Source organism: Pleurodeles waltl, chromosome 4_2, assembly GCF_031143425.1.
Source record: "Pleurodeles waltl isolate 20211129_DDA chromosome 4_2, aPleWal1.hap1.20221129, whole genome shotgun sequence".
NCBI classification, from domain to species: domain Eukaryota; kingdom Metazoa; phylum Chordata; class Amphibia; order Caudata; family Salamandridae; genus Pleurodeles; species Pleurodeles waltl.
The window spans coordinates 998,052,298-998,196,476 of NC_090443.1; positions in this window are offsets into that span (position 1 = coordinate 998,052,298).

Here is a 144,179-nt window from a genome sequence, read left to right on the forward strand (position 1 = left end):
CAACTGGGCCACTTTTAAAGTGACAACCATTGACAACTGCTTCATCCTATGCAGTGAGAATCCTGACTGCACTCTCACTGTTGATTATTGGTCCAGTACATTCAGTACCCCGGAGATTGGTTCCTCATGGCTGCAGTGGGTCTTGCTGTCAGCACACTTGTTGGGGGGAGGATCTTGGTCCTCCAGCACGTGGGTACCTCCTCCTGGTCGTCTGTGGCATCGGTCGGGGTCGAAGAACTACAGGGCGGTGGACTAGACTATGCTTGCTGGTGCCTGCGGACTGCAGGCAAGTAGCTCCTCTACTCCAAAGGAGACTGGGAGTGGTTTTGAAGTGCTGGAAGGCTACCTCAGGCTTGGGGAATTCTTCAGCTCGTAGGGCAAGGCACTGTGCGATGACTGACGAGAGAGGTACAGCCAGGCAAAGTTTCGGGCCAGAATGTCTGCAGCTCTTCTGCTGTTCTCAGCAGGCAGTGAATCTCCTTTGTCCTTCTCTTTATCCATTGAATCTGAGCTCATAGGTTTAGGGATGCCACCTAAATACTCAATGTAGGGGTGTTAAAGGGAGTGCAAGGTCTAAGACAGTGGGTTGCCTAACTTTAGAGTGACTACACCCTCTATATGACAAATTCCATCCAATACAAGATGGAGTAATTTTAAAAGTGGTATCCGCATCAGCTTATCCACCTTAGGGGTGTGATTTTCATGGTGTGGGCAAACCTCCTAATCTTACTAATTTTCCCGCCTGTCTTGCCATCAAAAAGGGTGATCTGGACAGGGGTTGGTCTGCTCCTCAATCTGGAGAGGGCTGGGTTGCATTACAAAGGCGTGGAGTGCAACTACAAGATCTGATTTATGTCCGAGCTGTACCCATAATCCAGAATCCATTGTACATTTTATGTTTTTATGTCCTGCCTATTTGATTGCGCGTCGAAAGTGGTTACGGCCAGTGTGTAGAAATATGGGGGTAAGACATTGTATTGTTGCCTTAAGAATTCTGATGAGGGAAAGTTCCCCCCCCTTGCCCTGTGCGGTTAGTAAGTACATTACAGCTGCCTGGCATGTACGTATTAATCACTTGGGGAAAGTTGCTGATGCGGAACTTACTTCCAAATAAGGACAACATGAAAAACTGACAATGGAATGTTTTAGTCATCAAATTTTAACCACACACCTAGACTGGAACAATACCCCATGATTGATTTAAATGACAGTCAGTAGGAGATTAGGTGTTTGGTTTTTATGTGTTTTAAGGCCGTAAAGGATGTTCTTTTTTATTCCTCTTATTTCCTTTTTAACTTAATTTTTACTTATCTTTTATCTTTCTACCGGTGGTTGTTTTGCTTTTAGGGTTGAAAGTAACCAATAAAGCTATGTATGTACAAATATAACTGTGGGAGAAAACAATTTTGCGAGGGCTTTGATAGTGTGCCCCCGAAGTACACCACTGATCCCAATGTTTCTTGATTTGGGGCTAAACCAAGTAGCTGATTTAATTTCCCTATGACCTCTATTATATTGGATAAGGATTTGGACCACCCTGAATTGGATTTATACAAAGCATCATTGCTTGACCTGCTAAAGAGACCAAATGCAGCTATTATTCCTTGGATTAAATATGTGTCCAATTGGTTTTGTATCTTGGGGTTCGGAGATTATTGGGAGAATCCCCAAAAATTAGTGAAATCCCATAAAACTGCTTTGAAATCAGCTTACTGGTCCAATGTATGGAACAATTATATTTGTTGTAAAACTCATGGTCGATTATCTAATCTTTGTATTGATTTTAAGTGGTTCCGCAGTATGAATCCTATTTAGATATTATACTAGATTTACAGGGCAAAGGTTTATGTGCTAGATTCCGTTTTGGGTCCTTACCAATGTTGTCTTTAACTTGCAACTGGGGGCCAATCACTACTTCAGATATATGTCCGGCTTGTGGCGGTGCCCCGGAAACAGTTGAACATTTTATGCATTTTATGTTTTTTTGCCCAACATATTTTTTTCCACAGTCAAAATGGATTCGAAAAACCTGTAGGGAAATGGGGCTGGAAAATTGCAGTATAGCAATAAGGGTTTTAAAAAAGCCATAGATCAAATTAATTAATTTTAGCAGTCAGCAAGTTTTTAGTGGCAGCATGGCATATACGTGATCACCATTTTAATCAAGGACCCATGAAACGTGCTCAGGCAGGATTTTAGATGAATACTTTGATATCACATGTATGTATTTATTTATGTGTTTTTTTAATAAAATTATTTAATTATTGTACAGATTATAAAATGAGTTGAAATTTTTCCTTTAATGTATGTGATGCTTTGATGGTTAATTGACCGAATAAAGCTTGATTTGATTTGGATTTGGAAGGCGGCTAGGCCTTTAAAGCGTCCCCCTCTGGAATGTTCAACCTGTCTGGAAGAGGTGATTAAACCTCCGTACAGAGCAGGCTTTGTTCCTGGCCTACAAGAACCTTTACACTCATGTCAGAAGGTCTGAAATTCATCTAGGGTGGCTGTACTGGTTTAGACCAGTTGGTTAACACATTAGCAGCCGGGTGGGTATCCAGGGGCCCCTCTAAGGTTCACTCTGAGTGAATGTATTAATACATCCATCACCAGATTCAGTGAGGGTTTAATAATACCATATGTTTGATACCAAAAACTCTAATATCAGTGAAGCCATCATGTAACTGGGGAACTCGTAATAGCCATTGTCCAACACGTACTCAAAATGGCTTCCCTGTTCAATTACTATGTCTCAGAATCGACAAAGACATAGCAGGGGCATATCTGCTCATGCAGATAAGCCCTCACTTATAATATAGTGCACCCTTCCTTAGGGCTGTAGGCCTTGTGTAAGGGGATGTCTTACAAATATCACATGAAGTGGTAGGGAACTAGGGCATACAAGGATGTATGACAGGTCGTGTTTTCACTTTTTTCAGTGCTTTTAAATTTGACAAACTTTTGCACTCTGATGAAACTTGCACTGTTGAATCTGCTGGGCACTAATTCTGAATGGGCTATCGGGTTGGGAAGCAGGCATGTGCAGGGGTGATTCTTTGTGTTATATTGATTTTCACCACATATGTGCCCTTTTGGGCAGGTCAAGCTCTAGTGGTTGGAATGGTGAGAGCTTTTCACCATAAATAGCAGGTGAGGACGCGGAGATGCAGCGGACATACAGCGGAGACGCTGCTGGTGCACAGAAGGCACGCCTAAGGCAAGCCAGTCTCTGCCCGTCTAGGAAGCTAAGGCAAGCCCGTCTGTGCTCCTCCGGTCCAGATTACATCCAGCGCCAGCCATACTGCCTGGAAGGTCAGCACTCGGTCCACTTTGCTGGTGTATGACAAAGATTTGTGGCTGGCTCTCAATAGTATGTCCATCTTGATTGGTTGTTACGAGAAATGTAACTTAGAAAGTATATCTTATGGGGCAGCACATACATCTTGTCATAAGTGTGGCTTTGTTTTGAACTCACCAATGGAGCCTAAGGAGTTTGCTGATTATCATGTTTATTTGTGGTTCCAACCCTCACAGATGACTCTGGCAGGCCCTGGGTTCCAGCGTCTTTAACTAACTGCAGCTCTCTTCCCAAACACTAATTTGAACTTAATGAGCTACTAATGGAAAATGAATGTGACTTACTTTTTCTGACAGAAACATGGCTCTCAGGTTGCTCTGTCCCTCATATAGCTCTTTCTATACCGGCAGGCTTTAGAATCCAGCATATAGATTAGTGAAGTAAGCAGGGTGGGGGGCTGGCAATAGTGCATAGAAACTCCTATGATTGTTCCATTTCCCAGACTCCTAGGGCCATATTTATACTTTTTGATGCAAAACTGCGCTAACGCAGTTTTGCGTCAAAAAAATTAGCGCCGGCTAACGCCATTCTGAAGCGCCATGCGGGCGCCGTATTTATTCAATGACGTTAGCCGGCGTTAGCCGCCGGCGCTGCCTGGTGTGCGTGAAAAAAAACGACGTACACCAGGCAGCGCCGGCGTAGGGGGAAAATGGAGTATGGGCGTCCAAAAATGGTGCAAGTCAGGCTGAGGCAAAAAAATCGCCTCAACCCGATTTGCGCCATTTTTTTACGACGCCCAACCCCCATTGAAATGACTCCTGTCTTAGCAAAGACAGGAGTCATGCCCCCTTGCCCAATGGCCATGCCCAGGGGACTTCTGTCCCCTGGGCATGGTCATTGGGCATAGTGGCATGTAGGGGGGCACAAATCAGGCCCCCCTATGCCACAAAAAAAATACTTACCTGAACTTACCTTAATGTCCCTGAAGTGGGTCCCTCCATCCTTGGGCAGGGGGTGTCCCTGGGGGCAGGGGAGGGCACCTCTGGGCTCATTCTGAGCCCACAGGTCCCTTAACGCCTGCCCTGACCCAGGCGTTAAAATCCGGCGCTAATGCGGGTTTTTTAGACCCGCCCACTCCCAGGCGTCATTTTTGCCCGGGAGTATAAATACGACGCATATGCATCGGAGTCATTTTTTAAGACGGGAACGCCTACCTTGCATATCATTAACGCAAGGAAGGTGTTCACGCAAAAAAATGACGCTAACTCCATGAACTTTGGCGCTAGACGCGTCTAATGCCAAAGTATAAATATGGAGTTAGTTTTGCGTCTAATTTTCGTCGAAAAAAACGACGCAAATTCGGCGCAAACGGAGTATAAATATGCCCCCTAGTTTGGAGGCCATTGAGGGCCTCGCTTTCACAATCTTCTCAATCCTTCTCTTGCATCCAATGCAGCGCCACTTTTCTTGCACCCCCAATGTACCCCTAATCCCACCATGTGTGCGCCATATTTATGATACGGTGCACCATGGCGGTATTAGTAACAATAGTGTCAAAAATGTTGACGCTATTGAGGCGCTTTGCTCCACTAGCGTTAAAAATTTGACGCTAGTGGAGCAAAGTGCAAGGAGGCCCCTTGATCACAATGGGTGCATACTTTTAATACCTGCTTTCAGCGGGCATTAAAAATAATGCCAAAAATGGTGGAATTAAATCTTGTAGATTTCATTGTGATATTTTTTGCGGGCCTCCTTGCCCCAGAATGCCCCCTTTCAATCAATCAGAAATTTGTAAAGCGCACTACTCACCCATGAGGGTCTCAAGGTGCTGAGGTGGGGGGGGCTGTTGCTACTGCTCGAACAGTCAGGTCTTGAGAAGTTTCCTGAAGGTAAGGAGGTCTTTGGTCTGATGCAGGTTGGTGGCAAGCGTGTTCCACATCTTGGCCGCGAGGTGCGAGAATGATATGCCGCCGGTTGTAGTTCCACGGATGAGTGGGACGATTGCGAGGGCGAGTTCGGCGGAGTGGAGATGCCAGGTCGGGGTGTAGAAGGAGAGCCGTCTTTTGAGGTATTCTGGTCCGGTGTTGTGCAGTGCTTTGTGAGCATGGGTGAGGAGTCTCTTGTTGACTGGAAGCCAGTGCAGGTCTCTCAGGTGGCATGTGATTTGGCAGTGGAGGGGGATGTTCAGGATGAGGCGTACGGAGGCATTATGGATGTGTTGTAGCCTCTTATGGAGTTTGGCCGTGGTTCCTGCATAGAGGGCATTGCCGTAGTCCAGTTTGCTGCTTACAAGGGCTTGGGTGACTGTTATTCTGGTTCATGGCGCATACATAATGTGGGTCAAAGGGTTACAAAGTGGTGCAAAACATGCATTGCGCCACTTTGTTAATACGGTGCAGGGAAAAGGCTACCTTAACGCCCCGTTAGCATCCAAAAATTATGCAAATTAAATCTGTCCCCTAGTATACAGCTCCCAAAAAGTAAGTCTGGTGCAGGTAATCATTTGGCAGATCAGGTATCTATTTTGCACTCAAACTTTCTGCTATTGGGAGATTTTAATCCTCACATTGATGATCCTAGCTGCAGAGTGGCCAAACAATTCCTTGGGTCCCTTGAGGGCTTTAATTTTGTCTAACATGTGGCGGGTCCGACTCATTCTGCTGGCCATACTTTAGATTTGATCTTCTCTCATTCATTGAATATGCAGCTGGTGCCTACTCTCAAAGTTACATGGTCCCTTTCAGACTTGCTGGTGCATGTTGTAAGAATGTGCAATCCTCAATCCAGAGAAGTGCCAGACCTTGGAAGCACCTGTTGGGTTCTCAGTTAGTAGAGGCACTGCAAAGCATGCCGTTGGAACGTATTAGAGCAGCATGTACTGACTTGGCTAAGGTCGACTATTGGCTATCTGATGCACTGGACTGCTTCGCTCCTATGAGAGAGGTCTCCCAGCGGAGAGCCACACCTTCTCCAATGCATTGAAAAAGGAAAGAGCTAATTGTAAAAAACTTGAACGCAGATGGAGGAACGTTTATGATGCATGAGCCGGGTACAAAACAGCACTCAATCATTTGTGCAGTGCAGTACAGTGCGCAAGGCACAGAAAGTGTTTATTGCAGCTTATATCACCATAGCAACTAACCAACCTTGTGAACTTTTCAAGTTGGTGAGTTCCTTTGTGGCACCAGGGCACTACAAAATGCTATGGCCCCCTCTGCAACAATGTTTGAAGAACTCTCAGAATTTTTTAACAAATTTCAATTTATTTATGAGAAAAGTCCTGCCCATGCTGTGCCCGGTCAGATGACTGACAAGGCCCCTCCTTCAGATCCCACATTAGAGAGCTTTGCATTCTGAAGCAGGTGGCACCTATTACTGCTCTAGATTTGCTTAAACTGTTGAATGCTTCATTAGAGGCGCCGTGGTGCTTCAGAAATGGAAGGAGGCAATGTTGGTCCCACTGCTGAAGAAGTCCAATGATGACCATCACGTGCTTAGCAATTTTCACCAGATCTCCCTACTGCCTGCGGCCATTGAAATGCTTGACAAATAGGTTAATGGGCAAATTTTTACCCTCATGGAAAGTAATAACTTACTCTGTGATACCCAGTCGCACTTCTGGGTGGGCTGTAGCATGGAATCTGCCCTTTTGGAGGAAAGGTGCCTGAGCTGGTGCTAGGCAGCTAAATGTATCGCCAGTGCTAGGGGAAACAAAGGGCTGCACTAGAAATGTTCCTACTTCTTTACATTTAGATGCAGAGGTGACTAATGATAAGGATCATTAGAACTTTTGCAAGACCGGATATGCAGTGTTTTTTGGCGCAATTGCGTCAAAATTCCCCTCAAACACAGCCATTTCAGCAGAGGAGAGCCAAAATGGATCCCAGATGCCTGTACAGACCCCAGGAAAATGACAACAGACCAGGAACCAGTCAGGAGGACCCACACAGGACCCAGGACAGTTTTAAGAAGAAAAGAAAGAGTTGCTTCAGTGCAGAGGAACACAAAATTCTGGTTAAAGAGGTGACGGAACACCAGCACCAACTGTTTGTCACCTCAAAGTTGCCAATCAGTAGGAGAGAGGCAATATGGCAACAAATTGTTGACAAGATTAACAGTGTGGCAGATGTACGCAAAACAGTCATCGAGTGCAAGAAACGCTGGCATGACTGCAAGCGCAGGACCAAGGAAAAGATGGCCAGGAACAGGAAGGCAGCACTACAGACTGGAGGTGGGAGTCCAGCACACCAGGAGGCCCTGGACCACATGGAGGAGATGGTCGCAGCCGTCATCCCTGAGGAGATCGTCACAGGGATTCAAGGACAGGACAGCGCAGACCACCAGGAGACAACGCACATGCAGGGTAAGCCGCATGGGGAATTATAATGCACTAATATCAACTGTAAGCAGGGGGGCATACCGACCACAAAATGCATGGAAGTCATCATATACATGGAGTGGCATGGGTAAAGGGGTATGGCATGGGGGCATGGCCTGCACAGAGAGAAGCTGGGGCACCCCATTACACTACACCATCAACAGTCCCACGGGGAATGCTGCCATGCCAACGATGGAGCAAAGGTAAAGGCACGCCAGGAGGGAAGGGCACAACGTTAAACTGACATCCTGGCACACATCAGCCACTATACCCCCTACATTAACTAGGGCCCAATTAACAACCTCTAGCCATACCGACAACTGGAATGTAACAGTGACAACAGGTGCCACTACCACCTCCGCTCTGTGTGCAGCTCAAGTTGCCAATGGCAGTAACGTCCCCATGGATCATACACACCTAAATTAGTGGGTTGAGGATGACTACTTTAACAATCCCCTGAAACAAAACAAAGGCTCCAGTCCTGTCAAATGTGAATGCCCATAGTTGCCGCAAACATCAGCCAATGTCATCAGCAGTAGGAGCTACACAGCTTAGTTGTCTTAGTTGTGTGCCATATGCTGTGATGAACCATGTTGCCAACATGTATGTGTGAAATAGGTATGGTCCTCTGCTATTGCCCTTCAAAGGTGAAATATACAGGTTATATGTCATTTACAGTGTGTGTGTGTATGTGACTGTTGTATGATACACATCACAATTGCTCAGGAAATTTCTGTGTCCTGATCGGTATATCAGCAATGCTCCATGAGTCTACACTCTTTGGGGGTCATTACAACCTCTGCGGTCTTTTAAGAAGACCGCCGAGGGACCGCCGTGCGGAAGACCGCCAGTAGTGCCGGTTTGCTGCTCGGCATATTATGACTGTCGGCTGCTCTCCATCCTTTTTCCGATGGAGAGCCGCCAACAGCCATACTGGCGGGCGGCGGGGAAGTGGAGGTTGCTCCACCGCCATGCCAACAGAACACTGCCCAGCGAATCACGACCTGTGATTTGGCGCGGCGGTGTTCTGTTGGCGGTGTGGTGTCGGCGGAGCAGCCCCGATAGCTCCCGTCCCCTCCTGGAGGAACGACGGAACAGGTAAGTCGATCGTCCGTTAGGGGAGGGAGGTGGGGTGGTGTTGTGTGTTGTGTGGGTGCATGGGGGTATGCGTCTGTGTATGTAGAGGGGGGGTGTGAGTGCGTGTATGCTTGCGGGTGTGTTGCGTGTTTTGGGAATGAGTGTGAGTATGTCTGTATGTATGTCTGTATGGATGTGTGCGTGTATGTCTGTACAGTATATGGGTGTGCGTGTCTGACTGAGTGTGTGGATGTAGGCATGTATGTCGGTGTGTGTGCGTGTGTGTGTTGGTGGTGCCTGCGTGCGTGTCGTGTGTGTGTGAGTTATGTGATGTTGGGGGTTGGGGTGGGGAGGGGGGCCCTGCCACCTTTGGGGGGTGGCAGGGGTGGTGGGGGGTGTAGGGGAGGGAGTCGGGGTTGAGACCCCTATCAGTGCCAGGGAAGGAATTCCCTGGCACTGATAGTGCTTACCGCCATGGATTTCATGGCGGTTCCTACCGCTGGAAATCCACGGCGGTAAGCCGGGTCAAAATACCGGCGGCAGTATTGTGACGGTCGCCGGGCTGGAGACCCTGGTCTCCAGCCCAGCGGTCGTCTCTGCCCTGGCGGGCGGGCCGGAGAAGCGGCGGATGACCATGGCGGTAACCGCCATGGTCATAATACCAAAAAAAAGACCACCAGCCTGTTGGCGGTCTTACTGCCGCTTTAACACCGTCCGCCACGGTTGTAATGACCCCCTTATTCTGATAGTTAGAGATAAAGGTGAGCAAAAATTAATAGCCAGATCATGATATGGTGATTATTATCAGTGTTTATTTACATTAGTTAATACAGTGGTGATTAGTTTTAAAAGAAATTGTTCACTATATGTTGTCGCCTACGCAATCCAGCAGCCGTGTTTTGTTGTTTCCCCCTCATGTTGCAGGCCAGCATCCTCCTCTTCCTCCTCTTCAGGCATGCTTGGCTCTGGTTCTAAGAGGGGAATGTTCCTTCTTATGCAAATGTTGTGCAGGATGGCACATGTTAGAATGATCTTAGAGACCATTTCTGGGGAATATAGGAGGCTGCCACCAGTGATGTCGAGGCACCTGAATCTCGATTTGAGGATGCCGAAGGTCCTCTCGACTATGCTGCTTGTCCTCCTATGTGCGTCAATGTAGGCACGCTCTGCTGCAGTGCTTGGGTTGCCAAATGGTGTCATTATCCATGGCTGGATCCCATACCCCTGATCAGCTGAAAAAGAAAATGAATGGGATCATGTTGATGTAGCTTGCCCCATTGAAATCACCTTGCATGGCAGTAGTTGTCTTGTGTTGTCTGTGACTCTTTTGTATTATTGTGTTCCTTCCTAGGCTTGTAGGATGTACTATCTGCATTGGGTTGTTTCCTTGGCTGAACGAGTGTTTGGCTGCTGACCGGTTGTCAGCAGTATGTTTTGGGATTTGCAGTACAGTGTGCACTCCCTAGCATTGTGACATGTGATACAGGTGTCCCTGTGACTTCACTGGGGGTGAGATGATAGTTCCATACACAGATTCATTTTGACAGTGGTGGTAACACGTTAGCATCAATGTACCCTGGACATCCTAATCCTTTAGATTTATGCAATGTATTAATTTAAACATCAGTGAGACGCTTACATTTTGCAAGGTGACAAATAGGCAACCCTCTCAAAACTATGTGATCATTGACATATTACATTAGACTGTACACTAATTTCAGATGTGTGGCAGGTTCAATGCTGACCTATGAAACATGGCTAGCGATGTCACGACGTCAATGTGTTCCTGTTCACATGTTGCTGTCATGGTGTATGTGCAGTGTGTATATAAGCAGGTTTTTGTACTTACCAACAAGTAATCCATTGCCATCCTGGAAGTGCTGATCGATGGTAAAGTGACGGAAGATGAATGAGTCATGGACACTCCCAGGATATTTTGCCATGATGTTGGTGATAAATCATTGGTGATCGACAATGGCCTGCACATTGATGAAATGTGTGGGCTTCCTGTTGCGGTAGAGGTGTTCAGTTGCAGCAGGTGGCAGAAGGCATACATGTGTGCAGTCGATGGCACCAAGGATGTGTGGGAAGCTACTAATGAGGTAAAACCCCTGTTTTCTCTCCTGCTGCTTCTGCAGTGTGTTTGGGAAGCAGGTGAGTCCAATGATGGCTTCAAGTACTTTGGGTAGGAAGGCAGAGAATGATGGCTGTAATATTACAGCAACCAGGGCACCAGTTGTTTGAAAAGAGACACTTGCCAACAAGTGAAGTACAGCTAGCAGCTTGGTTTCTGTTGGGATGGTGGGGGGTGTCAGCAAGGTGGGTGCCAACTGTGGCTCTATGTTTCGCAACAGCTGCTGAATGGCCTGCCAGTTCAACTTGTACCTCTGGATGATGTCATGTTCCCTGAGGCCATGAAGGGTTGTTCTGGTGCGGAATATCCTCTCCTGCCTTCTGCGCTGCCTTTGGGGTCCCTGCTGGTGTTGTGGTAGCTGCTGTTTTTGTTGCTGGGCTTTGCATCTGCGTGCACGCTGGATGAGAAGCACCTCCATGTCTCCGTTTTGCTGCTCTGCTGTTGCTTCTGTGTGTTCTGATTAAATACAGCTGTGTTAGTCCCATTTTAGGGCCTGCCCTGACCCAGGCGTTAATCTTTGACGTAAATCGGGCTGTGCGTCATTTTCCGGCTCCGCCTCCCGGCGTGCAGCATTTTTTCCCGGAAGCATAAATATGACGCACGGCCATTTAAGTCATTTTTTGGACGGGAAGGCCTACCTTGCATATGATTAACGTAAGACGGGTTCCCGCATCCAAAAAATAACGCACACGGAAGGGAAATGTCAAAATCGCTGGTGAAAAGTTGACTCAATCACATAAGTCTGCAGTGTCCGCATGTGTAATATAGCGCCCCTAATGGGCTTTTTAACGCTCCGGCGTAGTCCCTCTTAAGATGTGCATGCTTCACCCATTCCTTGGTGCCAGCTAGAGAGCCCTGCCCACCCCCTCTGCTCAAGCACTCTATACCAAACGCTTCTGAGGGTGGGAGTGGAGAATAAACCATCTCCACATTCATCCATCTGCGGGTAGATACACTGTGTAAAGTGGGCAATACTGATATCTATTATTCAGTCTCCCAGAGACCTGCCGGTTTGTGGCGTGTGCTTTATTGCAAGGATGTGCTCAGGTACCTGGTCAGACTGAGGTGGGGGCTGTAGCATGGCACCCTGTGGCGCTCTGAATGGGAGTGCCTTCTCAGCTGGTGCCTTTGGTTTGAACATTCCCTTTGTGTTCTCAAAGTGCTGAAGAGTGTGAAATAAGCTACAAATTTGCCAAATATAGAGGACGAGAGTGATGTCACGAGTGTAGAGCAACTCAATGCATTTAGCAGCTTCTCTGTGCTTCCTGGTTGGCAGAATGATGCATTTTTATGGGCGAGCACGAAGTGTTCCTTCCATTCTGTAATCTCTCTTTGGGCTTCTAACCACGCCCATGCCACTTCAGTCACTTACATTGGTTCTTGGGCTTGCCTTTTAAAATCCGCTTGCTTTCATTTGTGAAAGGCATGCATACGTCATGCCTTTTCCAGTGTTTAGCCCACCGGTAAAGTACCAAAAACATACGAGGCTCGATGTTTTCAGCCTGGAGTCCGGGTTACTTTATGGGGCATATTTATACTCTGTTTGCACCGAATTAGTGTCATTTTTTTTACTCTAATTCGGTGCAAAACTAACTCCATATTTATACTTTGGTGCTAGACCCATCTAGCACCAAGGCCCTGATTTAAACTTTTTTTGCACCACATTAACGTCATTTTATGCCGCAAAAGTGGCGCAAACTTACAAAATATTGGCCCCTATTTATACTTTTTGCTGCAAAACTGCACTAACTCAGTTTTGCACCAAAAAGTTTAGCACTGGCTTGCACCATTTCTGTGCACCAGCCGGGCACCATATTTATGGAATGGTGCAAGCCCGTGCAAAGGGTAGGCTAGAGTTTTAAAAAATGACTTTAGTCGGGTGGGGCTGGCAGTATAGAAGAAGAGGGTTTAGCACCAAAAAATGGCTTTAGGCAGGTTAGAGTAAAAAAAAATGACTCTAACCAGATTAGCGTCATTTTATGGTGCTAAACCTACCATGCCACATGACTCCTGCCTTAGAAAAGGCAGGAGTCATGCCCACCACCCCAGTGGCCAGCACAGAGGACAGGGGTCCCCTGGGCATGGCCATTGCACCCTGTGCCATGTATGGGGGCCCATTTCACGGCCCCCTATGGCACTTTCAAAATTAAAATGCACTTACCTGTACTTACCTGGGATGGGGTCCCCCATCCTCGCAGTCCCTCTAGTGTGGGTGGGGGTGCCCCTAGGGCCTAGGAAGGGCACCTCTTGGCTTATTCAATGGTGTTCCATCATGGAAATAGGGCCACAGGTCCCCTAACGCCTGCCCTGACCCTGGTCTTGCACCATTTTTACATGGGAGTATAAATATGGTGTTAAGGCCATAGAGTCATTTTTTTGCACAGGAACGCCTACCTTGCATCTCATTAAGGCAAGGTAGGTTTCCACTTCCAAAAAATGACTTTAACTCCATAAATTTGGTGCTAGACGGGTCTAGCACCAAAGTATAAATATGGAGTTAGTTTTGCACTGAATTAGAGTAAAAAAAATAATACGCTAATTCAGTGCAAACAGAGTATAAATATGCCCCTTAGTGTCAAAAAATTATGCCAATCTGGTCAGAATCATTTATTTTGACTCAAAACTGCCTAACGTCATTATTTTTAAGCTAGCCTACTCTTTGCACCGGCTTGCACCATTCCATAAATATGGTGCCCAGCTGGTGCTAAAAAACGGTGCAAGCCGGTGCAAAACTTTTTGGGGCAAAACTGCCTTAGTGCAGTTTTGCACCAAAAAGTATAAATAAGGCCCTATATGTTTATTTTCCACGCAGCGCGATCACGCTGCATTTTACATAGCGCGATTGCGCTGCGGTTTTGTTTTTCTTTACAACGCTAATAGCTTTAACTCGAACAAATTAGTGACCGTTGCATTGAAAATGCTTGTTTTTAACTTGGAGTGCTCCGCAAACAGAAGGCTTTTGAATGGCAAAAATGTGCCCAGCAGGCAAAACATTGCAAAGTTTTATTTTTTAAAGCTAACTTTATTTTATTTTGCCAATTCGTCTTCGCCCCCTTTCTTCTCGTTTTCTTCTGTTTTTGCTGTGAGCGGTGTTGTCAAAAGATGAGAATTAACTTGTTTGAAATATGCGAGATCTATTTCATTGCATGTGCTTGCGCACAAATAGGGGGCCATATTTATACTTTTTGACGCAAAACTGCGCTAACGCAGTTTTGCGCCAAAAAAATTAGCGCCGGCTAACGCCATTCTGAAGCACCATGCGGGCGCCGTATTTATTGAATGGCGTTAGCCGGCGCTAGCGACCGGTGCTGCCAGGTGTGCGTAACAAAAAACGACGTACACCAGGCAGCGCCGGCGTAGGGGGAAATGGCATTTGGGCGTCCCAAAATGGGGCAAGTCAGGTTGAGGCAAAAAAACCGTCTTAACCCGATTTGCGCCATTTTTTTCAGGCGCCCAGACGCCATTAACATGACTCCTGTCTTAGCAAAGACAGGAGTCATGCCCCCTTGCCCAATGGCCATGCCCAGGGGACTTCTGTCCCCTGGGCATGGTCATTGGGCATAGTGGCATGTAGGGGGGCACAAATCAGGCCCCCCTATGCCAAAAAAAAAACTTACCACAACTTACCTTTTCTTCCCTGGGATGGGTCCCTCCATCCTTGGGTGTCCTCCTGGGGTGGGCAAGGGTGGCAGGGGGTGTCCCTGGGGGCAGGGGAGGGCACCTCTGGGCTCATTCTGAGCCCACAGGTCCCTTAACGCCTGCCCTGACCCAGGCGTTAAAATCCGGCGCTAATGCGGGTTTTTTAGTCCCGCCCACTCCCGGGCGTCATTTTTGCCCGGGAGTATAAATACGACGCAATAGCATCGCAGTCATTTTTTTAGACGGGAACGCCTACCTTGCATCTCATTAACGCAAGGAAGGTGTTCACGCAAAAAAATTACGCTAACTCCATAAACTTTGGCGCTAGACGCGTCTAACGCCAAAGTATAAATATGGCGTTAGTTTTGCGTCAAATTTGCAAAAAACGACGCATATTCGGCGCAAACGGAGTATAAATATGCCCCAGGATGTTTTTCAGTCTCAAACAGTTCATCGGTGGAGTCCCGCAAACTGTCCCTAGAGGTCCCTGTAGGGCAGCAGCTGCCTGTATGTGAAAGGGTGCAGTACCACAGCCTGTTGCTAGAGGTCCTTGTAAAGCTAAGGCAGCACTAGAAGTGGGAGGGCGGAGTTCTGCAGGTGCAACTAGAGGTCCCTTTAGAGATGCAGCAGCGCTGAATGCTAATAGAAGTTATGCTACAGTCTGCCACTAGCGCTGAATGTTAAATGGTGCAGTAACACACACTGCTGCTAAAGATCCATCTACCGCAGACTGTTCCTAGAGGTCCCTGTAGATCAGCAGCTTCCTGGATGCGAAAGGGTGCAGTACCACAAGCTGTTACTAGAGGTCCCTGTAAAGCAGCAGTTTAATGGCTGTAGAAGGATGCAGTACCACAGGCTGCTAATAGAGGTCCCTCTAAGATTAGCAGCAGAAGGGTGCAGCATTTACAGGCCTTTATTAGATGTCCCTGTATTAAGCAACATTGATACAATAAAACGGCCGATTACTAGATTTGCATTTGTCATCTGACCTTCTTTCTAAAAGTTAAATAAAAAATAGGTCAAAAATACAGATGAACACTGATAAAACTGTTCCTTCTCACATAAGCAGTCTTCCTTCGCAGCAAAAAAGTGAGAGATAAAAATAAAAATAAAAGTTGAAAAGTTCCGCTGCCTTTCTTATGGCAGCCTTCCCGTTAGCAAAAATAGCGGTTATTTAGATGGTTGCTGAATAAATAGTGAGTTTTCTGTGCTAATTATTTGGTTGCAGGCTAAATAGTGGAGATGATTTGCTATTTAGCTGGCAACCTTGAAAACAGCAGAGACCTTATTTGTTGTATCACACGTTTTGGGGATAGGAGTAGACTCATACTTCTTTTGCACACAGTGACAGCACTGGAATAATTCACGAGATCTCTTATTCCAATGTCTGTAAAACCCAAGACTTTTTCACCCATTCACAATTGTGCTTTTAAATGTGCCCTTAGGCCCATATTTATACTTCTTTAGCGCCGCATTTGCGCCACTTTTTGACGCATAAACGGCGCAAATTTAAAAAATACCATCGGCCCATATTTATACTCTCTTTGCGCCGAATGTGCGTTTTGACACACAAACGGCGCAAGCACTGCCCCATATTTATACTTTGACGTCCGACCCCGCGGGCGTCAAAGTTCCACCATGTGCGTCATTTTTTAGAAGGGGGAACCAGCCTTGCGTTAATTATATGCAAGGTAGGCGTTCCCTTCCCAAAAATTACTTTAAGGCCTGTGCGCCTTATTTATACTGTGACGTCATTTTGACGCACAGGAGGGGGCAGGCCTTAAAAAACGGCGCCAAGCCTGATGGGCGCCGTTTTTTAACGCCTGGGTCAGGGCAGGCGTTAAGGGACCTGTGGGCTCAGAAGGAGCCCAGAGGTGCCCTCCCATGCCCCCAGGGACACCCCCTGCCACCCTTGCCCACCCCAGGAGGACACCCAAGGATGGAGGGACCCATCCCAGGGAAGTTAAGGTAAGTTCAGGTAAGTATTTTTTTCGTATTTTTTTTGTGGCATAGGGGGGCCTGATTTGTGCCCCCCTACATGCCACTATGCCCAATGACCATACCCAGGGGACATATGTCCCCTGGGCATGGCCATTGGGCAAGGGGGCATGACTCCTGTCTTTGCTAAGACAGGAGTCATTTCAATGGGGGGTTGGGCGTCAAAACAAAAAGGCGCAAATTGGGTTGAGGCCAAAATTTTGCCTCAGACCTGACTTGCCCCATTTTTTGACGCCCAAGCTCCATTTTCCCCTACGCCGCCGCTGCCTGGTGTGAGTAATTTTTTTTTGACGCACACCAGTCAGCTGCGCCGGCTAACGTCATTAAATAAATAAGGCGCCCGCATGGTGCTTTGGAATGGCGTTAGCTGGCGTTAAAATTTTTGACGCAGAACTGCGTTGGCGCAGTTGTGCGTCAAAAAGTATAAATATGGGCCCATCGTATTTTGTAACTTTGCACCGTTTTGCGTCAAAAAGCACCGCAAATGCGGCGCTAAAAAAGTATAAATAAGGGCCTTAGGGTCATAGGCTCATATTATTCTAGGAAGTAGAGCCATTCTGCTCTCATGGCTTGCTCACTTTGCTTGTTCTTCAGCAAAACTCGCACTAGCTATTTCTGTGCCACCACTTTAAAAGTTCACCACCCATCTGAGAAGCTTTGTATAAGGGTGAGCACTACCATCCCAAACACACTAAAGAGACTCGGGCCTCATTTACAAAGTATTGGCACAAGGCAGCGTCGCAAGTCTTTTTGCTGTGCTGCCCTGGGTCAAAACAAAATGTCAGGAATGCACCGTATCTACGAGATAGAGCACATTTCTGTCCTCTCCCTCTGGGGTGGCACACAAATCGCTGCCTAGCGCCAACGCAGGCACCCTTGAACCATGGTGCAAGGATGCCTGCGTTGTGCGGATGAATATTTTTGAGCAGGAAGGGACACCTTCCTGCACGAAAGCCTGCGCAGCTGGTGCGTCAACAACAGTGAAACCAGAGAGAAGCTAGGCCACCAATAGATCCCTAGACCAAGTGACCTAAGTGAAATGACACCGACACCTCAGGGAGGAGGCGCGTCACTCCCTGAGGTTACCATAGATTCCATTTGTGGAGCTTTGCTTACCCATTCTATTTGCTGGAGCTTTGCTTGCCCTGCAGGCACTGGTTGAACAACCTGGGGGTCGCTGCTAGTGCCTGCCAGGTTGTACGAACGTCGCTGTGCATTGACGGAGCCCTCCACCCCTTCCCCCAAGAAGCAGGATATCTCTGCCTAGTTCCTGGCTCTACAACAGAGTACATCGCAGGCAGAGCACTGCGGATGTAAGACTTTAGAATAGGCCCTCTAGTATTGCTCTGATCTTTCTGAGTAGACCTGTGAAAAGCCTTTGTAGGAATGGCCTATGGATTGAGGACACCAAGGGGTGTGGACTTGTGATAGAGTCTTTGTTTAGCTATCAGTGACCTCTGTAAAACAGAGAAAAAACTCAGGGCAAGATCCTGAACCACAAGCAGGCAAGGAGGTGTTCTGAGGTCCCTATGCCAAGATTTACTGTCAGCTATTATGCCAAGTACTCTCAGTCAAGATACCTGGTGGGTGGGTGAGATTAACAAATACACATTACATATCAAATAAGTAGGGTCTGCGGTCTGTAATGTGCCTGACGTTCTTGAGGTCTCTAACCGGGGACTCTGGTTTTTTACATTTTTAAAACTTTTTTGAGAGGACTGTGTTTATTTCGGCAGCATGCAAAGCACAGTGTCCTGAGTTCATGAGTAGTAAGAATGGAGGGTGGCCATCTTCAGAGTACGCAAACACAACCTTTGGGTCAGTTTGGTATTGTTATTCTGTCAGGTAAGTGCATCCATATGCATGGAGGCATACCAAAATACTCAATCTACATTTCTTTATAATAACATGATAAATATGTTTTGGACTGGTCCTGTTATGCTTTTCCTCTTCTCCAAGATGGCCGACTTCCTTTCAGATTCTATCTTGGGTAAGACTTCCAGAGTAGATTAATCCAGCCCCCAGGCAATGACAGGTCAAGCCTTCTTCAGACAGATGCACTCCTCTAGAAACTGCGAAGATCAAACAACTAAAATGTTAAGGCTGCAGGTGGCAAAAAGGCAGAGCAATACATTCAAGCACAAGAGCTTTGTGATGGAAGAATCTTTTTAAAATGGGGGGTGGGGAGGATAAGGACAGCAGTGAGAATACAGAAGAAAGGAGCAACCACTGCATCCAGTAAAAGCTCTGTCCCCACAAGAATGTGTGACTTCAAACCTGCCACACACGCTTTAAATATGAAATCAGGACAAGGAAAAATGGTTTGTAAGACAGGACACGGCGTGACGCGTAGGTTCCCATTATGCTAATGAGGCTACTGGATTTGGGAGACAGGATATCATGGATTGTGGCTACTAAGTAGAATTCCACACCACATAGCACCTGTCAGCCTAATCCGGGTCCTCCAGCTAACTAGCAGCACCTCATCACTGGCAGAGATGATTGTGGCAACCAGGCGCATGACAAGAAGACTCCTCAGGGGAACCGTGGTCGGTCAGATCCCATCCCTTTCTCTCAGTTACAAAAAGAGTCTCATGCAGGCAAGGACAACAGAGGCAGACTGTAGTTCAATAAGGATTTATTGAAGTAACCGCTTCTTAGATAAAAAGGCATGTATTGCAATAACTAGGATGATAAAACACAATACAAGCAAGCAGGTGACGAACAGAGTAAAACACAAGAATAGTCCTACCATACGGTCACTAGGAGTGATGTATATATTTCTCCTACCTACGCTATGTTTGAGCACAGCGTAATAAGCCTAATCTGCCCTTCGGATATCCCCCCTGGGGGTACACCATCCCTCATACCTGGAGGAAGAAGCCTGTAGTCCAGAGAGGCACCATCCCCATGTGGATAAGGGATCCGGCAGTCTGGGCAAGTAGCTGCCGCAAAGCGACCAGCAATCAGCATGCAGTCGTGGTCATCTGGCTGGAATCTCCCTCTAACGTGTCTGAGACAAAGGGGTGTTTTTATAATAAAACAGTTGACATTCTAAGAAATGATCCCCACGTATGAGGGTGTGAATGCTGGAAACACAGCATAACACTTTTGTCGGTAACCCTCTCTGACTGTAGCCTTGGAAAAAGCACAGAGTGAAATAAATGTCCTACTAAGAACGCAATGCTTTCGTAGGCGAAAGTACAATGAGATAAAGAAAATAAAACAGCACAGCAAATATCGCTATTGCTAGAAAAATAAAGCAATGCTGAATAAAACATAACAGGGTTAAAATGCACAGCGGCAGGCCTAGTTAGCTTAAAACAATATGTCTAAAACATGCCTAAAATAGCTACACAACAGGCTCACAGCCTTACATAAACTATGCTAAAACTGTTTTTTGTGTGACTTCTCCTTGCTTTTCCATTGCTCTCGCTGCTTTCTCCTTGCTTTTCCACCCGTTTTTTTGTGTGCCTTCTCCTTGTTTTTCCCTCTTTTTTGTGTGCTGTCTCCTTGTTTTCTCTTGTTTTCACTGTTTTCTCCTTGACTTTTCCCCCTGTTTTTAGTGTGCCTTCTCTTTGCTTTTCCCTTGTTTTCACTGCTTTCGCCCTGCTTTTCCCATGCTGCGTCAGCATGCCACCCATTATTTCCTGACTCTCTCCTAGCCTCGCCCACCGCCTCCCAGCACCGCCTTCCTAGGACCTACTAATGGAGGCTGCAGCGTGACCCCCATTGAACAGTTATCAGACCTAGCTCTCCCCATGCTGCTGCAACATTTTTGCGACAGTCTTCCTCTTGCTTTTGCAGCGCCTTGAGACCCTCCTAGGTGATTTTCTGCGCTTTATATATCCTTGATCGATTGATTGACACAACTTTTTCCTGCTTAACATCTTGCACAAATGCCTCTCAAGATTTATTGCAGCAAACTGACTCTAACCTTGTAGACAGGTCTGAGTTCAGCATCATGGAACAAAAGTCTACCCTTAATTGATAATTCAGTCGGCACTTTGCTCAATGGATGAAGCTTGAAATAGAAATTCAAGGCCAAGCGATCATGAGATATTCCACCATCCTAGACAAGACAACATCCTTCACCAATGCTCTTCTCTATTCATTTTCCTCAACATACTTGCTCTGTGACCAACAAACGCTTGCTACCAAATGCTTTACCTCACCTTGACCAGCTTTCAGATCGTTACATTTGTCCTCAGGTGTGGGAAGTCGCAAAAGAGAATCCACTTTTGTGTTTTTACACCCAGGAACATACACCACATCAAAATGATTACCATCAACTTACAGCTGAAAGGGGCGTGGCTTGGCTGGCCGTAAGGTAGGGCGCGCGCTGCTACACTGCAGCTGGAAACAGGCCCCAAAGCCAGTAATTCTGTTCAGATTGACCTGCTAGAGCCCTGGAAAGGCAAAGGGCTTTATCACCAGACTGCTGGTGGTGTGAGAGAGAGCCTATTCACTGCCTAAGGGTGGCTGCTGTTCCCGGCGCGAGTCAAGGATGAGACAGTGTGAGGCCAAAATGGCGCCCTGTGCGCCCTGACGATGCAGCGGTCTGCGGCGGCTAGGCCTGAAGCGGCCCCCGGGACCGCACTGTGCGGTGACGTGATCGGGCGATCGAAGACTGCGATGAGGAGCGCCACTTAGAAGCAGCGAAGTCAAAGTGCCAGAAGGATCGGGGCCTCGACGCTATTCCCTGAGGCCTGGGGGTAGGAAACAGGATTTCTCTGCTGCCACAGAGGATGAAGGCTGTCACAGCCGTGAAACCTCCACTTTTCTCTCCCCAGCTCCCACACCACCCAGAGTGGAAAACGGATAACAGGACTCCAAGTAGGCCGGCTGGGGGTCATCTACCGGTGATAGCAGTCCCGGGACTGTGGGGGTGCACGTTTGACTGGAACCGAGGCACTGAAGTATCAGAGGTGGGGCACTGGGGGTGACAGATCATATCAGTCTGCCTGGTGCCCATTGAAAAACCAAGAGGTAAACCTTGTGCAGGAGTACCCGGTGGGAGACACTTTCTGGAACTGCGGTGTGGAGGCTGGGGCCTTGGAGACTGCTAGATCCGGGACCCAGGTGGGGTCAATCGAGGGGCCAGTGCCTGGAGCAACCCTCTAGAGAGAAGTGGTTGGGTGAACAGAAGAAGACGATCATCACTGCGGGGCAGGTGGCCAGGCCATAAGAGCTGCTCTGTGCCAAAAACCTGGAGGAGACGGGGGTGATGGGAATGCCCTCTTTGCCAAGATGAAATCGCAAGACACAATAGCAACTGAGGACAAAGATGGTGCACTGGTGGTGAATGAGGCGGTGACTTCCCTGTTGACTCTGCAGCAATACGGGTGCCAATTAAAGACATAAAGGTGCTGCAGGAGACTCAAATAGCGGCAGTGGTGAATGAAGTAGGGATCCTACGAGATGACCAAAGAAAATAGTCAATTCTGGTGAAAGAAACAGAAACATGACTCCACATTGTCCTACCCATCCTACCCATAGTAAAGGACATAACATTGAAATGCAGCAACATGGCGAAGGAGCTTAGGCGCATATTTATACTTTTTTAGCGCCGCATTTGCGTCACTTTTTGACGCAAAAGCGGAGCAAACTTACAAAATACAATTGTATTTTGTAAGTTTACACTTCTTTTCCATCAAAAAATGACACAAATGCGGCGCCAAAAAAGTATAAATATGGGCCTTAGGGCCAGATGTACGATGCTTTTTGCATGGCGCAAACCGCAAAATTTGCTGTTTGCACCATGCAAAAAGCACATCGCGATGCTCATTCCCATTTTGCGAGTCGGTACTGGTTACCGACTCGCAAAATGGGAATGCGACTCACAAATAGGAAGGGGTGTTCCCCTTCCTATTTGCAATTCGCATCGCAATGTTGAATTGCTTTGTGACCGTGTACGCGGTCGCACAGCAATTCGCAGTTAGCACCCATTTCAAATGGGTGCTAACCCATTCGCAAAAGGGAAGGGTCCCGATGGGACCCCTTTGTGAATGGCTCTGAAAAAATGAAACACAAACGTTTCATTTTTTCGTTTGTGATGCAACTCTTTTTCTTTAAGGAAAACGGGCTGCAATACAAAAGAAAACTGCTTTATTAAAAAGCAGTCACAGACATGGTGGACTGGTGTCTCCAGCAGGCCACCATCCCTGTGAGTGCTGCACATCGGAAGGGGGTCACAAATTGTGACCCACCTCATTAATATTAATGAGGTGGGTCTTTGCGACCCCCTTCCAATTCACAGATGGTGTCAGGGACACCATCCAGCATCCGGGTTTGCGACTCGACTCGCAATTTGAGAGTCGCAAATTTGGATTTTGCTACATCTGGCCCCTAATGTCCTGTTGGACCAACTGGAAGATGCTGAGGGAAGATCAATCCGGCACAACATACAAGTGGTAGGAGTCACAGAAAAAGCACAAGGCCCCAACGTAGAACTGTTTGTGGAGGAGTGGTTAGTTGGGACTTGGCTGCCCCTAGCGTTTCTTCTATGTGGAGAGAGTTCATAGAATCCTGGTGTAGGCGGCGGGGGCCACACCTACGCTGATCATAGTACGCCTGATGAACTTTAGGGACAAGGACAATATCCTAAAAATGTCACACAAATATGGCCCATGGCTCATTGACAGCAGTGAAGTGACTAACTACCCAGACTATACTAATTTGGTGCAGAAACAAAGGGAGTCTTTTGTGCTGGTGAAAAGAGTGCTGAGGCACCTGAATATGAAATATGTTTTTTTCTTCCCTGCACAACTGCTGATCATGCTCAAAGGGAAAATCCACTTTTTCCTGTTGTCAGAGGAGTTATCGATCTTTCTTGAACAGCAGGGGCTATGGCTGGTGCCAGGCGCTCACTCGCAGACAGTCTGGAAGAGGACCTCACCCAGAGGAAGTAAGAGAATAAAATCAAGGCCTCCCTGACTAGGACGCAAATGTAGGTGGAGCAGCTCGTAACAGTGCTGGAAGTCAAACAACATAGCAGCGTCCTCAACAATAATAAATGGAGATCACAGGCATCGGAGGATGAGGGAAGAGGACCCAAGAGCATAGGAACAGAGCTAGAAACCGAGGAGGAGCACTGGTTACTGGTGGTAACATGATAACTTGAAGGACATTTTTCAAGTTTCTAGAAACCAGTCCTGAGGTACTGGCAGCAGAGTCCCCACACTCAAGGATCACACATAGCTCTTCCTGGAGGTTGGGGATGCTGGAACCATACTTTAGGGTACCAGTTATGAGTGCTACATGTGATTGTATTGAGGTACTGAGATAGAGTGGACAAGGAAATGCACTCATCAGTAGAAACTGGGCCAGGTGGTGGCGCTCCCCGGAAGAGGCACACTGCAGGATTAGATAATATTCTACTTCGTTTGGGATTAAACGAACCATGGATTGGGGTGGTCAGTTTTAGGATCATGGAATGGTAAGGTAGGCAGGGGGGAGTTAGCAAGGGAGTTCATGACACACAGAGGCATTGGGCACTTGGGGCAGTGATCAGACATATGCTTACACACGCAGGAGCAGTGAAGGGGCAGGGAAAACTGCAGAGTCAATTACATTATTTAAGTGAAAGTCAATGGTCTAGTGATTAAAATTAAAAGGAGCCTTGTATCTAAGGTGCTTTCCAGATATAAAGCAGACATAATATTTCTCCAGGAAACACTCTTGATAGATAACCAGCATGGCTGCCTATGTACGGGCAACTTTAAGGTGGCTTGTCATGTACACCACACATCAGGATCCAGGGATGTGGCAATCTTACTTTAAAAAACACTGGCATTCCATGTTACCCGAACGTGGTCAGACATGTTAGGCTGCTACAGGGCGCTGCAGGAGAATGGTATGGCGAGACAATCATACTTACAAATGTCTATGCCCCACTGGGGCTACAGTCAGTCACACTGCAGAACCTAGGATACTTTTTGTAGGAAAGTAACCTCTTTCTGGCATGGTTAAGCCCACTTTGTGCCTGTTGTCAGTATGTTTTGACTGTATTCACTGGGATCCTGGTAGCCAGGACCCCAGTGACTATGCCCCCTCCTTTCAAATTTGGTTGATTGGTCCACATACACCCCACATTTGGCATACGGGTGCCCCCATATAAGTCCCTAGAATATGGTACCCAGGTACCCAATGCAGAAGGGCCCCAGGGGTCCCCCATAGGCTGAAGCATGTATTATGCCACCCATGGGGAGCCCATGCAAAGTGCATCTGCAGGCCTGCCACTGCAGCCTGCGTGAAAGGGTGCATGCACCCTTTTCATTACAGATCACTGCACCAGGTCACTGTAAGTCACTGGGAGGGCAGGGTGCAGGTAACTTTGTGTGAGGGCATCCCTGATTGAGCAGATGTGCCCCCACGAACTCCAGCTTCATTTTCATGGACTTCGTGAGTGCGGTGATGCCATTTTACGCGTGTACTGGACATGGGTCACTACCTATGTCCAGCTACAAAATCGTAACTCCGAACCTAAGCATGTTTGTTATCAAACATGTCGCAATCATACCCTAATACTGTTTCCAGTATTGGAAGTATAATTCCATGCACTCTGGGGGCTCCTTAGAAGACCCCCAGCATTGCTCCAACCAGATTTCTGGGGTTTTCCCGGCAGCCCATGCTACCGCCAACCCTCAGATAGGTTTCTGCCCTCCTGCTGCTTGATCAGCTCAAGCCCAGGAAGGCAGAACAAAGGATTTCCTTTGGGAGAGCGGGGTAACACCCTATCCCTTTGTAAATAGGTGTTACATGGCTTGGAGATGTAGCCTCCCGAAGCCTCATTTGGTGCCCTCCTTGCATAAACCAGTCTGCACCGGTTGAGAGACCTCCAGTCTCTGCTCTGGCGTGAAACTGGACAATGGAAAGGTGAGTGACCACTCCCCTGTCCATCACCATCCCAGGGGTGGTGCCCAGAACTCCCCCAGATGGTCCCTGGGTTCTGCCATCCTGATTCCAAGGTTGGCAGGAAACTCTAGGAGCATCTGAGTGGCCAGGACAGGCAGGTGACGTCAGAGTCCCCTTCTGATAGGTGATCACCTGGCTAGGTGACCAATCCCCCCTTCAGGGCTATTTAGGATCTCTTGGGTGGGTCCTCAGATTCGACTGGAAAGATTCCAGCAGGACTCCTCTGCAACCTCTACTTTAACTTCTAGCCACAGGAACCGTGACTGGACCCTCCAGGAACTGACAATCTGCATCCACAACGAAGACTCTGCTTGCAACATTATTTCTACTGCTCCTTCTGGCTTCTGCAACATTTCTGCGGCTGTGCATCCTCTGAGGGTGGAAAGTCTTCAGTCTGCACGAGTAGGAAAAAGGAATCTCCCTTGGAGTGAAGGAGTCACTCCCCTGCATCCGCAGGCACCAACTGCAATGACGACCGGCTGCATGGATCGTCCCTCATCCTGAGCTGTGTGGATCCTGCATGACTGGTGGTGGTCTAGAGTGGCCCGTGCCTTCCCATGCAAGACAATACCCCCTGTAGGAAGTTGGCCTGGTGTGTGGTGGGGACCTAAGGTACTTACACCTTATACCAGGTTTATGTATCCCATATTAGTGTAGAATGGTCAGGCCCATATTTATACTTTTTGACGCAAAAATGCGCCAATGCAGTTTTGCATCAAAAATATTACTGCCGGCTAACGCCATTTCTTTGTGCCATGTGGGCGTCAAATTTATACTTTGACGCACGGCGGCACAAACCACAGGTGTGAGTCATTTTTTTTTTACTCAAACCAATGTGTCACGTTGTAAAGGAAAACTACGTTAACGCAGCGAAAATGACTGTGAGCTGGTTTACGATATCGTAAACCAGATATGCGCCGTTTTTTTACACAATTGCGTCAAAAAGCACCGCAAACACTGCAATATGTGCATAGGAGAGCCAAAATGGATCCCAGATGCTTGCACAGACCCCAGGAAGATGACACCAGACCAGGAACCAGCCAGGAGGACCCACAGAAGAACCAGGACAGGGAGAAGAAGAAAAGAAAGTGCTGCTTCAGTGCAGAGGAGCAGGACATTTTGGTTAAAGAGGTGACGGAACACCAGCACCAACTGTTTGTCACCTCAAAGTTGCCAGTCAGTAGGAGAGAGGCAATATGGCAACAAATTGTTGACAAGATCAACAGTGTGGCAGAAGTACGAAGAACAGTCATCGAGTGCAAGAAACGCTGGCATGACTGCAAGCGCAGGACCAAGGAAAAGATGGCCAGGAACAGGAAGGCAGCACTGCAGACTGGAGGTGGGAGACCAGCACCGCAGGAGGCCCTGGACCACATGGAGGAGATGGTTGCAGCTGTCATACCTGAGGAGATCGTCACAGGGATTCAAGGACAGGACAGAGTCATATCACCAGGAGACAACACACATGCAGGGTAAGTCGCATGGGGAATCAACTTGCACAAATGTTAAATGTAAGCAGGTGTGTGGACCTACCAGCTACACAATGCATGTAAGTCATGAAATTCAGGGAGTGGAATGGGTAAAGGGGCACGGCACGGGGGCATGGCCTGTTCTGAGGAAACCTGGGGCACACTACTACACAACACCTACAACCGTTGCATGGGGGTATGCTGCCATGCCAAGGATGTTGCAAAGGTAAAGCCAGGCCAGGAGGGTAGGGTACAACATAAAACTGGCAGCCCGTCACACGTTAGCCAGTATTCTACCTACAGTAACTAGGGCCCAATTAACAACCTCTGGCCATACCTGCAAGTGGAATGTAACATTGACAACAGTTGCCACTACCACCTCTGCAGTGTGTGCAGGTCAAGTACCTAATGGCAGTAACGTCCCCATGAATCAAACATACCCAAATTAGAGGGTTCAGGATGACAACGTTATCAATCCCCTGAAATCCAGACAAATGTTCCAATCCAGTCAAATGTGATTGTCCAAAGTTGCTACAAACATCAACCATTGTCATTAACATTAGGAGGTACACAGCACTAATGCCATAGCCATGCTGCATATGTCAGGGTCCACCCTGTGCCTGGGTCACAATAGCTCCAATTACACCATGCAACATCCCCAATGTCATACTGCTCAGACAACAGTATTGAGGGGGAGGACACATGTAACTGGTTACAGAAATACACCTGCACAGTCAGAGGAGGAAATGGAACACTGCTAGGACCATCAGTGCAATCCAATGTACCACGCATTCCCCAACATCAGCAGTACACATTACCAATGCTGACATCCAAATTGTGCCATAACAAAGCTATACACAGTATATGCTAAATCTCATCTACATATAGGTGGATGTGAAAGATCAGAGACTGGGGCAGGTCCAGATTGTTAAGTGTGGTGCTAGTGCCATCAGAGCACCCACAGCCAGTGAAAGGCCTCACCAGGAGAATGGAAATGGACGGAGAGTTGAGTAGGACAAGAAGGTGGCAATTCACAGTTTGGCCTGAACCAACACCTAGAGGATGTGATGCTGAAAGTCCACAAATGGACCACAATACATGTGACATGCAGGTGGGGCATAGGCCTGAGAGAATGCCAATATTACAGACATGAACAATGAACAGGAACCAAGATCATAATGTGAAAATAATCGGAAGGCAGGCATGTCACATTACAAAGCCCACAACACAGACACACTAATTGTACCATATGTCATTGCAGAGGACGATGGCTCTCCTGCGGATATGCCTGTCCAGGACTACCCTGATGACATGGATGATGAGCTGACAAACATCAGCCAGCAGACCCTCCAAGATGTCCTCGAAATCCTCCAGACCCCACCTTCAGTCACAAGGAGGAGCACAGAACTAGCAGCCATTACAGAGGACCCACCCACCACCCCAGTTGTACGACCTGCCAGCTCCAACACAGCTGAGGACTCTGACGACACTGGCACCAGCTTTGAGCGAACTGTAGTTGGAGTACAGCGGGAGCTGGCCAAGGAGGTGCGGGTGGGGATGCAAACTATGGCAGCCAGCATAGAGGGGCTGCGTTCGTGCATGATGTCAACTGAAGAACAGGCAGCAGCTATGCAAGGGCGAACAACAATCTTGCAGGAACTTGAAAAAAGGTTGAAGGAAATCAGCACAGCTGTAATAGAGTTGACCCAACACCTACAACAACAATCCTGTCAACGCGTGCACAAATGCAATATTGAACCCCTCAGGGCTGACCTGGCTGCCTACCACCGTGATGTGGCTGCTATTCTTAAGAACCAGCCGCTCCTCCTTGCTGCAGTACTGCCCTTAAGACCCCTACAGTTAGCAGCTACCGGGATGTCTGACTCCATGTCTTCAAACACTGAGGTGTGTGTTGCCCCTTCACAACCACCACCACCAAGGGCAGAGGAGACTGCACACACATCAGAATATGAAGACGTGGAACAGATCACCTTCTCCCGTAAGAGTACCCGGTAGAACTAGTCCCTGCCACATGGCCACCTATTACCAAGGGCCTGTGCTTTGTAACATGCCAGTCTTGCAACAACTGTACTCAAGCACTGTTCTTTAACCCACTGTTTATCTTGTCACCCTGCCCTGTGATTGTCTCTCACTAACTCATTGGCAAATCCTGTCCCTCTGCACTGTCTGACACTTCACCCCAGCATGTCCAATGACGTCCTTTTGCACTTGTGTAGGATCACAATGGAAGATGTCACACTAATGGACTCACAATAATGGACAATGTATATATAGCACTACAGCACTTTATAATAAATAGCACTTACACAACAACTTTGTCTCTGTGTAATGTGACACATAAACCGTGATGGCCATCAGTGATGTTAACCTCAGGTCAATGATCATTGATTGTCTATACACCTGACCTGAACTAAACTTGGCTGATAACTATGCACACTGGCCGGGTTTGTACCATCATCTGCCCTCCCTGAGGGTTATTTCTGAGGAAAATATAAACTATACACCAAAATGCTGTGTTGTACAGAATAATGCCTCCTCAAGGGATGTCTAAGCCAGAAAATAGTGCCTTAAATTTTTACTGAAAGTCAAAACTTACGTATGTGACATTTTCCCCAATTGTTCGCTGAAACACACCAAACAGCATGGAGGGATGTGTATAAGTTTCCATACAGATAAGTAACCCTACTGAACATTGTAACAAATGATAGGTGTGAGTTATGTACACAATACTACATGGAGCATATTAACAGTCACCTTATAAGGATTTGCTTGGACATCAGGCTGAAGGGAGACTTAGCACAGTGTCTCCAATACCAAATCTGTTAGCAAAGTATGTGACATTGAAAACATACATCCCAAAATAACCACACTTTGGGATCCATAGTAACCGTGAGTGGTGGGTGCAATGAATGGCCGAATCTTAGCTAAGTAGCTTTGGTGCAGCTGCCAATGTAACAGCTTAGTTGGGATATGGTTGCAGCATGGGACACAAATGCTAATACAAAAGAGACACTTTAAATGTGGACATTGTAATATGTGCTGCTTTATCAAAAATAAGCTTACCAAGTTTCAATACAACTTGCCAGTGACTTACAAGATCAATAAATTCATCAACTGTAACACCAAATTTGTGGTTTACTGCATAGTCTGTACGTGTAGTCTCATCTATGTGAGTAGCACCATCCGACCACTTAAGGAGAGACTACAAGAACACATCAGGGCCATCCGCAATAATAATGTCAACTATCCCTTTGCGGTACACTATAATGGCAAGCATGGACAGCAAGAGATTCTGGACATTAGTATACACGGTATTGATACAGTGAATTTGCTATCCAGAGGGGGCAATAAAACGCTACGGCTCGGACAACTAGAAAGCAGTTGGATTATTAGACTTAGAGCTGTGGAGAAGGGCATTAATATCGACAAAGATCTTTACACTTTTCTTTAACACCATGTTTAACACAATACTCACTGCCATATACTATATACACCAGGGTATATGTACATATGTGTTATTGACCTGCAATTACTGTTTTATTCCACTGCAAGAAGATTATTGTACTTACAAGATGAGTTTGTTACCCTAGTCATTCCTGCCTTGATCATGTTCTTTGCTTTATACGTGTATACAATTTGTTTTCAGTTATTTCCACTGCCATGGTTGCATTATCTTGAAACATTTTTATTGTTGTATTGCTTACAGAATACATTTGCTCCTTTGTACTCAGTGTTACCTCTTGCACATCTGACCTCCACACCTCTTTTGGCTGTGTATTTTCTTCACATAGCATCAATCTACATGATGATTCACACCGTCTTAAAATGGCCTCCACCTCGGGCCTCTTTAGCTCCTTTCCATCTACTTTTAGTCCTTTCTCTATTTTCACTTTTGCTCGACCCTACCGGTCTCAGCCTTTATAAATGCCAATATGCACGTTTACATAACACACTGCTGTTTCCCGACGCAACCGGCACGGGTGGTGTTTACTAGAACTCTGAGGTAAGACACTGCCAGCTTTGCTATTCTGCCTCACGACTTGCTTTCCCTTACGGTAACCAGCACGGTTTCACCATTTTACATGTACTGGTTGCTTGATGCTACAGAACGCTGCGTTACACACGCCGCGTCTTCTTTGCTTTACTACCGGATGCCCCGTACTGGGGTTCTGGCATAAGTTTACACGGGTAGAACCCGCATTTCTCTGCACAGACTCCACACACACATACCGGTGTCATACTTTACAGAGCACCGCATTTAACATACCGTACTCTACCGTCCACTTCATTCACTTTCTTTATGTTCCGCTTCTCGGAAAGTCTTTTTAAACAAACGACATAATCAAGTTATACCGGCACTTTCACCTCTACGGTCGCTATTTATGAAGCAGGCTCTGGCTTATTTACACCACTTGCCGGTTTTGTTGTTGCTACAGAGATATACTTTGCATTATCCAACAACCTAGACTTGTACCTCATATCTGGGCATTTATATGACTCTCCCCAGATACCCACCTTTTGGGTGACACCACTACTTTATCTAATCATCTATATGCTTGCACATTACGTACTAAGCACTAATTGATGCCATTGCTCTTTATATCCTAGGCTTATCAGGGCCAATATGCATCTCTCCAGGACCATTTGACTTCTCCTATAAGATTTATGACTACCAGCAGTACTTTGTATGGTTCAACCATATCTTTATACATGTTCTACACTTCGGAAGGTATTTTACTTTTATATATACTTTTTTATACACACTGCTTATGAACGCTTATCCACATTTTAAGCACTCCTTGTTGTTCACTATTGGAATTATTATTATTTTTTAATATAATGCACGTTCACTTTGTCCCACTTTGGAGCCACATCCATGATATTATTACCTACATTTTTGCCTAGGTTAACGTGGCCGTCCTCCTTTCTAAAACTTGACTTGACCAGTTGCTTATGAGACCCTCTTGATACTCCTCTTTTCTTTCTGCTTCACACCTACTTTGCGCATCCCTACGTCATCATCATCATCAAAGAAACTTTATTCAATTGATTTTAACAATCATAAAAGTCATTATGCATAAAACGGTTGCAAATAGTAAAATGTATATAAATATAAATATGAATATAAACAGATAAGAGAATAAAAAAGTGTTAAAATTAATAGACAATTTGATTAAGACAGGTAAAGTAGTCTCAAATATGACACTTAAAAGTCTTGCTCATTTACCTCAAAACATGATCTGGCCTTAATCACTGAACACAGAAACAAGGCTAATCCTTTGCAGACCATAATAGACGGAAGGGATAAAAGGTACAAGAAAGCTGGACGACATTGTTTAAAATGTATTAATTTTAAAAGTGGTATCACAAACCTTTTCTTAGGAGTTGAATAATATTTTCAAAAAAAAAGTATATGCATTGTGTTTTGTTCGGAGACGTTATCGCAAGGGCATTTTTCCAGTTGTAGAGACCAGTCATTAATCAGGGGAAAACTAACAAGACGATGAAAAGACTCTAGTCTCAAACGCGTAAGAACAAACCTGTGTCTTGGGTTCAAAACATTACATAAGTATGGTTCCATACGTTCGTTTGCTGTATCATGTGGTTTCTCCTGACACTATATTTATTTGCCTCCACATCCCATCTCAATTCGGCCAGGTGGGTAAAGCAAGTGTTTTTCAGGTCTTTCCTGGAAATTGTTTTCAATTCGTCTGGAGTAAAATACAGCTCAGGGTGGCCTAATTTGATAAAAAAATGCTTTATGTAATTTAGCCATGGGATTTTGAACGAGTAAGTAAGTGCTAGGGCATCTGCTATGATAGCCCTATTCAACCTCACAGTGTCTGAGGTCCATACTTTATGCCAGAGTAAAATTGGTTGGACACGAATGAGATCTGTAAGGTATGTTCCATTTCTGAGTGGCATACTACTGTTGACGTTGATTGCGGGACGCTTAGGACTGTTTTAAGGAGAGCATTTTCAGCCAACTGTAGGGTAGTGCAGTCCCGGTAGCCCCAGAGTCCAGCCCCGTACAGTGCTACTGAAACACATTTCACATTGTAAAGAGTCATCATGTCTTTAGGAGTTGCTCTCCCCACCCTTTTAGAAAAGTTTTTTATCGCCGTAACGGTTTTTTGAAGCAGCAGTTTTCTCGTTTTTATGGCTTGTGCCCATGTACCTTGTCATCGAACACAATGCCTAAATACGAGAATGTCCCTGTGTCGGCTAGTTTTGCGCCTTTTAAATCTATATGGCAATTCTTTGTGCGGCTTCTGGAATATGTCATGGAGAAAGTTTTAGTGTGATTGATTTTAAGGCCCAAGGCGTCCACAAAATTATCAAAGGTTGTTACTAGTCTTTGCAAAGCGACTGGGGTGCGGGCCATCAGGACAGCGTCATCTGCATACAGGAGCGCCGGGATCTTCCGAGAGCCTACTTGTGGAAGATCACCACAGGCATCGGAAAGAGTCCCCTCTAGGCTATTAATATATAAAGCAAACAATAGGGGAGCTAACACACAGCCTTGACGCAACCCTCGTTCAATGTGGAAAGATGAAGGCCCGTATTTATACTTTTTGATGCTAAACTGCGCTAACGCAGTTTAGCGTAAAAAATTTTGGCGCTGGCTAACGCCATTCTGAAGCGCCATGCGGGCGCCGTATTTATTGAATGGCGTTAGCCGGCGCAAGCAGACCGGCGCTGCCTGGTGTGCGTGGAAAAAAACCACGTACACCAGGCAGGGCCGGCGTAGGGAAAAATGGCGTTAGGGCGACGTAAAAATGGTGCAAGTCAGGTTGACGCAAAAAAATCGCCTCCACCCGATTTGCGCCATTTTTTACGACGCCCAGACGCCATTTACATGACTCCTGTCTTAGTAAAGACAGGAGTCATGCCCCCTTGCCCAATGGCCATGCCCAGGGGGCTTATGTCCCCTGGGCATGGTCATTGGGCATTGTGGCATGTAGGGGGGCACAAATCAGGCCCCCCTATGCCACAAAAAAAATATAAAAATAAAAATATTTATACTTACCTGAACTTACCTGAATGTCTCTGGGGTGGGTCCCTCCATCCTTGGGTGTCCTCCTGGGGTGGGCAAGGGTGGTAGGGGGGGTCCCTGGGGGCATGGGAGGGCAGCTGTGGGCTCATTTTGAGCCCACATGTCCCTTAACGCCTGCCCTGACCCAGGCGTTAAAAAGCGGCGCAAATGCGGGTTTTTTTGACCCGCCCACTCCCGGGTGTGATTTTTGCCCGGGAGTATAAATACGATGCATTTGCGTCGCAGTCATTTTTTTGGACGGGAACGCCTACCTTGCATCTCATTAACGCAAGGAAGGCGTTCACGCTAAAAAATGACGCTCTTTACTCCTACTTTGGCGCTAGACGCGTCTAACGCCAAAGTATAAATATGGCGTTAATTTTGCGCCGAATTTGCATCGAAAAAAATGACGCTAATTCGGCGCAAACGGAGTATAAATATGCCCCGAAGTGCATTCCCCCTGACGCCCATAACGGACCTTGGCGTTTGCCCCAGCGTACAATTCCCTAATAAAGTGGACTATGGTAGTGTCAACCCCCATGTCCAACAAAATGTGCCACAGTTTTGAATGCACCACACAGTCGAATGCAGAGGTTAAATCGACAAATGCAAGGTTTAGGGCTCCGGGCTTGGCCCTTGTATATATGATCTCTAGATTAAGAGCCTGTTCTGTTGTCTCTATACCAGCCCGGAATCCATATTGTAGATCAGAGAGGATATGATTTTCCTCGGTCCAATCTTGTAATCTGTTTAAAATGAGACGTCCCGCAATCTTTGCAAGCGTGTCGAGCAATAAGATGGGACGATAACATGCGGGATTATGGCGATCTCCCTTTTTATAGATTGGAATAATTATACACTCAGCCAGGGATGAAAGTAGTTGAGCAGCAGGCACGTAGCACCTGCGTCAATAGTGGACCCCAGAGAGGCACATTAGATTTATAGATGTCAACTGGAACTCCGTCTGGGCCTGGGGCTTTTCCGCTTTTACTTGCATTGATAGCGTCAATGACCTCATTTAGAGTAAATGGCGAGATGCGGTCATGGGGGTCTGGATCAGAGAGATTTGTTTCCAGTGCCGAATTTTCTGAGGAGTATATGGCAGAAAAGTAGGCAACCCACTCTTCTTCCGTGATGGCAATTTCAATTTTTGGTATTTCTTCATCACATAAGAGCGGGGAGTTCACAATTTTCCAGAATTTTACATTATCATTCCGGAGGCTTGCATCGTGGAGGGATTGCCATGCCTCATTTTTTAAGTTCTGTTTTCTTTTCTTTATGGCATTTTTCTACTCCTTCCTCTTTAAACTTATTTGGCTTTTGTCCGGGTTTTGTAAATCTAAGTGGCATTTTAGGTTCTTAGGCGCTTGTGTGCATTCAGCATTGAACCCACCTTTATCCTCCTTCGATCTCGATTTTCTAAAACTTGCCTTAAGAAACTGTTTTATACCAGCCGTGATTACGGTGAAGGCCTCAATACAGTCTCGTGGACTCATATTATCTGCAAGGCAAGTATTAAATTCTTTAGCATATACAGTCACTAATCGTTCCGTAAAACCTGTAGGCTCAATGTCTGACCACCGGATGGTGTAACCATTTCTTGCTCCCAGTTCGATATTTTCTACTGTCTCTTCCATTTCCCTGTGTATGAGAGCGTGTTGGGGAAATTTGAGGCTTACGGTTTGAGGGTTATGGTCGCTAAGTATGGTATCTTGGATGTCATAATCAAGTACGTAAGGGAGAAGGTTATTGGATAGTAAAATAAAATCAATTGTCGTGTTGGCTTGCCTACCGTTAAAAGTGGGTTTCAGTTGTGGTCTACCATGGATCAGGTTGTTGCATGGGATAAGGTCAAGGCTAAATAAAACTTAATTCAGCAAATTACTTGAGTTATTGTGTATGAAGTGTAGTGAATCATCATCACCATCAGTGGCATAAGGGCAGTAGCCCTTAGTCGATCTAGGACACAGATATATGTTAAAATCACCTCCCCACACAATATAAGACTGATTATTTGAAGAGTCACATGCTCGATCTATATCATCCTGGAGGAGGTTAAGTACTGATCGTAGATCTTGAGAAGGTACATTATTATAGAAATTAATGACCACCAGTTGTGCAATATTTTTTAGGTCACATGTAATCACTTGATAAAACATATTAGATGTTAAGACAATGTCCTTGATTGTGTCGCACTTGTTGGATATAAAAGTACTCAAACCGCCCTTAGCTCTGCCCGTGCAGAAGGAACGGTGGGAGTATGTAGTGTCCTATAGCCATTTATGTGAATCGGGTTCACAGACCAGGTCTCTTGAAAGCACACCCAGGGAAAACGCTGGATATATTCTAGCCAGGCCTTGTTCTCCAGCTTAGATCGGAGGCCAGCCACGTTCCAAAATAAGAATGAGAAATGATCTTTACGCATTGTTTTAGCCTGGCCCGCAGGAGGCTTATCAATTGTCTGGGTTTTCCCTGGGATGATATTGCTTTCTATGCGTACGAGAGGAGTCAGAGTACAGGTAGGGATTTTTTTTGCAGGGCTCTTGGAAACAGTTCATCATTGGCAGGTTGTCTAAAGGAAGGTTCCATGTCCAATCGTTCTTCTCCAGTGTCTGCTGCCAAATAGTCTGCACCCAGGTAGGCGAGGTCCGATGTTTCTGTAGGGTGCTTGAGCCTGCAAGGTTCCTTATCAGGTAATAGTCAGTCAATATCTTCCATGCTGAGCCCCCAGAATCTATTCGCAGTGGGAATCGTATTTTGCGACTCAGGCCTGGTTCTGTGGTTCTCAAGACGAAGGCCAGGACCATCATGGCCTTTAGTGCTCGTGTAGAAAAAACCCAAGGGAAGCAGGGCAATGCCATGGTCAGTAATCTGATGTGGGCTTAAGTTTCTTAAGATGTCTTTGACCAGCATAGGGGTTTTGAATGAAAGAACTACGCAATCGCCCTTGAATATTTTATAGTTTCTACCCACCCATTTCACCCTTCTAACCATCTTAATGTCTTCAAAGAGTTTATTTGTCAGGCCAAGTTTCAGGCGGGTTGCAATCCAATTCAGGGCCTTGTTCCTCAAAGCTGCCCATGATTCCCCGTGCTCCAGATAGAGTGGGAACATTGGCAAGAACTGCCACATAGGGGGTTGCCGCGGGTGGGAGGTCAAGTATATCTCTCCCAGTTAAAGGGGGACCCTGATAAGCTTTAGGAATAGTTACGTGTTCCCCTCTTTTTGGCGACATTTTGTGGGATTGGGCATTTCCAATTCTATCAGATGAGACACAAGGGTCAACTTGTCTTTGGGTAGTCTGAGAAATGGGTGGTTGGGTCTGATGCATTATAGGGGGGCTAGCATTAAAATCAGTATCACAAAGCTGTCGGGTAGTTGAGGTTAATGGTTTTGTTAGTTGTGGATTCAGTGTTTTTCCTATTGTAACTCTGACCATCTTTTACCATCTGGCTTTCTGGATACATGGACATTTTGTACAACGCAATCTTTTTGATTTGGATTTGAATTACCTACTTGCATCTACAATAAATTCCTATACATCATCTTCCCAGACTGGATATCTACTTAATTCCTGAACATTATCGGGAGCTACAATACGGGTGTGCCCTGGCCATTTTTCTTTTACAAAAGAGACACCGTTCACTCATGTCAAGGCCCTGATCTACAAGCATTTGACACATACTGTAAAGGGTTACCTAGATATTTATTAAACAGTAAAAACAGAAGCTAAAACCAGGGGAAACACCTTACCTAACCTAAACTACTCTAACTAAACATTACCCACAACTGTCCCTAACTAACCTAAGCTAAACTTACTTATCACATATAACTAAATGATCTAAACATCACCCACCCACCCCCCTTGTAAGACAGGACACATGGGGGACAACATATACTAACCTAAACAAATACTATCTTAAACTAAACAAATATATATTTTTTTGTATTTTTATATTTTTTTATTAAATATTTTTTTCAACACCAAAACCTCAACATCATCCCCCACCCACACACACACGTAATAAAAACCATTTTAAATTATCATACCCCCACCCCCAACCCACTACTACTAACTAAACTAACAGCCTATTCTAACCTAACACTAAGCCCCCTAAACCCACTAATTAAAAGAACCAGGAAAGAGGAGGGAGGGGAGGGAATCATGGCTGAGTATAAGCCTACAAGTTGGCCCTCCAGATGGTCTTTTTGATAGCACGCACCATCCGGTTTACTTGTGCCACCTCCTGCTGCAGTCTGGTTATTTTATGTAGGACACGGTCCAAGTTCCTTTGCATCTGGATAAAAGCTGCAGGGTCTATGACTGCAGCAGGGATGGTCTGGGTGCCAGTGGATGAAGTATGTGCCCTTGTCGGTGCCATGTCCGTAGGCTGAGGTGCAGGTGGTGCTGTGACCGGTCCTAGAGCTGTCAATGTTGATGGTCCAGCAAAGGTCCCTGCTACTGTTGGTGCCACCTGGGTGGTAGTGGTGGTGCTGGTGGTGGTGGCTGTGGTGGACACGGAAGGGCCCCTTTGGGCAAATGCCCTCCACACTCCGGAGGCTTTTTCATGGCGATATCGTCTTGCCATGTTGCGGTACCCAGACTCCACATCCATAATGTGGCGGTAACGCATTGCCCTGCGCTGAAACTCTCGAATCTGGATGGGAGTCATATTGGCAGCTGTTGAGACAAAGAGAAAACCAAACATTAGGTAATTAATTGTGTGAAATGGCTCAAGAAGTAAATCAGACAATACATCTAGGCCCATATTTATTCTTTTTTAGTGCCACATTTGCGTCATTTTTTTACGCAAAAGCGGCGCAAACTTGCAAAATACAATTGTATTTTGTAAGTTTGAGCCGTTTTTGCGTCAAAAAGTCGCACAAATGCAGCACTAAAAAAGTATAAATATGGGCCCTAATGTACCTGTAACAGCCTATATCATCATACAAATCACTGATTGTCCCTGAGGAAGTAAATGGCAAGCCAGCCTACACATGTCCTATCATCAAACAGCACATCCAAACCCTACAAGATGGGTAACAACTGGAATGACTTTGGCATCATTGTTCAGCCACTTGTCAGGTAAAAATCATGCTGCAAATCCTCCACCACTGACAGGCCAACACATTTCTATGTTCTTGATGGCAATCTAGGGCCACAAGATCTGCGAGTTGTAACTGGAATTGCCAGTATAGAATGCAGGTGCTAATCATGAGTGGGTATCCTAGGTTTGGACAAGTGATTTACAGATTTCCATATCTGTGTACCAAACTTGGATCATCAGTCCTGATACACTATTCACAACCCTATGCCTGTGCCTGAGGGGAGGGGCTGGACAAGCAACTAATATTTTCAAACAACAAGGACACCCATGAAGGTTTGGAAAGCTGTACATGGGTTTGGCCAGCACACCACAGGTAAGGAGCGTAGGAGGCTGGCCTGGCTTATAGTGGGTACCTTGTGGTACTTACTCCCTGTGACAGGTCCAGTTATCCCTTATTAGTAGAATAGAGGTGTTTCTAGCAGATTAGGCTGATAGAAGGTAGCAATGGCAAAGCAGCTTAGGCTGAACTAGGAGACATGCAAAGCTCCTACTATACCACTTATATCATATAGCACAATATCATAAGAAAACACAATACTCAGAGTTACTAAAAATAAAGGTACTTTATTTGTATGACAATATGCCACAAGTATCTCAGTGAGCACCCTCAGTTAGAAGATAAGTAATATACACAAGCTATATGTACACAAACCCAAAACAGGTAAGTAATAGTAAGAAAAGTAATGCAAACAGTGTAGAATTACAATAGGATGCAATAGGTGAACATAGGTCTAGGGGCAACACAAACCATATACTCCAAAAGTGGAATGCGAATCACGAATGGACCCCAGACCTATGGGAGCTTGTAGAGGATCGCGGGGACTGTAAGAAAACAGTCAGGGAATCCAAGATACCCCACCCCAAGCCCCTGAAAAGTAGGAGTAAAGTACCCCTACTACCGAAATAGGACACAATAGTCGTGATAGGGTGATTCTGCAAGAACCACAAACACCTGCAAAGCACTGAAGACGGATTCCTGGACCTGAGGACCTTCAAGGCAAGGGGACCAAGTCCATGAGTCGTGATAGTGTCCGGGGGGGGCAGGAGCCCAGGAAACCCCAGATGAAGTTGCAAGAAGGCTGCCTCTGGGTGGAAGAAGCCAAGGGTTCTGCAACAGCGAAAAGGGCTAGGAACTTCTCCTTTGGATGAAAGATGTTGCACGGCGTGCTGGAGGTTGCAGAAGTGTTTTCACACAGAAGTACCGCAAACAAGCCTTGCTAGCTGCAAGGGTTGCAGTAGAGGTTTTTGGGCGCTGCTGGAGACCAGGAAGGACCAGGATGTCGCCCCTTGGAGGAGGAGACAGAGGGGGTGCTCAGCAAATCAGAGAGCCCCCACAAAAGCAGGCAGCACCCACAGAAGTACTGGAGCAGGCAATTAGAAGATTTGTGAACCGGAGCTGGCTCAGAGTCACAAAGGAGGGTCCCACGACGTCGGAGTCCAACTCAGAGAGTTGAGCACTGCAGGACGGAGTGCTGGAGACCCAGGCTAGGCAGTGCACAAAGGAATCCTTGGAGAAGTGCACAGAAGCCGGAGCAGCTGCAAATCACGCAGTACACAGGTTTGCAGTCTAGCGTGGGGAGGCAAGGACTTACCTCCACCAAACTTGGACTGAAGGATCACTGGACTGTGGGGGTCACTTGGATATAGTTCCTGTGTTCCAGGGACCACGCTCGTCGAGATGAGAGGGGACCCAGAGGCCCGCGATGCAGTCTTTTGGTGCCTGCGTTAGCAGGGGGAAGATTCCGTCGACCCACAGGAGATTTCTTCTTGGCTTCCAGTGCAGGGTGAAGGCAGACAGCCCTCAGAGCATGCACCACCAGGAAACAGTCAAGAAAGCCGTCAGGATGAGGCGCTACAATGTTGCTGGTAGTCATCTTGCTACTTTGTTGCGGTTTTGCAGGCATCCTGGAGCAGTCAGCGGTCGATCCTTGGCAGAAGTCGAAGAGGGAAGTGCAGAGGAACTCTGGTGAGCTCTTGCATTTGTTATCTGAAGAATACCCCAAAGGAGAGACCCTAAATAGCCAGAAAAGGAGGTTTGGCTACCAAGAAAGGAGGATTGGCTACCAAGAGAGGTAAGAGCCTATCAGAGGGGGTCTCTGACGTCACCTGCTGGCACTGGCCACTCAGAGCAGTCCAGTGTGCCACCAACACCTCTGAATCCAATATGGCAGAGGTCTGGGACACACTGGAGGAGCTCTGGGCACCTCCCCTAGGAGGTACTGGTCAGGGGAGTGGTCACTCCCCTTTCCTTTGTCCAGTTTCGCGCCAGAGCAGGGCTGGGGGATCCCTGAACTGGTGTAGACTGGCTTATGCAGAGATGGGCACCATCTGTGCCCATGAAAGCATTTCCAGAGGCTGGGGGAGGCTACTCCTCCCCAGCCCTTCACACCTATTTCCAAAGGGAGAGGGTGTAACACCCTCTCTCAGAGGAAATCCTTTGTTCTGCCTTCCTGGGCCGGGGATGCCCAGATCCCAGGAGGGCAGAATCCTGCCTGAGGGGTTGGCAGCAGCAGCAGCTGCAGTGGAAACCCAGGAAAGGCAGTTTGGCAGTACCCGGGCTCTGTGCTAGAGACCCGGGGGATCATGGAATTGTCCCCCCAATACCACAATGGTATTGGGGTGACAATTCCATGATCTTAGACATGTTACATGGCCATGTTCGGAGTTACCATGGTGACGCTACACATAGGTAGTGACCTATGTGCAGTGTACACGTGTAATGGTGTCCCCGGACTCACAAAGTTAGGGGAAATTGCCCTGAACGATGTGTGGGCACCTTGGCTAGTGCCAGGATGCCCACACACTAAGTAACTTGGCACCCAACCTTTACTAAGTGAGGGTTAGACATATAGGTGACTTATAAGTTACTTATGTGCAGTGAAAAATGGCTGTGAAATAACGTGGATGTTATTTCACTCAGGCTGCAGTGGCAGTCCTGTGTAAGAATTGTCAGAGCTCCCTATGGGTGGCAAAAGAAATGCTGCAGCCCATAGGGATCTCCTGGAACCCTAATACCCTGGGTACCTAGGTACCATATACAAGGGAATTATATAGGTGTACCAGTGTGCCAATGAGAATTGGTCAAATTAGTCACTAGCCTGCAATGACAATTTTAGAAAGCAGAGAGAGCATAAACACTGAGGTTCTGGTTAGCAGAGCCTCTGTGATACAGTTAGGCACCACACAGGGAACACATACAGGCCACACACATATGAGCACTGGGGTCCTGGTTAGCAGGATCCCAGTGAAACATATCAAAAACACTGACAACATAGAGTTTTCACTATGAGCACTGGACCCTGGCTAGCAGGATCCCAGTGAGACAGTAAAAGCACCCTGACATATACTCACAAACAGGCCAAAAGTGGGGGTAACAAGGCTAGAAAGAGGCTACCTTCCTACAAGGAGGAACTCCAAATAGGATACAACATGTGGAGCTACATGCTGCTAGGAAGTTAAACTGACACTCAAACATGTTCATTAGTGCTGACTAATTCACTAATATTGTCCACGGCTACATTTTCAGATTTCATGTTTTATACACATAACTCATCCCTATTCACATTGCCGTGCCTACAGGACTGACCTAGAATCCCAAATAGGACAATCCGATAAGGATTGGCCAACTCAAAGATGGGGAAAAAATTATACTCCACTCAGGGAACAAAACAGATCATTGACCAGCGCATCACACCTTGCTAGGTGTCCAACACACAGGAGTCAATCACACATCATCAGCAAACACAACACAGAACAGAAATATCAACACTTACTGGAGATGTCTGGGTCCGCAAGTCGAGCCACCTCTCCGATAGTGTAGGGTGCAGGTCCACCTGTAAGGCATGGAAGGAGAAATGTGCTCAATGTCTGTGCACTGTACAACACTTCAAAATACAAATACTATGTGTAATATTAACTCAGAAAGTAAAGCCTCTCAGACATGATGATACTGCATCCTACATACCACTGCAAACATGTACAGAACCGGGGACTCCAGCGAGTGATACACACATATCTGCACACATGCAGTGGTCCTAACTATCATGTGGTGGCAAACATGCTCCTTCATTAGTGAGCAGACAAAATCATGGAGTGTATTCCTCTCATCATGTGTATCCATGAGAGACATGCCAAGCTACTTTCTGTGAGGACTGCAATACCAGTCACCCAGACATTGTGACTAAGACCAATTTTAGACACACAGGTACAATTTACAGAGGGCCAGGGACAGTTGTTAGCCCTCAATTTGTATAATTTTCTTCATTTGATGTGCCGCAGCTATGGTGAGTTGCACCAACCATAGAGATATGAACCCGTGTGCATACCTTTTGCCAGCCATCCCTAATTGAAATGTGGCACTACAAACTCAAAATATCAGCCTAAGAGGTTACCTGAGGTAAGCTATAACTTGTTACGTATGTCTCAGAATCCAGTTCAGACATGTATCCGAAAACAATTGAGGGACACAATGGGGCATATTTATACTCTGTTTGCACCGAAATAGCGTCATTTTTTTTACTCGAATTCAGTGCAAAACTAACTCCATATTTATTCTTTGGTGCTAGACCCATCTAGTGCCAAATTTATGGAGTTAAAGTTATTTTCTGGAAGTGGAGACCTACCTTGCCTTAATAAGATGCAAGGTAGGCGTTCCTGTGCAAAGCATATTTATACTCTTTGGCATTTTATACTCTGTTTGCACCGAATTAATGTCATTTTTTTAACTCTAATTCGGTGCAAAACTAACTCCATATTTATACTTTGGTTCTAGACCTGTCTAGCACCAAGGCCTTGATTTATACATTTTTTACACCACATTAACGTCATTTTTTGATGCAAAAGTGGCACAAAGTTACAAAATATTGGCCCTTATTAATACTTTTTGCTGCAAAACTGCACTAACTCAGTTTTGCACCAAAACGTTTAGCCCCGGCTTGCACCATTTCTGTGCACCAGCTGGGCACCATATTTATGGAATGGTGCAAGCCGGTGCAAAGGGTAGGCTGGCGTAAAAAAAAATGACTTTAGTCAGTGGGGCTGGCAGTATAAAAGAAGAGGGTTTAGCACCAAAAAATGACTTTAGGCAGGTTAGAGTAAAAAGAAATGACTCTAACCAGATTAGCGTCATTTTATGGTGCTAAACCTACCATGCCACATGACTCCTGCTTTAGAAAAGGCAGGAGTCACGCCCACCACTCCAATGGCCAGCACAGAGGACGAGGGTCCCCTGAGCATGGCCATTGCAACATGTGCCATGTATGGGGGCCCATTTCAGGGCCCCCTATGGCACTTTCAAAAATTAAATGCAATCTTACCTGTACTTACCTGCGATGGGGTCCCCCATCCTCCGCAGCCTCTCTAGTGTGGGTGGGGGTGCCCCTGGGGCCTGGGGAGGGCACCTGTGGGCTTATTCCATGGTGTTCCACCATGGAAATAGGCCCACAGGTCCCCTAACACCTGCCTTGAAACAGGCGTTAAAAAATGGGGCAAAGTAAGCTTTGCCCCATTTTTTGACCCCTCCTCCCTCACTTGCACCATTTTTGCATGGGAGTATAAATGTGGAGTTAAGGCTATAGAGTCATTTTTTGCACGGGAACACCTACCTTGCATCTCATTAAGGCAAGGTAGGTTTCCACATCCAAAGAAATGACTTTAACTCCATAAATTTGGTGCTAGACGGCTCTAACACCAAAGTATAAATATGGAGTTAGTTTTGCACTGAATTAGAGTAAAAAAAAATACGCTAATTCAGTGCAGAATATAAATATGCCCCTTAGGGCCATATTTATACTTTTTGACGCACAACTGCGCCAAAGCAGTTGTGCGTCAAAAAAGTTAACGCCGGCTAACGCCATTCCAAAGCGCCATGCAGGCGCCTTATTTATGGAATGACGTTAGCCGGCGCAGCTGACTGGTGTGCGTCAAAAAAAATTACCCACACCAGGCAGCGCCGGCGTAGGGGAAAATGGAGCTTGGGCGTCAAAAAATGGGGCAAGTCAGGGCTGAGGCAAAATATTGGCCTCAACCCGATTTGCGCCATTTTTTTTTACTCCCAACCCCCATTGAAATGACTCCTGTCTTAGCACAGACAGGAGTCATGCCCCCTTGCCCAATGTCCATGCCCAGGGGACTTGTGTCCCCTGGGCATGGTCATTGGGCATAGTGGCATGTAGGGGGGCACAAATCAGGCCCCCCTATGCCACAATTTTTTTTAAAAAAATTACTTATCTGAACTTACCTTAAGTTCCCTGGGATGGGTCCCTCCATCCTTGGGTGTCCTCCTGGGGTGGGCAAGGGTGGCAGGGGGTGTCCCTGGGGGCATGGGAGGGCACCTCTGGGCTCCTTCCGAGCCCACAGGTCCCTTAACGCCTGCCCTGACCAGGCGCTAAAAAATTACGCAAAAGCGGCTGGACGTCATTTTTTTTGACCCGCCCACTCCCGTGCGCCATTTTTGCACGGGAGTTTAAATAAGGCGCACATGCCTTGGAGTCATTTTTTAGACGGGAACGCCTACCTTGCATATCATTAACGCAAGGTAGGTGTCCACGCTAAAAAATGATGCTAACTCCAAGATCTTTGGCGCTAGACGGGTCTAACGCCAAAGTATAAATATGGAGTTAGCTTTGCGTCGGATTTGCGTCAAAAAAACGACGCAATTCCGGCGCAAACAGAGTATAAATATGCCCCTTAGTGTCAAAAAATTACGCTAATCTGGTAAGAGTCTTTTATTTTGACTCTAACCTGCCTAACGTCATTTTTTTTTTACGCTAGCCTACCCTTTGCACTGGCTTGCACCATTCCATACATATGGTGCCCAGCTGGTGCTAAAAAATGGTGCATGCCGTTGCAAACTTTTTGGTGCAAAACTGCGTTAGTGCAGTTTTGCACCAAAAAGTATAAATAAGGCCCAATATTTCTTGAAAATTCCTGGAATTCCAAGATATATTTCCTGGTACACTCACGGACCACACATAAAACATATGTTTGAGCCACATTGCCATCATCAATTGACGTGAAGCCAGCACTAATTTACAGGCTCCTGCTGTGTTTTGAAAGTTAGCCTAGCTGTTGCGTCAACAAATGATGGTAATGTGTAGGAAATTTGTATACCTCACAGGCAACTGTGGCCCATAGCTATACATATTTTGCACCGCATTTGTGTTGCTGTTTGACACAAAGGCGGCACAAACTTACAAAATACAATCGTATTTTGTAAGTTTGCACTGCTCTTGCTTCAAAACAGGTCGCAATTGCGGTGCTAACAAAGTAGAAATATGGCCCTGTATGTTTCACTAGCATTCCACATATTCAAAAACATTGCCGGCAGCATATGAACAAATCAGCTACTGTCACTACAGAGCATTTAAATGTGCACATTACTCTGATTTGTACTTACCAACAGGGCCACCAATCACAGTCCCCAGGTAGTCCAGCAGGTCTTGTCCCTGGCAACAAGTGCTTCAGCTGGTGGTCATTGCACGGTGTGTTGTATATTCTCTGCAGATGGTACAACTCCTTGCCTCTGTTTGATAGCCTTGGATCACACGACCACCTGCCTCTATCATTAATGGTAGGAAGTGGCACACCAGCCAAATAAACCCACCCAGCTCCTCCTCTCCCATCCTGCCAAGAGGAGGCCTACCCAACATTATTGCACCAAAAAAAAGAGGGGATAAAGGGGTACAAAGGAGAATAGAGGGAAAGTAGGACAGGAAAATGCAAAATATCTAATAACATAGCCCAACGATACCCACACTACCACTACCCACAACAGACTCCCAACACAACAAAGACAAATGTTGACAACACAAATGACCAAAAAAACACTCAGACAGGATACCACAGACAGTTATTATACACAAAAAGACAACTTAAAGACCACACTGGAGACAAAATCACAAAATGCACACAGAGGCAAGTCTAAACACAGCCACACAGTCAGGAAATATTACGGACTGCAAAGTGAAAGTGAAAGTACACCCACTGTACCAAATCTGGAAACAGGATATCCTATTACATCACTTCCTGCCTCAAATGCGGTGCGTTTTTCTTGTTATGCGTCAAAATATTATTACGCTTACAGTCTGTGCATCATTTTTTTTTTGACACACATGATTAGAAATAACCCTGCATACATATTGTTAAATATGTTTCATACTTAACCAATTTCCGGGGGTACAGTGTGGGAATTACTGCTCAGGGCCAATGGATGTTTCATGGCGTCATTATTTAACGTGTGTGCATCTTTTTTGATGCGGGTATTGCGTTAAAATTTCTGATATTAACTGGGTTTGTGTCATTTCTCATTTGAAATGGGACATGACAGTTGTGACAATACAGAGAAAGGCTGATTACACACACATTGGGCATTATAGTGCATGGGCACATGTGACAGATCATACTACTGCGGACCATGATCCTCTACTTGGTGTACCGTATTTTCACTCTTCACTGATGCAATAGATGGCCAAACGGGTGGAATACAATTATGTATTACCCAGTTTAGGCATGTTTTGCGCCAAGAGAGGATAGCAAGGCGACGCAACTCACCACAATAACTCAATGCCTATGTGTCAATGTGTGTGATTGTTGTTGACCCACTGTGTGAGCATCACAAGATGCATTTTTGCAAATCTGCTTGTATGCATGTGGACTCATTGTGTCCAACCCTCAGATGCAAGTCAGTGTGGAAATGAGAGAGGACATGTGTTAGTCATACACATAGCAACAACTGCTGTGTGCACTTCCGAGGTTTTTTGGAACATAAACACCACCAATGACAAAGCATGCACTGTATAGATAGCAGACGGTTGTTCATGTCAATGTTCCAAAACTTAGCCATCACATGTCCTAGAATGTTGGATACTACTTCCTAGGCACTTATTTGTTTACCCACCATGATTCAGGCATGGGATCATACTATGTGGGTACCCTGTTTGTGACACTTAGGGGATCATTCTGACCCTGGCGGTAATTACCGCCATGGCGGAGGTCGGCGGTAGGACCGCCAACAGGCTGGCGGTGCACCGCTGGGCATTCTGACCACGGCGGTTCAGCCGCGGCCAGAAACGGAAAGTCGCGGTGTACCGCCGACTTCCCGCTGCCCTTGAGAATCCTCCATGGCGGCGGAGCGCGCTCCGCCGCCATGGGGATTCTGACACCCCCTACTGCCATCCTGTTCCTGGCGGGTCTCCCGCCAGGAACAGGATGGCGGTAGGGGGTGCCGCGGGGCCCCTGGGGGCCCCTGCAGTGCCCATGCCAATGGCATGGGCACTGCAGGGGCCCCCGTAAGAGGGCCCCACGAAGAATTTCAGTGTCTGCTTTGCAGACACTGAAATTCGCGACGGGTGCAACTGCACCCGTCGCACCTTCCCACTCCGCCGGCTCCATTCTGAGCCGGCGTCCTCGTGGGAAGGGTGTTTCCCGCTGGGCTGGCGGGCGGACTTTCGGCGGTCGCCCGCCAGCCCAGTGGGAAACCCAGAATGACCTCCGCGGTCTTTTGACCGCGGTACGGTCTTCTGGCGGTTCCCGCTTGGCGGGCAGCTACCGCCGCCCGCCAAGCTTAGAATCACCCCCTTAGTCCCAAATATTATACACAATTGTAATGTTACGCTACAGTTGGAGTCATATAACTGAACCATGTCTCTCCTGTGGCAGTGGAGGACCAGCAGACCTAGCAGCACGTGTTCACATATTTCCAGTGGTAAAATGCACAGAGGTGTCTGGTTCATGTGTGTGGGCCAATGTTTAACCTGTATAATTATTGGGGTCTATGTTCTCACAATTACGTGCAGGTCTACTAATGAGTCTGTGGAGCCATTTCCTGTATCTACAAAGTATGCTTCGCAGATCAATAGAAGGAAAGCCAATGAGGATTTGAGAACACACATGGGGATGGTCCAACCCTGTCACTGCAGACGTGTTATGAGACTGTCAACAGGGCAACCTTGGTGTGCTGACAAAGTTAATGTGCCAGGTTTCTTATACCGGCAGGTGTCCTCACAACATTTGTACACAGGTTGGCCTCTAAAATTCCCACTGCATCTGGGAACATCAGTGCCTCTGTGCTGATTAATCTCACAGCTATTAACCACACAAGCCCCATCAATATGTTGGGAGCAATGTGAATCAGCGCGTGGACTGTCAGGGTCCTAACATGTGTAGACATTTCATGCACATTATCTGACGTTTTTTGTTGTGCTGGAGGCACCATACTCAATCCATGCATACAGCCACGGTACACTGTCACAATTTATCAACCATGCATACATAAAACCCAGACAAGGGATAGGCCATGATTCGGCTATTTGGAGACAAGTTCCCCCCCATGGTACGATAAATAAACTGATTATGCTATACAATGTATTTGAGTATGCATTGTAGACCCACCTGACACAATACCCCAGGAGGAATATGAGGGTTTGGAAAGCAACTATGATACAAATGTAGGCACAAGGAACCTTTAGGGTAACGCAAAGACAGGAGCCAGTCAGGCTAACAGGATGCAGGGTCAATCAGTAACCAAGCATTTCACAAGGTAAATACACAGTGGTCAGACTGAGACTGGTCAAAGGTGGAACAAGACTGTGGAAACAGAAAACTGTGTTTGTCCTCTGTGTTGGAACGTAACACATTAACCCAAGGGCTGTGTTACACAGCTGATTTATTCAGCAATGCATAACAGTGTTAGAGATAAAATGGCTGCTTCTATGCTGTTCCAAGCAGCTGCAAGGGCAGTGCATGTTCAAATGGCTGGTCTCCATGGAGGTGCTCACAGGTGTGTGCAGCATCAGCCTCTCACAAGTCCTGTAGGTGAGATTCAAGTTCAAAGGGCCAACAGTACCTTTCACATGGGAAGCAATGTACAGGTGATTACAGGTCTTACAGACTACAAGCCAGTGCATTATTCAACCTGATGTCCATGCAGACAGAAGTACAATGACTATGGCATACCATACTAAAGAGGGAAGCACACTGGATTTACATTGTGAGTCTCGGAGTGTGTAGAGGAGGGATTATCTGGGGACACATATTCCCATTCCAGGGACCTCTGAAGAAGGGTGGGCTGGGACAGGGAACATGGGTGTGGCTGGACTTAGGACATGGGCTGCCATGTGCAGAGGATGTCATGTGAGCAATGCTAGTCATACCTGGGGCACTTGTGTTATGAATTTGCTGCTTATATGGAAATCGAGACACACATAGTCCTTGCAAAGATAGGTGATGTAAGACTTACTGCTGTCAAGGGTCTGGTCATTCATTCCTGTTACCAATGCAATAGCACATCCACTGCCTCATGTATGAGGCATTTTGTTCCGTTATTGACTGATGGTGTCTTAGTTGTGTGCCATATGCTGCGATGAACCATGTTGCCAACATGTATGTGTGAAATAGGTGTGGTCCTCTGCTATTGCCCTTCAAATGTGAAATGTACAGGATATACGTCATTTACGGTGTGATTGAATGTGGCTGTTCATTCATACGCATCAAACTAGTTTTGGAATTTTCAGGGTTCTAATCGGTATTTCAGCAATGCTCCATGAGGGTACACTCTGATTCTGATAGTTAGAGATAATGTTATGCAAAAATGAATATCCAGACCACGATATAGTGATTAGTATAGGCGTTTATTTACATATGGTAAGACAGTGGTGATGGATGAGTAGAGTTAAAAGAAATGTTGGACAATATGTTGTCTCCGATGCAATCCTGCTGCTGTGTTTGAAAGGTCCCTCTCATGTTGATGGACAGCATCCTCCCATTCCTCCTCTTCAGGCATTTGTGGGTCAGGTTCATATAGGGGAATGTTCCTTCTTACACATATGTTGTGCAGGATGGCAAAATTATTTTGCACACCATTTCTGGTGAGTATAGGAGGCTGCCTCCGGTGATGTTGAGGCACCTGAATCTTGACTTCAGGATGCCAAAGGTCCTCTCGACTATGGTGCGTGTCCTCCTATGTGCCTCATTATAGGCACGCTCTGCTGCAGTGCTTGGGTTTGCCAATGGGGTCATGATCCATGGCTGGATCCCATACTCCTGATCAGCTGAAAGAGAAAATGAGTGAGAACACGTTGATGTAGTTTGCACCATAAATATCACTTTGCATGACAGTTGTTCTCTTGTATTGTCTGTGACTCATTGGTGTTTGTGTTATTGTGTGGAATCCTAGGCTTCTAGGATGTACCATCAGCATTGAGTTGTTTCCTTATCTGAACGGGTGTTTGGCTGTTGACCGGATGTCAGCAGTATTTTTCTAGAGTTGCAGTACAGTGTGTACTTCCTTGCATTGTGATTTGTGAAATAGGTGTCCCTGTGTCTTAACTGGGGGTGACATGATACTTCCATACACAGAATCAATTCGACAGTGGTGGTAACACGGTTGCAATTTCACATATGCAATAGAATTATTTAACCATCAGTGAGACCCTTAGATTTTGCAAGGTGACAATGTGCAAAACATCTCCGTACGTTGTGAGCACTGACCTGTTAACAATTGACTATGCACTAATTTCACTTGTGTGACAAGTTCACTGCAGACCTAATTCTCTGCCCTTGCCAAGTCGACTCAGGTTGTAACATGTACCTATACTACTGAAGATGTTCTAGTTCAGATGGCTAACTTGGTTGTGAGGTTGTCATTTAGAGTTTCAGAAGGTCCCTATGCCAGTACATTTGTTGTGTGTATGTTAATTTGTCGCAACGCGTATGTGTAGGAATGTGCACTTTCAATATTGTCCCATCAATAATGTGTTCTTCGCACAGTCCACTTGCATCTTGGTAGTGGGCAATGTGAGGGCAGGGGTGATGTGAGATATTGGTACAGCCTCAATGATTGCACGTGACCTTCATTGGAGTCATCATCATGCTATGTGTGTCATGGTGTTTGACCTGCAGCAAAATACATTACACACCCCTTACACAGTATGTATTGGTTTGAAGGGTGTTGGATTGAGTGTTATTGATGTGATATTGAAAGATTAATCTTCCCAAATGTACTGCCAGTTGGGCCATGTGTTTGTCATTGTGTTGTTTTAAATTTTTCCCTTGTGTCTGTGGAGTGGCATCTGTTGTTATTTGGAACTGTCATTTGTCCCTAGGTGTGTCTCCCATTGGGTGAGGATATCAAACATGCCTAGCGGTCTCACAACCTCAGTGTGTTCCTGTCCACGTGTCGATGTCGTGGTGTATGTGTTGTGTGTCCTAGAGGGTTGCTGTACAGTGTGTATGTAACTGGATTTCTGTACTTACTAACAAGTAGGCCATTTCCATATCGTCCATCCTGGAAGTGTTGATTGATGGTGCAGTGACGAAAGATGAATGAATCATGTACACTCCCAGGATACTTTGCCACAATGCTGGTGATCAAACCCCGGTGATCGACAATGGCCTGCACATTAATGGAGTGTGTGTGCTTCCTGTTGCGGTATAGATGTTGGGTTGCAGCAGGTGGCACAATGCGTACATGTGTGCAGTCAATGGCACCAAGGACGTGTGGGAAGCCATTCATTTGGTGAAACCCTTGTTTTGTCTCCTGCTGCTTCTGCTGTATGTTGGGGAAGCTGATGTGGCGGGGTGTGAGGGAGATGATGGCATCCAGTACCTTAGGTAGGAAGGCGGAGAATGATGGCTGTGAGATCCCAGCAACCAGGGCGCCAGTGGTTTGAAAGGAGCCGCTTGCCAACATGTGTAGTACAGCTAGCAGCTTGGTTTCTGGTGGAATGGTGCGGGTGTCTGCAAGCTGGGTGCCAACTGTGGCTCAATGTTGCGCAGCAGCTGCTGAATGGCTTGCCAGTTAAGCCTGTACCTCTGAATGATGTCTTGTTGGCGGAGTCCCAGAAGGGTTGTCCTGGTGCGGAATATCCTCTCCTGCCTTCTGCGTTGCCTTTGGGGTCTCTGCTGGTGTTGTGGAGGCTGTTGTTGTTTGTCCTGTGCTCTGCGTCTGCGTGCATGCTGGATGAGAAGCACCTCCATGTCTTCCTTTTGGAGCTTTGATGTTGCTTGTGTGTGTTTTCCTTAAGTACAGGTGTGTTTGCCCCATTTTAACGCATGTCCTGACCCAGGCGTTATTTTTGTATGCAAATCGGGCTGTGAGTCATTTTCCAACTCCGCCTCCCGGCCGTGCGTCATTTTTGCGCGGTACCATAAATAATACTCACGGGCATTTAAGTAATTTTTGGGACGGGAACGCCTACCTTGCATGTCATTAACACAAGGCGGTTTCCCGCATCCAGAAAATGACGCACACGTCAGAATTTTAGCGTTCGCGGGCTTGGGCGTCAAAGTTTAAATATGGTGCACGGTTTGCGCTGAATGTGCGTCAAAATGTTTGAGGCACATTCGGCGCAAACAGAGTATAGATATGCCCCTCAGTGTCTAGAAGCCAGGCTCTCTAGAGGAAGCTGTGGATGAGCAGCCAAGGCTTATCGAGGAGACATGCAAAGCTCATGGAATACCACTGTAGTCACACAGCACTTACACACATGAAAGGATACACTCAGTGTTACAAAAATAAAGGTACTTTATTATGATAGCACAACACCAAAATTAATTACTATAGAGGCAATACTTCCATAGGCAGTAAGTAATACACAAGATATATACACTACTTGTCAGAAATAGGCATAAGAACAATTAGAAAACTTTGCAAATTGTGTAAAACACAATAGAGAATAGTGGACCTAGGGGGAGCACAAACCATACACTAAAAAAATGGAATGCGAGAGTGTAACTCCCACCCAGGTAAATGGAATGTGTAGAAGGTTGCTGGGGGTACCAGGAAAGCACAAAGGTAAGTACCACAACACACCCCAGCAGCCAGGAAAGCAGGAGTAAATTACTAGCATTTCCCCAAAACACCCACCTAGAATAAAAGAAGAGAACTGCAAAACCCAGAGATGACTGCAAGATACCAACAGTCGATTCCTGAAGAGGAAGTCCTGTGGAAAGAGGGGACCAAGTCCAGAAGACACAGCAGAGTCCAGCGGGGCCAGGAGCCCCTACCCACCAAGATGAGGAGTGCAGGAGTTGGTTGACGGTGAAGGAGGAAAGTCAGCACTGCATCCCTGGAGTCGGAGTCGAGTTCCTGGAGGATGCAGGTGATGTCCCACACCAGAAGGAAGATTGCAGTCACATTTGTGGATCCGGATTACACCAACAAGCCTTGGCACAGGCAAAATTCACGGCTGGTAGAAAGTGGTGCTGCCGGGGACCAGCAAGGCCCAGGAGGACTCAACCCAGGAGGGGAGTCAGAGGGAGCCCTCAACATTGCAAAGAGCCCACAGAAGCACAGGCAGCATGCACAGAAGTCCCACAAGATGGGGACACAGAATGTGCAAATGGGGCCCACACAGCACTACAAAAAGGAGTCCCATACCGCAGGAGAGTCACTCAGAGAGCAGTGTATTGCAGTAAGGAGTGCAGGAGCTACACGAAGACTGAAGACCCCTTGGAAGAAGTGACAACACACCTTTGCAGCTGCAAAGGAAGCGATGCACTGGGGTACTGTCCTACGTGGGGAGACGGGGCTTACCACCACCCAAGTTGGACAGCTGCCATAGAGGATTGTCTGGACCACTTCCAACCACCACCTGTGTTGCAGGATCCATGCAGCTCAGCAGGAGAGGGGATCCATGCTGCCGGTCGTCATTGCTGTTGGTGCCTGCAGATGCAGGGGAGTGACTCCTTCATTCCAAACGAGATTCCTTCTTCTTTCCTGGACAGACATAAGATGGGCTGTCTTCCGAGGATGCACGACCGTGGAAATGTTGCAGAAGCTGTAAGGAGCCAGAGAAACAATGTTGCAGGCGAAGTCTTTGTCTTTGTTGCAGATTGTCAGGTCCTGGTGAGTCCAGATGCAATTAGTTTCTTTGGTCAGAAGTCAAAGTAAGGGATGCAGAGGAAACCTGCTGGAATCTTGTAATCCAAATCTGAGGAACCACTCAAAAGAGAGACCCTAAATAGCCCTGAAAGGGGGGTTGGTTACCTAGCTGGGTGACCACCTATCAGGAGTGGGCTCTGACATCACCTGCCTGACCTGGCAACTCAGATGCTCCCAGAGTTCCCTGTCAACCTTGGATTCAAGATGGCAAAACCTAGGTACCCTCTGGAGGAGCTCTGGGCTCCACCCCTGGGGTGGTGATGGATAGAGGAATGGTCACTCCCCTTTCCATTGTCCAGTTTCACGCCAGAGCAGGGACTGGAGGTCTCTCAACCGGTGTTGACTGGTTTTTGCACAGAGGGCACCAAATGTGCCATTCAAAGCATACCAGTGGCTTTGGGAAGCTACACCTCCCAAGCCATGGAACACCTATTTCCAAAGGGAGAGGGTGTAACACTCCTCTCCCAAAGGAAATCCTTTGTTTTGCCTTCCTGGGCTTGAGCTTCTCAAGCAACAGGGGGCAGAAACCTGTCTGTGAGGTGGCAGCAGCTGGGGCTGCCTGGAAAACTTCAGAAGGCTGTGGAAGCAATGCTAGAGGCCCTCTAAGTAGCCCCCAGAGTGCATGGAATCATAGAACCAATACTTGCAAAAGTATTGGGGTATTTCTCCAATATGTTTGATACCAAACATGCCTAGGTTCGGAGTTACCATTATGTAGCTGGACATAGGTAGCGACTTATGTCCAGTTCACGCGTAAAATTGCATCCCCGCACTCACAAAGTCCAGTAAAGTGGGTCTGGAGTTTGTGGGGGCACCTTTACTAGTGCAGGGGTGCCCTCACACGCAGGTACCCAGACTCTTCCCTCTGTGCTAAGAGGGCCTACCATAGAAGTGACTTATAGTGACCTGGTGCAGTGACCTACAGTGAAAAGGAGTGCATGTACCCGGTTCACGCAGACTGCAATGGCAGGCCTGCAGAACCCTTTGCATGGGCTGCCCATGGGTGGCTGAATAACTGCTGCAGCCCATAGGGATCCCCTGGAACCCCAATGCACTGTGTAACTGGATACCATATACTAGGCTCTTACATGGGGGCAACAGTATGCCAATTGTGGGATGAAATACAGACTTTTGGGAGAGAGCGCATAATCACTGGGGTCCTGGTTAGCAGGATCCCAGTGAACACAGTCAAACACACTGACATCAGGCAGCAAAGGGGGTAACCTTGCCAAGGAAGAGGGTATTTTTCTGCACCCTCCCAACCCACAAACGAAGGACAAGAAAGCTAACCGTGCCCAGATGAGACTTCATTGTCTAAGTGGAACTATCTGGAGATTCCATCTGCATTGGAGTGGTTATTCCCAGGTCTATGTTCCACTGTATAGTCGATTCACGGTAGGGAAATGAACCACCTCAACAATTTAGGCTTTTCTCCTTTCATCTGTTTTAGCCATAATAGAGGTGTCTGCTCTGTCTGAACAATGAATTGAGTACCAAATAGGTATGGTCTCAACTTCTTCAGGTCCCAGACCACAGCAAAGGCCTCCCTCTCTATGGCTGACCAACGCTTTTCTCTGGGGGTCAACCTTCTGTTTATAAAAGCTACTGGTTTAGTCTGGCACTTTGTATTAAGTTGTGAGAGAACTGCCCCAACCCATACCTCTGAAGCATTAGTTTGTACTATGAACTTCTTGGAGTAGTTAGGGCTTTTTAGAACAGGTGAAGAGCACATGGCCTGTTTGAGTTCTTCAAAAGCTTTTTAACAACTTGCTGTCCATAATACCATTTTAGGCATCTTCTTGGATGTGAGGTCATTAAGAGGGGCTACAATGGAACATTAGTTCTTAATGAACCTCCTGTAGTACCCAGTGAGGCCCAAGATGGACCTTACCTGGGTTTGTGTTATAGGGGGAATCCAATCCAAAATGGGTTAGACTTTCCCCTGTAGTGGCTGAATCTGTTCTCCACCTACCAGGTGTCCCAGATAAACCACTTTTCCCTGCCCTATCTGGTACTTTCAAGCCTTGATAGTGAGGCCTGCTTTTTGCAGAGCCTCTCTCCAAAACGTTCCAGAGGAGGACTAGGTGATCATCCCAGGTGGAGCTAGAGACATCTATATCATCTAGAAATGCTGCACTGTAGGTTTCCAAACCTTGGAGGACTGTGGTCATCAGCCTCTGAAAAGTGGCAGGTGCATTCTTCAAACCAAAGGGCATTACTATGAGCTGGTTGTGCCCTCCAATGGCAGAAAATGCAGTTTAAGGTTTAGCATCTTCTGATAACTTAATCTGCCAATAGCCAGCAGTGAGATCAAAAGTGCTAAGATACTTGGCAGATACCAGTGTATCAATGAGCTCATCTGCTCTTGGGATTGGATGAGCATCAGTTTTGGTCACTGTGTTGAACCCTCTATAATCAACATAAAACCTCATCTCTCTTTTCCCATTCTGAGAGTGTGGATGTGGGACTAAGACCACTGGGCTGGCCCAGGGACTATCAGAGTGCTCCATTACTCCTAGATCTAGCATCTTTTGCACTTCAGCTTTGATGCAGTCCCTTACATGGTCAGGTTGCCTGTAGATTTTACTCTTTACAGGTAAACTGTCTCCTGTGTCAATGTGTGTTCACACCATGTGATCTGACCAGGTGTAAGGGAAAATATCTCAGAGAAGTGGTGTAGGAGATTTCTACAGTCTTCCCTTTGTGACTCAGAGAGGCAGTCAACAAGGACTGCTCCCTTAACTGAGCCATCAGCTGCAGAATGTGAGAAGAGATCAGGGAGAGGGTCACTTTCCTCTTCCTGTACCTCATCAGTTGCCATGAGCAGGGTTAAGTCAGCCCTGTCATAGTAGCTCTTTAGGAGGTTTACATGAAGCACCCTGAGGGGGTGTCTAGGAGTGCTTAGGTCAACTAAATAGGTGACCTCACCCTTCTTCTCCACTATAGTGTGGGGACCACTCCACTTGTCTTGGGGTTCCCTTTGATCCACAGGCTCAAGGACCCACACTTTCTGTCCTGGCTCGTAAACAGTCAGAACAGCCTTCTGGCCATGCCATTGCTTTTGCAATTCTTGGCTGGCCTGAATGTTTTAAGTTGCCTTTTTCATGTACTCAGCCATCCTTGATCTGAGGCCAAGTACATAGTCCACAATATTCTGTTTAGGGGGCTTGGTGGGTTACTCCCATCCCTCCTTCACAAGAGCAAGTGAATCCCTAACAGGGTGCCCAAACAGAAGCTCAAAGAGGTTGTAGCCCAAGCCCTTCTGAGGGACCTCCGTAGAGGCAAAAGGGAGGCATGGTAACAGGACATCCCATTCCTCCTGAATTTTTCAGAGAGTTCCATTATCATACCTTTGAAAGTTTTATTAAACCTCTCAACTAACCCATTTGTTTGGGATGGTAAGGCGTGGTGAATTTATAGGTTACACCTCATGCCACATGGCTTTCAAGTTTACAGACATGAAGTTGCTACCCCTGTCGGATACTACCTCTTTTGGGAAACCCACTCTGGAAAATATACCCAGGAGGGCTTTGGCCACTGCAGGAGCTGAAGTGGTTCTTAGAGGTCTGGCTTCTTGATACCTGGTGGCATGGTCCACCACCACCAGTATAAATCTACTGCCAGAAGCTGTGGGTGGGTTTAGGGGACAACAATGTCATCCCTACCCTTTCAAAGGATACCCCAACCACTGGTAGTGGGATTAAAGGGGGCTTTGGCGTACCACCTGTCTTGCACTGGCTTAACAGGTGACACAGAAGCAACAAAACTCCTTTGCGTCTTTAGACATGTGGGGCCAGTGAAAGTGAGGGACTAGTCCATCCCAAGTCTTGCTTTGCCCCAGGTGACCAGCTAGGGGAATGTCATGTGCTAGGGTCAATAAAAACTCTCTGTATTGCAGAGGTACTACCACGCTCCTGGTGGTACCAGGATTGGATTCCCTTGGCTCTGAATATAGGAGATTATCTTCCCAGTATATCTTGTGAGTGCCACTGACATCCCCTGTCTGTTGTTGGACAGCTTGTTGTCTCAAACCCTCTAGTGTGGGACAAGTTTGTTGAGCCACACTTAACTCCTCCCTGGCAGGCTCCCCTGCACCTAAGAACACAGCTGTGTCAGCTTGGAGTTCCTTTAGTGTAGGTTCTGTCCAGGGTTCTGTCCAGGGAATGGATTCCTCCTCCTCAAAGGGGGAATCCTCAGTGGAGGGTGGGGTAGGGGATACTTTCTTACCCTTCCTACTTTTGCTTTTAGGAAGCTCTTGGTCCATAATTTCAGGATCCAAGTTTCCCTGTTCTCTTTGCTTTTGGCCTGAGCCCTTGTTAAAGCAAAGTTGTGCATTGAAATACCCAGCATTGCTGCATGGGCTTCCAACTCTACCTCAGCCCAAGCTGAAGTCTCCAAGTTCATTCCCTAGAAGACACTCTATAGGTAGGTCTGTGGACACTACAACTTTTTTAGGACCAGTAACCACCCCCAGCTGGGATCTTCAACTGCCATGGAGTCACTCACAGTATTGTTGTGGGCGTCAGTCACTTGGTATTGGTTACCAAGTAGGTGTTGCTCAGAGGACACCAGTTTTTCAGTCACCATGGTAACACTGGAACATATGTCCCTGTAGGCCTCAGCCTGTACACCATTTATCAAGGGATACTGCTTGTGCTTATCCATGTTAAGGGAACAAGCAGCAAGGGTGGCAAGGTCAATGCCCCCATCAGAGACTAAAACAGCCTCAGTGATTTCCCTAACTAAACCAGCCCCCACTACACTCGCCAGAGATAGCCCTGCTGCACCCTTGTATTGGTTATTGTTATTATTATTCCCACCACTACTGCTATTGCTAGGAGCACTAGATGTAGGAGTTGTAGTGGTGGGTAGCTTGGTGTTATTCTTAGGGCAGGAGATGTCTCCTGGTCTATGGCCTTTGTTCTTACACATGTAACTCCAAGGCTTTTTCACCTGATTGTGAGAGGAAGAGGTTTTAGACCCACACCCAGAAGAGTTTTGGGGGACTGATGAAGACTCTTTTTTATCTTTGTCCCCACCTTTGCCATAAGACTTACCGCCTTCTATGCTCTTGTCAACCCCTGTATGAGCTTTTCTGCTCACCCTTGTTCTCACCTATTTGTCTGCCTTCTTTTCCAATTCTCTGGGATAGGTCAGATTTGAGTCTACCAAGTATTGGTGCAACAAGTCGGACACACAATTATTAAGTATATGCTCACTCAGAATTAAGTTGTAGAGGCCCTCATAATCAGATACTTTGCTGCCATGTAACCAGCCTTCCAAAGCTTTGACAGAATAGTCCACAGTCTTTCCAATCTTGTAAGGACTCTTTTTTGGACTCCCTGAACCTTATTCTATATTGCTCTGTGGTGGGACCAAACCCATCTAAGAGTGCAGACTTAAAAATATTGTAGTTGTCTGAATCATCTTCTCTGACAGTGAGAAGTCTATCCCTCCCCTCATCAGAGAAGGACAACCAGAGGATATCAGCCCACTGCCTTTGAGGGACCCACTAACTTTACAGGCCCTCTCAAGTGCAGCAAATCACTTATAAATATCATCCCCAACCTTGTAGGAGAGAACAATTTTATACAGGTTTCTAGAGTCAAAAGAGTCCTCCATGTGCTCTCTAGAACCTGGGCTGCTGCCACCAGGGGGTGTTAGCCCCAACCCCTGCCTTTCCCTTTCAACTGCTATGGCCTCCCTAACTAGGGCTAGCTGCTGCTTCTGCAGCCAAAGCCTGGCCTCGCACCAACCTCAGTTTTCTGAGCTCCCTGTCTATGGAGTCTCCCTCTGGGTTGGAACAATTGGTCCCCTCAGACAATGAGGCGACATGGCAATGGGCAGAGGAGGATCTGTCCCTAGGCTTACTGACCCTTTCCACTAGCCCTCTGGGTGTAAAGCGAGCCCTACCAGTCTGGCTTTCCCTCCCATTTCTTGAAGTGCTTCCAGCTATGCTAGTGGGTCTGCGAGGAACCTTGTGACCCTCTGAGGTACCCTGTTGATCCCCCAGATCTAAAATATCTTTTTCTAGCTCTGAGGGGTTAGAATCTACTGCTTCCTCCTCCTTCTCCTGGTCACCAGTTTGTTCCTGGTCATCCTGGAGGAGGAAGCCCAAAAGCAGGCTCTTATTAGGATTCCTCCCCATGTCTAACTTCCTCTTAGCACACATCCCTTTCAATCTCTTGAAGGTCAGTTTCTTAAATGGAGAATCCATAACCTCAGCGGTGTGCCCAGTTGTAGCCATGGCGTGTGTTAGAGTGGTGTAGGGTGTGCCTAACCTTCCTAACTTCTAGTCTCTATTAAGAAGTTTGGAGCAAGGGTTATGCCTAGACTCCTAGCTGACCCAAACCCAGAGACTAGATTCCTAACACTAGGTACTATGTATACCTCTAAGTAAAGAGTGGTCTTTCCTGTGACAGAGTGATAAGGCAATTGCAAGTGCTTATCCCACCACTGCACCACCAACGTAGGAAGCTGGCCTGGTGTGTGGTGGGTACCCAAAGTACTTACACCTTATACCAGGTCCATGTATCCCCTATTAGTGTGGTGTAGTCAGTGTCTAGAAGCCAGGCTCTCTAGAGGTAACTTTGGATGAGCAGCCAAGGCTTATCTAGGAGACATGCAAAGCCCATGCAATACCACAGTAGTCACACAGCACCTACACACATGAAAGAAAGCACTCAGGCCCGTATTTATACTTTTTGACGCTAAACTGCGCTAACGCAGTTTAGCGTCAACATTTTTTGCGCCGGCTAACGCCATTCTGAAGCACCATGCGGGCGCCGTATTTATTGAATGGCGTTAGCCGGCGCAAGCAGACGGGCGCTGCCTGGTGTGCGTGGAAAAAAACCACGTACACCAGGCAGCGCCGGCGTAGGGAAAAATGGCGTTAGGGCGTCTTAAAAATGGTGCAAGTCAGGTTGACGCAAAAAAATCGCCTCCACCCGATTTGCGCCATTTTTAACGATGCCCAGACGCCATTTACATGACTCCTGTCTTAGTAAAGACAGGAGTCATGCCCCCTTGCCCAATGGCCATGCCCAGGGGACTTCTGTCCCCTGGGCATGGTCATTGGGCATTGTGGCATGTAGGGGGGCACAAATCAGGCCCCCCTATGCCACAAAAAAAATATAAAAATAAAAATATTTATACTTACTTGAACTTACCTGAATGTCCCTGGGGTGGGTCCCTCCATCCTTGGGTGTCCTCCTGGGGTGGGCAAGGGTGGCAGGGGGGGTCCCTGGGGGCATGGGAGGGCAGCTGTGGGCTCATTTTGAGCCCACAGGTCCCTTAACGCCTGCCCTGACCCAGGCGTTAAAAAGCGGCGCAAATGCGGTTTTTTTTGACCCGCCCACTCCCGGGCGTGATTTTTGCCCGGGAGTATAAATACGACGCATTTGTGTCGCAGTCATTTTTTTGGACTGGAACGCCTACCTTGCATCTCATTAACGCAAGGAAGGCGTTCACGCAAAAAAATGACGCTCTTTCCTCATACTTTGGCGCTAGACGCGTCTAACGCCAAAGTATAAATATGGCGTTAGTTTTGCGCCGAATTTGCGTCGAAAAAAACGACGCTAATTCGGCGCAAACGGAGTATAAATATGCCCCTCAGTGTTACGAAAATAAAGGTACTTTATTATGGTAACACAACACAAAAATTACTATAGAGGCAATACTCCCTTAGGAGGTAAGTAATACACAAGATATATACACTAGTTGTTAGAAATAGGCATAAGAACAGTTAGAAAACAGTGCAAATAGTGTAAAACACAATAAAGAATAGTGGACATAGGAGGAGCACAAACCATATACTAAAACAATGGAATGCGAGAGCGTTACCCCCACCCAGGTAAGTGGAGGTTTTAGAGGGTTGCTGCAGGTACCAGGAAAGCACAAAGGTAAGTACCACAACCCCCCCCCCAGCAAGCAGGAAAGCAGGAGTAAATTGCTAGAATTTCCCCAGAACACCCACTTAGAAGAAAATAAGAGAATTGCAAAACTCAGAGATGACTGCAAGAAACCAATCGTGGATTCCTGAAGAGGAAGACCTGTGGAAAGACTGGACTAAGTGCAGAAGACACAGCAGAGTCCAGTCGGGGCAGGAGCCCCTACCCACCAAGCCAAGGATTCCAGGAGTTGGTCGACGGTGAAGTCAGCACTGCATCCCTGGAGTTAGAGTCGAGTTCCTGGAAGATGCAAATGATGTCCCACACTGGAAGGAAGATTACAGTTGGGTTTGCGTGTCTTCCACCAACAAGCCTTGGCACAGGCAAAACTCACGGTTGGAGGAAAGTGGTGGTGCCGGGGACCAATAAGGCCCAGGAGGACTCAACCCAGGAGGGGGAGTCAGAAGAGGCCCTCAGTATTAGAGAGAGCCCACAGGAGCAGAGGCAGAAGGCACAGGAGTCCCAAAGGATGGGGACACAGAAGGTACAAATGGAGCCAATGCAGCACTACGAAAAGTAGACCCACGCCGCAGGAGAGTCACTCAGAGAGCTGTGCATGGCAGAAAGGAGTGCTGGTGGCTGGAGCTACAAGAAAATTGAAGAACTCTTGGAAGAAGTGACAACAAGCCTTGGCAGCTTCAAAGGACATATGGAAACAGAGGTAGTGTCCTGCATGGGAAGGCAAGGGCTTACCTCCACCCAAGTTAGACAGCTGGCAGAGAGGATTGTCTGGACCACTTCCAACCACCACCCATATTGCAGAATCCATGCAGCTCCGCAGGAGAGGGGATCCACACAGCCGGTCGTCTTTGCTGTTGGTGTCTGCAGATGCAGGGGAGTGACTCCTTCAATCCAAGGGAGATTCCTTCTTCTTTCCTGTGCAGACTGAAGATGGGCTGTCCTTAGAGGATGCACGACCGGGGAAATGTTGCAGAAGCTGGAAGGAGCCAGAGAAACAATGTTGCAGGCGAAGTCTTCGTCTTTGTTGCAGATTGTCAGGTCCTGCAGAGTCCAGATGCAGTTTCTTTGGTTAGAAGTTGAAGTAGGGGATGCAGATGAATCCTGCTGGAATCTTGCAAGCCGAATCTGAGGAACCACCCAAAAGAGAGACCCTAAATAGCCCTCAAAGGGGGGGGTTGGTCACTTTACTGGGTGACCACCTATCAGGAGGTGCTCTGACATTACCTGCCTCACCTGGCCACTCAGAATATCCCAGAATTCCCTGCCAACCTTGAATTCAAGATGGCAAAACTCAGAGACCCTCTGGAGGAGCTCTGGACACCACACCTGGGGTGGTGATGAACAGGGGAGTGGTCATTCCCCTTTCCATTGTCTAGTTTCATACCAGAGCAGGGACCGGAGGTCCCTGAACCAGTGTAGATTGGTTTATGCACAGAGGGCACCAAATGTGCCCTTCAAAGCATACCAGTGGCTTGTGGAGGTTACCCCTCCCAAGCCATGTAACACCTATTTCCAAAGGGAGACGGTGTAACACCCCTCTCCCAAAGGAAATCCTTTGTTTTGCCTTCCTGGGCTTGAGTTGCTCAAGCAACAGGAGAACAAAAACGTGTCTGTGAGGTGGCAGCAGCTGGGGCTGCCTGGAACATCTCAGAAGGCTATGAAAGCAATGCTGGGAGTCCTCTAAGGAGCCCCCAGAGTGCATGAAATCATACAACCAATACATGCAAAAGTATTGGGGTATGATTCCAACATGTTTGATATCAAACATGCCCAGGTTCGGAGTTACCATTATGGAGCTGGACATAGGTAGTGATCTATGTCCAGTACACGCGTAAAATGGCATCCCTGCACTCACAAAGTCCAGTAAACTGGGTCTGGAGTATGTGGTGGCAACTCTGCTAGTGCAGGGGTGCCTTCACACACATGTACCTGCACCCTGCCCTCTGGGCAGAGAGGACCTACCATAGGGCTGACTTATAGTGACCTGGTGCAGTGACCTGTAGTGAAAATGGGTGCGTGCACCCGGTTTACACAGACTGTAATGGCAGGCCTGCAGAACTCCTTGCATGGGCTCCCTATGGGTGGGTGAATAACTGCTGCAGCCCATAAGGATCCCTTGGAACCCCAATGCCCTAGGTAACTGGATACCATATACTAGGGGCTTACATGGGGGCACCAGTATACCAATTGTGGGATTAAATACAGAGTTTTGGGAGAGAGCGCATAATCACTGGGGTCCTGGTTAGCAGAATCCCAGTGAGCACAGTCAAACACTCTGTGTAGGAAGTTGGCTCTGTATGCACTATTTCAAAGAAAGGAATAGTAAATTTAGAAAAATAGCACAAATTTCAAAAATCAGTTCCTAATGACAATTTTTGGAATTTAGTCGTGTGATCAGATATTGGCTGAGTAGTCCAGCAAATGCAAAGTCTTGTACCCCACCACTGATCCACCAATGTAGGAAGTTGGCTCTGGATGCACTATTTCAAAGTAAGAAATAGTATGCACAGAGTCAAAGAGTTCCCCTTAGAGGTAAGATAGTGGCAAAAAGAGATAATTCTAATGCTCTATTTTGTGCTAGTGTGGTCGAGCAGTAGGCTTATCAGAGGGTAGTGTTAAGCATTTGTTGTACACACACAGGCAATAAATGAGGAACACACACTCAGAGACAATTCCAGGCCAATAGGTTTTTGTATAGAAAAATATATTTTCTTAGTTTATTTTAAGAACCACAGGTTCAAGATTTACAAGTAATGCTTTAAATGAAAGGTACTTCACTTAGGAACTTTAGGAACTTTGAAATAGCAAAAATAGCATATACAGTTTTCACACAAATGACATATAGCTATTTTAAAACTAGACACAGTGCAATTTTCAACAGTTCCTGGGGGAGGTAAGTGTTTGTTAGTTTTTGCAGGTAAGTAAACCACCTATGGGGTTCAAGTTTGGGTCCAAGGTAGCCCACCGTTGGGGGTTCAGGGCAACCCCAAAGTTACCACACCAGCAGCTCAGGGCCGGTCAGGTGCAGAGGTCAAAGTGGTGCCCAAAACGCATAGGCTTCAATGGAGAAGGGGGTGCCCCGGTTCCAGTCTGCCAGCAGGTAAGTACCCGCGTCTTCGGAGGGCAGACCAGGGGGGTTTTGTAGGGCACCGGGGGGGGGACAAGTCCACACAGAAAGTACACCCTCAGCGGCACGGGGGCGGCCGGGTGCAGTGTGCAAACAAGCGTCGGGTTTGCAATGGAAATCAATGGGAGACCAAGGGGTCTCTTCAGCGATTCAGGCAGGCAAGGGGCGGGGCTCCTCGGGGTAGCCACCACCTGGGCAAGGGAGAGGGCCACCTGGGGGTCGCTCCTGCACTGGAGGTCGGATCCTTCAGGTCCTGGGGGCTGCGAATGCAGTGCCTTTACCAGGTGTCGGGTCTTTGAAGCAGGCAGTCACGGTTAGGGGGAGCCTCGGGATTCCCTCTGCAGGCGTCGCTGTGGGGGATCAGGGGGGTCAGCTCTAGCTACTCACGGTCTCGTAGTCACATGGGAGTCCTCCCTGTGGTGTTTGTTCTCCACAAGTCGAGCCAGGGGCGTCAGGTGCAGAGTGCAAAGTCTCACGCTTCCGGCGGGAAACGTGTGTTGGTTCAAAGTTGCTTCTTTGTTGCAAAGTTGCAGTCTTTGTGGAACAGAGCCGCTGTCCTCGGGAGTTCTTGGTCCTTCTAGATGAAGGGTAGTCCTCTGAGGCTTCAGAGGTTGCTGGACCCTGGGAACGCGTCGCTGGAGCCGTGTCTTTAGAAGTGGGGAGACAGGCCGGTAGAGCTGGGGCCAAAGCAGTTGGTGTCTCCGTCTTCTCTGCAGGTTTTCAGTTCAGCAGTCCTCTTCTTCTTAGGTTGCAGGAATCTAGTTTCCTAGGTTCTGGGGAGCCCCTAAATACTGAATTTAGGGGTTTGTTTAGGTCTGGGAGGGCAGTAGCCAATGGCTACTGTCCTTGAGGGTGGCTACACCCTCTTTGTGCCTCCTCCCTGAGGGGAGGGGGCACATTCCTATCCCTATTGGGGGAATCCTCCATCTGCAAGATGGAGGATTTCTAAAAGTCAGAGTCACTTCAGCTCAGGGCACCTTAGGGGCTGTCCTGACTGGCCAGTGACTCCTCCTTGTTTTTCTCATTATCTCCTCCGGCCTTGCCACCAAAAGTGGGGACGTGGCCGGAGGGGACAGGCAACTCCACTAGCTGGAGTGCCCTGGGGTGCTGTAACAAAGGCGGCGAGCCTTTGAGGCTCACCGCCAGGTGTTACAGTTCCTGCAGGGGGAGGTGATAAGCATCTCCACCCAGTACAGGCTTTGTTACTAGCCACAGAGTGACAAAGGCACTCTCCCCATGTGGCCAGCAACATGTCTGGTGTGTGGCAGGCTGCTAAAACCAGTCAGCCTACACGGGCAGTCGGTTAAGGTTTCAGAGGGCACCTCTAACGTGCCCTCTGGGGTGTATGTTACAATAAAATGTACACTGGCATCACTGTGCATTTATTGTGCTGAGATGTTTGATACCAAACTTCACAGTTTTCAGTGTAGCCATTATGGTGCTGTGTAGTTCGTGCATGACAGACTCCCAGACCATATACTCTTATGGCTACCCTGCACTTACAATGTCTAAGGTTTTGCTTAGACACTGTAGGGGCATAGTGCTCATGCACTTATGCCCTCACCTATGGTATAGTGCACCCTGCCTTAGGGCTGTAAGCAATGTGAGGTTTGGCATGGTACCCTGAGGGGAGTGCCATGTCGACTTAGTCTTTTTATCCCCACTAGCACACACAAGCTGGCAAGCAGTGTGTCTGTGCTGAGTGAGGGGTCCCCAGGGTGGCATAAGATATGCTGCAGCCCTTAGAGACCTTCCCTGGCATCAGGGCCCTTGGTACCAGGGGTACCAGTTACAAGGGACTTACCTGGATGCCAGGGTGTGCCAATTGTGGAAACAAAGGTACAGGTTAGGGAAAGAACACTGGTGCTGGGGCCTGATTAGCAGGCCTCAGCACACTTTCAAATCATAACTTGGCATTAGCAAAGGCAAAAAGTCAGGGGGTAACTATGCCAAGGAGGCATTTCCTTACACACTGGCATCAGGCAGAAAAGGGGGTAACCATGCCAAGAAAGAGGGTACTTTCCTACACACTGTGCACCGCGTCTCATGCAGCTACTAAGGCTTCTTTTTTTCTCTGGACTCTCTGCCTTGCTGAGGGTCCCCTAAGACTACCCCCTGTGGGTTGATTCCTCCTGGACCTTGCTGGTCCCCGGCAGCTCCACTTTTCCTCTACCACGACTTTTGCCTTTTCCAAGGCTTGTTGGTGGTCTTTCCACATCACAGACAGACTGCAATATTCCATCTGGCATGAGACATCGACTGCATCCTCCAGCAACCCTTCACTGATTCCAGGGCTGCATTGCTGACTGTCATCGTCCTACCGTCAATCAACTCCTACAACCACAGACATGTGGGTAGTGGCTCCTGCCACCACCAGACACTTCTGCGCCTCCTGGACTTTGGCCCCTTCTTTTTCAGGCCTTCCTCTTCAGGAATCCACCACTGGTTTCTTGCAGTTTTGTCTGGGTGTTGTATTGTCCTTATTTTCAGTCCTTTTCGTGGGTTGGGGAAAATCCAGTAACTTAGGGCCAGATGTAGCAACTGACGAATTTGCGAGTTGCAAAGTGCGAGTCCATGCGACTCGCAATTTGCAACTCGCAAATTCGTATGCAGTACGGTGTCTCAGACACCGACTGCAACTCGCTATGGGGTCGCAATGACCCACCTCATGAATATTCATGAGGAGGGTCGCAAATTGCGGCCCCATAGCGAGTATAGGCACTCGCTAACATGGAGGCCTGCTGACGTCAGCAGACCTCCATGTTCGTGACCTGTTTTTAAATAAAGCATTTTTTTATTTTTAAGTGTAGCCCGTTTTCCTTACAGGAAAACGAGCTGCACTTAAAAAAAAAACGAAACCTTTCGTTTCGGTATTTTTTCAGGGCAGGGAGTGGTCCGTTGGACCACTCCCTGCCCTGAAAAAATATTTTTAAGTCCAGTCACAAACTGGAAGGGGTCCCATGGGGATTTGCGAGTGGGTTACCATCCACTTGAAGTGGATGGAAGTGGATGGTAACTGCGATGCCATTTGCGACCGCGTACGCGGTCACAAATGGTATTGCATCCCACTGCGACTCGCAAATAGGAAGGGAACACCCCTTCCTATTTGCGAGTCGGAAATGCATATTGCGAGTCGGTAACGACTCGCAATATGCATTTCTGCATAGCAAACCCACGTTTGCGACTCGCAAACGGCGATTTTCGCCGTTTGCGACTCGCAAATGGTTTGCTACATCTGGCCCATGCTTCTTTCTTCCTGGTCGCTGGGGGGCACTGTGGTACTTACCTTTGGGGTTTCCTAGTTCCTCCAGCTCCCCTCTACAGATTCCACTTACCTAGGTGGGGGTCCTGCATTCGCATTACATTTTTTTAATGTATGGTTTGGCTCCCCCTAGGGTCACTTTGGTGTATTTGCTATTGCACAGTTTTCTATTGCTATTTATGCCTATTTCTGATTACTAGTGTACATATTTAGGGCCTTATTTATACTTTTTGGTGCAAAACTGCACTAAGGCAGTTTTGCCCCAAAAGGTTTTGCACCGGCTTGCACCATTTTTTAGCACCAGTTGGGCACCATATTTATGGAATGGTGCAAGCCGGTGCAAAGGGTAGGCTAGCTTAAAAAAAAATTACGTTAGGCAGTTTTGAGTAAAAAAAAATGATTCTGAGCAGATTAACATCATTTTTTGACGCTAAAGGGCATATTTATACTCTGTTTGCACTGAATTAGCGTCATTTTTTTAAAACTCTAATTCAGTGCAAAACTAACTCCATATTTATACTTTGGTGCTAGACCCGTCTAGCACCAAATTTATGGAGTTAAAGTCATTTTTTGGAAGTGGAAACCTACCTTGCCTTAATGAGATGCAAGGTAGGCGTTCCTGTGCAAAAAAATGACTCTATGGCCTTAACACCATATTTATACTCCCATGTAAAAATGGTGCAAGGGAGGGAGGAGGGGTCAAAAAATGGGGCAAAGCTTGCTTTGCCCCATTTTTTAAGACCTGGGTCAGGGCAGGTGTTAGGGGACCTGTGGCCCTATTTCCATGGTGGAACACCATGGAATAAGCCCAGAGGTGCCCTCCCTAGGCCCTAGGGGCACCCCCACCCACACTAGAGGGACTGCGAGGATGGGCGACCCCACCCCAGGTAAGTACAGGTAAGTGCATTTTATTTTTGAAAGTGCCATAGGGGACCCTGAAATGGGCCCCCATACATGGCACTGGGTGCAATGGCCATGCCCAGGGGAACCCTGTCCTCTGTGCTGGCCACTGGGGTGGTGGGCATGACTCCTGCCTTTTCTAAGGCAGGAGTCATGTGGCATGGTAGGTTTAGCACCATAAAATGACGCTAATCTGGTTAGAGTCATTTTTTTTTACTCTAACCTGCCTAAAGCCATTTTTTGGTGCTAAACCCTCTTCTTCCATACTGCCAGCCCCACCCGACTAAAGTCATTTTTTAAAACTCTAGCCTACCCTTTGCACCGGCTTGCACCATTCCATAAATATGGTGCCCGGCTGGTGCACAGAAATGGTGCAAGCCAGTGCTAAATTTTTTGGTGCAAAACTGAGTTAGTGCAGTTTTGCAGCAAAAAGTATAAATAAGGGCCAATATTTTGTAAGTTTGCGCCACTTTTGTGTCATAAAATGACGTTAATGCGGTGCAAAAAAAGTTTAAATCAGGGCCTTGGTGCTAGATGGGTCTAGCACCAAGGTATAAATATGGAGTTAGTTTTGCACCGAATTAGAGTAAAAAAAAATGACACTAATTCGGTGCAAACAGAGTATAAATATGCCGCAGAGTATAAATATGCCCCTAAATATGGCGTTAAGGCCATAGAGTCATTTTTTGCACGGGAACGCCTACCTTGCATCTCATTAAGGCAAAGTAGGTCTCCACTTTCAAAAAATGACTTTAACTCCATAAATTTGGTGCTAGAGGGGTCTAGCACCAAAGTATAAATATGGAGTTAGTTTTGCACCGAATTAGAGTAAAAAAAAATGACACTAATTCGGTGCAAACAGAGTATAAATATGCCCCTTAGTGTGTTTACTTACCTCCTGTTATGGTATTGCCTATCTAGTATTTTGGGTAATTGAGTCACTAATATAAAGTTCCTTTATCGGCTTCCTGATCGGCCCGGGGTGGGAATATATCCCCCAGGCCTCCAGGCTCCCAGCTGCCCTCAAATACACGCACCGTCGTGCAGGACGCGGACTGCATTCCTGATCAGCCCGGGGTGGGACTACATCCCCCAGGCCTCCAGGCTCCCAGCTGCCCTCATATACACGCGCCTTCACACGGGAAGAGCCAGGGCGCATGCCCGGGCGAAAACCGGGCCAAGGTGGGCCCATATTCAGTCATCATCGCCCGACAGAGGCCGAGCAGGGCCCACCAATTTGGCTGGAGAAGCAAGTATTAAGTAAGAACAAGCGGTTATTTTCTTATATTGAGCTGTCTAAATTATTACTTAGTAAGCACTATGGGGAAAAGGAAGGCTGTTGACCTTCCTGTGCCTTTAAATGATACAAGAAAATTGAAAAAACGATCTAGGAAGCAAGCAAGCTCGGCCACTGGATGTGGTTCAAACCCCCTCGACCAAATTGATCTACTGTTTGAGGAAGTAGAGGCTATTTTGAAATGTGATACACACTTATCTGGGGGCTTGCCCATTAAAAAGGTTTTGACCCATAATGGGAAATTTCCCGAAATGTTTACAAGGAAGAAGAAGAGGCAATTACTGGATTCTCCCATAGAGGCTGCTGGAAGGGAGGAATTGTGTAATTCAAGGAACTTTGATATATCTCCATCTCAGGCAATATCCTCTAGTGCTCCTAAGCTTCCATCTTGTCAGGAGCACGCCCCCACTGAGGGACCAGTGCCCATTTCATATCCATTAAGTCCCGGGGCTAGGGTGGTTCCAAAAAGAATATGCGCTAACCAGTTTGGACCACTGGCAGAGGAAGGGGACTTATTTATGGGCACATTACAACCTCTGTCTGGAGCAATTGCTGATGATAATACTTTGATCAATCCCCACCTATTTCTAAAGGATTGGAATTGTTAGATAGTGGAACTAGCATGGAACTTATATTACAGAGGGTGGATGAAGTTAAGAGCTTGGTTATATCACTAACAAGACTAATGAAGGAGAAAATGCCCTATCAATGTGGGTGCAAATGCCAGAAGGGTGATGTGGAGATAATGAGGGATAAAAAATCTGTTATATCTAAGTCAACCTTAGCCAATAATACTTCCCAAGAGGGGCCAGCAAATTGCCCTCCTTGCGGAAGATTGTCTATGCCCAATGCAGTGGGGCACCAACCAGATCTTACAGGTAATTCCATGAACAATAGCTGGGGACCCACTTGAACATCGAAATGTGGGGATACCATGGAGAGTTTGACATGCCACACTGTTCACCCTGAGGTTCCTTAAGATTGACAAAGACTAAGGGGCCAGGATATTCGTAAAACAGCGGGCAAGAAGGTTGGCCCCCCTCTCCCTATGAATAAACCATTAGAACCTCCCATTACCATTGGCTCTCCTTCCTGTAATGATCCCGGTGATTTAGCAACTATGGCCCAGGATTTAGGTATAAAAAGTGGAGATAATATTATTTATATGGTTGATGTTCCAAAGTTGCCACTGGGCCTTGATGAGAATCATGACTCCTTGATCAATAAAGCAATACATTGGCTTCGTACCCGACGGAACTGTCTTTCAGTTATCCGTTCAGATATTTTTATAGTGGAAAGGTGTAGTCCTCCGGGTTCAAGCTATGATCTAATTTCTATTCATTTTCACGACAAGGTACTGGTGGAACATCTCATGGCTTTTGATTTACGCACTCGCCAGTATTGGGAGCCGACAAGGGGGGGATCAGCCTTGCATTGAAGCCAGATAGTGCCTGGTTGATTTCTGTTCATGGAAGCCTGAATCATCCTCAGAAAAGGGGTTCCTCTGTGACAGTTAGATCCCCTTGTTTGCAGTTAAAACCTGTATGACTAACTTCTGATCAGGAAGCACCTACTGGGATTTATTCGGATGACTGGCATAGGAACAAAATTAGTGGGATGGTGTCACCTGGGTTTTGCAATGAGGAGATGGACATGGAGGATGTTGGTCCCCCGAGTCATGGAACAGAGTCAGTAAACCAAGATTTAACTTGAAATTTAGCTGGACTTGATAAGAAGTTGGCTGATCCAGATTGGATTGCATACATTAATAACCAGGACATCTGTCTGTTCCAGGAAACCTGGGCAGAGGACAAAATCAATATAGATGGGTTTCTTTCCTTTGGTATTCCTGCCCAACCATCGGAGAAGGGGGTAGGCCGTGCCAAAGGAGGGTTACTAGTCCTTCTAAATAAGAAATTGCAATGTGATTATAAGAGTTTAGATATTGATTCCATCGATTTAATGGGCATGCAAATCTCGTTTCAGCAGAATTTTAACTTTATTTTTATTGATGTTTACGCCCGATAGGTTTCACCAGGCTCTGAGTCTCCGACTTTAGTACTATTATCTGCATTTTTAGATACTTTACAACCTTTGTCCTTTTTAATTATAGCAGGGGATTTGAACTTCACTTTTGAACCCTCTGTTCTGCTCCATGGATTAACGGTTGAAGGGGATGAACTCTGGGGAATTCCACAGTTAAATAATGATCGGTACTGTACCAGTTCTTGTGTGGCTTCTCAGCTGGCCTCCCTATGCTTAAAGTTTGGCCTTAGAGCTTGTAATGGTCATACGCCTTCTGACTTAAACACCATGCCCACATTCAAACAAGGTGGGTCGACAAGTGTCGTAGACAATTTTTTGGTGGATGTTAGGTTATGGCCTCTGTTGAGGGATATGAGCGGGGACCTACAATGTGAGAGTGATCATTATCCCCTGCTTCTTAATCTCTTGGGGGATATATTTAGGAGGACATCTAATATTCAACTCACTGTGGTTCCTTCTCCATGTTTGAATAATAACTCCACAAGGGTTGGGTGGCCAAAGGTGATGTCTAACCCCTATTTGATACATGGGATTTATCAACTGTTTATAGATAATTTGTCAGCCCACAAAGAACAGGATGTTAATGACATTCCCATACTTAGTAGAAATAACAGAATGTTTCCAAAACTGCATAGTTTTTTCTATAAGAAGGTTGGGTTTAGACCTGGGGGTGGGAACTCTGTTCAAAATGGATGGTTTGATGAAACCTGCTCTAGGGCAAAGTCTGGGCTAAAAACAGCAATCACGACTGGCATAATGGGGGAGATATAACAAGCCAGACGTGTATACAAGGAGGTCTTATTGCGAGAAAAAAGATGGAAATATTCTATTTGGCAGGAATTATTGGATGTATCAAAATTAAATAATAATATGCTGTTCTGGGAACTACTGGCTAAACAACAAAGAGGAGGTTGGAGCGGTTTTAGAAATCATATACAACCAGAAAGCTGGGTAGATCATTTCTCTTGCCTTTATGCTACAACTGAAAATGCTTTGGTACTTGATTCTCACAATGGAGAACAGGTCCCTTCATTGTTGTTGGATGCAAAACCTGGTATTGACTCTTCAGGGGAGGGTGCCCTTGCCCTTGAGGATCATATATTTTTTTCCTTGGAAGAAACCCTTGATGCAATTTTTTCTCTTAAACCAGGCAAAGCCCCTGGGCCGGATAAGCTCCCGGGAGAGCTTAATAGATCTGATCCTGTCATATGGTCCTGGTATATAAATTCAATTTAAAAAAAATTGCTGCAGGGGGTCAAATTCCGAGTATGTGGAAAGGGGCCGAAATCATGCCTATCTATAAGAAGGGCAATGCAAATCTCCCTACTAATTACAGACCAATTAGCCTAATTGACAACTTACAAAAATATTTTCTAAACAACTTTTAGGGAGGCTAACTAGTTGGGTTTTAGACCATCAGATCCTCTCCCCACTTCAGGCGGGGTTCTGCCCAAAAACTAGCACAGTTGATCAGGTTTTTAGGTTGGCTGTTTTATACTGGAAATATGTAGTTCTCGCCAAACAACACTTGCATGTTGTTTTTGTAGATCTGCGTTCCACCTTTGACTTGGTCCCAAGAGAAATACTGTGGGAAGTGCTGTATAGACTAGGGGCCCCAGTTACCATAATTCAGATATTAAAACGGTTGCATGAAAACATGTATGCGCAAGTGCGCTAGGGTAATCAAGGTGAGCTGATGGAAAAAGTCCTATCCAAAGGGGAGTTCGTCAGGGTTGTGTGATGGCTCTGTTACTGTTCACCCTATTTATTAATGAGGTGGTGCAGGCCCTGACTTTTTGTCAGAATGATGCCCCCTCCTTGAATGCTCAGAAAATTCCCATTTTTCTCTTTGCTGACAACTCACTTCTCATTTCTAAGACACCAATGGGGTTACAAATTCTTTTTCAAAGATTTAATCTATTCTGTAGGGATTTTGGTCTGGGGTTGAATTTTAGCAAAACAAAATTGATGGTACTCAATTCGGGACCATGCAAGAAATGCCCTATTGGATTGGATGATGTTCCCTTGAGCAAGGTCAGTTCAATAGACTATCTGGGAGTGAGGCAAACAAGTAAATTTCTTTAGGAAGACCAGATTAGTAAAAGTGCGGGGCTTTTGCAGCATAGAACAGCATCTATCCTGCGCTTTTATAAAAGTACGACTACAAAAGCAGTATCTCCAGAGATTAAGATCCATGTGGCTAAGGCGCAGGGAGCTGCTGTTTATGGTGCGGAGGTATGGGGATTCTCCAATAGTAATAGATTAGCTGTGGGTGAAAACAACTTTGTGAGGGCCTTGATTGCACCCTCGCATTACACCATTGATCCCAATGTTTCTTGATCTGGGGTTAAATCGAGTAGCTGATCTAATTGCTCTGAAAACCTTATTATATTGGGTAAGGATTTGGACTGTCCCCGAAATGGATATATATAAGATCTCCCTCGATCTATTAAAGAGACCGAATGCTGCTACTATTCCTTGGGTTAGACATGTGTCCAATTGGTTTCATACCTTAGTGTTGGGAGATTATTGGGAGAATCCTCATAACTTAGAGAAATCCCATAAAAATGTATTTAAAACTGTATACTGGTCTTATGTAAGGAATGATTTTATCTGCTGAAAATCTCGTGGTCCATTAACTAGATATGATACCCGATTTATTGGGCAAAGGTTTATATGCTAGATTTCGCTTTGGGACCTTGCCATTGATGTCTTTGACAAGTAGTTGGAGGTCACCTGTCACTTCCAACGCATGCCCAGCATGCGGTGGCGTCCCAGAAACAGTGGAACACTTTATGTTTTTCTGCCCTGCTTATTCTTCTCCCAGGTCCAAATGGATTCATAAAATTTGTTGTGAAATGGGGCTGAGTCATTGTAGCATAGCAATAAGGGTTTTAAAAAGTCATAATTCTAATGTGTTAATTCTTGCCGTTAGCAAGTTTTTAGTGGCAACCTGGAATATACGCAATAGTTTTGTAAATAAGGTTAATGAAGACTGATTGGGCGGGATTTTAGATGAGTAGTCTGAGATTTCTCTTTTTAAAAGTATTTATTGCTCATTGGTTTTAATTAAGGATTGTATTGGTTTATAATGAGTTTAATGTATTGTGATGCTTTGATGGTTAATTGACTGAATAAATCCTGTGTTGATTGATTGAAGTACCTTTATTTTTGTAACGCTGAGTGTTTTCTTTCATGTGTGTCAGTGCTGAGTGAATACAGTGGTATTACATGATCTTTGGATGTCTCCTAGATATGCCTTGCCTGCTCATCCACAGCTACCTGTAGAGAGCCTGGTTTCTAGACACTGCTTACACTTCACTAATAGGGGAACCCTTGACTTGGTATAAGGTGTAAGTACCATAGGTACCCATCACACACCAGGCCAGCTCCCCACACTAATTGACAAACATGTCCAAAGCCCTAACAATACATAAGGTGATCTTAACCTACTCTTGGATACCCACTTGTACGGGATGAGCACCAGCTCAGAGGGCGAGGCGACAGAAGGGAAACTGAAGGAGTTCACACAGGCAATGGGGCTGCGAGGCATCTGGTGAACACTTCATGGGCGGGAGAGAGTCTTCTCCTTTTATTCCAGCGCCCATGATATGCTTTCTAGGCTCGATTGCTTCCTTACTCCACTAACAATGATGCAAATGCAAAGGCTAGCACGAGGAATTACAGATCATTCCCCTTTGCTCATCACACTAAACACTACCAGACCACTAACACACAAGGATTGGAGGATGACGACCTGGTGACCCACGAATGCCAAAGAGGTAAAATGCCTGGATAAAGCTACACAGCATTACTGTAAGGAGGATAAGGATTCAGTAGAGAGTGCAGCTATACTATGGGAAACCTACAAATCCACAATCAGGGGCATAATTATCTCGGGCGAGGGTGGAAAAAAAGAGAGCGACTCAGGCTCATGAGTGCCCCAGACAAGAATTATTATGATTGGAGGCCAAGTATAGTGTCTCCCCATCGCCCCAGCAGAGGAGTAGCCTCGACCTTAAAAGGGAAGAATACAGGGTGGTGGCAAAGGACGAGGTGAAAACTTCCTATCTTGCTAAGCGAAAACAAATCTATGAAACTGGGGACAAGGTGGGGAGCTATTTGCATGGCTAGAGAGCTGAGAGAAGGAAGTGATGCACATCAGAGAGCTCACGCTGGAGAATGGGGTAAAGGTGAGCGTGAGCAGTGAAATAGCAGAGGCATTTGTGGACTACATGACTGATAGTTACAAATCTAGCCTGGTTGTCCCCACAGAAAAAGTTGTGGAGTTCGTGCAAGACTGACCCGCAAAGAGACTGAGCCCAGCTCAGAGGGGGGAACTGGAAGCACAACTCTTGAAGGAAGTGGTCATGTTGGCACTCATGCAGATGCAAGTCAACAAAGCACCAGTCCAAAACGAGCTCCTGATAGACTTCTTCAAAAAGTGGCAAGAAGGATGGCTACTCTGTTGCATGCAATGTATGTGGAGTTGTACCACACTGGGGAACTACCAGCAGACCTTTGAACACCTACTATGGTTCTCCTACTTAAGGCAGGGAAACCCTAGGAGTAGATGTGATTATATTGGTCGATATCCCTGTTAAATGCAGATGTTAAAGTCCTGGCAAAAGTTTTAGCGAATAGGCCACATACGGTGGTGGCCACCCTGATCTATACGGACCAAACATGATTTATGCCATGCATGTCTACCATGCTAAATCTACAGTGGTTCCACAACAACCTGGCCAGTGCTGAGGAGGCGCTGGAGCCGTGGGCCGTTGTATCACTAAATGCCAATAAGGTCTTCACTTTGGTTGAGTGACCCTTCTTGTTCGTGATGTTCCCAGGGTGGGATTTGGGCCCCAGTACATTAAGTAGGTGCAGTTACTTTATACAGGGCAGAGAACCTGGGTGAAGCCTAATGGATGTTTATCCTGGGAGTTCCGTATCAAGAGGGGAATGAGACAGAGGTGCCCCCTATCTCTGATGCTCTTTGCACTGGCAATGGAGGCATTAGCCGAGTGGGTGAGAATAGATGCCCAAATATGAGGCTGAATGGGAGTATAAACTGGGGAGAGAGAATTTCATTCTATGGTGATGATATTCTGTTGCATCTAGCCAAAATGGACCAATCAGTACTCAGATTATGGGATATTTTCTGAACATATGGAATGTTTTCTGGCTTCACGATTATGTGGAAGAAATGCCTGCTGTTCCCAATGGAGTGGTGGAAGCTGGATGGTAAACTGTGGCTGCCACTTATGGTTGAATCCAACAAATTTAAATATCTGGGCATATGTATATCTAGGGGGACTGCGTCCCACTATGAGGCAAATCTGGCGCCACTGGTTAACACCTTAGAAGGAGACATAAAACACTGGAATATGCTGGTGCTCTCCATAATAGGTAGGGCGGCGATGTTTAAATTGATTGTCCTACTCAAGTTACTTTACCTTCTACAGAACAGCCCATATAGGATCCCAGATGCCTTCTTTGCTAAAGTTGATACACTCTGAGGGCCCACACATTGCAAAGTCAGTTCTGAAGCTTTCCAAATGTGACAGTGGTATAGCACTGCTGAATGTCAGGGAGTGTTGGGAGGCATCCCAGGACAGCATTGTCAATGTCGGGGGCATAAGCAGACTGGGATGACCTAGCTTCGGGATGCCCAGACTGGGTATGGGCAATGAAAGCTCAAATAGCCAGACCGGCCACACTGACTGTAATGGCTATGTAGTATCGACTGAGCAGAGAAATTAAATGGGATAAGAGGTTGACCCCGAAGAAAACCTTTTGGAAAAGGACCAGACTGGGTCTTATAGGCAGGTTACAGGGTCCCCAGAGGTGGGTTGACATCAGTCTCTCCATGCCCACAGAGGTGTGGGATGCAAATGGGATTGTCCCATTAAGCACTTGTGGAGGGAATGTCAAGGTGTCTGCAAATCAGAGGATCAAGCATAGACAGTTGCGGCATGCACTGCTGGGGCTCATGGTCAGGGATGAGAAGACCCAGGAGGAATTCCCACTAGAACTAAGGCTGTTGGATGGGAATGACCGGGTGAAGGCTATTTTGTTATTGTACAGGTCACTAAATAAGAACACGCAGAGGAAACTGTGGAGGCTGCCAGTATTTTGGGGCCAGGAGCTGGGCGAACTGGACAAGGGAGATTGGCAAACTGCACTCGGCTTCCCTACGGAAGTGGTGATTGAGGGAAGCTATCCATTGATTCAACTGAAGATCCTGCATAGAACGTACTATATGAGAATGTAAAAGATAGGGAAGGTGGAGGATACAAAGGGGCATATTTATACTTTGCTTGCGGCATTTTAGCATCAATACTTTTGACGCTAAAACGGCACACAGCTAACTCCATATTTATATTTTGATGCAAGACCCGTCTAGCATCACAATATAGGGGTTGGCGTCATGTTGTGGATGCGGCAAACTACCTTGTGCTAATTAGATGCAAGGTATGTGTTCCCGTCCACAACATGCCGCTAACCCCCTACTGCCTTATTTGTACTCCGGGGCATAGAACGATGCACACGGAGTAGGCGTACCCAAATATTAGGGCTAAGCATGCTTAGTGCCATTATTTAAAGCCTGGGTCAGACCAAGCGTTAGGGTACCTGTGGACCGATTTCCATGGCCAAACACCATGGAATGGGCCCACAGATGCCCACCCCAAGCCCCAGGAATACCCTCACCCACACCAGAGGGACACCACAGGACGGGGGACCCCCATCCTGCGTAAGTATTGGTAAGTATATATTTTTTTTTTGGTGCCATTGGTGGCCCCTCATTTGGGCCAGAAAATGACACTAGGCGTGATAATGGCATATTTATTGCTGCTAACCAGCCTAGTGTAATTTCTGAGCCTCTAATGCCTTCTCCCCTACTGCCATTCCCCCGACCCCCAGCTAGGTTCTTTTTCTTAGATACTAGCCTGTCCTTAGCGCCATTCCATAAATATGGCACCTGGCTGGTGCTATGGAATGGCGCTAGCAGGTGCTAAAGATTTTGACGCAAAACTGTGTTGGCGGGGCACTCCCAGCCAATCCTGACGCTGCTCAGGATTGGCGCAGGGCAGGCTGGGAGCCTGTGCCTGCAGCACCAGCTAGGAAGCAGAGGAGCGGAGCAGAGCGCAGCAGAGGAGAAGGTAAGTGTATTTTTTTATTTAATATTTATTTTCTCCCACTCCCAACACCCCGCCTTCCGCGGCCTGCGAGCCGCTACTGCAGTACATGTGATGAATTTGGTCCCCCACACAAAAGATTTGAACTTTTCATCCACCCCATGTGCAAGCAAGCATTTCTTTCTCTATGACAGAGCATTTACGTTCAAGAGGCTTTAATGTGTAGGATACAAAAGCAATTTTGTGATCATTGCTGTCCCTATCCTGAGATAACACAGTACCTATGCCTATGTTACTGGCATCCACAGTAATGCACAACATCTTCCCAGGTATGTAACAACATGACAGCAGTGCCTCTAACAGGCACTGCTTCATTCCCCTAAAAGCAATCTCTTGTTCATCTCCCTGCACAATGTCTACATTCTTCTTCAGCAATATCTGTAAGGGCTCCATGATGATTGCAAAATTCTCAATACAGTTTCTGTAGAACTCTAACATCCCATTTAGGCCATGTAGCACCTCATCCATAAGTCACTGAAAAACAGCTCTGGCTGATGCCAGCCTAAAGGGTGTCTGTCAAAACTGGAATACACCGTCAGCTGCCAAGAAAGCCATTAAGGGACAAAGGCCCTGATTTATACTTTTTGACGCTAAACTGTGCTAACGCACTAGACATGCCTAGCGCCAAAATATAAATATGGAGTTAGGTTTGTGCTGAATTAGCGTCAAACAAATGACGTTAATTCAGCGCAAAGTATAAATATACCCCAAAATATTTTCTCCAATACCACTTGGTAGCAAGCTGAACGCAGTTTGGCCCGTATTTATACTCCGTTTGCGCCGAATTAGCGTCGTTTTTTTCGACGCAAATTCGGCGCAAAACTAACGCCATATTTATACTTTGGCGTTAGACGCGTCTAGCGCCAAAGTATGAAGAAAGAGCGTAATTTTTTAGCGTGAACGCCTTCCTTGCGTTAATGAGATGCAAGGAAGGCGTTCCCGTCTAAAAAAATGACGGCGACGCAAATGCGTCGTATTTATACTCCCGGGCAAAAATCACGCCCGGGAGGTGGCGGGTCAAAAAAACCCGCATTTGCGCCTGAATTTAACGCCTGGGTCAGGGTAGGCGTTAAGGGACCTGTGGGCTCAGAATGAGCCCACAGGTTCCCTCCCCTGCCCCCAGGGACCCCCCCTGCCACCCTTGCCCACCCCAGGAGGACACCCAAGGATGGAGGGACCCATCCCAGGGACATTCAGGTAAGTTCAGGTAAGTATAATTTTTTATTTTTTTTAATTTTTTTTGGTGGCATAGGGGGGCCTTATTTGTGCCCCCTACATGCCACTATGCCCAATGACCATGCCCAGGGGACATAAGTCCCCTGGGCATGGCCATTGGGCAAGGGGGCATGACTCCTGTCTTTACTAAGACAGGAGTCATTTAAATGGCGTCTGGGCGTCGAAAAAAATGGCGCAAATCGGGTTGAGGCGATTTTTTTGCCTCAACCTGACTTGCCCCATTTTAAGACGCCCTAACGCCATTTTCCCCCTACGCCGGCGCTGCCTGGTCTACGTGGTTTTTTTCCACGCACACCAGGCAGCGCCGGTCTGCTAGCGCCGGCTAACGCCATTCCATAAATACGGCGCCCGCATGGCGCTTCAGAATGGCGTTAGACGGCGCTAAATTTTTTGACGCTAAACTGCGTTAGCGCAGTTTAGCGTCAAAAAGTATAAATATGGGCCTTTGTGTTCTGAAAATGGGTGCACTCATTCTGTAGTGGTCACCATGGGGGCAAAAGCAGGAACACCTCATATTTCAATGGAATGTCAGAGAAAAGGTTTGTCAATGGGGATAAATGTTTTCCAGTTGAGAAAAATAAACTGTGCGCTTGCTGTTTTCATAATCATTTGTGTAGACAGAATTTGTCCTTACATGAACGTTCGGTATCTGGAAATGATATAAGTTGTATTTGAGGAAATCTATCACTGTCATAATTTTCTGGATTCCTCCTGGAATATTATGAGAATTGTAGGCGTTTTGAGGTAGCGCAGAGGCTTAATATGCATGCTGCAAATAACGTGTACTATGCAGATGACAGAGTGCAAAAAGGTAATTGGGATACTTTTGTCAAAGAGGTACTTTTGCTACTTGCAGTTTATAAGGTAAAATCCTAATGAAAACAGTAAGCTATTAAGTATCATCAAAGTACTGCATGCATACTTGCAAGATATAGAATAGGGCGTTATGATTCCCTACCAGTTTTTCACTAACCTATTTCTGAAAAAAATGGTTCCTTTTGGTAGAAATAAATTCTCATTATTAAAGAGGACACTCAACCATGATGTTACACTTTAAATTCTGAGTTTGTGCTCCTCCAGCCCCAGTACTTTTAAACTGTACTGCCTACCAGTATGGATGACATGTGACTTCTACACCTCGTAATCCGCTGTTTTATGTAACATTTCTTAAAGAGTGATTTACCCACCTATGAATGATTTTCTCTGTGAAATGTGCGTGCAGTGTAACGTGCTCTGACACCCTAGACTGGTATTAGTGGTGCTATAATGGTAATTAAATACATCTGAGAGGGAGGAGTTATGGAGACATGAAGGACATTGTTGAAGGGTAGTAGTGAGGGAATCCGTGGCAGAGGTGGCCATTGGGGGGGTGCCAACAAGCATCGTCGCACAGGGCGCCACCAGACCTGCATGGAGGTGTGACCGTGGCTTCAACTGCAAGGGTTCCCGGAGCAGACTGGATGGATGGGTTTTGGCATCTGTGGTTAAGTGCAAGACATGGTTTGGGTTTTCTGCAGAAATGCCTCTGGGTGGAAATGAAATTGGCCTAGTGTGATGTAGCTGGTGCTCTTATAAGGCGCCTCAACTCCTTCCAGTCGATAATGTCGGAGTGGGCGTCTAACCTGGGCGTTGGACGCTACATCTGCTTCCCCACAATCCTTTGCGAAATATCTGCATACGGTCTCTTATTGGTAGGTATTTTTCAATCTCAGTGGAATAAAATAATGTATGAAAGAGTCATGTGTAATAAAACCCATTGAGCGTTTTTGACAGAGTGATTTGGAGATCTTGTCCTAATCAAAGAAGGTCATTATATCTTTTGGGAAATTCAAAACGCTCTACTCATTGTTGTGACATATCACTAGATACTGCTTTTCCAATTTGTATTTTACTTACACTGTGTGTGGCAGTGATTGATTTATTGGAGTATTTTTAGCGGGTATTTCTAATGAAAGAAATACCTTGTATAATATTTTGTAAAAAAGATTATCTTTTGTGTATGGATTTATGATTAATACTGCTTTCTTTTTGTTTTTAAATAAACCTTGAGTTTATTTTGGAGGATCTTTGAATCTATCTGTGGGCTTTTAAACACGCCCATCACTATCATTGGTTCGTGGACTGAAGCAGCCTATTAGGATTCAAGTACAAAATATATTGGCTTATTCATTTTTTTCGGATAGAGCAGCACCTGCCAGCCAGCATTCTTTGACCTCCGCATATAAAAATCCTTTCTTTGGTGCCACCGGTCCTCACAAAAGCCGGTGTGAGGCTCCTTTCAACAGGGGCTGTTACCCCTTGAGCAGGGAAACTATTGTGGCGCAGCCTTTCCTTGTCAGTGACCTGTGATTAAATTTACATACCCATAATTCTGTGTCATTTTCAATCCACCTGTTGTTTCTTTTTATGGCAACGAGTGTTTTTTCAATGTATGGGATTGCAGGAATTATTATTATAATTGGTTGTAATTTAAAGGATTTTGTACAATTTTATAACAAGACCGTAGGCTCATATTATGCATGTTCAAAGCATAGCAATAACAGAGTCTGAAACATTAGAGATTGGCTTACAGTAAAAAGTTTTAAACAGACCAGTCTGCAGATTTGAGAATATCCTGTAAAGAGTCCCGGCCAGAAAGCCCAAGAGGCCATGGCCCCTCTGGCAGAATGGGCTCCAAAAGAATCTATCTTGATCCCAGCTAAGGATATGATCCATTTGACCCAAGGTGCCAAGGTAGGTGAAGAAACAGGTTTATGGGGTTTCTGAAAAGAAATAAGTAGTTGGGAGGCTGAGGATGATCTCAAATCTGCAGTACGAGTCACATAGCTCTTTAAACAATTTCCAACACACAGTTTGGGTTGAGAGGGAAAAAATGGGTAATGAACAGATGCTAGGTTAGTTTTAGTACGTCTTCGAACCTGAATAGAAACACCAAAAGGAGAGAAGAAAAAGGAGGTAACATCCAAAGCTTTTACATCGGAAACAAGTTTAGGGATATGAGACATAAAAGCATAGTCAACTTTGCAGAGAGTTGCTTATGAGAAAGCAGATCATTATCCGGCCAAGCCGTAAAGAATTTCAACACCAGATTAACGTCCCATATTATATTATATTTAGGAGATGGAGGAAAAACACATCTTACTCCCTTTAAAAGTTGGCAGATGAGGGGATGTTCATCAATCGGTCTGCCATTGACTCTGTGATGTTCGGCGGAAATGGCTGATCTGTAAGTGTTGATAGTGTGGTAGGCCTTACCCTGGGAGGCCAAGAAAGCAAGGAAGTTCACAACTAGCACTACATCAGCTGAAAAGAGATCTGAATTCCTGTCCATACACCAGCTGGACCAAATGGCCCAACCGGATTTATAAGTTCTGGAGGTACCCGGGGCTCTAGACTGCTGGATTAGTTTAAGAGCATCCTCCGAAATTCCTGGGGTTCTCCAGGACGACCTGAAATCTTCCAAGCAATGAGAAACAAGGCGCTGTCGAGGACTATTTGGTGTTGTCGACCCTGGGGATCCATCAGCAGGTTGGGGAAATGAGGAAGCCTGACCAGATGGTCAGCTGTTAATTCCAAAAGAATTGGATGCCAAGGCTGAGCCTGCCAAAAGGGAGTTATAAGAACTAGAGTGGATTGTTGTCTGCGTGCTTGTACAAGAACTTAGGGAATCAGAAGGAAAAAATGAAAAGCGTAAAGAAGAGATGACGGCCAAATCTGGAGGAAAGCATCCATGGCAAGAGCCTGCGGAACCGGCCTCCAAATGAAAAAGGAAGGAAGGTGGGAATTGAGACAAGAAGCAAAAAGATCTATAGACATGTTGCTAAAGATGGAAATAAGATGATTGAACACTGAAAGGTGCAACTGCCAATCGCTGGAATCGTGAAGATGTCTGGAGTACCAGTCTGCGACTGTATTCAGATTGCCTGAGAGGTAAACCGCTTTGACCAATATTTGATGAGGAAGACAATATTCCCAGAGATGCTTTGCTAGGGTAGATAGAATCTTGGACCTGGTGCCTCTTAGATGGTTGATGTATCTGATGGCGGTTAAGTTGTCCATCCTGAGAAGAATGGTGCAACTTACCTTGTCTTTTGTAAAGGAGCAGATGGCAAAGGAACCTGAAAACATCTCTAAACTGTTTATATGTAAGAAGGACTCCTTCAGAGACCATGCACCTCCAGTCGAGAACTGACCACATCTTGCACCCTAACCAGTCCGACTTGATTCGGATTCTAATACAAGATCTGGGGCGGTAGAGAAGATAGTTCTCCCATGCCAGGCATCTAAGTGTGTTAGCCACCACAGAAGTTCTTCTTTGGACTCGGAATCTAGAAGCAGTGAATCGGAATAGGCGAGGCCTTTGTGAAGATAGTCTATCTTCAAACGTTGGAGGGTGCGATAATGCAGAGGACCTGGGAAAATAGCTTGAATAAGCGAGAAGCCCCACTAGACAAGCTAAAGTTCTGAGAGAGATGTGAGGAAGGGATAAAGAGTGACAAATCTCTTTCTTGATTAAAGAGACCTTGTGCTGGGGAAGTTGAAGAATTGAAAGAGTAGTATCTATGTGAAAGCCGAGAAATTCCAGTTTTTGAATTGGAACGAGGGCTGATTTCTGAAAGTTGATGAGGAAACCTAACTTGAGTAGGAGATCCTGACAAAAATGTAACTGAACAAGTAGAAGGTTTTTGTCCTGTGCCATTAGGAGAAAGTTGTCTAAATAAAGGATCAGGCGGACACCGTGAGATCAAAGGAAGGCCACTACTGGCTTGAGAATCTTGGTGAAACACCAAGGGGCCGAAGAGAGCCCGAAAGGAAGAACCTTGAATTGGTAAAAAGAGTTTTGCCATTGGAATTGAAGGAATTTCCTGTGTGAGGGATGAATTGGTACTGTGAGGTAAGCATCTTGAAGGTCTAATCTGACCAACCAATTGTTAGAATAGTTTCCATCTTGAAATGTTGATAAATTACAAAATTGTTGAACTTTTTTAAGTTCAGAACTAGTCGAAACTTCTGGTTTTTCTTTTGGACCAAGAAAATGGTACTGAGAAAACCGGAGGAGTCGAACAGAACTGGTTCTCTGGCTTGTTTGGAGAGGAGGGACTGGATCTCGTCGTGGAGAAGTTGGTTTTGCTCTTGAGAAAAAACAAGGGGAAGAGGAAAAAGGAACTGACTTGGGGTTTGATAACATTTTTAAAAGGTAACCTTAGATGGACTGAATTATCCAGGGATCTGACGTGAGAAGCAACCATGAATCTAGAAATAAAGCCAGTCTGCCTCCTACTGGAGGAAGGCCAGAACTGAAAACACTTACCAGACAATTGCTCTCCTTTGTTGGCATAACTTCTGTTACAATACTCTCTTGAGCGATGGGGATAGAAACGTGGTTTGTATCCTGAGTAGGTATCAAGCTGGGTTTGCTGGTTGTAGGAGTCTCGGTTGGGATATTGACCTCTGAGGGAACGGCTGGCAAAGCGACTCCTGCCTTTGCCGGCCCTGGCGAAAACCTGTGATGAAAAAATCTTCTTGATAGAAAGATGAGCTTTGTCCAGGGTGGCAAAGGTGGAGACGTACTTGCTCAGTTCCTTTATGAAGGAATCTCCAAATAACAAACCTTTAGCTGAAGGGCCCTCTTCCTTGGAGGCCAAAGACTCCAGCTTGGGATCGATATTTAAAAGGAGACTCTTCCTCCTTTCAATAGATAATTGGGTGTTAGCATTCCCAAGCATACAAATAGCGCGTTGCGCCCAATTGGAAAGGACCACAGTGTCTATTGGGAAATGGTCCATTTTGGCTTCCTCAGCCATATCAAAAACCCTAGTGAGAGGTCCCACTAAATCTAAAAGTTTATCCTGGCAACCAGACCTGGGTCTATCCACTCCTTTCTTTCACGAATTTTGTGAAGAACATGAGCATGTTTGGGTCAATGACAGGGGTAGCAGTGATACTGTCGCATAAAGAGGGACGAGGACACTCAGATTTCAATTTGTTTCTGGTAACCTTCTCCAGAGAGTGGCGTAGATAGAAAGAGACATAGGTGGTCAATACAACCCTGGCGGTCGGTGTTAAAGCGGCGGTAAAAAATTTGGAATCACGACCGTGGCGGAAACCACCAACAAAGACAGCCACTTTAACACTCCGACCGCCACTGCGGTACAAACAAACAGCGTGGCGGTCACCGCCAACAGACAGGCGGGAGACAATGGACCGCCCACAGTATTATGACAGGCCGATCCACCACCTTTTCCGGGGCAGATTCACCGCGGATAAAAACACGGCGGAAACAGAAATCCCGAAGGGAAAACGCTCACCTCTACACACTCCACGAGGAACGAGGAAGCCATGGAACCAGAGCTTCACATTTTTCCAGCCCTCATCTTCTTGCTCCTCTACCAGGAGCACGAACGCCGGCGGCGAAGACCACGGTGAGTACTGCACCTACGACACAGGGGAGGGTGGAGGCAAAAAACAGGGACACACACTCGCAACACCCACACCCCCACCCTCACCCACTACAACACACACACTAATGTGTATCAACACATCACAGTTACACCCCCAAACCCGCCGGAAGAATACAAAGACAATAGAAAATGAGTGTAACCATTGTAATATATTAAAAGCAAGTGGGCAGAAATAGATATATACACCATGTACATAATATATACCAAGCATAGTAGTCCAGGTAGTGTTCTAAGAAAGTCCGTGGAACACTGGGACCACACGGTATGGGGAGACCCACACAAGATCCCCGACCATGACGGAGAGAACACTGCAGGGGCATCAGACAGCAATTAAACAGGCACCTCAGGGGGAGGGAAAGGGGGGGCACCTCAGCCGCTTGAGTGCACAACGCCAAATCCACGAGGGGGCCACATGCCCACTGTTCCATCCTGGGGAGTGCAAAGCCACAGTCTCTCAAGTCTCTACAGTGGGTGGGTTGCCCACTGTTACATCCGGGGGAGTGCAAAGCCACAGTCTCTCAAGTCTCTACAGTGGGTGGGTTGCCCACTGTTACATCCTTGGGAGTGCAAAGCCACAGTCTCTCAAGTCTCTACAGTGGGTGGTTTGCCCACTGTTACATCCTGGGGAGTGCAAAGCCACAGTCTCTCAAGTCTCTACAGTGGGTGGTTTGCCCACTGTGCAATCCTGGGGAGTGCAAAGCCAAAGTCTCTCAAGTGGATGCCTTCTCCACTGGTTCTGGAGGGGGCTTTGTGCCCAGAGTGCTTCATCCTGCTAAGGACAGAGGGATTGGATATATCTCTCCACTGGTTCTGGAGGGGGATTTGTGCCCAGAGTGCTACATCCTACTAAGGACAGAGGGAGTGGATGCCTTTCTCCACTGGTTCTGGAGGGGGCTTTGTGCCCAGAGTGCTTCATCCTGCTAAGGACAGAGGGAGAGGATGCCTTTCTCCACTGGTTCTGGAGGGGGCTTTGTGCCCAGAGTGCTTCATCCTGCTAAGGACAGAGGGAGTGGATGCCTTTCTCCACTGGTTCTGGAGGGGGCTTTGTGCCCAGAGTGCTTCATCCTGCTAAGGACAGAGGGAGAGGATGTATCTCTCCACTGGTTCTGGAGGGGGCTTTGTGCCCATAGTGCTACATTCACCCTGTGACGGACTCAGTTGTGTCAGTGCCCTTGCTGCTCATGGGCCAGCGGTGCTTGAGATGGCGGTGCCCTGTGCAGCGGTGTTTAAGATGGCGGTGCCCTGTTCAGCGGTGCTTGAGATGGCGGTGCCCTGTTCAGCGGTGCTTGAGATGGCGGTGCCCTGTTCAGCGGTGCTTGAGATGGGGGATGCCCTGTTCAGCAGTGCTTGAGATGGGGTGCCCTGTGCAGCGGTGCTTGAGATGGCGGTCTCCATTGCAGGGTCTCAGCTGCTGGCGGTCCTTCGTGGCTCAATGGGGCATTTGTTGGCGGTCCTTTATGGCCCAATGGGGCTTTTGCTGGCGGTCCTTCATGGCCCAATGGGGCTTTTGCTGGCAGTCCTTCATGGCCCAACGGGGCATTTGCTGGCGGACCTTCATGGCCCAACGGAGCATTTACTGGCGGTCCTTCATGGCCCAACTGGGCTTTTGCTGGCGGTCCTTCATGGCCCAACGGGGCTTTTGCTGGCGTGGCCTCCTGGGCAGCTGGGCTGGTGCTGGCGGTGGCCTCCTGGGCAGCTGGACTGGTGCTGGCCTCCTGGGCAGCTGGGCTGGTGCTGGCGGTGGCCTGTTGGGCAGCGGGGATGATGGCGGTCTTCTCCGCCGTGCTGCTCTTCCCAGACTTGCCGGGTTTCTTGTGGCCCTTCCCCACCTTGGAAGGTGTCACAGCTGACTCCACACTCCCAACGGGACCCTTGGGAGCGGCTTTGGTGGCTGGAGTCTTCTCCCTCTCCCGCCGGGCACTGGCCAACTTCTGATGCTTCAAAGGTGGGGGACTGTCTGTGCTGTGGCTCCGTGCCACACTGGCTGCCCCGGTGGCCGGTGCACTCCAGATTCTGGTGACTACAGGCACCACTGGTCCCGGAGATGTTGTGGCTGAGGTGCTAGTTCAGGACCTATGAGATGGACGGGGTGGGGGAGGTGTGGGAAACAGGTCAAGGGTGGACAGGTAAAGTTTTTGGGACACACTGGGACGGGTAGCTGGAGGGGGCTTGAGAGTGGAGGAAGAGGTGGTGGTTGTAGGAGGTGTACGTTTGGTGACTTTGGGTGAAGGTGCATGCGCTGGAGGCTGTCGTGAGGTGGATGGCTGTTGGGTGGGTGTGTGCCTGCGTTTGTGTATCTTGGGAGGTGGCGTCACAGACACACTGGGAGAGGACAAGGGGAAGTGTGAATGGTAGTGGGGGTGGTGACTGCACATGAGCGGGGTGTGGTGGTGGGTGTGCTGCTGATGGTAGTAGTGGCTGTAGAGGTAAGCATGGAGGTGTGATTGTAGACATCACTGGGAGGGAGGAGGGAGACAAGCAGGAGGGGGACATAGTGGAGGCAGTGGATGTTGGTATGTCTGCATGTGTGTGATGCTTGCGTGAATGCCTGTGGGATGTGTGGTGCTTATGTTTGCCTGAGCTACCTTTGTGTGTTGACGTGTGTGCATGTTGGTCTGTAGGTGTGCTTGGGATAGGCTGAGGTACAGGGGATTGGGTCGGGTGGAGGAAGTTGAAGGGGGGAGGCTAGAGACGGGGACAATGGCTGCCATCAGTGCTGAGGCCAGAGTCTGAAAAGCTCGCTGAAGGGCCGCCTGACCAGAATGAATGCCCTCCAGGAATGCATTTGTTTGTTGCAACTGCCTCTCTACACCCTGGATGGCATTCAAAATGATAGACTGCCCAACAGTGAGGGACCTGAGGAGGTCAATGGCCTCCTGACTGAGGGCAGCAGGGGTGACTGGGGCAGGGCCTGAGGTGCCTGGGGCGAAGGTGATGCCCACCCTCCTGGGTGAGCGGGCACGGGGCAAAGGTTGAGAGGCTGCTGGGAGGGCGGTGCTGGTAGGGGGGTGGCAGCTGTACCTATAGATGCAGGGGGCACAGATGTTGCCGCCACCACAAGGGAGCTCTCATCAGAGGACAAGTCAGTGTCGCTGGTCTCAGCTCCTGTCCCCGCCATGGAGCTCCCCTCGCCCTACGTCCCACTGGTGAATTCAGACTCCGTAGTGTCGCCCTCCAGGGCCATGTGGGATGCAGCTCCCTCGTGCTCTGGTGCCACTGCTCCTCTGCCTGATGATGCTAATGCACAAAAGAACAGGGAGACCACAAAAAGGGGGGGGGGACAGAAGAGAGACATGTTGAGTGCATGCATTACTGCTACCGTTGGCGGACACAACAGACACAGAAGCCCCCTGCACTACACCGCGCTCTTGGGCTCCACTGTTCAATTCCTGGGAAATGGCCTACAAGGCTATGGACGACATCTGCACACATAGATGACACAGGGACATGACTAGGTGTACTTGGCACTCTACAGAGGTGGGCTGGGGTGCCACATGGCCTGCTTTATGGAGGGGCCTTGCCTACGGAACTCGCCCTGGCCTAGGGAAACCCACAGCCCACCTCCCCCACCCAGACACCTCCACTGCGCGCAAAGTCAGCAGAATGAGAGTGTACTCACCCCCTTGTGTCTGCTGTGATGCCCTCAAGCGCCCATCCAACTCCGGGTACGCCACTGCCAGGATCCGGAACATCAGGGGGGTCATGGTGCGACGGGCACCCCTCCCACATTGGGAGGCCATCCCCAGCTAAGCCTCCGCCGTCTTCTAGCTCCAGCAGCGAATGTCCTCCCATTTTTTCCGTCAGTCGGTGCTCCGTCTGCGGTAGACCCCCAGGGTCCATACGTCCTTGGCGATGGCACGCCAAATATCTTTTTTCTGGTGGGCGCTGACCTTCATGAAATGTACAGGGGAAAAAGTGTAGTTATTACCAACTGCACCATCAAAGTGATTGGCCCCCATCCCTACCCTTGCCATGATGCACATGCACTGACCGTCGTTTCATGCACGCCTCAATCTCCCCCCTCATCTTTCATCCACCCCACTCCACACACTCATAGCCCATACAGCATGCTCACAGTGTATTTACCTTTTTGTCTGGAGGACCGTAGAGTAGTGTGTACTGGGGAGGACCCCATCCACGAGCTTCTCCAACTCCTCCGATGTGAAGGCAGGGGCCCTTTCCCCAGACACTCGAGCCATTGTCTCTTCCAGACCGATATCACCACCGGCGTACATCGTCATTGGCTCCTGGTACCCATAGGGTCCAATGTTAACCAATGCAGCATTGCGCCGCGGTCTTCGACCGCTGACCGCAATGGTGTACAACGCCAGCGCAGTTACCTCACATCCCATTGTCCCACTTTAGAGGTCAGGCATCCGCCATTTCAGGGGCCCACATGGCTTCATTTCCAACTGCGTCACACATACCTAGGCCTAGACTCAACACACATACAGACCACCTTTTGTGTATGATTGGTGTTCTGGGTAACTGTGGGTACGTACCTCTGAGTTGTTTGACTCTGTGCTTGCTGTAGTCCTTCATAGGCACCGTCCGCAGGGACATGTGAGGAGATGGCGGCATCCTCCGGTGTACCGACCATTGGTGGACCTGTCGACAATGGAGGAGCGACATCTGATTATCACATACAGGCTTGACCGTGCCACAGTCCAGGAACTGTGTACCCAGTTGGAGCCAGACCTGATGTCAGCTATCCGCCATCTCACAGGAATCCCCCCTCAAGTGCAGGTGCTGTCAGTGCTCCATTTCCTTGCAATGGGTCTTTTCAAACAACAGTGGCCATAGCATCAGGGATGTCCCAGCCTATGTTTTCCAACGTGTTGTCCAGAGTGTTGTCTGCCCTGCTGAAACACATGCGGAGCTACATCATTTTCCCTCAGGTGGAGGACTTGCCTACAGTGAAAGGAGACTTCTATGCCCTGGGACATATCCCCAACATCATTGGTGCCATTGATAGGACACATGTGGCTTTGGTCCCCCCCCCCCACAGGAGTGAACAGGTGTACAGAAACTGGAAGAGTTATCATTCTATGAATGTACAGATGGTATGTTTGGCCAACCAGTACATCTCCCATGTGAATGCCAAGTTCCCTGGCTCAGTGCATGACGCCTACATCCTGCGGAATAGCAGCATCCCTTATGTGATGGGTCAACTCCAGAGGCACCATGTGTGGCTATTAGGTGAGCACCTGGAGGCAAGTCAGTGGGAATGGTTGTCTGGGTCTGGGGTTATCCCTACAGGTTAGTGTGTGTCTAACTGTTGTCCCTCACCATTTGTAGGTGACTCTGGTTACCCCAACCTGTCATGGCTACTGACCCCAGTGAGGAATCCCAGGACAAGGGCAGAGGAACTCTACAATGAGGCCCATGGGCGAACTAGGAGGGTGATCGAGCGGATCTTCGGCCTCCTCAAGGCCAGGTTCCGGTGCCTCCATATGACAGGTGGATCCCTATTCTACTCACCAAAGAAGGTGTGCCAGATCATCGTGGCCTGCTATATGCTTCATAACTTGGCATTGCGACGACAGGTGCCTTTCCTGCAGGAGGATGGTCCAGATGGCGGTGTTGTTGCAGCTGTGGAGCCTGTGGACATTGAAGACGAGCAAGCAGAGGAAGAAGATATGAACAACAGGGACTCAGTGATCCAGCAATATTTGCAGTAAGACACAGGCAAGAGTACAGACCTGCCTACTACATGTACTTTAACACTACTACCTCTCTACTGTCTGCCGTTTTCACCCAGTGTATGGTCACTGAGTTGTCACTTTCCCTTACCATTTCACAGATGTGGGTCCCACTGTGTGACATCTGCTTAGATTCCTCATGGACTAGAGCTGTGTGACATAGGTATGTTGACATTACAATTGAAAGAGCATTTTGTCACTGTAATTGCTAATACACTATTTCGAAATCACAGACAGACTCCAGATTGTTTTGTGCTTTCAGTGTGTTTATTTAAGTGCTCAATATTGGAGGGGGTAGTGAAATGGTGAGGGCTTATGGCGGAGGAATGTCCATGGCAGAGTCCAGTCTATTAGTCTCACAGGTGCATTGCCCAAATGGGCATAGGAAGTGGAGGTGGGGCAGATTAAGGATGGACAGAGTGACAAAGTGGGACAGTAGGATGACAATCAGGGAGGTCTCATTTCTTGGCGGGGGTCTTGGCATGGTGCTTTGTCTTTGTCCTGGATCTCAGGGGCCATTTGCGGGGGGGGTTCTCCCTCTGCAGGGGGTGGGGTGCTGGTGTGGTGGTCCTGTGGCAGGGCGTCCTGTCCACTAGCGCCGGCGGAGGTGGTGGGCAGTACAACGTCCAAGCTAGTGTCAGGGGCCCCTTGTAGTGCCACAGTGTCCCTCCTGGTGTTCACAAGTTCCTTCAGCACCCCTACGATGGTGCCCAGGGTGGAGCTGATGGTTCTGAGTTCCTCCCTGAAGCCCATATACTGTTCCTCCTGCAGGCGCTGGGTCTCCTGAAACTTGGCCAGTACCGTTGCCATCGTCTCCTTGGAGTGTTGGTAGGCTCCCATGATGGAGTAGAGGGCCTCGTGGAGAGTGGGTTCCCTTGGCCTGTCCGCCCCTTGTCGCACAGCAGCCCTCCCAGTTCCCCTGTGTTCCTGGGCCTCCGTCCCCTGGACCGTGTGCCCACTACCACTGCCCCCAGGTCCCTGTTGTTGTTGGGGTGGTGGGTTAGCCTGGGTTCCCTGTAGTGGTGGACACACAGCTGATTGACGTGTCCTGGGGATGGAGGTATGGGCCCGCTGGGTAGGTGCTGTGCTGGTGTTTCCAGAGGGGGGAAGGTCTGTGGTGGCCTGTGACTGGGTGAGGCGAACCGACTGTCCCGAGGTCCCCGATGGACCGGGCTGGTCATCTAGATCCAGGTGCTGTCATCACTGTGGGCCTCTTCTGTTGGTGGTGTGGACATGTGTGGACCCTCCTGTCCGGTGACGTTGGGTAGGGGTCCTGCAGGGGTATAAAAGGATGGTTATTACATCTGTATGTGTCATGGTGTGCAATGGGTGGGTGACCGTGTACCCCAGTGCTTGCATTCCTGTGTGGGACCTTGTGTGATGATGGTTTAGAGGGTTGTATGGGTATGTGCAGTGAGCATGGTTTAGTGATGGGTGTCCATGCTTTGTTGTTGCATGCAGGGCTTGGTGTTAGGATGGGTGGTTTGTGATGCTGGGACATATGTGAGGAGTTGGGGTGCTGGGGGTGAGGGTGGGGGTATGTGATAGCATGCAGGTAGGGTGGGGGATGTAATAATTAAGATTTGTCTTACCAGAGTCCATTCCTCCACCTACTCCTGCGAGGCCCTCAGGATGCAGAATCGCCAAGACGTTCTGCTCCTCCCATGTTGTTTGTTGTGGGAGAGGAGGTGGGGGTCCGCCGCCAGTCTGCTGAACCGCCAGGTGGTGTCTTGAGACCACGGAACGCACCTTCCCCGGTAGGTCGTTCCACCTCTTCCTGATGTCCTCCCGATTTCTTGGGTGCTGTCCCACTGCGTTGACCCTGTCCACTATTCTTCGCCATAACTCCATTTTCATTGCAATTGAGGTGTGCTGCACCTGTGCTCCGAATAGCTGTGTCTCTACCCGGACGATTTCCTCCACCATGACCCTGAGCTCCTCCTCCGAGAACCTGGGGTGTCTTTGCCGTGCCATGGGGTGGTGTAGGTGATGTGTGGGGTGGATTGTGTGGTGATGTGTGTGGTGATATGTAGTGGTGTGTTGTGTGAGGTGCGTGGAAGTTGTGTGGGTGATGGTGTTGTGTGCCTGTGGATGCTGTCTCTCTCTGGCCTTCTTTCGGAATTTTTGGTCGTGGGGGTTTGTGGGTGATGTGGGTGTGTGTTTTATACTGTATTGGGTGTGTGGAAGTGGTGTGTGTATGTGTATAAGGTGTGTGTATTTCGAATTGTCCAATGTGGCTGTGTTTTGTATGTGTGTGTGTATTTTGAGCACGGCGGTGTGTACCGCCAATGGAATACCGCAGTTGAAAGGCCGCCACATGGATTCGTGTGTCGTGATAGTGTGGGCGTATTTCTGTTGGCGTGACGGTGGAGGTTTTGTTTTCGCCAGTTTATCACTGACCTTTGTTGTGACGGACTTGTGTTGGTGTCTGAATTTTGGCGGATTCCGAAATGTGGGTCATAATAGCTGTGGCGGAAATCCGCGGCGGTGTGTTGGTGGTCTTCTGCACGGCGGTAAGCGGCTTTTACCGGCAATGTTGTAATGACCGCCTAAGTCTCTTCCCAGTAGGGATACAGGACTTTAATCACAAACCACGAATCTGTGCAATCCCTGGAAAGTGCCAAGCTTGACTTGGACTGGGTCTGTGATCGGATTTGTCAGAAGTTGGTTAGCTACTCCCACTACCTTAACTGTTCGTCTTGAAAGGGGCAGTTTTGGAACTTCTGCATTTCTGACGGTGGAGCGGGTAGCTCCTGTGTCAACCAAAAATGAAACCTTGTGACCCATAACCTTTCCTTCCACATAGAGACCTCTCTGATCTACTTCTAAGGACGCTGCAAGCCTGCACTCCTCGCCATCTGAACTTTCATCCGACCAATCATCGTTTATTCCATTCTCACCACGCAACAGAAATTGCTGCAATGTGTTATTTTGACTCACTCTTTGACCTGTGACCTGTTGAGGAAGCATCACCTGCTGCTGCTCTGCTGGAGCTAACGGTAGTTGCATTTGCTGTCTAGGTACCATGGGGATCTGCTGCTGCATTGGCTGTAACTGTACTGATTGCACGTGTGGCATTTGCAACTGTTGCATGGGTTGGAAACCTTGTGTCTGATTCACATAGTTCTGAAAATTCAGATTTGGACCCCTCAATCTTGGTCCTCTCATATTTTGAAATGAACTGATATCATTGCTTTGTTGAACAGCACCTCCCTGCACCATCATTGGGCACTCCCGCTTCCAGTGTCCAACGACCCCGCAAGCATGACAAGGTAACGTTTTCTTCATTCCTTGTACATCATTTTGAACTACTACAGTATTCAAATCTGGACCACGGTTCACCATGCCTCCTCGTCCTTTACCCCTCATCTGCGGCTGAATAATCCCATTTCCCTGCGGCTGCTGTACCATCTGCTGTGGAAAACTTCCCTGCATCCCTGTCTGAGCTCCCTTTATTTGCATCACCATCGCCTTCTCCTTCAATTTTCTCTGCTTCATCTCAATCTCGTCACTACAGTACTTTGCATACTGCAACACCTCATCAATCGGTTTTGCTTGCCAGCAAATCAAGTGACTCTTAATCATCTGGCCAATCTCAGGTCTCAAACCTTCCACGAATCTGAACACAAAGTGGTTCATATCCTTCGCCTCAATAGTCTCAGTGCCACTGTAATGTTTGAACGCTTTCAACAACCTTTCATAATAAGCATGTATCGACTCTTTGGCTTCCTGAGCAGTTCTATCAATCCTTTGCCAATCGATATTTTTAGGCAAAACTCTTGTTTTCAGAAACTCAGTCACCTTGTAATAGTACTTCATCACCTCAGGAGACGGCACACCTGTTTGTCTGTCCCTTGCCGGTTCATCCGTCGGCCAATCTACACTCCTCCTGCACTCAATCCACAAATCAGCTGGAACTATTATGTCGAAGGGAGTGTTCAGGTTTTCCCAAAGACACTTCGCAAGCTTCACAAACCTCTCTGTCTGCTGATACCATTCTATTGGTTTCTCTCTCAACTACTACATCAACTATTAATTATCACACTCGGGCTTCAAAGACTAAACATCAACTTCTACAAAACTGTGATCTTTCGTACTGGGGCCCCAAAGGGCCAAACCATCCGCACTGCTACCAAAACTGATGGCACGTCAGAACCTTAATAAGTGAACTTACAAGGAGACGCAATCAGGTCAATGAACCTTTGGACCGCGTTTGGAGACTTCCCAGTATGAAATGCCCCCTTGAACACCATCAATCAAAAGGTCAACAGACATTAACATTAGCCAATCAATAAACAATGAATATGAATTAGCAATTCGGACACACCATGACCTTTCAGTCATGAATAACCACACCAGTTTAATTGAAGTTAGAACATTTATTTCCCTATTGTTACAGACTAATATCAAGTAAGTTGATCTCATTAGCAATAAACACAACAAAATCAATACATGAATTACATACGTCCAGATTATAATGCGCACCATTAATATGAATCCGCTTAGCAGAGTAATCATTAGTACATGAAATAACAAAGCTAGAACTCAGTCATTTGTCTATTTGCGTAAGGTCTTCGTGAACACCTCGACTAACCCCTAATTAGCATTAGCATGTTGGGCTTCATGCAAAACAATTTAGCAACACAAATTTATAAAACATCTGAACTAAGGCCTCTGTCAAAATTAGCAGTTGGTACCTAGAAAGGAAAAGCAAACAGACAATCACAATTTGCATTGGATAGTTACCGATCCACCAGATCAGCAAACAGCGTCAGTCTTCGTCCTCAGGACATCGGTCGGTTCACCATCAGCAAAGTTCAGACGGGACAAAGGGGGTTATTCTAACTTTGGAGGAGGTGTTAATCCGTCCCAAAAGTGACGGAAAAGTGACGGATTTACCACCAGCCGTATTACGAGTCCATTATATCCTATGAAACTCGTAATACGGCTGGTGGTATATCCGTCCCTTTACCGTCACTTTTGGGACGGATTAACACTCCTCCAAAGTTAGAATAACCCCCAAAGTCTTTAGCACTAGGGTAAGCAAGAGTCTCTTTCAAGACGCATAAGATAGCATAACTAAAGAATGATCCCTTCCCTCAGTAGTGGAGAAGTTAGCATCAGGCATGAACGGGATGGAGGATGGTTCTAAAGTTCTCTGAACAAACAGAAAAGTCTCAAAGAAATGGGCAATCGCCAGGGCAGGAATGAATGCTTCAAGGGAATTTCCTAAAGAATGCTTGACTTCTCCTTGTGTATGTCCATTAAGTCAACAATGCCCAACTATCCCTCAATTCCCTATTGAATCAAATTTGGTGCATCGTTATCTTCATCCAATTAGTTCACGTTTATCCTTCCAGAAACTTCGACAATTCACAGTTCCCATGTCACGGATTGGTTCATTTTATTGACGCTTCCAACGGTTCGAATGTCAGGTGATAATTTGCTAGTTCCCATTGTTTTCTCCTAGTATAGTAACCTTGTACTTGTTGCAACCTACACTGTTGCAGTTAGCAAGAACATCGTCTTCGAGCAAGCTGGTTCTCGTGAGAAAGAATTCTACTACAGATACACACACATAGGCCCTCATTCTGACCCTGGCGGTTCTCTACCGCCAGGGCCAACGGGGGCGGGAGCACCGCCGACAGGCCGGCGGTGCCCCCTTGGGCATTCTGACCGCGGCGCTTTGGCCGCGGTCAGAACGGGAAAACCGGCGGTCTCCCGCCGGTTTTCCACTGCCCGTAAGAATCCTCCAAGGCGGCGCAGCTCGCTGCGCCGCCGAGGGGATTCTGACAATCCCTACCGCCATCCTGTTCCTGGCGGCTCGCCCGCCAGGAACAGGATGGCGGTAGGGATTGTCGTGGGGCATGGGCACTGCAGGGGCCCCCGTAAGAGGGCCCGCTAGTATTTCACTGTCTGCATAGCAGACAGTGAAATACGCGACGGGTGCAGTAGCACCCGTCGCACCTTCCCACTCCGCCGGCTCGATTACGAGCCGGCATCCTCGTGGGAAGGGAGTTTTTCCCTGGGCTGGCCCTTCTCCCTTGGAGACCGCCCGCCAGCCCAGGGAAAAACTCATTATACCCTCCGCGGTCTTCTGACCGCGGAGCGGTATAATGGAGGGCGGAATCCTGGGGTCATAATGAGGCCCATAGCTTCTGGAAAAGTACAACTTTGCGTACTTTAGGAAAACAGCATTAAACCAGTTAGAAATACAATTCAAAATTAGGCCAGGCAACTAGGCCACAGCCCTCACTGAAGTTAGGCCTACATTAATATAAAGCAAACTCTTAACAAGCAACCTTAAATATGACATGCTAGTACAAATTTAAACCCATATTGCATAACATTTCAACATTAATAAGCATTTTCATTAGTCTTCGTATATAGTGGTGACCACTCCTGTGGGCACATATCAGATTCGTGCATTATTTCATCTACGTAAAAAAAAAATTCTATGCAGTTTCAGCGCACAATATGTAAGCAATTGCATTAATATTGCATTGTTAAAACACACGCATCACCACTGCCAGGCAGCAAAGAAACAGCCTGCACCGGCTGCCCTACTCGAGCATGGGTCCTCGGAAACCTGTGCACTCAAATAAAGGAGACTGCAATCTTCGATCAGCCCAATTAGGTAAAATTAGCTAAATAGTAGTTCACAGAGGCATCATCTGAGCAACAGTCAGAGCTGCCAAATTGCCCCGTGCACTGAGGGTTCCGTTTAGACGGCCCTTGCTGTTTTTTTTAGCCAAGAGAACTTTGGATTCTGTCATTTGTAGTTTATATTTCAGTTATCGGAGTGCTGGTTCCAGCATAGAAAGTGTGATTGGCTAAAATCTAGAGCTAGCCAGTAGCTAAAGGCATTACTCATGGTATGCCACCAGTTGGTATGGGGCTGTCAGATAACTCCAACTCACCAGGGCACAGATATTTTAGCACCCAGGCTTCCATTTGGCATTGAGGCAAATTCTGGGCAGGACTGTAAAAAATTCAGGACAAAGGTTCAAAATTCAGGACAGAAATTCAGGACAAAGGGTCAAAATTCAGAACAAAAATTCAAGAACAAACATCAGTTTTACAGACACACCCAAGAGAGGCAATGCCTCACTAAGTTGTCAGTGCATTTATTTACTCTTTTTTAACAGAGCACTATTTATTCACTGTGGTCTTTTTGTGATTGCCTCCTGGTATGCTACATTCAGGTGTCACATTACGTTGTTGTTCAGAGGTAAATTAATGCCCTTCAGAACTGTGTCAAGGCCATCACCCCTACCCAAATCTACCCAATCTTTCTTGAAGAGAAAGAAACAGCAACATTTTGATTATGTTTCTGAACATTTTACAACCCCTGGCAAACAGTTTGGGCAACATTAAGATAATTAACCTTATGCTAGTTTAAACAAATTGAACAAAAACAACTGGCTCACCCCAACTGTCCATGGACTTTCAACCTAAAAAACATTTAGGCCCTTATTTAAACTTTTTTAGCGCCGCATTTGCGTCGTTTTTTGACGCAAAAACGGCGCAAACTTACAAAATAGCCGCTTTTGCGTCAAATAATGACGCAAATGCGGCGTTAAAAAAGTATAAATATGGGCCTTAATGAGTCAGGGCAGATGGTGTGGGTGACAGTCTCACACCTAATGTTAGGATGTGAGGTACCCACAACTTGTCTGTAGACTCACAGCACTAGAATGTATGTCTGGGACTCTACATTTATCTCAGAAATGGGAGCCTGAACTACCAATCAAAGATAGTAAAACAGGTGGATGAAATCAAGATCAAATGGGAGATCCACGGCAAGTGATTCAAATGGTTGTTGCTAAGAACTGGATAAATAAGGAAGAGAAGAACAAGGTGGGACAATTCCTAAAATCAGACAAGATGGGTTCACCAAGGTATTAGGTACCTGGGGAGTTGTCTCTGGACACAGGAGAGAAACAGAAGAGGCACTGTCAAGTACTTGAACAAGCAACACCCATCCATCTTGGCAAACTCTTCTGGTGCAATGGTCCGCTGTTCGTGCTTGTGAAGGGTAAGCAGGGGCCAGACCCCTTGCAAGATTGTGCAAGGCAATTGCCCGCTTTGTTCATGTCTTTAAATAGTTTTGCAATTGAGCAAAAGCCAAACTAGTGATCTGGGTTATTCCTGAGTGTCAAGTACATATGGAATCTTCAAAATATTTGGGATGTAATTTGCACAAACCTAAAGTAAAAATGTTAAAATGTAATTCGTGTTTTTTTAACATATGGCACTGTTTTCCCCTTTATATACAATTAGATCTCAGTTTGAACTGTGAACCAGTTACCTTTTGATACCTAGTGATTAATATCTACCATTCTCCCACTGATTTGCAGGATGGAAATCTCAGCAGAGCGTCACGGTCCCTCTAAACCCAGTTTGCTTTTTGGTCTTCTCTTCTGCTTTCTGTAGTGGGCCACGTGGCACTAGTGAAGATGGTGTGCTACCCCAATGATAGTAACATTTTACAAACCTTTTGCTCGTCCTTCATTCCTTCTTCAGACATGCCACACATCTGATTTTGCCACTGTGGTGCAGTCAGGTACCTCTTTCCACTGTAAAGCTACCTGTGACTGCGGATGGATTAGGTCTTCTGGACTTGGAATGCTATTATTCAGCTGCACAGGTCCAATGGGTGGCTCTCTGGCTTTCTGCCCACCTCTCTGCATGAGATGAGGCTTATCAGTAAAGACTTTTAAGAAAGGATTAATGCACTGCTCATTGTTTCCTACTGACCATTCTACGGATCACCATCCGGGGTTATCATGCACAGCTTTCTCTTGCCTTGCTAGAACCTGTAAACTCACTGACACAAAGAAACCATGGCCCGTATTTATACTTTTTTTGCGCCGCATTTGCGTCGTTTTTTGACGCAAAAACGGCGCAAACTTGCAAAATGCCATTGTATTTTGTAGGTTTGCGCCGTTTTGCGTCAAAAAGCGGCGCAAATGCGGCGCTAAAAAAAGAATAAATACGGGCCCATGTGCTCCTGCACTATCTTTGCTAAGGTCTCTTAAAATTGGGGGATTAATTTCTGGACAGCGAGCTACTAAATTTCCAAACCCTTGTGGCAGGCTACCATCTTCACCCAGGTCAACTCCTTACTTACAACCACCTTAAATAATCATTAAATGCCCCATTTCATGTCTGCTACCTAGCACTAACCCTACAAGAGGTGTGCCAGAAGCTCCACACCATAGGAACTGGTGACAAACTGATAGAATAGGGGTACAGACCTTTCCTGCAACATGGAAACCACTCCAGGTCCTCTCTTCATACTACCTGGGTGATTGATGTGGTCAAACCTCTGCAAAATACGGATGGACTAAAATACTGGACTTTCCACCACAAAGTATCCCATGGCTATCACTTTAAGTACATTCATGGAGCTTCCTTGGGAATGCATTCCGCCCGTTGCTTGCCATTGGTCTTGTGGTTTGTAACTCACATTTTGTTGCTTTCAATTTGCTGGCTTTATTTGTTTTAGTCTATGCAGCTTGAGTTTGTCCCGTCCCATACCCAAACCTTATTTACAGTATCCTTCAGAGTGCTCCCTTTCTGTAAACAGGCTTGTAAATCTTGTTTTTATCTCATCACATTTGCTGTGCATTCAAAAAACAAAATCAAATGTCAGGCTCTTTCTTTGGTGGGAACTTAGGGGGTCATTCCGACCCCGGCGGTCAAGGACCGCCGGGGCCGGGGATGCGGGAGCACCGCCAACAGGCTGGCGGTGCCCCGCAGGGCATTCTGACCGCGGCGGTTTGGCCGCGGTCAGAAGAGGAAAACCAGCGGTCTCCCGCCGGTTTTCCGCTGCCCTGGGAATCCCCCATGGCGGCGCAGCTTGCTGCGCCGCCATGGGGGATTCCGACCCCCTCACCGCCATCCTGTTCCTGGCGGCTCCGACCGCCAGGAACAGGATGGCGGTGAGGGGTGTCGTGGGGCCCCTGGGGGCCCCTGCAGTGCCCATGCCAATGGCATGGGCACTGCAGGGGCCCCCGTAAGAGGGCCCCACTTTGTATTTCAGTGTCTGCTTTGCAGTCACTGAAATACGCGACGGGCGCCACTGCACCCGTCGCACATACCCACTCCGTCGGCTCCATTCGGAGCCGGCTTCCTCGTGGGGAGGAGTTTCCCGCTGGGCTGGCGGGCGGCCTTCTGGCGGTCGCCCGCAGCCCAGCGGGAAAGCCAGAATGGCCTCCGCGGTCTTTCTACCGCGGAGCGGCCATATGGCGGCTCCCTCCAGGCGGGCGGCGACCGCCGCCCGCGGGGGTCAGAATGACCCCCTTAGTGTTTACTTTTCTTTCTCTGACCTCAAAGTGAGAGGAGTTATGCGACAATCTTGCTGGAAACTGGGGTTAGGAAAGAGTTTTTTTCTATCACATGACAACATTTGAATAAACTTCAGACTTTATCAGAATTAGGAGTACAAATGAAGCACATTTTTGTTAATTCTGAACTCTGTGGAAACAAATACCTTTATATGATTAAAACAAATCATTGCATTAGGTGATGCAATTTCCACACATCATCATCTGTGCACAGTATAGTCTGATTTGAAAAATTGTATGTCTGTGCAAATGTAATGATCATTTCAATCAAAAACGTGTTGTCCGTAATGGCAGTGCGTTACCACACCATGCATACTCCACTCTGCTCTGCACCACTCCACACCACTGCACCCTACTCTGCACCACTCTACTTTACACCACTCCATGCCACTGCACTGCACTCTTCTCAATTCTGAACCACTCCACACTATGCCACTGCACTCTATGCTACTTCACACTATGCCTCTCTACTCTACTCTGTACCACTCTACTCTATGCCAATGTACTTTAGGCCTCTCTACACCACTGCGCTCTGCGCCTCTGCACGCTATACCACTCCAGTCTAGGCAACACCAATCTAGTCCGCACAACTCCACTCTGTGCCACTCTGCAACACTGCACTGTATGCCACTGCACTCTAAGCTAATACACTCTATGCTAATGCACTTTACTCTGTAACGTTCAACTCTATGCCCCTGCACTCTACATCAATACACTGTACGTCACTCTAATCTACTCTGCACCTCTGCACTCCATGCCACGGCATTCTACACCACTTTACTCTATGCCATCACACTCTATGCCACTCTACGCAACTCCACTCTACCCTGCACCTCTCCACTCTAAGCCACTTCACTCTACTGTGAAGCAATCTACTTTACGCCACTGCACTCTGTGCCACTGCATTCTATGCCACTGCACTGTACCCTGCACCTCTCCACTCGATGCACCTGCATTTTACTCTGAAACAATCTATTCTATGCCACTGCACTGTATGCCACTCTGACCACTGCACTCTAGTTCAATTCCTTTACTCCACTGCACACTGACACTCTACTCTGCAACACTGCATTGGCCACCACTATACTTTACACCACTGTACTCTGTACTACTACATTCTGAACCAATACACTCTATTCCACTGCTCTCTATGGCACTCTACTCTGCCCCATGCCACTCTATGCCATGGCACTCTATGCCAGTGCACTCTAAACAACTGCACTGTATGCCACTGTCCTTTACTCTGCACCACTGTACTCATTGCCACTGTTCTCTGTACCATTCTACACCACTGCACTGACACTCTACTCTGCAACACTGCACTCTACACCACTCTACTCTGTACTACTGCATTCTATGCCACTGTATTCTATGCCACTGCACTCTAGGCACTATACTCTACTCTGCACTGCACCACTCTACAATACTCCACTCTGCACCACTCTACACCACTGCACTCTATGCCACGTGAGTCTACTCTGCACTATATAACACCACCACTCTGCATTACTACACTCTCTGTCACTCTGTTGTATGCCACTCTACTCCACTGCACTCTATGCTACTCTACCCCATGCCACTCTATGCCACTGCACTCTGTGCCAATGACCTCTAAACAATTGCACTGTACGCCACTGCCCTCTACTCTGCACCACTGTACTCTACACCACTGCTCTCTGTGCCACTTTAGTACACTCTACATCACTGCGCTGACTCTACTCTGCAACATTGCACTCTCCGCCACTGTACTGTACACAAATCTACTCTGTACTACTGCATTCTACGCCACTGCACTCTATGCCACTGCACTCTATGCCACTCTACTCTGCATCACTCCACTCAACAGCATTATACTGTGCTCTGAACTACACCACTCTACGCAACTCCACTCTACGCCACTGCACTCTCTGCCACGCGAGTCTAGTCTACACTCTATGCCACTGCACCACTCTACACTATTGCACTCCCTGCCACTCTATTGTATGACACATCCACTCTATGCCACTCTACTGTGCCCCTCGCTACTCCAAGCACTGCACTTTAAACCACGGCATTCTACACCAATGCACTCTAAACAACTGCATTGTACCCCAATACACTGTACTCTGCACCATTGGGCTCTCTGCCACTGCTCCTATGCCACTCTACTCCACTCCACACCTCTATCTTTTAGCCATGAACAGCAGCCACTCTGGTGTATAACATGGCTAAAACACATTGGCAAAGCCAATAACTCTTGCGTAGACAAGACCTATTGGCTTTGCCAATGTTTGTTAGTACTATGAGGTACCGAGGTCCCTGGAAGAAGTGTGAATGTGTAAATCCTTATTTTAAACAAGCATTTGACACCTCGTCAGGGGTAGTAAGCACTATATAAATACAATTACATCATAATATATGCTGCTACAAAATGCGCAAATAAATTTTGGTTAAACTTTAAAAAGTGCTTCTCAAATACAGATTTGAATAATATACAGTTTATACCTAGTACTAACATTTTTTATAACACTCCATTAAAACCACACACTCCACAGCTCACCTTGGAACACCATTACAGTACCTCTCTGAATGAAAATATCTTTGCCATCAGAAAGCTTCAAGTGACTCCTTTGATTAAAGGCAGGTTTTCAAGTCCCTTTGCATTTGCAGATTTACCAGTTGGGCTTATTTGCATTTCTTTAGGGAAGAAGACACCCTGGCAAGAAGGCCTTTTCTTGTCTGTCTGCCCCTCCCTCCAAGCAGGGGAGACTCCCTACCCTTCAATCCAGCTGGGGAAACTGATCTGCCTGTAATTTTGCCCTGCCCTTCGTTGTCCTTTTGATGAAAGGCTAAAATTATGGACAAATGCTGTCCGTTAAGCCTTTCATCATGGATAACGGATGGCAGGGCGAAATTACGGGCAGTCCGTGAAATTTACGGACGGGTGGTCACCCTACTTCCATTGCGTTCACAAATGTCAGTAGTCCAGTTTGTTCAATTGAATTGAATCAGAACCACAACTCCCAAAGTGCACCGCTTTATTAAAGGACAGCTCTGAAGTGGACGGAAGTCTTTGCGCTGAGAAACTGGCACCTAACCACCGGGTGCCCATATCATATCAGGTTCACCCGCCGCGGACCTATCAGTCACGGAGACGTTCTGAGCCCATTTTCATTACCAGATCATATTTTTGTAATGGAAAGGCACGATGCAGTAGTGTCTCGAGAGAATTTTTATTACACCTCTCTTGCTACCTGCCTGACCTTCTGCCCACACCAACTGCAACTCCGTGACCCCTAACCACAAGATCACCGAAAACCAGCTGGGCTGTAAAACTATGGGGCATATTTATACTCTGTTTGCGCCCGAATTGCGTTGTTTTTTTTTACGCAAATTCGACGCAAAACGAACTCCATATTTATACTCTGGCGTTAGACGCGTCTTGCGCCAAAGTTCATGGAGTTTGCGTCATTTTTTTGCGTGGATTCCATAGTAAACAGTCCTCATATTTACCCAACCCAAAACAGTGCCCACAGAATTTCAGCCCAGCCATCAGATGACTTCACATCTGTCGGTACACCAGTGGACCAGCAAGGTATCTCTAAACAGAAAGCAGAGATTGCTATACTATTCTGGAACATTGCAGGTCTAAATAATAAATTAGGGAATGAGGCCTGGGTGAACTTTATAGAAAAATATTCATGCATATGTCTCCAAGAGACGTGGACGACGAGCCCCCTTTACATTAATGGTTATAAAACATTTCACTCACCAGCTGCTCCGTCTAGTCACGGCAGACCAAAAGGGGGTCTATGCACATACATCTCTAACAAGCTACGACTACAAAACTTAGAGATGAAATTCACGAGTCTTTACTATCAAATGATAGAGGGCATCTTGGATCACCTCATTAACTTTTATAATAATGCAATCCCAGGAGAGTTTGTCAACATTCTAACGGAGATGGGTAATGACCTTAAAAAAATAACAAGCACCAATAACAGCCGGGAGATCTTCATGATCTGGGGAGGTGACTTCAACGTCCACCCCTGTAAAGAAACTTCAGATAAGGTTTGTGGCTGGGATTCTGAGGGCGTTGGCTTAAGTCTCCATTTTGCACATAACACCCAAGGAGACGCATTAAACTTACTCACACAAACCCATAATTTATCCTTTGCAAATGAATTACACACTGCTGAATCAAAGTTTAATCCAACATACAATGGAAGGGGTGCAAATACTGTGATTGATTATGTCTTAATGTCAACCCATTTCTCACACTACCTCAAGAAATATAACCTGCATGACATCGCAATTAGCGATCACTACCCCCAGAGCCTCAACCTCCTAGTAACCCCCATAACACCTGATAGAGATGACAGGCCCACCCCGTTAGATGATACTGAGTTAACGCCGCATAACGAATACATCCTGAAATGGTCACAGATCGACCCCGACTTCCTCCTCAAACAGCTAATAATTAACTGCAAGTACGCTTTCGCAGACTGTTTAAGTGAGAACATAGACCCAGGGCGACGTTTGAACGCCTTTATATTGATCATGCAATCTATAAAGAAAGCCCTAACCACCAGAAGGGGTAACCAGGGAAAAAAAAGGGCCACCGGTTGGTTTGATTATAATTGCTCACAAGCACATAAGAAACTGAAAAAAGCTTTAAAAGCCCCAAAAAGATCTTCATCCGAGATACGTAAGTGTAGACAAGAATATAAAGCAGCAATGAAGGGAAGGAAAATGTCCCTAAAAAGAACCTTGTGGGAAACTCTTCATACAGCTAGCCGCACAAAAGATAATATTCTTTTTTGGAAAACCATTAACTCACCTATGCTTGGGGATAGAGACCCCCCCAGAATGGAAATAGCGATATCCGAAGAAGACTGGATAGCACACTTTTCCAAAATATATGCGCGAGCCAGCGTAGAGAACCCTACACTGTCCGTATATGATCAAGCCCTACAGGAAGGCACACGCCTGTTAATAACACCACAATTTAGCCTTGAGGAGGTAGAGGAAGCCATATCTCTAAGCAAATCAGGAAAAGCTCCGGGCCCCGATGGCGTCCCGATAGATATATACAAGGCCAACATCCACCTATGGGGCCCTGTACTAACGCAGTCACTAAGGGACATTTGCACCCAAGGTCCCCTACCATCTTGGCGAGATTCTAATATAATTCCTATATATAAAAAAGGTGACCGTCTCAACCCAGACTGTTATAGACCCATCTCTCTGCTGGATTCAACAGCTAAACTAGCAGGGAGAATTATCTTGAACAGATTGCAAACATGGGCAGAAGAAAAAAGAGTCTTATCCCCTGTCCAATATGGATTTCGGAAAGGCATTGGGACAGTGGAACAAAGCCTGAATCTAAGTATTATTATAGGAAAATATACAAGGATCAAAGAAGGTAATCTGCACCTGGCTTTTATTGACCTATCATCAGCATTTGACTGTGTACTACACGACAAGTTATGGGACATTTTAACCAGCTTGGGGGTAGAACCAGCTATAATCCAGTTTATACGAGACATGTATTCAGGGTGCAGAGCAAGAGTGAGGTATGGCCTAAAGGGGGAGAGTACTCGCCCTTTTGGCATATTTAGAGGTGTGCGCCAGGGCTGTGTCCTCGCCCCATTCCTATTCTCGATGTATATAAACAACCTAGAAAACGTGTTGGCTACTAACTGCAACGATCTACCCCAAATAGGCAATCGCGCTGTCCCGGTCCTACTTTATGCAGATGATGCAGTTCTAATGGCCAGGACTCCGCTAGCCTTACAAAAATTATTAACTACCTGTATCACATTCATGTCACAACTGGGTCTCACTGTCAATCACTCAAAAACATTCATTATGAATTGTGGTGGGAAACGCGGAAAATCCTACAACATTACAACTGCGGAGGGGAGAGTAGAAACTGCGCGTTCCTTTTCCTATCTGGGCTTAATATTTGACAATCAGGGCTCTTGGGCCAATTGTAGAAAGTCAAAAAAAGCCCAGCTTATAAAAACAACGATGGCCATAAGGTTTTTTTCTAAAAGAATAGGGGGGATTACTCCGCCAAACATGATAAAAATTTACAAAGCAAAGTGCATCCCAGCAGTCACGTACGGGTCCGGCATCTGGGGACATACTGATTGTAACCTAGTACAGACGGTTGAAAACGACTTTTTAAGATATTTACTGATGGTTCCAAAAGGTACATCATCTTATATAATTCATTCAGAACTGGGATCCCCTTTTATTACCGATTTGATAAAGATTCAACCCTTACTGTTATGGCACAAAATCTGGACCTCGGAACATACTCAAATCAAATCATTAGCATTTATAAAGCGCGCTACTCACCCGTGCGGGTCTCAAGGCGCTATACTGAACATACTGAACTAAATAAGGCCATTTTGACCGACTGTATGGAATCTATATACGCAACAAGGGTGCCTTGGCTAAAATACATTATGATTTTTTTTTTAAACATGGGCAATAAAGCTTTTTACACAAATCCAGCTCTTCTGGAAACAATCTCTAGGAAGGACCTGAGCGCTTTGGCATTAAAATACTTAGAAGACTTACGATGGGAGGCTGAATCAAAAAAGCCCACTGTCATTCATAATCAAATAATCCTGTCAACTGAGGCTATCCAGCCTTATCTGATGAACGTGATAAACCCCGTCATCGTTTTGTGCTCACCAGACTGAGGCTGGATACATTCCATCGACTAGTAACCTTCCCAACCATGAATGATTGGAGCACCACCTTGAAGGCCTGCCCCTGTGACGCAAAGTCACTACAAACCACAATCCATGTGGTTTTATTTTGCAAACTGTACGCCAAGCAAAGAAAGCGCCTAGTAGCCCCTCTCTTAAGGCTAATCAACCTCCCTCAGTGTCGTACTGCGTACGCTAGCCTCCAGGTTCTATCATCCATAGAGATGTGTGGAACCTTGGCCAATTTTTTATGCTCCGTACTAAGCACAAGAAAGCGCATGGGGGTAGCAATATAACCTGAACTATTTTAGACCTTTTATTATTATTGTAAACCATTAAGATTTTAGCCTATTTATTGTATTTATTTATTGTATATTGTATATTGTATTGTATATTAAAATGTAAAATATTGTTACTTTTATGACTTGTTGAAAGTCGAATAAAGTCTTTGTACTACTACTAGCGTGGACACCTACTTTGCGTTAATGATATGCAAGGTAGGCGTTCCCGTCTAAAAAATGACTCAGAGGCATGTGCGCCGTATTTACACTCCCGGGCAAAAATGATGCCCGGGAGTTGGCGGGTCAAAAAAAATGACGTCCAGCCTCTTTTGCGTCGTTTTTTTGCGCCTGGTCAGGGCAGGCGTTAAGGGACCTGTGGGCTCGGAAGGAGCCCAGAGGTGCCCTCCCATGCCCCCAGGGACCCCCCTAGTCACCCTTGCCCAGGAGGACGCCCAAGGATGGAGGGACCCATCCCAGGGAACTTAAGGTAAGTTCAGGTAAGTATTTTTTTTAAATTTTTTTGTGGCATAGGGGGGCCTGATTTGTGCCCCCCTACATGCCACTATGCCCAATGACCATGCCCAGGGGACAGAAGTCCCCTGGGCATGGCCATTGGGCAAGGGGGCATGACTCCTGTCTTTGCTAAGACAGGTGTGGTATATAATCAATTGTAATATTAATGTAGATTGTTCTCTTTGCTCTGCTCTCAGGCTGATGTCATAGTCTGACATCATGTAGAATATGGAATGTTAGGAAGGTTTGATGAGAGCAGAGCTGAGAGGAGGAGAGTGTAGTTGGCTGTGGATGGGATGCTTCAATAAAGGACCAGATTTCATACCTTCTTGATCCAATCGACATCTTTTCAACACTGGCGACGAGGATGGGATCCTGTGGAGCATCTTAACACTATTTGTCAGGCTACTTCGTGCTGATTTGCGTCATATTTTTCATTACGTTCAGAATTGTGCCCTGCAAAAATCTTAAGGTATTAATTTACCTCCACCTTAAGGTTTGACTAGAAAACAGCTGTGTTTTTTTTTACATCAGTTGTGTTTTTTTTGTTCTCTCACATTCTTTGCTGGCAACCTTTTACACCTTTAAGCTAATTCATTGAATGTGTGTATTTCGATTTTGGACTTTAGCACCATATTCTTGGTTCCGTTTTGTAATCATGCTCAGGAGAGCGTGAAAGTTCAGTGGTGTGCAGTCAAGAACATTGTTTTACCCAGAACATTTAATTCTTGCAGGTTAACGGCGCTCAGGAGAGCGAGCAAGATTTATCGTATTAATTTTTCTTTAAATCGGCTCTAACTTTGATTTTATTCATGCTCGGTAAAGCGTGAAAGAATTATTGATTTTACCGAGACTGAGCTCAGGAGAGCATATTGCTTTGTACAAGGAACAGTTATTTATTTAAAGATTAACTTCGCTCAGCTGAGCACGAGCAGGATTCGTTTTAGAACAGCTTTAACTTTGTTTTTATTCATGCTCGGTAGAGCGTGAAAGAATTATTGATTTTACTGAAACTGAGCTGGGGAGAGCAGATTGCTTGTTCAAGGAACAGTTATTTATTTATGGATTAACTTCCTTCAGCTGAGCGGGAGCAGGATTTGTTTTAGAACGGCCTTAACTTTGTTTTCATTCATGCTCGGTAGAGCGTGAAAGAATTATTGATTTTTAAAGAGTCTGAGCTCGGGAAAGCTGAATGTGTTAAAAAAAAAAAGGAAATACAAGCTGTAAGCTGAGGAAACAATTCTTTATTTACATTTTGTTTGTGTTCAGGAGAACGCGAACAAGTCTTCTTATTTAAACCGCTTTCGCTTTGTTTTCATTCATGCTCAGGAGAGCGTGTAAGAATTATTGATTTTGTTTTCCTTCTCAAGTGTTAAGTTGGTTTAGGCAAATTGTACTGAACTGTTTTTTTGGTTTAATAACGCTCTATCAAGCGCGAGCCGGATTCCATGGACAGCTACCTGTGTTGAGTTCCATATAGCGCAAGGAGAAGATGTTTCAGCTGAGATTGACTATCATATTCTGACATGTTTTATTTTTTGTTTAACAGCACGTCATTTGAGAGAAGAATATTTAGTTTTACTGCACATTTTCTAGTATAAAAGTCGACTCACCTGACATTTCTTCAGATCCTACCAGATGACAAATAAGTAGCAAGGGCTATTTTCCTTAGAAAATTTACTAATTGTTGCTAGTTATAAAACGAAGTTGTTTTTCCTACAAATTTTACATATATTACATTGTACTGTTATTACATATTTTCTATTATAGCTTTAGTGTACTTTTATTATTCGTTTGGAGTTTAGGGTTGGCAATATGCAAAGTGTTACACCGCCACCTTTCTTTTTGACAACGCCTGGTGAACCTTTGATAAAATGGTCGAAATGGAAGAAGACTTTTTTGCACTATGCCAGGGTTTGTGGTTCTAATTTAACAAATGAGCGTAAAACTGCACTACTCATGCACTGTCTTGGGTGTGAGGGTCAAGAAATATTTGAGAGTCTTCCGGATCCGGGTGAGGAAGCTACAGATCTCAATGAATTTGAACTCTGTCTTAAAAAACTTGATTTACATTATCTTCCCAAAGTGAGCACTATATTGGAACACTATCATTTTGGGATGAGGGAACAGAGACAGGGAGAAAGTATAGAAGAATATATCACAGCACTTAGAAAACTTGCGTCAACTTGTAAATTTGGCAGTACAATTGAAGAAAGAATAAGAGATCAGTTCATGTTGAGATGTATGAGTGATAAAATTAGGAAGGAATTATGGAGTAAAGATGACCCCACATTGCATGAGGTAATAATTTTGGCCAAAGGGGTTGAACATACAATGGCTTGTGTTGAGGAATTGGAAAAACAAAAGAAAGTAGAAGTGAACAAGATTGTAATGAAAGGAGAATCTTCTAAGTGTGATATATCTCAGCGTGAAAATGGGAATGTTGATCAAATTGGAGAAAACAGGTATAAGAATGCCAGGTGTTTTCGTTGTGGGAATTTGGGACACTATGCTACTTACAAAAAATGTCCTGCTGTGAATTCCACATGTAGATCCTGCAATAAGAAGGGGCATTTTGCTAAGTGTTGTAAATCTGCAAAAAAACAAATACCTGTGAAAACTGTTGAGGACTGTATTTTGTCTGTGTCACTGACTACTGGCAAAAAGAAACATCCTAAGGATTTTGTATCTATTTTAGGTAAATCAACTGAAATGTTATTTGACTCAGGGGCATGGTTGACATTGATTTCTAATGAGTTCTTTGATCAAAATTTTAGTCACAAGGTTAATTTGAAAGCTCCTGATCTGGTTCCTGGGGGGTATGGTGGTCAGGTCATAGATTTGAGGGGATATTTTGAAGCAGAGATTATCTACAAGTCTAACACAATTTTTGGGAAAATTTATGTTCCAGTCAAGGGAGGTAGTGTTTTGAGTTGGCCTCATCAGGCTGGTTTGAAAGTCATTTTGGATCCTAATTCTTCTTCTCCAGTGATGATCAAAGATGAATATGTAAAAGCTCTTGGTCAGGTATGTGAAATAAGTACAGGAATGGAGGTATCCTTCCAAGAGTTTGTTGATGAATTTAAGGATGTGTTCAGTTCGAAGTTGGGTTGTTTGAAGGGTTATGTTCATCAAATAAAATTAAGGAAAGGATCAGTCCCTGTTATGGCTAAAGTGCGACCTATTCCTATTTCATTGAAGGATGATGTGGAAAAGGAAATTAAGAGACTGTGTGGTGAAGGTATCATTGAACCTGTGGAGTCATCAGAGTGGGTTTCATCCATTGTAGTAGCAAGGAAACAATCTGGTGAGCTGAGGTTATGTGTGGATTTGAGAAATCTCAATAAATGTGTCATCAGTGATCAATTTCCTTTACCCAACATCACGGAAATGGTCACTTTACTATCTGGATCTAGATTTTATACGAAATTTGATTTAACCTCAGCATATCACCAAGTCATGCTACATCCTGATTCACGTGATCTTACTACGTTTATCACTCCTTTTGGTACATACAGATTTCTAAGAATGCCTTTTGGATTAGTCTCTGCAGCAGCGGTTTTCCAAAGATTGATGTATAATCTGTTTGGTTCCATGGCCGGTGTCAAGTGTTTTCAGGATGACATTTTGGTATATGGAAGTTCAATGTTTGAGCATGACGAGAGGGTTAGGAATGTTCTTACCATCCTTAGAGATCATGGTCTCACACTTAAGTTGAAAAAGTGTCATTTCAAGGAAACTGAGGTGGATTATTTAGGTCACAAAATTTCTGCAACAGGTCTGCATCCTAAGAAGGAGTTAGTGGATAATATTTTGCATCTTCGTACACCTGAGAAAAAAGATGAGTTGATGTCCTTTTTGGGAATGGTTGAATTTCACGCAAAATTTCTACCGGATCTGGCTTCAAAAACAGTGTGCATGCGTCAGCTTCTGAAAAAGAATGTTGAATTTGTTTGGGATGATGCGTGTTCAGAGGAGTTTAAGAACATCAAGAGTATTTTGTCTTCGGTAGGGTGTTTAGAATCATTTGATCCCAAGAAGAAAAGTGTAATTATGACAGATGCGAGTGACAAAGGTTTAGGAGCTGTATTGTTACAAGAGAGTGAGGATTTGATTTGACAACCCAACTTCGAACTGAACACATCCTTAAATTCATCAACAAACTCTTGGAAGGATACCTCCATTCCTGTACTTATTTCACATACCTGACCAAGAGCTTTTACATATTCATCTTTGATCATCACTGGAGAAGAAGAATTAGGATCCAAAATGACTTTCAAACCAGCCTGATGAGGCCAACTCAAAACACTACCTCCCTTGACTGGAACATAAATTTTCCCAAAAATTGTGTTAGACTTGTAGATAATCTCTGCTTCAAAATATCCCCTCAAATCTATGACCTGACCACCATACCCCCCAGGAACCAGATCATTCAATGGGGGTTGGGAGTAAAAAAAAAATGGCGCAAATCGGGTTGAGGCGAAAATTTTGCCTCAGCCTGACTTGCCCCATTTTTTGACGCCCAAGCTCCATATTCCCCTACGCCGGCGCTGCCTGGTGTACGTCATTTTTTTTTACACACACCAGGCAGCTCCGCCGGCTTACACCGGCTAACGCCGGCTAACGTCATTGAATAAATACGGCGCCCGCATGGCGCTTCAGAATGGCGTTAGCCGGCGTTAGATTTTTTGACGCACAACTGCGTTGGCGCAGTTGTGCGTTGAAAAGTATAAATATGGCCCTATCTGACCTCACCAGCTCATGGCAAGAGGTGCCCTCACAGTGCAGGAGATGCAGGGCCCGCAGGCCTGCGGCTGTTTACAGAGGCAGGTTTACCCACCCATGGGCAGCCACTTCAGCTGCACTCAAATAGAACATTATTCAGAGATAAGCAGCAGAAAACCGACCCCCAGCGCCATACATCGAAAGTAGGAAATGTAGGCTAAGAACGGGTTCTGTTCCCAGCGCTCTCCCATCCAGTCACCGTGTGGCAGTACATGAAACACATTGTTCATCTATTGTGCGTTTTACAAAGCGCTACATATCAGTGAGGCCACTTCAGAGCGCTGGTCGTAAGAAAAATATAAAACACAATGCATTAATAAATACTAGAATAAGCAAATCAGATAGTGACGGCCCCAAAAGACCTATCCAGGGAATAACAGTGTCGTTGGGGCGGGGGCACGCTTGTCTTCTATGTGATTTTCATAGTGTATTTTTTTTCCATATAGGGAGCTCTTAAATTGTACTTTGATAGTTATATTTAAAACGGGGTTTGGAGATTGCCCCACACATCTCCTGGCCGCAAAATCTATTTATTGTTTTAACCTTCCAATAACGAGAAATATATTCACTTCACGAATGTCATGACAATATTCAACTGCTTAATAAAAACGAGTTAGAGCTATTTGCGTTGTAAACTCCTAACCGGAGTTCTCTTGACACATAGACTGAAAATGAAAAGTAATACACTTTCACATGAGTGAGACGATTTAAAGCGCCATGGCATGAGAAAAAAAAACGCGCTCGATCGTGCTGTGTAAAATCCTGAATTCGCGCAGGAGCGCTAGGATAAACAATACAATTGGACTGGTAGTCATGAAAAGTGCTTGAATACTGCCCGGTGAGATTGTGCAGCCTATGAAATAAAAAGAAAAAGTAGTCCAGAAACCATGCAGAAAACATGGAGCCTTCTATGTTTTCAGTAATTGGCCAGTGTGCTCGAGGAGGGCTAACCACCGGGAAAGGCATGAAGTATGCATGCCTTTCACTAATGAAATCAAGCAAATTTAAAAAAAAGGCAAGCCCACGAATCCACAAAAGTGGTGGGCATGACATGGTCGTGGTTAAAAGCCCACAGACAGATTACAACAGGGGTTTTGTAATGGAAGGATATCTTTCTAGTACAAAATACCATGCTTGCCTAGAAAATATTTAGAACATTTCCTACATTATATGGGAGGAGAAATTACAACATTTCTCCTGGATTTTTGTAGTTAAGGTTTTGTGTGAAAAGGGGTGGGTGGTTGCATGGGATCCCCCATGTCCACAAGATAGAGCGAATTCCTGCCCTTGTCCCCTGCGCTAGCCATAAATTGCTGCTATGCAGGGATGATTGTTTTTATGCAGGAAGGGACACCTAGAAAGAGGAAAAAAACTGAGAGAACTAATGGTATTTCTCCCCATTGTGCACTCCTTCTGCACAAACAGGGAGCATAGTGGGTTCAGTGCATGCCCCCCCGCGTGCCAAGAAACAGGCTCCTGCTTTGGTTTGTCGGTTCAAGTGCATGTTAGAGGTGAAGGAGGGAGAAAAAGAGATTCCTTGCTTTTCCTCAGAGAGCAGAAGGGTATACTGGGGCATGGGTGCATTGTGCTTTCTAGAACAGAAGGATAAAATGAGGAGACGCTGGATTCACTTCTACAGGAGAGAGGTGAAGGAGGGCAAGGGGAATTTGCTCTTTGTAATGCAGACAGGAGAAATAGAGGCTACATTCGTCCTTCTAGAGCAGTCAGTAAAACAGGGAGGGAGTGAATTATTCCACACACAGCACCAGAAGGGTTTAGATAGGGAAAGGCTGTGTGAACACTGCATTTATTACAAATAATTTTATATATTATGAGTTAAAAAGTTGCATAGAATTAGGCTAATAGAGAAAATAATGTGCAACTTGGAAAATGTGCCCACTTGAGTGGCTGTCATAAATACGTAACGCTTTTAGAGAATGCATATTAATGATCATTCAAAGTGTAGGTGAGGAGAAATTATAGTAGTATGTCACATTAATGATTTAATGTTATGTATTTTGTAGGAAGTTGGCTCTGTATGCACTATTTCAAAGTAAGAAATAGCATGCACAGAGTCCAAGGGTTCCCCTTAGAGGTAAGATAGTGACACAAAGAGATAATTCTAATGCTCTATTTTGTGGTAGTGTGGTCGAGCAGTAGGCTTATCAGAGGATAGTGTTAAGCATTTGTTGTACACACACAGGCAATAAATGGGGAACACACACACTCAATTCCAGGCCAATAGGTTTTTATATAGAAAAATATATTTTCTTAGTTTATTTTAAGAACCACAGGTTCAAGATTTACAAACAATACTTTAAATGAAAGGTATTTCACTTAGGAACTTTAGGAACTTTGAATTAGCAAAATAGCATATACAGTTTTCACACAAATGGCAATAAGCTATTTTAAAACTGGACACAGTGCAATTTTCAACAGTTCCTGGAGAGGTAAGTGTTTGTTAGTTTTGCAGGTAAGTAAACCACCTACAGGGTTCAAAGTTGGGTCCAAGGTAGCCCACCGTTGGGGGTTCAGAGCAACCCCAAAGTTACCACACCAGCAGCTCAGGGCCGGTCAGGTGAAAGGTCAAAGTGGTGCCCAAAACACATAGGCTTCAATGGAGAAGGGGGTGCCCCGGTTCCAGTCTGCCAGCAGGTAAGTACCCGCGTCTTCGGAGGGCAGACCCAGGGGGTTTTGTAGGGCACCGGGGGGGACACAAGTCAGCACAAAAAGTACAACCTCCGCGGCACGGGGGCGGCCGGGTGCAGAGTGCAAACAGGCATCCGCTTTGCAATAGGATTCATTGGGAGACCCAGGGGTCTCTGCAGCGAAGTAGGCAGGCAAGGGGGGCTCCTCGGGGAAGCCACCACCTGGGCAAGCGAGAGGGCCACCTGGGGGTCGCTGCTGCACTGGAGGTTGTATCCTTCAGGTCCTGGGGGCTGCGGGTGCAGTGTCTTTACCAGGCGTCGGGTTCTTTGAAGCAGGCAGTCGCGGTCAGGGGGAGCCTCTGGATTCTCTCTGCAGGCGTCGCTGTTGGGGCTCAGGGGGGTCAACTCTGGCTACTCACGGGCTCGCAGTCGCCGGGGAGTCCTCCCTGTAGTGTTGTTTCTCCACAAGTCGAGCCGGGGGCGTCGGGTGCAGAGTGCAAAGTCTCACGCTTCCGGCGGGAAACGTGTGTTCTTTAAAAGTTGCTTCTTTGTTGCAAAGATGTTTCTTCTTTGGAGCAGAGCCGCTGCCCTCGGGAGTTCTTGGTCCTTTTAGATGCAGGGTAGTCCTCTGAGGCTTCAGAGGTCACTGGACCCTGTGGAACGCGTCGCTGTTGCAGTTCTTCTTGAAGTGGGGAGACAGGCCGGTAGAGCTGGGGCCAAAGCAGTTGGTGTCTCCGTCTTCTCTGCAGGGCTTTCAGGTCAGCAGTCCTTCTTCATCTTAGGTTGCAGGAATCTAATTACCTAGGTTTTGGGAGCCCCTAAATACTCGATTTAGGGGTTTGTTTAGGTCTGGGGGGTTAGTAGCCAATGGTACTAGCCCTGAGGGTGGCTACACCCTCTTTGTGCTTCCTCCCTGAGGGGAGGGGGCACATCCCTAATCCTATTGGGGGAATCCTCCATCTGCAGGATGGAGGATTTCTAAAAGTCAGTCACCTCAGCTCAGGACACCTTAGGGGCTGTCCTGACTGGCCAGTGACTCCTCCTTGTTTTTCTCATTATCTCCTCCGGCTTTGCTGCCAAAAGTGGGGCCGTGGCCAGAGGGGGCGGGCAACTCCACTAGCTGGAGTGCCCTGGGGTGCTGTAACAAAGGGGGTGAGCGTTTGAGGCTCACCGCCAGGTGTTACAGTTCCTGCAGGGGGAGGTGAGAAGCACCTCCACCCAGTACAGGCTTTGTTACTAGCCACAGAGTGACAAAGGCACTCTCCCCATGTGGCCAGCAACATGTCTGGTGTGTGGCAGGCTGCTAAAACTAGTCAGCCCACACTGGAAGTCGGGAATGGTTTCAGGGGGCATCTCTAAGATGCCCTCTGGGGTGTATTTTACAATAAAATGTACACTGGCATCAGTGTGCATTTATTGTGCTGAGAAGTTTGATACCAAACTTCCCAGTTTTCAGTGTAGCCATTATGGTGCTGTGGAGTTCGTGCATGACAGACTCCCAGACCATATACTCTTATGGCTACCCTGCACTTACAATGTCTAAGGTTTTGCTTAGACACTGTAGAGGCATAGTGCTCATGCACCTATGCCCTCACCTATGGTATAGTGCACCCTGCCTTAGGGCTGTAAGGCCTACTAGAGGGGTGACTTATCTATACCTATAGGCAGTGGGAGGTTGGCAATGCATCCTGAGGGGAGTGCCATGTCGACTTAGTCATTTACTCCCCACCAGCACACACAAGCTGGCAAGCAGTGTGTCTGTGCTGAGTGAGGGGTCTCTAGGGTGGCATAAGACATGCTGCAGCCCTTAGATACCTTCCCTGGCATCAGGGCCCTTGGTACCAGGGGTACCAGTTACAAGGGACTTACCTGGATGCCAGGGTGTGCCAATTGTGGAAACAAAGGTACAGGTTAGGGAAAGAACACTGGTGCTGGGGCCTGGTTAGCAGGCCTCAGCACACTTTCAAATCATAACTTGGCATCAGCAAAGGCAAAAAGTCAGGGGGTAACCATGCCAAGGAGGCATTTCCTTACATATTTGCTTATTAATCGTATGCCTGAAGTTAGCGAGGTTTTGGGCCTAGTTTGCACAGCCTCATATTAAACTGCAATGTCTGAATAAAATTGTGGGAATGTATGTCCAGAGAAATAGAGATGCATTGTTCACACTGTGTTGACCAAACGTTTAGCAGATGTCTTTAACTTTTTCATGAGTACTGCTTACAAGAATGTCTTGCACTAGCAGTCGCTACTTTGTAAATTTTGGCGCGGGAGACAGCGATGTTCCCAGGAACCAACAATAGATGCACTGACTTAAGCATGCATTCTTACAAGAATGTTACGTGACGAGCCGGACGATGGGAACAGGAGAAGAGGAGCCAATCATCGACGTGTGAAAGACAGTTTAGTTATATCTTAGATTTCAGATTTAATTCTTATTGGATTGACTGTAAACATACAATTTGCTGACCAATTACAATGTGGGAAGTTCTTTAGGAGATTTTAACTTAGCCTGACTGCACAGAGGAGAAGAAGGTCTTTTCTATTTTTATTTTCCCTGTAGAGGTTCTGTTTTGAGGAGCTGAGCAGTTCCTGATGACTTTAGTCTAACTTTAGTTCTATAGCTTTGTAGCTAATAGTGAATGCTGTCCCTTAGAGATTGTGCTTAAATGGTTCAGATTACTTAGAGACCCCTGTGTCTGAGCCATTCCCTTTTATTGCCCTTTTGCTGAAGATGAACGGACGGATGTCCAATTGACGAAGAGAATCGCAGCTTGCTGATCCATACTGAGGGTAAGTATAACAAAATGCTTTTGTCTTGGTTGTAGATTGTGTTCTTTGTTTCTATGTACCAACCACTATTTTGATAGAGCCATAGTTATACGTTTTCCAAATTAACTTTTGGCTAAAATTGTTTTGCATGAAGTCCAAACATGCTATTCTAATCAGAAGGTTAGTAAGGGAGACACCAAAAATGCGAACAAGTTATTACTAAAAAGAGCTGATGTTGATAATTTGCTGTCTCTAGATGTATGCCACTTCTATTGCGCAGTTATTCTTGCTATTGATTTGTACTGTGATTCTTGAATGCCTAATGGTCAATGCTTTGGTGTAGGAAAATACCATCTTTCTTGGCATGTTACCCCCATTTTTACATGTATGTCAGTATGTTTTTGCCTGTCTCACTGGGATCCTGCTAGCCAGGATCACAGTGCTCATAGTTTGTGGCCTGAATGTGTATACCTGTGTAGTGCCTAACTGTGTCACTGAGGCTCTGCTAATCAGAACCTTAGTGCTCATGCTCTCTCTGCCTTTAAATTTGTCACTATAGGCTAGTGACCACTTTTACCAATTTCAATCGGCATACTAGAACACCCTTATAATTCCCTAGTATATGGTACCTAGGTACCCAGGATATTGGGTTCCAGGAGATCCCTATGGGCTGCAGCATTTCTTTTGCCACCCATAGGGAGCTCAGACAAACCTTTACACAGGACTGCTATTGTAGCCTGAGTGAAATAACGCACACGTAATTTTACAGCCATTTTGACTGCACCTAAGTAACTTATTAGTCACCTATATGTCTAACCTTCACTTGTTGAAGGTTAGGTGCAAAGGTACTAAGTGTGAGGGCACCCTTGCACTAGCAAAGGTGCCCCCACATAGTTCAGGGCCATTTCCCCGGACTTTGTGAGTGCGGGGACACCATTACACGAGTGCACTACATATCGGTCAATACCTATATGTAGCTTCACAATGGTAACTCTGAACATGGCCATGTAACATGTCTAAGATCATGGAATTGTCTCCCCATGCCAAATCTGGTATTGGGGTGCCAATTCTATGCATCCCCAGGGCTCCAGCATGGACCCCGGGTACTGCCAAACCAGCTCTCTGGGGTTTTCTCTGCAGCTACTGCTGCTGCCACCCCACAGACAGGGTTCCGCCCTTCTGGGGTCTGGGCAGCCCAGTCCCAGGAAGGCAGAACAATGGATTTACTCTGAGAGCAGGGTGTTAAACTCTCTCTCTTTGGAAATAGGTGTTAAAGGCTGGGGAGGGGTAGCCTCTCCCAGCCTCTGGAAATGCTTTGAAGGGCACAGATGGTGCCCTCCTTGCATACGCCAGTCTACACCAGTTTAGGGAACCCCCAGTCCCTACTCTGGTGCAAAACTGGACAAAGGAAAGGGGAGTGACCACTCCCCTGCCATTCACCACCCCAGGTGTGGTGCCCAGAGCTCCTCCAGTGTGTCCCAGACCTCTGCCATCTTGGATCCAGAAGTGTGAGAGCACTCTGGAGGCCTCTGACTGGCCAGTGCCAGCAGGTGATGTCAGAGACCCCTCCTGATAGGTGCTTACCTGACTACGTGGCCAATCCTCCTCTGAGGGCTATTTAGGGTCTCTCCAGTGGGCTTTTCCCCAGATAACTACTTGCAAGAATCCAGCAGGACTCCTCTGCACTTCTCTCTTCTTCAACTTCTGCCAAGGATCGACTGTTGACTGCTCCAGGACGCCTGCAAAACTGCAACAAAGTAGCCAGAAGACTACCAGTGACATTGTAGCGCCTAATCCTGCCGGCTTTCTCGACTGTTTCTAGGCGGTGCATGCTCTGGGGGCTGTCTGCCTTCACCCTGCACTGGAAGCCACGGAGAAATCTCCTGTGGGTCGACGGAATCTTCCCCCTGCTTCAGCAGGCACCAAACTTCCACTTCACCGGTACTCTGGGACCCTTCTCATCCTGACAAGCGTGGCCCCTGGAACACAGATGGAGGACCCAAGTGACCCAGACTGTCTAGTGGTCCAACTGTCCAAATATGGAGGAGGTAAGTCCTTGCCTCCCCTCACCAGACAGTAATCATGTGCACTGTGTGATCTGCAGCTACAGGGGCTTCTGTGCACATTTCCAAGAAATCCTGCATGCACAGCCGAGCCTAGGTCCCCAGCACTCTGTCCTGCGATGCTCAGCTCCCTGAGTGGATCTCCGGTGTCGTAGGACCTCTCTTTGCAGTGTTGAGACGAGTGCCGTGTTCAGACTTCTTGAACCTGCATTCAATCAATCAATCAATCAAAGGATTTATAAAGTGCACTACTCACCCGTGAGGGTCCCAAGGCGCTGGGGGGGGAGAGCTACTGGTCGTAAAGCCATGTCTTGAGGCGTTTCCTGAATGTCAAGAGGTCTTCGGTCTGGCAAAGGTGGAGCGGTAGGGAGTTCCAGGTCTTGGCAGGTAGGTGAGAGAAGGATTTTCCTCCGGCGGTGGTGCGGCGGATGCGGGGGACGGAGGCGAGGGCAAGGCTCTCAGAGGAACGCTCATCTATAGACCCCCTGGACCACGAGCACCATTCAGCGAATGCCTCGCCGACCTCACCAGCACCCACGCACTCACCTCAATGGATTACATCCTCCTCGGGGACCTAAATTTCCACCTGGAAAACAACAACAACACCAACACCAACACCACTACTCTGATCGACAACCTCACCAACCACGGCCTCTGACAACACGTCAACACACCAACCCACATCGCCGGCCAGGCGCTTGATCCCATCTTCTCCTCAAGCGTCCACATCACCTTCAACCATACCACCGTACTCCACTGGACCGACCACCACTGCATCCACTTCACCTACAAGAAACATACCGAGCACCATTGCTCCCAGCAACCACCGCGCCAATGCTGGAGCAAAGTTACGGAAGATCAGCTTACCAACGCCCTCGCCCAGAACCCACCCTCCGACTCCACCGACCCAGACACGCTGCCCACAACCTCACACTGTGGATCAACAACTGCGCCAACACCCTCGCGCCACTCAAAACACCCACCGACAACCAAGCCAGAAGAAAAGCCACCTGGTTCACCGACGAGCTCCTAAACTCCAAACGCGACTGCCGGAAGCTAAAAAAGGAACGGCTCCTCAAATGCACACCTGACAGCCTCACAGCCCACAAGGACGCCACCCGCAAGCACCACCAACTCATCAGACAAGCCAAACGATCCCACTTCAAAGACCGCCTGGACAACAACACACACAACAGCAAAGAGCTCTTCAGCATCGTGAAAGAACTCTCCAACCCCAGCGCCAACGTCAACGACATTCCTACATCCCAAGAACTCTGCAACGGACTGTCCACCTTCTTCCACCGTAAGATCACCGTCATCCATGACAGCTTCGACACCACTCCCACGCCAGACCCCACCCCCGAACACTCCACATGTGCAAACCTCCTGGACCAACGTGAACGACACAAAGACATGCAAGATCATGAACTCCATCCACTCAGGATCTCCATCAGACCCCTGCCCCCACCACGTATACAACAAAGCCGACTCCACCATCGCCCCCCAACTACGGAAGGTAATCAACACCTCCTTAGAAACAGCCACATTCCCTGAAAAATGGAAACACGCCGAAATCCGTGCCCTCCTCAAGAAGCCCAAAGCAGACCCCAACGACCTCAAGAACTTCCGATCCCTCTCCCTGCTCCCTTTCCCAGCAAAGGTGATTGAAAAAATTGTCAACACACAACTAACCAGCCACCTCGAAGACAACGGCATCCTAGACCCCTCCCAGTCCGGCTTCAGACGAAACCACAGCACCGAAACCGCCCTTCTCGCCGCCACGGACGACATCAGATGCCAAATGGACAACGTCGAAACATCAGCCCTCATCCTCCTGGACCTATCTGTCGCTTTCGACGCAGTCTGCCACCGCACCCTGAAATCACGCCTCCACGAAACCGGAATTCAAGGAAAAGCCCTCGACTGGATCGTCTCATTCCTCTCCGGCAGAACCCAGAGAGTCCGCCTCCCCCCTTCCGCTCAGAAGCCACCGACATCATCTGCGGCGTCCCCCAAGGCTCATCCCTTAGTCCAACGCTGTTCAATGTTTCCATTCTGTGACATAGCCATTTGGATTCCTGTAGGTCTGGGGTGAACCAGCTGGCCTTGATTCTGTGGAGGGTGTTTCGGGTGGTTTTGAGCGGTGGAAGGTGTGGGCGCAGTCTTCTATCCAGCGAAGCAGGTTGGTGGCAAATGTGTTGGGGTCCAGGGTCCCAGGGGGTGGGGCCCGGGCGAGGGTGAAAATCAGTTGATCCATTAATATTTTGCTCCAGTTGCGTCAAGGGGGGGTTGTGTGCGGTGGTGGTGAGTGACTGATTTCTGGTAGGAGAAGTGGATGCAGCGGTGGTCTGTCCAGCTGAGTTCGGTGGTGTGGCTGAAGGAGACGTGGTTGCTGGCTGAGAAGACGGGATTGAGTGTGTGGCCTGCGGAGTGGGTGGGTGAAGTGACGAGTTGTTTGAGGCCGAGGTTGGGGAGGTTGTCCAGCAGGTTAGTGGTGTTGGTGTTGTTGTTGTTTTCTAGGTGGAAGTTCAGGTCGCCGAGGAGGATGTATTCTGTGGAATCGAGGGCGTTGGCACTTACGATGTCGGCGATGGCGTCACAGAGTTGAGAACTGGGGTCTGGGGGTCTGTAGATCAGAGTTCCTTTGAGGGTGGTGTTGGCGTTGATGTGGATTTTGAAGTGGAGGTGTTCGGCGAGGTTGAGGGTGTCATGGGTGCTACTCAAGACTTTGATGGTGCTTTTGTGGACTATGGCGATTCCTCCTCCTGGTTTGTTGGTGCGGTCTCTTCTGGTGATTTTGTAGCCTTCAGGGATGGCTATGGCTATGTCGGGTTCTGAGGCTGAATTTGTCTAGGTTTCGGTGAGGAAGGCGATGTCCAGTGAGGTTGAGGTTAGTAGGTCCCATCAAGGACTTCTGCGGGTGTTCCCTTCCTGTCTGAGGGCTCTCTACATTGCTGAGGGCCCCCTCTGTTTCCTCTCCCAAGTGGTGACATACTGGTCCTTCCTGGGCCAGGTAAGCACCCTTTTTCTCCAACCGTGACTCTTGCAGCTAGCAAGGCTTGTTTGCGGTATTTTGCCAAGGAAACAACCCCTCCACGCTGTGGGACATCTTCTGCTTGAAGAAGAACTTCCTACCGCCTTCTGTTGCTGCAAAACCTGCAGCTTCTTCTAACCGGAGGCAGCCATTTTGCACCTTCATCCGGGGTTTAGTGGGCTCCTGCCCCCCTGGACACTTTAGCGACTCTTGTACTTGGTCCCCTTCCTTTGCAGGTCTCCAGGTCCAGGAATCCATCTTCAGTGCTTTGCAGTCTGTTGTAGTCCTTGCAAAATCCCTTATCACAACTTTAGTGTGTTTCTGGGGAAATAGTGGTACTATACTCCTACTTTCCAGGTTCTTGGGGTGGAGCATCTTTTACACCCTTAGTGTTTTCTTACACTCCCAGCGACCCTCTACACACTACACCAGCCTCGGGGTCCATTCGTGGTTTGCATTCCACTTTCTTAGTATATGGTTTGTGTTGCCCCTAGGACTATTGCATCCTATTGTATTCTACAGTGTTTGTACTACTTTCTGGCTGTTTCACTTACCTGATTTGGTTTGTTGTGTATATTTTGTGTATGTTATTTACCTCCTAAGGGAGTATATCCTCTGAGATAATTTTGACACATTGTCACTAAAATAAAGTACCTTTATTTTGAGTAACTCTAAGTATTGTCTTTCTTCTGATATAGTATCTATATGATATAAGTGGTATTGCATGAGCTTTGCATGTCTCCTAGGTCACCCTTGGCTGCTCTGCTATAGCTACCTCTATCAGCCTTAGCTGCTAGAACATTACTACACTCTACTAATAAGGGATAACTGGACCTGGCACAAGGTGAAAGTACCTTTGGTACCCACTATAAGCCAGGCCAGCCTCCTACATTTAGCTAAAGTGAGATTCTTTAGAATATTTGGTCAACCAGTGTTGTTTGTGTATGTATACCAATTAGTTTTGAGATGAATTTACGTGATATTAGCATTGTTAATCTAGTAAAATAAACATTTTAACTTTTGCTAACGGTGTGGTTATTTATTGCCAAATGGTTCATGGTGTGTGAAGATTATTGAGTCCCGAGATATATTTGTTGATGTTTATTGATTGTTTATTGATTATGATGTTGTATTTGCATTGAGAAAGGACTCATGGTGGAATCACTCCAAGCATAGTCAAAAGGTCTATCGAAACCTCTAAAGCGCCCCCATATGAATTATAAGGACTGACGCACTAACAGCTGCGGTATTGACTTTATATGAGGTGGAAGATGAGAAGGCCTCATTCTTTCATAAAGGGTAGTAACAACCATACTGTGAGGTCCAGACACGCCTTCTCTGCAGGTTGTGCCCTGTGATTCTGCAAGCATCTGTGCTGGGCTCCACCTTCTGTCCCAGCAGAGAGGCCTCAGATTCAAGGTGGGGCTTCACAGTCGATATAATAAACTTGTCATGATGTGCCCCTGCATGGTGTATGTAGGCGTTCTATCAGAGGTGGGCGAGCCAACAAATTAACAGGAAGAGCTGAGCCAGAGTCGAGCCAAGGGTCTGGCTTGGTTCTAAGAACCCATACATGAACCGTCCTTGAGAATATTTAGCATGTAAATCTACAGATAGTATGTAAAATTTGATAAAGCGTATTCAAAATTCAAAAAAGTATATTTCTTTAACATGCGGAAGCATTTCCTCTTAGTACATTAGACTATGGGGGTCATTACGACCCCTGCGGTCGGCGATAATATGGCAGTACTTACCGCCACATTATGACATTGGCGGGTTGGCTGAAGCCAAGTCGCCAATGTACCACTTCGACCACCAACGCTGTAACAGCCGCCAGGCTGGAGATATTCATCTCCAGCCCGGCGGCCGCCATTGTTCCGCCAGCGGGATTATGACCCCGCCTACCGCCATGGTTTTCGTTGTGTTCATATCATCACAAAAACCATGGCGGTAGGCCATATCAGTAACAGGGAATTCCTTCCCTGTCACTGATAGAGGTCTCCCCCCCACCCCTCCAGTTACCCCCCACCTCTCCAGTTACCCCCGCACCCTTTACATCCACACCCCTCCCTACACACACACACACACACGCATGCACACACTGATTCACACATACATACACGCTTGCATACATTCAATCAAACACACATCCGCACACACTTCCAAACATAAACACAGACACGCATTCACATTTCACAGCAGACACGCACTCAAACTTCTATACATAGACACATGCATTCAACACACACCGCATTCACTCACACACATACATTGACCCCCCCCCACACACACACACACAAAACAACCCGCCCCCCTGTCGGAGACCTGACTTTCCTGGATCCAGGGGGTCCTCCGGCAGGAGACGGGACAGGGTGCTGCTACCGCCAGCAGTGCCCACCAGCAGAACACCGGCAGAGAGTATTATTTTTCATAATACGCCTGGCGGTGGTCTACTGGTGTGGCGTTGCTGGTGGTAGCAGCGCCACCTTACCGCAATCTGCCAGCATGGCAACAGCCGGATTTCCACCATTCTTGGGGCGGAAATCCGGCTGTGTTCATAATATGACGGACAGCTGGTAGCCGCGGCAACGATCTTTTGGCAGCCCTCGCCACGGCGGTAGGCGGTTTTTACCGTCAAAGTTAAAATGAGGGCCTATACCACTACATTTAGAAGCATTAATTAAAAGTTTTTAAACATGAACTTAGAAACATTCCTTCCATCCCGCCCTAATGATAATGCCATAATTGAACCAAAAGGCAACTCAGTTGTGATGTGTACATTTTATGTGTCCTACATTCTTATCATGAAAGAAGCAACATTATAGTCTATCAAATCAAACATAAGAGGGGTTCGTACAACCCTAAACTCATGTATTTGAAGGTGGTCTCATACATGATGATGAAGGAAACGGAAACTCAGTGAATAAAACATTTTCCTGAGATGACACAATTTGGTCAAGCAAAGTAGCCAGTATTCTGCCCAGGTTATAGGGTTTCACATTCTGTGATTTAGTCACTAGATAGGTATCCCTTTCTCTCTCCTTTTTTACATCAAAGGTCATCTTCTTTGTGGCATATTTACAAGCACCCTGCCTCGCCAGTGCGTCATATTTTTGATGCACAGGTGGAGCAGAGTGCAGGCCTATATCTATGAGGCCATGCAAGGCCACTTAGTATGGCTTTTCATGTCCTTGTAGACATGGTGTGAGGCAATGCAGCACAAGTCACTGTGTTGCCTTACTCTGCGTCATGAAGGGCATTCCATGGGCGTTGCAGTGGGTTTTCCCATACAACACCCAGGGGTTTTGACACAGTTCCAGATTTACAAGGATGTATAAACCTGGGAATGTGTCAAAACCGTGCACCTCCTCCGGTGAGGTGTAAGGAGTTGAAATATCTTTATTTTTCTTTGTTTTTTCCTCGTTCTATGTGTGGTGCATTCTGCATTCATTTTGCTTCTCCCCACCAACAGAAGACACCAGGACGCACTCACTGTAGTGCATTATCATGCAATTTTAATGAATCATTGCTGTGGCACAAAGAAACAACCCAACATGTTTTGATTTCTCGACCTTGATCATGGTATGTGCTACTATTATTTGAAATTACAATAGTCTTTTTTCAGTTTCTAGTGATCCTGTATTTCATCACATGAATTTAAGTTCATCCCTTGAAAAATATACTCTAATTTATTTTATATCAACTGATTGTCAAAAGGGTGTGCCAGAAATGTAACTAAAAGTCTTAAACAGAGACGCTTTCAGTGCAACACATTATCTAAAATTCACAATCCATTTAATTGTTCTAAAGCATATCTTTGCTATGCATTCTGGACTTTAAGTCCATTCTTATTCCGACCCATGTTTCCATACATGATTCCAAATTAGCACTAATTTTACCATTACATGAGGTTTGTTTTATGTTCCTTCATGATTCCATGCAATGCCTGCCGCTCATATCAACTCCTATGTCTGCCAATGTAGCACCAACAAGTGGCAGTGATTTCCTATTTGTTGTGTCACATGTATGCAGCATTGATCCACTATGATTTGCAAACGATGGGGCTCAGAAACTCAGTGATGTCATCAGTGATGTCACTGACAATGTCATGATTGATATAATATGTGAGGTCATAAGCAGTACATTACAGGGCATACGTTATAGTTAGCTCAGGTAACTATATGTTCAGGATTTCTATGGTTTTGTACATGTCAAATGTGAGCCTAACTGTAACGTCCCTCTAACCTTTGTTTTTTTCAGTATAGATATTTATATATATATGTATGTATATATATATATTACCTAGCGGTGGTCGCCACTAGGTAGTTATAGGTAGGACCTAGTTTCTATAGAAAAAGTGTTTTTTGTTTTACTTTGGTGCTGTTTGATGAATCTTCACAAAATGTTCAAAACGTATTCTTTGCTAAGTATAGCCTCTGTCTTTAAAGTTTCGGGGTGATCTGTCAAGCGGGGGCAGGGAAAAAGGGGGAGTCCCAAAACACATTTTCACCTTTCATTTTTCCATAGGACTTTTAGACAGTAGTTTTGGAGTCATTTAAGGACAAAAAATATAGATATATAGGGACACGGATCCTCCATGGATCGACCACTGATCAATCCGCAGATCCACGTGCCGCAAGAAGAATCTGATTGGCTGGCCGCAACCTGACAGAAAAGTTGCAGCCGCCATTTTGGTTGTCGCATTGGCTCGGGGTGGGAACAGAAGAGAGAAACAAGCATTTACATTGCAATATGTCTCACATTTGTGAGAGTTAGTTATTGGCATTGTAAATGATAATGTTTTTTAGGTATGTGTTTTGTTTTTCAGTGCATGATGTATGTGTTGTGTAGTGGAATTATGGGTATTTTATTGGAATATTAGAGAGGCGGGATGGTGTGTGAGAGAGCGAGATAGATGCGAACGAGAGAGTGCGAGAGAGAGAGAGAGAGAGATAGAGGGAGAAAGGGAGAAGTGGAAGGGGCAGATGGAGGGAGGGGAGGTGGGAAAAGTGGACCAGTACACAGCGTGACGAGGTACAGGTAGGTAGCATGTGTTAGTAGCAGTATAGAGAGGAGATAGGTAATGTAAGGGAGGAATGAGAGTGCAAATAAAAAGGGGTGGAGAGATAAAAGGAATACATGTGAGATAAATGGAAACTGAGGGGCATATTTATACTCTGCGCCGGATTTGCGTCGTTTTTTTTGACGCACATTCGGCACAAACACTGCCCCATATTTATACTTTGACGTCCGACGCAGCGGGCGTCAAAGTTCCACCATGTGCGCCATTTTTTAGAAGGGGGAACCAGCCTTGCGTTAATGATATGCAAGGTAGGCGTTCCCTTCTAAAAAATGACTCCCAGGACTGTGCGCCTTATTTACACTCCCGTGCAAAAATGACGCACGGGAGTGGGCGGGCCTTAAAAAATGACATCCAGCCGCGTTTGCGCCATTTTTAAACGCCTGCTCAGGGCAGGCGTTAAGGGACCTGTGGGCTCGGAAGGAGCCCAGAGGTGCCCTCCCACGCCCCCAGGGACACCCCCTGCCACCCTTGCCCACCCCAGGAGGATGCCCAAGGATGGAGGGACCCACCCCAGGGACATTGAGGTAAGTGCAGGTAAGTATATTTTTCCGTAATTTGTTTGTGGCATAGGGGGCCTGATTTGTGCCCCCCTAATTGCCACTATGCCCAATGACCATGCCCAGGGGACATAAGTCCCCTGGGCATGGCCATTGGGCAAGGGGGCATGACTCCTGTCTTTGCTAAGACAGGAGTCATGTCAATGGCGTCTGGGCATAAAAAAAAAATGACGCAAATCGGGTTGAGGCAAGAATTTTGCCTCAGCCTGACTTGCCCCATTTTTTTACGCCCAAGCTCCATTTTCCCCTACACCGGCGCTGCCTGGTGTGAGTCATTTTTTTTGACGCACACCACTCCGCAGCGCTGGCTAATGGCGGCTAACGTCATTCAATAAATACAGCGCCCGCATGGCGCTTTGGAATGGCGTTAGCCGGTGTTAAAATTTTTGACGCACAACTGCGTTGGCGCAGTTGTGCGTCAAAAAGTATAAATATGGCCCTGAGATAGCAGAGATCATAAAGAGATGCACGGAAGAATGGAGAACTACAGGGGGATCAAATGAAATGGCCGGAAGATGGAGGGACTGAGGAGAGAAGAAGCATATAAAGAAGACTGGAAAGGTATAATGAAGAGAAGGAGGGGATAGAAAGTAGAGGCGTAAAGAAGAAATAAAGGAGAAAATGGAGAGTAGTAAGTGAAGAGGGACAATAGAAAGACAGAGAATCGATTGCAAGAGGGAAAAAACTGAAATACAGGGGAGAGTAGAGAGGTGGATGAAATAGCAGAGTAGGAAGGATCATAAATGTACAAGGAAGGATGTACAGGTGGCCGGTGACTAATAAGAGGGAATCAAGAAGGTTATGATTCATGGGACAGTGAAAGTTGGAAAGTAGGTGCATTGGAAGTAGTTAGAGGATGCAGAGATACAGAGTTGGATGTCTCAAAGCAGGAGAGCGTGAAGAGAAGATCAATCAGTGCTTGATCCCTGCTCCACGGACAGGACCAGAAATGATGTCAGCCTGAAGTGGGCACATTACAAGGCTGTAAAGAAGAGTGCCACAAAAGCCAAAAAATGGTGAGCGACAGCTGGGCTCCAAGCCCTTTTCTAACTAAAACAGCCTCTCGCAAGCGATACACATGGGCCAGCGCATGCTTTTATAGGCTCGGCCCTAAAAAGTATGTCCTTCCAGTTAAAGAAAGCATATGACTTGAAGGGAATTTTGAGCCAAACTGCTCGACAAGTACAGCATTTTGATATTTAACCACTTTTTAGCTACTCTGCTACACCTTTATGCATATTTGAAGGCATACTACGATAACTGACAAGTGGATCCAAGTCATATGCCACACCTTCAATGAGTTAGGGCTCATTACCAATTAACATTTAGCCCGTTGCAATTTTTGCCATGTATACTAATAACAGCAATACTACAAGTCCCAGAAAGGAACGTATTTGTTGTTAATGATGCTTTTCATACAGCTGTTAACAATGATTTTAATATTTACATTATTAATGAATATTCTTGTATTTTGAGTGTTGAATTTGCATAGAAACTGTAATAGTATAGGGATAATAATGCACACATCTGAAAGTGTGACCACATGAGTGGCTGTCAATGTTCATGAAGTGTACTTATTAATGGCTTATTAATATGAAATATTGAGCTTTTGTTTGATTAATGTAGTAATATGTCATATTGAGGGATATGCATTGTGCATTAGCTTAATTAATTGTAGGCCTTAACTTAGCGGAGGTCTTTGCCTAGTTGCACGGCCTTATGTCAAGCTGCATTTCTTGGGTGTTTAATTGAATGTCTGCTTACATAATTAAATTGTGATTATCCACTGTACTGTCCATGTGGTCATAGCTAAAAGTATTTTTCATGAGGAATGCTTGCTAGAAGATGCTGTATTTGCTAATGCATCATTATTAATGTAATGTGTGTAAGACTGACTGTCTCAGGAGAACACAATGGAGACTCTGACTGGAGTATAAGCTGCTACAATATTGTTACCTGACGAGCCAGATGGAGAGAACAATACAACAGGAGCCAATGATCGACATTTGAGACATGTACTAGTAGAAGTGTAGATGTGTTTGAAGTTTTGGTTTTATTGGACAAAGTGTGAACATGCGATCTCTTGACCAATAGGGACTTGGGAAGTAGTTTTAGGAAATCTAACTTAGCCAGATTGCACTGAGAAGAAACCACGATTTGCAATTAGCCATTCTCTCCATTCTTTTTTGAGAGTTTAGGCCACATGTTGCCCATTTTCCGTCTTGAGAAGAGATCTGCTTAACTTGGTGCTTAAAGACTTTGGGCCTGATTACAACTTTGGAGGAGGTGTTAATCCGTCCCAAATGTGACGGATATACCACCAGCCGTATTACGAGTTCCATAGGATATAATGGACTCGTAATACGGCTGGTGGTATATTCGTCACTTTACCGTCACTTTTGGGACGGATTAACACCTCCTCCAAAGTTGTAATCAGGCCCTTTGTATTTTCTGAACTTTGATGCTGAATTCTGATGCCTTGCTGACCAGACTGATGTCCCAAGAACGAAGACTGTCACAGCTTGCATATCCAAACCGAGGATAGGTATTTTGACTATGATGTTGTTTGCTATGTCTATTTGCTTTTTTTTTCTAGGTACCAACCGCGCTAATTTTGATAGAGCCATAGTTAGATGTTTTTCCAAATTTGTGTTGACTAAATTGTTTTGCATGAAGTCCATCATGCTAATGCTGATCTGGTGCTAGTTAGGATTCTTAGTAATGAAGTTCGATACAAAGAGTAACATTCAATGTATTTTCTTTGCTGAATCTAAATGTATGTTATTATGTTTGTCTAGAGCAAAAGGGGGAGGGACCGGGAGATTATGTGGTCCAGTGTACAGTCTCCCACTAATATAATATACACAAGGTACACTGTTCCAAAAGTGTTGAAATAACCTAGGGTACCCGAGGTGTCAGGAGCAAGACCCTCCCGCATCACGATGGATGACTAGCATCATCATTGGGAATTGCTCCTCGCCAGGCCGGCGCTGCAACGCCTGATGGGCTCCCCTAAAAAGGAGAGTACTCAGCCGTATAGTTCTGATGAAACCTCATCAGACAGGGATGTCTATATTCAGGCACCAGCATACGCTCGGAGAGAAAAAGATGTGAAACTAAAATTGGTTATTCATCCCAAAAATATTTCATTCCTTTAATCAATATACTGGGATGAAGACCAAGATTAAAATCAAAAGTGAAAGTAATAAACTGAGTGTTGATGCTCAATTACTTTCAAAGAGCAACAAAATGTAGAGCACTGTAGTTATAACAGTACCCTCAGGTAAGGGTCGACATGTTTCGCGTCGTGTGGTCCTACAGGATCCAATGACGCTTCATCAGGACCAAACAAGAGTTATTATATCATTTCTTCTCCAATTAGCAAAAGGAAAAAAGTGACGAAAGTTAAATATATGTACCGGTCACTTACACTTCAAGTAAACTGGCTACGTCACTGTCAGGTCACCCTAGAGGACAGAGGAGAGTAAATCAAAGAACCAACAAAAAAGAATAAATAATCATACACCTATTAATACCTCTTATTGTGAATATCATGGTAAAAAGGTGTTAGATTCTAAAATAAATCAGGCAGTCATTAATGTGAAAAGGGCTTACCATCCCCTTAGTCAGGAAAGGACTCCTTAAGATGCACGTTTCGGGGACTTGGAAAAACTCTGCTTAATGGTAAACATAAATCATCAACAGACACGAGGTAAATATATACTCCATTTATATAGTTCATATGTGTAGCACCATCTGCTCTTTGTTAAGTGTGCTGTATTTATGAGGTAAGGTTGGGGCTACAAATGACACAGCAATATTTGTGCGTGACAAGTATTAGTAAAAGTCATGAAAAACAAGAACTCCATATAAAATTAGTAAAAATTAGTGCAAAACACCATCAGTGCCACACAGTAAAACAGATATCGACAATTGTGTGAAACATCTGATTCCTTGTCCACTCCGGTTCCCTTCATCATGCACTGTGCTAGACTGGCCTTGACAGAAAATTATTTCCAGTTCGAGGATCAGTTCTATCACCAGATTCGAGGGACATCAATGGGGAGCACTTTTGCCCCCAGTTTAGCTTGTCTATACATGTATGACTTTGAAAAAAGTTCATTCTTTCACCTGAGAATATTTACCAGGACCACATTAAGTTGTGGCGTCGTTACATCGACGATATCCTTATTATCTGGCAAGGGCCTTTATCCATGACCGATCATTTCACGGCATGGATTAATACACTTGACCCCTTCTTAAAATTTACCACAACTATATCTGCCACTCAGTTACCTTTTTTAGATTTATTGATTTCAATTGACAATGGTAAATTGACTACCACAGCTTATCACAAACCCACTGATCGGAATTCACTTTTGCTGTACGAAAGTCATCATCCCAAAGCTCTACGAGACAATCTTCCGGTAGGACAATTTTTACGACTCAGGCGGAACTGTAGTTCGTCCTATGAATTTAATCATCAGTCTGATTCGTTACAGGAGAAACTCTTGGAACGACACTACCCTTCAAGAATAATTAATCAAGCACGGAAAAGGGCGAGGAACAACAACAGGGAAGCCTTACTAATGACCACAGAAAAGAACCCCCAGACTAGGATAACGTGTGTTTCTACTTTCACACCTCTATCCAATTCTATCAAGAGACTGATTAACAAGCGTTGGCCTATTTTGACCAGTATTGGAAGCAATATCGCAAAACCTCTTTTTGCTTTCAAACGCACATTTAATATCAAGGATATGGTAATACATACCCGTCCAAAGCCTAAGTTTGATACCCTTAAGCAAACAATATTATGGGACACACCTCCTGTTACAGGCCACCATCCTTGTGGTAACTGTAACGTCTGTACCCTTACTAAACATTTCACATCCATAATTTTAAATCCTATCGGGACCTGGCATCTCAAAAAACATACCAATTGTAACACCAGGAACTGTATCTATATGATTACTTGCCCCTGTGATTTACGTTATATTGGCATGACTTCAAGACCAGTAAAAACCCGTATCAACGAACACAGGAGTAACATCCGTTGTAAGAGAATCACTACCAAACTTAGTGAGCATTTTCTGGATGTCAAACATACACCCGATGATATGTGGTGGGTGGTAATAGAGGCACCAAAAAACCGCCCGGATGACACTGGTCACCTCTTCAGAATAGAACAAAGATGGATTTTCAAACTTGGCACTAGCTTACTTGGTTTGAACGATGACATACCTTGGACTTCATTAACCTGATTTGACTATTAATTAGCCATCGTATCTTAGTATTAGTCAACATCCAGCCTCTGTTATATACAAGGTATTATTAATTTTTAGACACCCCTACCAATCATTCTTTCATACACCTTTGGGTTTTGAGTACTTATACTCATATCTGGGAACGTAAATTATGGTTCTATACTTGGTATTTATAGACTTACGTTTATTCCTGCATTTACAATTTTTTGACTATATGTGGTCTTCTGTCCCCGCTGTCCCTCTTGAACCCTGAGGACATGCACCTCCAATTTAATTCAATCCAATTCTATTTATGTATGTGAACTTTCAATCAAGATTTACCAATTTTTCACCGGGTATTTATATTTTTATTGAAGAGCTGACACAGTTAGTCTCCTTTTCAGTCCAGACCGTAGATTCAGGAGTCCTTTCTCCCTTTCTACGACCATAGACGCGCGAGACCCTTGGAAATGGAGTCACTTCCGGGTTCCCGGCGTCTTATGGAGCTCCGACGGCGTCTGCTACGCATTCGTGCGAGACGCCGTGTTCGGAGGGTAGGTCCACAGTCACGGACCTGGATTACCAATGTGAGTAGAACTAAGGTGATTTTGTAGCCCGCATTTCCGATCTTAGAAACGCGCGTTTTACCATTTTTTGACACACTGTTATTATATCTGTCGGACATTTATCCCTGCAGTAAAATACACAGCAGAGAATTTCGAAATACACTACTGTGGGCACAATTGTCGATATCTGTTTTACTGTGTGGCACTGATGGTGTTTTGCACTAATTTTTACTAATTTTATATGGAGTTCTTGTTTTTCATGACTTTTACTAATACTTGTCACGCACAAATATTGCTGTGTCATTTGTAGCCCCAACCTTACCTCATAAATACAGCACACTTAACAAAGAGCAGATGGTGCTACACATATGAACTATATAAATGGAGTATATATTTACCTCATGTCTGTTGATGATTTATGTTTACCATTAAGCAGAGTTTTTCCAAGTCCCCGAAACGTGCATCTTAAGGAGTCCTTTCCTGACTAAGGGGATGGTAAGCCCTTTTCACATTAATGACTGCCTGATTTATTTTAGAATCTAACACCTTTTTACCATGATATTCACAATAAGAGGTATTAATAGGTGTATGATTATTTATTCTTTTTTGTTGGTTCTTTGATTTACTCTCCTCTGTCCTCTAGGGTGACCTGACAGTGACGTAGCCCGTTTACTTGAAGTGTAAGTGACCGGTACATATATTTAACTTTCGTCACTTTTTTCCTTTTGCTAATTGGAGAAGAAATGATATAATAACTCTTGTTTGGTCCTGATGAAGCGTCATTGGATCCTGTAGGACCACACGACGCGAAACATGTCGACCCTTACCTGAGGGTACTGTTATAACTACAGTGCTCTATATTTTGTTGCTCTTTGAAAGTAATTGAGCATCAACACTCAGTTTATTACTTTCACTTTTGATTTTAATCTTGGTCTTCATCCCAGTATATTGATTAAAGGAATGAAATATTTTTGGGATGAATAACCAATTTTAGTTTCACATCTTTTTCTCTCCGAGCGTATGCTGGTGCCTGAATATAGACATCCCTGTCTGATGAGGTTTCATCAGAACTATACGGCTGAGTACTCTCCTTTTTAGGGGAGCCCGTCAGGCGTTGCAGCGCCGGCCTGGCGAGGAGCAATTCCCAATGATGATGCTAGTCATCCATCGTGATGCGTGAGGGTCTTGCTCCTGACACCTCGGGTACCCTAGGTTATTTGAACACTTTTGGAACAGTGTACCTTGTGTATATTTTATTGTTATTATGTTTGTGCAGTTGTTTTTGCTATTAATTAGCACTGTACCCTTAGACTGTGTAGTAGCTCAAGCCTTGATTAGATTGCGTTTCTTTTGGTGTTTAGGTCAGCCATTGTTGTTTCTGTATGTTTATCATTTGATTTTGAGATTATCTTACATCACATTAGCATTGTTTATATAGAGAAATAAATATTCTAACTTTTACATAAAATGTGGTTATTCATGACTGCAAGGTCATAGTGTGTGACACTTACTGACTCATATTGATTACTAATGTTATTGATTGTTGATCTATATGTGCGGGATATATGGTGGGAAAACCTGTAAGCGAGTCAAAAGGTTCATCGACCTATGCACGTCCTCTTGTAAGTTTACTTATTAAGGTCTGACGTGCTAACACATCCTGATGGCTTGTTGTAGATGTAATGTCAGATGTGAGTCCTGCTTACTTTTTCTGTACACTCTGGTACTTTCAGTTTTGCTTTTCCTCAGATGGATCAGCCTTGTTTATAATTTTATTACAAAATAGGGGTCCCCCGCAAGTGTGACGAGTTGTCAGTGACACTAAAGCAACCAGCACCTATGGGCCTAAGGAGAAGGAACATGGCAGGTGTTTTTATTTTATTGAGCAGGGGATGGTGACCCTCAGGAAAATGTTGCTAGCAGGGGAGCCCTGATGCGGTCATAAGTCACAATGTAGTTCATTTGTTCTGCTGACATTCTTGCTTCTAAAACCATCACTTTGCTTAGGGGCTGTGGTATGCCTCTGGGGACACTTTGGCGACAGTAAAGTGAAATGCCTCTCTTTGGTCAGTGATAAAGTGTCAATCATATTGTCACATATAAGACTTCGAAATGTAGAAGAGTGACACACAGCAAAAATTAAAATGTCACCCATAAGCAGACTCTGAACTTGAGAGTCTGGCCCGCATACTATTTCGCCATTAACCCCGTCCTGCCCTTGTTGCTTCCACTACCCCCATCTGTCCACTTTAATAAAAACTAAAGACCAAGCGTGAACCTATCCTGTGGTGTTTCTGTCTCTCCCTATACCGCCCTCCCCCCCATTAATATTTTTTTTAAAATGAAAATGTTTGAAACAACAACAACAAGAGTTTATGGGGGTCGTTACAACATTGGCGGTATAAGGCGCTTACCGCCGTGCAGAAGACCGCCAATACACCGCCGCCGCCGCGGTAGACCGCCACAGCTAATATGACACACATCACGGAATCCGCCGAAATTCAGACACCCACACAATACCGCCACACCAAAGGTCAGAGATAAACATGCGGAAACAAACCCTCCACCTCCACGCCAACAGAAACACGCCCATGCTATTACGACCCACAAATCCACGCGGCGGTCTTTCAACCGCGGTATTCCATTGGCGGTACACACCGCCGCGCTCAAAATACACACACAGCTCCAAAACACCGCCACATTGGACAATTCCAAATACACACACCTGATACACATACAAACAACACTCCCCCACACCCAACTCAATATAAAACACACACCCACATCACCCACAAACACCTATGACCCAAAATTAGAGAGAAGGCCAGAGAGAGACAGCACAGAATAGAGAACCCCATCACACAGAGGCACACTACACCATCACCCATACAACATCCACGCACAAAACACCACATACCACTACACTCACCACACTCATCACCACATACACCACCTCACACATCACACACACACCACCCCATGGCACACCAAAGACACCCCCGCTTTTCCGAAGAGGAGCTCAGGGTCATGGTGGAGGAAATCCTACGGGTAGAGCCACAGCTATTTGGCTCACAGGTACAGCACACATCCATAGCCAGGAAGATGGAGCCATGGCAAAGAATAGACGACAGGGTCAACGCTGTGGGACAGCATCCAAGAAATAGGGAGGACATCAGGAAGAGGTGGAACGACCTACGGGGGAAGGTGCGTTCCACGGTATCCAGGCACCACATCGCGGTTAAGCGGACTGGCGGCGGACCCCCACCTCCTCCCCCACAACTAACAACGTGGGAGGAGCAAGTTTTGTCCATCTTGCATCCTGAGGGCCTCGCAGGAGTCGTTGGAGGAACGGACACTGGTAAGTCAAATCTTAACAATCATATCCCCACCTTACCTGCATGCTATCACACACCCCCACCCTCACACCCTCCCCTATCACCCTAACTCCTCACTAATGTACCCATAACACCAACCACCCATCCCAACCCCAAGACCTGCATGACACAACTAAGCATGGATACCCATCACTAAAGCATGCCCACTGCACATACCCAGAACACCCCCCAACCATCAGCACACAAGCCCCCACACAGGAATGCCTGCACTGGGGTACACACACACCCAACCATTGCACACCATGAAACACACACATGCAATAATCATGTACTTATACCCCCGCAGGAACCCGAAGGAACGTCACCACACCAGAGGGTCCAGACAACATCACTCCACCCCCAGAAGAGGCCCACAGTGACGACAGCAGCTCTGCCCTACTGGATCTTGATGACCAGCCCGGACTATCGTGGGCCTCAGGACAGTCGGTTCCCCTTGCCCAGCCACAGCCCAACAGCGAACTTCCTCCCTCTGGTAATACTAGCACAGCACCCACCCAGCGGGTCCATACCTCCCTACCCAGGACAGGTCAATCAGCGGTGTGTCCACCACTACAGGGCACCCAGGCTAACCCAACACCCCAACAACAACAGGGACCTGGGGGGCAGTGGTAGTGGGCACACAGTCCAGGGGACGGAGGCACAGGAACACAGGGGAACTGGGAGGGCTGCTGTGTGACAGAGGGATGACAGGCCCAGGGAACCTACTCTCAACGAGGCCCTCTCCTCCATCATGGGAGCATACCACCACTCCCAGGAGACGATGGCAACAGTCCTGGACAAGTTGCAGGAGACCCTGCGTCTGCAGGAGGAGCAGTATTTGGGGTTCAGGGAGGAGCTCAGGACCATCGGCTCCACCCTGGGCACCATTGTAGGGGTGCTGACTGACATTCAAAAGACCTTGAGGGACACCGTGGCACTCCAAGGGGCCCCTGACACTGGCCAGGACGATGAAATGCCCACCACCTCCGCCGGCGCTAGTGGACAGGATGCCCCGCCACAGGACCAACACACCAGCACCCCACCCCCTACAGACGGACAACCACCACGAAAGCGGTCCCTGAGATCCAGGAACAGGACAGAGCAAGATGGCAAGACCCCCGCCAGGAAATAAGACCACCCTGATTGTCCCCCCACTGTACCACTTTGTTACCCTGTCCAAATCTGAACTGCCCCAGCTCCACTTTCAATGGCCAGATGTGCAATGTACCTGTGAGACTAATAGACTGGACTCTGCCATGGACATTCTTCCACCATAACCCATCCCCATTTCACAACCCCCCTTCATTGTTATGCACTTAAATAAACACCCTTGAATCATTAATAAAACTGGAGTCAGTCAATGATTTTGAACTTTGTATTGTCAATTACAGTGTCAAAAATGGTTACCCATTGGAAGGCCAACATACCAATGTCACACATCACAAGCCTTTCAGGGGTGCAAGCTGTTGACATGTAGGTTACCACATTTGTGAAACTGAAATGGAAGGGGACAACTCAGTTAACAAATAATGAGTGAAATGTAGGTACAGGATAGAGGTAGACGTGTGAAAGTTAATGTTATGTTAAACCTGAAAATGTACTCACCTGTGTCTCACTGGAAATATTGCTGTATGACTGACTCCCTGTTGTCGTTTTCTTCTTCATCAGCTTCATCCTCATCACTGTCCACAGGCTCCACAGGCTCCACCGCTGCTACAACACCGTCATCTGGATCATCCTCCTGCAGAAAAGGCACCTGGCGTCGCAATGCCAAATTATGGAGCATGGAGCAGGCGATGATGATGTCGCACACCTTCTTCGGTGAGTAGAATAGGGACCCACCTGTCATATGGAGGCACCTGAACCTGGCCTTCAGGAGGCCGAAGGTGCGTTCGATCACCCTCCTAGTCCGCCAATGGGCCTCATTGTACCGTTCCTCTGCCCTGGTCCTGGGATTCCTCACTGGGGTCAATAGCCAGGACTGGTTGGGGTAACCAGAGTCCCCCAAGAACCATACACGGTGCCTCTGGAGTTGACCCATCATATCAGGGATGCTGCTATTCCGCAGGATGTAGGCGTCATGCACTGAGCCAGGGAACATAGCATT